Below are 140,567 nucleotides of genomic sequence, written 5' to 3' on the forward strand. Positions count from 1 at the left end.
GCCCTAGGCTCAGTGGTTTAGACCATAGTGCCACCTACATCCCAAATCATGTTAGTCTAGGAAGTACAAATAAAGCTGGTTGACTTAAGCATGTGCAGTGCATGAGATGCTCAAACATCTGTCCCCTGGATCAAGCAGAAAGCCCGGGGGAGTTTGAGGTAGGGCTGATGGGAGTTGGCATCCAAATCATTCAGAGGCTACCATTCAAAGGTGGATCTGGAAGCATGGGCTCAAATCCCCAGTGAGCCATGGAAACTCAAGGTGTGCTTGCTTGGCCCTGCCCTTCTCTCTAAGCCTACCTAAACCAGGTGGTTATGGAGTTGCCATGGGGATCAGTCTGGTTACCCCACTCTTGAGCGCATTTGAAGATCAGGATGATGGAAAGACAATTTTGAAAACACAGAATCTCTCTACCTGTGATATTCCCAGTAATGTTGACACACTTGGTCTCTTCTCCGCTGCAGGCAACAGGCTTTTCATTGCACTTGGTGGAAAACAGCCCAACACAGCCAGAACACTGGAGACCATTGGGTTTGGTGTCTGGTGGTGGCAGCACTATGGAGAGAAATGGAAGGTCAGCCATCAGGTGTCTGTTACCAATGCCTGGTCTCAGCTCTGAAACAATAGGGGGCTGAGGAAGAAGCAACTCTTGTCACTATCCTCAGCTCTTTTGATGAAAAATAAAGCCAGAAGGAATTAAATACTAAATTTTCATGTTCTGAATTTGTATGCTGAAAGATTCAGGACATATGAAGTGAAGCACTTTTTCATGCAGCACCATTAAAAAGGTAAAGGAGGTAAAGGACCCCTGGACGGTTAAGTCCAGTCAAAGGTGACTATGGGGTTGCGGCGCTCATCTCGCTTTCAGGCCTAGGAGAGCCGGCATTTGTCCACAGACAGCTTTCCGGGCCATGTGGCCAGCATGACTAAACTGCTTCTGGCACAACGGAACACCGTGATGGAAACCAAAGCGCACAGAAATGCCATTTACCTTCCCACCACAGCAGTACCTATTCATCTGCTTGCACTGGCGTGTTCTCGAACTGCTAGGTTTGAGCAACGGGAGCTCACCCTGTCACGGGGATTCAAACTGCCGACCTTCTGATCGGCAATCCAAGAGGCTCAGTGGTTTAGACCACAGCGCCACCCGCTGCCACAGGAGACAGTGGTGGCCATCAACCTGGATGGTTTTAAAAGAAGATTGGACAAATTCATAGACCACAAGGCTCTCGTGGCCACTAGCTATGATGACTATGTTCTATCTCCATCCTCAGAGCTTCTGAATATCATTTGCTGGAAACCACAGGAGGGGAGAGTGCTCTTGTGTTCAGGTCCTGCTTGCGAGCTTCTAACAGGCACCTACCTGGTGATTGTAAGGATGCTGGACTAGATGGGCCATTGTCTTGATCCAGTGGACTCTTTTTATGTTCTTAAGATTGTATGGACTAAAGCTCCCTCCCCACTGAGAAGTGACAACGAACAAGCACAGTTACAGCCAGGGTGGAGAACCTGGGGTCCTTCTGCTGTTGCTGGACTACAACTCCTAAGATCTCTGACCATTGACCATGCCCACAGAGGCTGATGGGAATTGAAGTCCAACTTCAACTGCAGAGGCACAGTTTCTCCATGCCTGGGGTTAGGGGGCAGAGCATTCAGACCAGAGGGTACTGGCAAATCTGTCTCAGTGTGATGCCCCAGTCTATTAAATTTAACTCCACTGGGCAGTTTTAATTTAATTCCACTAGGCAAGTTGAGTTCCTGTTTTGCCAGTAAGTTCCCGGTTCAGTGAAAGGAGGCTTACCGTGGCTGCTGAGTTCTTAAAGATGGGTCCAAAGGTGTAAGGCTTATCAGCAGAAGTGGCTGCAGTGGGTGTTGATGTGGAGCCATCATCCCCATACTGTTGTTGCTGATGCTTACTAGTACTGTGCAGGGGTGGTGGGTCAGGGCTGTGGTGAGGTTGGGTCTGTGCAGGTATACCATGAGAATATGCCCATGCTCCCCAATCAGGGCACCTGCACCATCCCAACTTTGTTGCCACCATCTTGGTAAGTGGCAGCAATGCTGGTGTCAGTAGGGTGCTACATTGGCTGCTCCTACATAATATAATGGGCTGAGCCCATTATTCTTCCTGGGAATCTAAGGTCCCATCTGCACCATACATTTAAAGCAGTATCACAACACTTGAAACAGCTGTGGCTTCCCCCAAAGAGTTCTGGGAACTGTAGTTTCTAAGGGTGCTGAGAGTTGCTACGCAACTTCTGTACTCCCCTCACAGAGCTACAGTTCTCAAAGTTCCCTAAGAAGAGGAACAGACTGCTAAACCACTCTGGGAATTGTAGCTATGTTGGAGAACGAGGGGTCACAATTGGAGGGCAGCCATGCAAGTTTCTAGATATTATAGACAAGACAGTACATACCAGGAAGTGAGACTGTTCCACATTGATCCTCCTTGTAGCAGACCCTATTTGATCTCACCCGCACTCCACTCCCAAGATTTATCTCTTCAGCACCAATTTTGCAGAAGCTGGATGAGCCACAGTCCTTAGCGATATATGTGATTGTCACGGGAGCTACACAGGTGATTAAGAAGGGAAAGGTTCAGTCAAGAACAGGGCAGCCCCCTCCTGAAAATGTTGGAGAAATTTCTACACAGAGACATAGTTTTTGTGAGGGGTTTGCTTCATCCACATCCACCCAATGAATATAGTCAACATATGAAATTTTCAGCACAGCACCTATGTGATACCTCAGCCCAAGACTCTCAAGAATACCTACTTTGTAAATACTCCATCAGACTGATAATGCAGGTATCTTGACCAGCACCACAAGTCTTCATTTCGCCAGTACAGTTGCTGCCTGTACCATAGCACACCTCACACTGAAGACAAGTACCTGGAAAAACAAACACTTAGCTGTTTTTACCATTCATAGAATTGTGCCCAGACTACAACTCCCATCATTCTTGATCAATTACTAAGCTGACTAGGGTTGATGAAAGCTGGGGTCCAGGAATATTGGGAGAGCACTTCATTGGCGCTGTTGGTTGAGAACTTGTAGGTTTGCTATCCATATCTCTGGTCCCATTCCATACTCCATCCCACCTGGGAATAACATTCAAAAATACAGAATGGTGGCTAGTTTCTTGCACAGATTTCTCAGAATGAAAAATTCTGTTTGATGCCATCAGCAAACCTACTGACTCTGGAAAAAGAAGCATTGGTTTTTGTTGTTATCTCAGGAGCTACCAACTCTTGCAGAAACTGGTAAGATGTCTCCTCACCTGTAGCTAGGAAAGCAGTGAGGAGGAAGCAGCCAAGAAGAGACCACATGGTGATTTTTCTGTTACAAAGAGGTGCAAAACACTCGGTTCAACAGAGTTGCCTAGAAGGTAGATCAGAAATAAACAAACCATGCAACCAATTATTTATATATAAACTCTATGTACCATCTTTAAAATAATAATAATAATAATAATAATAATAATAATAATAATAATAATAATAATAATAATTGAAGCATAATGAATTGAAGCTGAAAACGACAGCACGGGAGCATTACATTGTGCCATAGAAAGAGAAGGAGAAGTGGCAGCATACCATTATAAATCAATACACTCACATTTCCTGAGCTGGTATGGATGGTGAATGCTGTCCAAAGCATAAGAAATAAAATCCCACCAGGTTTTGTGTGCCATCTTTTCATCGTGTGCAAAGTGCTGCACAGCAGTAACACCTCAGTAGTGATACCCAGATTCATTTATTTATTTTTTAAAAAAACCAACTTATTAAATCCATGGGAGCATGGAGCAATGGTGGCCCCCTCCTGGTGGTTGGAGCTGCATTTGCTGTGATGTGACAGAGCAGCCACAATTCGGGAGAAGCTCCAAATTTGCAGCCCATGGAGCTGCTGCCATCAACCCAGAGATCCCTCTGCACTCACACTGACTTGCCTCCTCCCCATGAATTTATTTGTTTCTTTAACTGTTTATAGACTGCACTTTCATAGAGCAAGGCGGTATGCAGCCTAAAAACATAATGCTGCAATGAAAAAAGAAAGAAAGAAAGAACATCAAACACATCCATAAAAGCTGCTTGCAAAATATCTCACGTTCAGAAGGCCTGTCTAAAGAGTATGGTTTTCAGCAGACGTTTGAAAGTAGACAGAGATGCTGGCAGGGAACTCTACAGTGAAGGGACTTTCCACACTAAAGGTTTGGTCCCTGGTAAAGGCCAGCTGGCACGTGGGACCACCCAAAGTGGGCCAACAGTAGACCTTAAAGATCAAGGTCGAATTTAAGGAATCACATAGTCCTTAAGGTACTTTGGGACCAAACTGGGCCAAAGTTTTCTAGGGCTTTGTGATTTAACACAATAACCTTGAACCTGGCCTGGTAGCAAACTGGTATCCCATGCAACCTACCCTACCTCCGAAGGGTTGTTGTGAGGTTAAAATGCGGGGGGTGGGGGTGAACCATGAGTTCCTTGCAGAAAAGGATAGGATATAAAAGAAAGGGAGAGACAAAGCTCAGTGGCAGAGCGCATGAAAAACATGAAGAAAGCCTCAAAATCAGTCCTCAACATTTCCAGGGAGGTCTGGGAAGGCCTCTGCAATACTGAGAGAGATGGGCCAATGGTCTGGCTCAGTATAAGGCAGGTCCCATTTTTCCTTGGAAGGATGAGCTTACCTGGGGCTCCAGGCAGCTGCAGCAGAGGCGATCGTTGCCAAAGGTCAACTGCGTAGGCTGAGTGAATGTGCACCATTCCTTGGGCTATTTATAGTAGAACTGCAATGTCATTTTTTTCCTCCTCAGTTTCTCCTCCCAGCTATCCATCACCCAGATGGGACACTCTCTTCCATCTCAACAAAGAAGGAAATAAGAAATAAATTCCTGGGTGGGAACCCGCTGTTCTTTTCAGGGAGAGCACGAGGCCATGCGTCAGGAGACAGAAAAACTCCTTGGCGTGCTCTCGTCTTGCTTCACTCGGACAGCTGTGACTTGACTAAAAGGCTTACCTTTGTGCAAAACCCACCTGAAAAATTGTCTGTGCGGTTTGGGCTTCCCTGAAATACCACCTGCAAAGCAGCATCCCAACTCGTCTTTCATTCTAGGTCAATTCTGGGTGACACATATGGACTTTGTGGGGGGTCTGTAGAGCAGCTGTCACCAACCTAGTGCCCTCCAGATGTTTTGGACCACAACCCCCATTACCTCTCTGCTAGCATGACTTTTTCTGTCATGGCACTGAGGCTGTAAAACGCCTTGATAACATCAGAAGAACCCTGACGGATCAGACCAATGGCCCACGCAGTCCAACATTCTGTATCCCACAGTGGCCAATCAGATGCTTGGGGGAAATGCACAAGCAAAGCATGAGCACAGTAGCCCTCTCCTGTTATTGTTCCCCAGCAAATGGCATTCAGAGAGGCACGCTCTCACTGATTCTGAAAGCATATAGCCAGGACTAGCCTTCACTCATTGCCTTGTCCTCCATGTTTTTGTATAATCACTTTCTAAATCCATCCAACTTGGCAGCCACCTCATTTTGTGGAATCCCATAGTTTTAATCATAGAATCGTAGAGTTGGAAGAGACCACAAGGGCCATCCAGTCCAACCCCCTGCCAAGCAGGAAACACCATCAAAGCATTCTTGACATATGGCTGTCAAGCCTTTGCTTAAAGACCTCCAAGGAAGGAGACTCCACCACACTCCTTGGTAGCAAATTCCACTGCCGAACAGCTCTTACTGTCAGGAAGATCTTCCTAATGTTTAGGTGGAATCTTCTTTCTTGAAGTTTGAATCCATTGCTCCGTGTCCGCTTCTCTGGAGCAGCAGAAAACAATCTTTCTCCCCCCCCCTCCATATGACATCCTTTCATATATTTGAACATGGCTATAATATCACCCCTTAACCTTCTTTTCTCCAGGCTAAACATACCCAGCTCCCTAAGCCGTTCCTCATAAGGCATCGTTTCCAGGCCTTTGACCATTTTGGTTGCCCTCTTCTGGACACGTTCCAGCTTGTCAGTATCCTTCTTGAACTGTGGTGCCCAGAACTGGACACAGTACTCCAGGTGAGGTCTGACCAGAGCAGAATACAGTGGTACTATTACTTCCCTAGATCTAGATGCTATACTCCTATTGATGCAGCCCAGAACTGCATTGGCTTTTTTAGCTGCTGCATCACACTGCTGACTCATGTCAAGTTTGTGGTCTACCAAGACTCCTAGATCCTTTTCACATGTACTGCTCTCAAGCCAGGTGTCACCCATCCTGTATTTGTGTCTTTCATTTTTTTTTTTTTGCCCAAATGTAGTACCTTACATTTCTCCTTGTTAATGCTGCATTGTGACAAAAAAAAACCTATTTCCTTTCCTCTGTTTTGAATATTGCAACATTCAGCTTAACTGGACTATCCCCTGTCCTAGTACTATGAGAGAGGGCGAGAGAGAGAGAGAGAGAGAGAGAGAGAGAGAGAGAGAGAGAGAGAGAGAGAGAGAGAGAGAGAGAACCTCTTATTGTCTTACTCTGCACAATGCCCAATGCCTGCATTGTATCAAGAATCACTATCCATATCCTCCAACATTACTCTGATGAAAATCAGGACACGCTGCACCAAAATATGAGGGTCTTTTGGTTTAAGTGAGTGCACCACACCAAAATAATAATTTATTATTTATACCCCACCCATCTGGCTGGGTTTCCCCAGCCATGCATGTGTCTTTGGGTGCAGCCCTCAGCACATGGGAGCCAGCTGATTCATGGCACCAAAATATGTGCTTGTCCTCCTCCCTAAGCTGGAGGGGTGGTGCTGGAGGGGGCAGGAATAGGAGATCAAATCAGGATCAAATTTTGGGAAGTCCCAGGAAAATTGAGATACTCTGAGGGTTATGTCTATCACACACCCATCTTATTTCATAGCTGCCAAGTACCCCGTTTTCCCCAGGAAACCCCCGTTTTTACTTACCTTTTCCCGGTGGTTCCCCGTATCACTTCGTCTACCGTTTTTCTCTGTTATTTTCTCCTGCCAGTGGCCATTTTTTTTCTTTCTGATTTGCCCTTCTATGGGCACCAAAAATGGCCACTGCCGGCTTCAAAACTCTCATCTACGCATGTCCGGAAGTGCATAGACACGACTTCCGGCGTCGGCAGCGGCCATTTTTGGTGCCCATAGATGGGCAGAGTGACACCAGAAGTTGCATCGACGCACTTCCTGACATGCGTAGAAGCGACTTTCGAAGCCGGCGGCAGCCATTTTTGGTGCCCATAGAAGGGCAAAACGACACCGGAGGTTACGTCGATGCAACTTCCGGTGTCACACAGCTGCCGGTCCCGGATTCTGCAGTCCGGGACTTGGAAGGTAAGATCTTATTTACCTTTTTTCGCCTCTCTCACTCAATGAAAAATCATCAAATGTCATCCTAGGGGAGTTGCTCCAGCCTTTGAATAATTTTGGTTGCCCTTTTCTGCATTTCCCCCCAGCTCTAGCATACTATTTCTGAGACGTGGCCACAACATTCCAACTGAGGCAATGGCATAGATTTGAATGAAAGCATTGCACTGTTGGCAGTTTGGGCCCTTTTCCTGACGATCCGTAGGGTGGCATTCTTCCCTTTCACTGCTGCCAATTACTGGATCGAAGTCTTCATCAACCTGTCCACCATGACCCAAAAGATCTCTTTCCTGGTCAATTGCCACCAGCTCACACCTGCTCACCATACATTTAAAGCACATCCAATGAATATTTAAAACACATGACTTCCACCAAGGAATCCTGGGAACTGTAGGTTGCCCCTTACAGAGCTACAGCTCCCACTATCCCTCACAAACTACAGCTCCCAGGATTCTCTGAGAAGTTATGTGCTTTAAATGTGTTTTGGATGTGCATAAGCAGGGGCTCCAATGTGAATAAAATATTGGGAGGCCAGGTAAGCCCAATTGCCATTCAAATGGTGGCACATGCACACCATTTGAATGGCAATGCCGATCAACTTTGCCCCCACCCCTTGTCCCCTCAAATATTTATGGTGGGTGAAGGGATCTTGGCCCCTAGGAGTTGGCTCATATGTGCATAGGGATGTGCCCATGGTCTGCAAAAATAGGATCACCCTGAGAAGGGCCCATGAAAATGGCTTTAATCATCCTTTCAGCCCTTCATAATAATAATAACAATTCATTATTTATACCCCACCCATCTGGCTGGGTCTCCCCAGTCACATTGTGCCATTAATCTCCCTAAAATGGCTAAAAATATTCACATTGGTATCATAGACCCATAATTAAATTGTACAGCAACAGAGCACTGCAAAGTCAAATACTGAGTTGTGCAACCCGAAACTTGCATAATGCATATTTGCATAAGACGAAGTCATCAACCAGGGGAATTTACCAGCAATGAATCGTTAAGCAGCCATTTACCTATTTATTTGTTGTTAAGGCTCTGTTCTTTAATTTATGGTTGGCATCCACTGCAGTGCTGTGCAACGCAGTGACCCCCAGCTGTATACAGTATCCCAAGTATGATTTGTATAAAGGCATTACGCTATTGGCAGTTCATATTGACAATATTCACATCTGAGGTTTTTAAAAAACAAAAACAAAACCTCTCAAGTGGATACTGTTATAAGAATTTTAAGGTCTCAAGTGTAGAATAATTATTCGTAAATGCACACATGTCTAAATATATGAAGCATGTGTCTGAAATAGTATGGGAGAGCTATCCTGAAGCCATTTTGACTCTCCCAATGTCCTCACATATTCCTCTGCAGTAAAGGAGGCAAATGGGAAAAGCCTTCCCAATGTCTTTTTGCTTGCAAATCCTGTCTTGAGGGCATGTTTGTGTAGGAATAGAGTGAGCCTGTGACCTGGATTCATGAACTAAAGTATTACCGGTAAGCATCACAAAAGAATGGCCAGGCTGGCCTGGTAATGCAATGAGTGACCATTACCATATATCCTGGCAAACAGGATTTCTGCTGTAGATCGCCTCCTTCTGTGATGTATGTATGATGTTTTAGGGGGTGGTCTTGGGCTACAGGGTGGGCAAAGTCAAAAGTCTATATAAGGGCTTGTGTACCATTGCTCAGGGTTCTCCTCCCTCCTGCATGTGGTGAGTGGGGACCCTGTTGCAACAGTTCCATGAACAAAGATCTGGCTTATTAGCCGCTTTGCTTTTCAATATATTCTGGTTGGCCTCTGTTATTTTCTCCTACCAATAGGGATCCCACTTCAGGACTCTGTATGGACTCTGGAATACCCCATAACGAAAGGAAGCAGTTTTTCTTAAAACAATACCATTCAGGCCCAGCAATTTGTTGGTATGCCCAGTAACTACATCTCCTACCACGGTTATTTCCTGAGAAAGTTATCTGCAAATTGCAGGCACAGCAATTGCCCTGCAATTCCCAGAGTTCCTTGGGAAGTGGGATTGACAGACAAAGCCCTCTGAAAACTGTAGCTCGGCACTACCCTTTGTTAAGCACTCTTCACAAAGCAAAATTCCCAGGATTCTTTGGAGGCAGTCAAGGCTGTTTAAAGTGATATCTGAATCAGGCAAGGGAAGGCTTGTGTTGTACCGAAGGCGAACTGCTCTGGAAGTTCGGCTTAAGCCATCTTGGCAAGGTAACCCTTCAATTAATTGGAAGTTGCTATAGCTCTGAGCTCATAGAGGTTCCTATATGCCTGCTTTGATACACTAATGGGCTTAGTTTTGATGGTACCCTTGTCTGTGGGAACCGGGATGTTGGGCTCAGAGCCCAGAAGAGAACTAAGTAATGTTTTGGGTATCTTGGTGTGCACTGGGTGTGGACTGAAACAGACACGGGGACAAATACAAAAAAGGATGCCTTCACCCCGGTGCAGCTCCCCTTTGCTACTCACAGCCCAACAAGACGACAACATAAACCCACCGACAGCATGCAAACTGATGTGGCTAACTTGACCCAACAACCCCCACCCTCTCACAAACAAAACCCACTGCAATCAACTGAAGGTCATCCAACCAGGCCCTGCCCCCTCCCAACCTCTCTCTCACTGCCAATGAAAATTATTAAATGGATAGAAAAAGAACCTACCCAATATGACACGGACACAAAAACCTCGCACTTACATTGTGTAAAAGAATAAAAACTGACTACCCCTCCCTTCTCTCCCCCCCTTCTCTCTCCCCACCTATCTTGTTCCCCAACCTTATACCGCATGCAACATCAAAGTCTCACATCAAATATAAATGATCTGTAAAAAAAAAAAGACTTTATGATCTGAAACTAGAGACGATGTATGTACTTCTGTAACCCAAGAAAATCTTTAATAAAAAGAGAAGAGAAGAGAAGAGAAGGTTGCAAAGCACAGTTGGCGAAGGATGTGACCTGGGGGGAGTCCCGGGGCTGATATAGAGAGAGGAGACATTTGGTCCTTGCAGGTGTGGCTCCCCACCCCTAGTGTAGGCTGAAGGTTCTGTCTTCTCTGAAAAGCCTATAGCCTGCATAGGTTCCAAGAGCCCCAAGCAAGGTTCACGACAGCACAGCCTCTGTCCCAGGGGGCAAAATCATGGAAGTTGCATCACAGACAAGAGCCCGGCAAGGGTTGCGAAAAATAGTCCCAATGATCCTGGAAGGACCCTGTGGCCTCTGGAGCTGTTAGCTGGCTTGCAATTGCTGAAGGCGACAACACTGATCCCAGAGAAAGAGCCGGAATGCTCGTTCAGTTCCTGACAGGTTGCGGAGTTCGTACAGCCCTTCATGATGGTCGTAACAACTAAGGCTTCTAAAGAGAGGATTGCAGAAGATCAACAGTCAACAATCAATACCAGGGAAATGTATGGTGAACTGTGATAACCACCTGCCCATCTTCTATGGTATCGACTGAGAGAAGATGGGAGGAGGTAGGGATCTAGGAGATCCATCTTTTCCTGATCTTGTGTGGGGCAGAGAGGGATGGGGCTATCACACTCAGTTTCCACAGCGCTTTATTGTGGGCTGTGCACTGATCATGCATGCAAATCTGTTGCCATGTCTGCATGATGTCATCAAAGTGTCATCCAAAAACTCTCCCCCTACACATTAATTCAAGGATTAGATCAATGGACCCTTCTGGCACTTGTTGTGGTCTTGTAAAACAAGTGTACAAATTTGGAAAAGAGGTGAGGCAGGGAATTTCTGAAAGAATAGATGTACCGGTAGTTTTAGCTTTAGACATCAAATTGTGTTGTTTAACAATTTTTGATGCATCAAATACAGACTGAATATGTAAACCTCTTATAATTTTTCTATTGGTAGCTGCTTGTTTGGCCATATCACAGGGCTGGAAGGAGCCCTTCAGTTTTAGTTTTAGTTTTAATGGTTTTTAAAAGTAATGTTTATAAATTGACTCATAAATGAAGAGTATCTTTGGGTGCAGCTAAATCTATGGATTTTGCCACCATTTCACGGCCATTTGTTACTTATATGACATGATGGCACGTCCTGATGAAATATGGGTTTGTTTGGTATTCATAATAAAACAAAATTGTTTTACATTTTTTGGTAACAGGTTGTTTTCATTGCAACATCTTATGGTGTAGTCTCTTGAGAATGTACTTTATTTTATGTGGTAACAGCTCTGAAACCAGCTTTCATTAAAACAAAAAGTATCTAGACCTCATAGAAAGAAAGTTATGGAGCAAAAGTGCAGGTGCTCCTCTAAATAATTTCTGTGAAAAGAGAATGGGGTGTCTATCTTGTGTATACACTCAGGTCCTGCTATCTGCTCACTCACTATGTGAAAATTCACTTATTGGAATGTAAATAATTTTTAATACCAATCTTGCTATACACTCTGCAGATTCAGATATCCAAACATCAAGAGCTTGCCCACTCCTTGCTTGTTTGTGCTTTGTTGGTCAGAAGCAGCCATTTTGGACAGCAGACATGCAGGGAGCGAGGAAGATTGGACAAATGAGAGAGCAAGAGAGATCAGACAAATGTCTCTCTCTTGCTGGTTGGCTGCAGCCATTTCGGGGGGGGGGGCAGGAACCATGGAGAGAGAGGCATGGGGAGATATCGGACAAATCCCCAATTAGAACTGTTCCCATGGGAATGAATGGAAATCGTGGGATCATTATGAGAACACTCATCAAACAAACAAACAATTTCCAGGGTATGTACTGTGTTCAGTAAGTGAGACCTGCATGTAGTCCCTGGTACTGAGGAATGCTTGCTGTTTTTATGAGACAGCAGTGTGTGTGTGATATCACCATAACAAGGACCAGCAGGACGTAGCTGACTTCCCATGGTAAATATAAGATTGTTGGGGGTAGTTGTCGCTCTAATTTTGTCTTATGCCATGCCTACTCCATGTATCCACCAGTCCAAAAGGGCTGGTGACCTCTGAGGTATGGGTTATCTTTCAGAATGTAGTTGTACTGACTGAAGTAGTGAAATAATAAAGGTCAATCTGAGTTGCTGTGTGAGAGTGTAGATTTGCTTCTGCATATGCTTATGCGTTCAGCTACCTGCAGTTGTAGTCCCAGACAAGTCAAGGCAATAGTTTTCATCCCCAGAACATTTGACCTCTTCCTCCTCCTCACACTCAAGACTGTGCAGAGCATAGCAGGCCGGGCAAACTTTGCCATTTGGCTTTGGCTTTGCAGGCATCACTGCATACATTTGGGATGAAAGAAAAACACAGTTTGAGCCCCTGTTTGAGCAGCCAGTTTCTAAGTCCCTCATGTGGGGCGGAGGCGTTCACCAATTATGAGTTCAATTCAGAATATCTGAGGCGGAAAGAGGCCATCTCCAAAACGTTCTTCAAGTATTAAATTAATGGGGCCTACTGGCACATTAATTTAACTGAATTATAACTGAATTATGGTGCTGGAGGAGACTCTTGAGAGTCCCATGGACTGCAAGAAGATCAAACCTATCCATTCTTAAGGAAATCAGCCCTGAGTGCTCACTGGAAGGACAGATCGTGAAGCTGAGGCGCCAGTACTTTGGCCACCTCATGAGAAGAGAAGAATCCTTGGAAAAGACCCTGATGTTGGGAAAGATTGAGGGCACTAGGAGAAGGGGACGAAAGAGGACAAGATGGTTGGACAGTGTTCTCGAAGCTACGAACATGAGTTTGACCAAACTTCGGGAGGCAGTGCAAGACAGGAGTGTCTGGTGTGCTATGGTCCATGGAGTCACGAAGAGTCGGAGATGACTAAACGACTAAACAACAACACTGGCACACGTTGCGGTCTTGTAAAATAAGCGTACAAATTTTGGCAAGAGGTGAGGAATTTAATAATAGGTGTACCAGTTGTTTTTTGCTTTAAATTCCAAATTGTGTCGTTTATCAATTCAAATACAGCAGGGGTGGTCAGCCTGGTACCCACGAGGGCTAAAGTGTCTGCCAGCATCTTCTTTGGTGCCCAAAAAGGACTCTGTAAATATCTCCTCAGAAACCCACAGGCAGGAAAGACTGTTTGGATTTTCTGCTTGGTTCCTTTTTGCACTGGCTCAGCCTCCCCTACATTGAACATGCTTCCTTAAACATATCCACATTTCATTGGATCCAAGGATCAGACAGCCTCCCTCCCTTCCATCCTTTTCCCTGTCAATGGGGCAGTGGGGGCATGTCTCTCCCATTTTGTGGTCTGTTACTTTCTCTGCTCCCTTTGTGGATGCCATTTTGTGTCATACCATGCCTCCTCCAAGGAAGCCATTTTGTGCCATTCCACATCTCCATGGCAGTCATTTATGGCTGTCACCCATGACCTTTTTTCCAAGTTCCAAGTATGCTCACTGCCCCCCCCCCAAAAGATTGACAATTCGTATAATAGATATTGAGGGAGCTCGTTCTTCTCTAATAAGAGATACAATTCCCAGAGGGCAAAGAAGAAAGTTTTTTTAAAAAAAATTATTGTATAGAATTGGAAGGGCTCCTTGTGCATTAGGGATTCCCCTGCTGTTTTTCAATTGATTGCAAATAAATAAATGAAGCATCTCACTAATTAAACTGGAGTGTAGTGAGAGTCAAGGAGCAGAGGAAAGTGACAGATTTAGGATTCATTTGTTTGCTGTTTTTAAAGAAAACTAATTAAAGGGGATGCAGGTGGCACTGTGGGTTAAACCACTGAGCCTAGGGCTTGCCGATCAGAGGGTCGGCAGTTCGAATCCCTGCGACAGGGTGAGCTCCCGTTGCTTGGTCCCTGCTCTTGCCAACCTAGCAGTTCGAAAGCATGTCAAAGTGCAAGTAGATAAATAGGTACCACTCAGGCGGGAAGGTAAAAGGCGTTTCCGTGTGCTGCTCTGGTTCACCAGAAGCGGCTATGTCATGCTGGCCACATGACCTGGAAGCTGTACGCCGGCTCCCTTGGCCAATAACACGAGATGAACGTTGCAACTCCAGAGTCGGTCACGACTGGACCTAATGGTCAGGGGTCCCTTTACCTTAATTAAAGGTAGTAAGATAAAGAGAGGAAAGGAAAGAGGAGAACAGCAGCAACATACAGGTAGGTGTCATCGTCCTGCACTCATCCCCTACACAGCAGAAAACTTGGGTCTCTACTCTTCCTGTCTGGCCCATATTGATGACGTTGACGCCATGGTTGCAGGCACTGGATGGCACACAACTCTTCACAATGGCCTTCAACTTTATTCCTGTAAGCATCAAAAGGGAAACAGGATGTCTGAAAAAGGACAACGATGGTATTGACCCTACTTCTCAGCATCTTTGGTAAGTGTCATGTCACTTTGCGTGAATCGGATCATTGGTCCGTCGAGCCCAGTTCTCGCTATTGTGGCCTTCTGCAACCTGGGGTGTTCCAGATGTTTCTGAACTGCTGCTGCCATCCTCCCTGGTCATTGGCCATGCTGCCTGGGACTTCAGGAAATCTGAAGGGCACCAGCTTGGGAAAGGCTCTCTGTCCCAGTTGATAGAAGAAGATATCAAGGATCTCGGTATGAAGTCCCATGTGATATCATGGAGCATTCCTTATTGGGCATTGTGGTGTCCCACCAGGTCATTAAGAGGAAAGCCATTACTTTTTTAAAAAAATGGTTTTTCAAATTAAAGTTTTTCAATCACATATCCAACATACAAACAAAAAACAAAACAAGATTCCAAAGAATCTCCTGGACTTGCCTCCTTCCCTTTGTGGGTCCTATTGTTAATCATTTCATCCTGCATCTTTTATAATAATCCAAATCGTTTGCATCTCCATTGTGTCCAAAATTCACCATTAAACTACAAGTGTTATTCCAATCTCACTAATGGTTTTAACTGTTTCCAATGTTTTTTTAGATAAATTATCATTCCGCCCCACATTCCTCATTAAAATTTTAGTCTTCCCGATTTCTGATTCTTCCGATCATTTTTGCCATTTCGGCATAATCCACCAATTTAATCTAAGAGGAAAGCCATTATTGCTCCTTGCAGGGAAGGTCAACTTACATTTGTAATAAGATGGGAGGGAGACACTGCCATAACTCCAACTAGGATGGCAGATGTTAGTGGCATGGAACTGAGGCTCCAGATAATTTAAATCTACCCATTCTATTATTTTCATCCAGCCTCTTCAGCTACAGCTGAGAAGTACTGTGGAGGAGATCTGTTGCCCACTAACTTCAGTGGATTTTAATCCAGCGTTACTCCTACTGAGAGTAGACTTATTGAAATGAATGGAAATGACTAATTTAGGTCCATTAATTTTAGCAGGACACACAATCTAATGGGTCCACTTCAAATGAACATCACTGGAGAAATTCCACTTTAAACTTTTGGAGCAACCTTACTTGATACAATATCGTTTCATAGCTCTTTTTTTAAAGTCAGAAACCAAAACTAACTACAAAACTAGATTTGTCCCTCTACTTATACCACAGTGAATGTCTCTGTCCCCGTGCTGTCTAGGCTACAATTACTGCTAATGTCTCTCAAGTTGGGGAAATGGCATTCTTTCCATGTTTCACACTTAGCAGGTGCCTTTGTATTCTGAGGTGTAGGGAGCTATAAGGAAATCCTGTGCTAATGGAAGCATCATGGACACATAACCCCACTCATAATTAAACCAAAACAATTGCCCCAATTTGCTTAGACTCCTACTCTGTGGAGTTAGTGTGAAGAATGAAGCCAGTCCAACCTATGCAAGAGGAAACTGGGAAAAGATTCTGGGTTCATTCCCCTTTGGGGGACAGTTAGTGCCATAGAATCATATAACTGTAGAGTTGGAAGGGATCCCCAAGGGCCATCTAGTCCAACCCCTTGCATTGCACGAATCTCAGCCAAAGTGCCCCTGAGAGATGGCCATCCAACCTCTGTTTTAAAACTTCCAGTGGATGAGAGACCAGCACCTTCTGGGATAGCCCATTCCACTGTCAAACAGCTGTTACCATGAGAAAGTTGTTCCTAATGTTTAGGCAGAGTCTCCTTTCTAGCTATTATTATTATTATTATTATTATTATTATTATTATTATTATTATACTGCCCTATAACCAGAGGTCTCAGGGCAGTTCACAGAAAAGATTAAAAGAAACCCACAATATAGTGGTACCTTGGTTCTCGAACATAATCCGTTCCGGAAGTCCGTTTGACTTCTGAAATGTTCGAACACCAAGGCTTCCAATTGGCTGCAGAAGGTTTCTACACTCAAGTAGAAGCCGTGTTGGTCCATGGGGTCACAAAGAGTCCAACATGTCTAAATGACTAAACAACAACACGGATCAACCAAAGGCCTGGTTAAAAAGGAACGCTTTTGCCTGGATCCTAAAGGTGTGTGATGAAGGCGCCAGCGAACTTCCCTGGGGAGAGCATTCCACAGTTGGGGAGCCACTACAGAAAAGGCCCGTTCTTGTGTTGACACCCTCCTGACCTCTCAAGGAGGAGGCACACGAAGGAGGACCTCAAAAGATGATCTCAGGGACTGGGTAGGTTTGTATGGAAAGAGGCGGTCCTTGAGCTTTTGCCATGCACTTACCCACTGTAGTCTCTGACAGCATAATGGCACATCTGTCGAAACCAGGGGGGCATTTGTTCGTAGGCCCACTGCAAGAGTGCCCAAGGCCCTCACAAATCTCACACTCCAGAGAGGCCCCTAAAAGCAGGGTAAAGAAAAAGTATCACCTGGATGTGTTAAATATGGCATGTGGATTGGTATACACTGTACAGGTCAACTATTTGTGTGTGAAGAAAGAGATTGTGCACTCAATGAATATAATGTGCAAGCTATCCCTATGGCTATACACTGGCACAGATACTAATCATTCAGATCTCCAATATCTCAGACTGCAAAAACAGCAGATATGTCAGCACATTTCAAGTGTGTGCTTCCTCCCAAATAATTCTCAGAACTGTAGTTTCCCCATCACAGAACTGCATTTCCCAGCACCCTCTAAATGTATGACGTATACACAGCCTATTTCTATTTCTATGGACCTTTCTTAAGAGATGTAGCAATTAATTCATTCTTGGAAGGCTTGGAAACCCGTTAGCCTCAATGGTTTCTTAGCATTATCTACTCACCTGTAGTGATGAAAACTGAAAGGAGGAAGATAGGCAGTGGGGTCTCCATGATTCCAGCGGTCTCCTGGCCTGGGACTGAAAATTTCTAGAAGAGTAGCCACAGGGGTCTCCTGTAACAAAAATGAGGCTTGTTATTGTTGTTCAGTTGTTTAGTCGTGTCCGACTCTTCGTGCCCCCATGGACCAGAGAACGCCAGGCAGATGACACCTTTAAAAAAAGTTTATTAGGGCAGAAGCTTTTGTGGGCTACAGACTATTATAAGCACAGAGTGCTCTTCTGAATCTAGCAAAGCCACTGGCTCTGTGTGATTCAGCCAAGGGTGTTCTACAAAGTTGAGCAAACAGTTTAAAGGGCAAGGACCCTTTTAAAAAAGAATCCTATTCTCTGTCCTGCTGCCAAAGTTGAAAGTCAACTGAGAAATCTATACCAATGTTTCTCTATTTTCGTGCAATGCAATCCACATTTTGAGCATTGCCAGACACCCGAGGTCACATCCAAGTGAATGTGAGACATATGCAACAACAACCAAGGGTGCCAATTTGAATAAAATTGGGGGGGCAGGTAAGCCCCACCCCAGATAATTGATCACATGACATGGCGCACGCGCATGCACACGCACACACCCCATTTCATTAACTTGGGATGTGTGGGCCCCTCAAATATTTTATTGGGAGGCGAAGACCTCCCAGCCCCTAGGAGTTGGCTCCTATGACAACTACTACTGCAGCCAGCTTTTGGACAAACCCAGTTTTGTGAATTTTTGCTATACTTCAGTCCAGGCTTTTAAAGAACCATTCCCTGCCCTTCATGGGAACATCTGAGACTCAACACCTTGCTGCTGGATGTGAATAGCTCCCAAGAGTTCCCAAAAGTCCTTGCTTTTGAACCATGTTGCAGTGATGGTGGGCCACGTCACACCAGCCAATGCTCATTAAAATGGTTATTATTAAAAAGGGAGAGAAGTGATCACCGATACGATTTTAACTACAATTTGTCACTCTGCTCCGCAACGGTTGATTTCCACATTATATTTGATCTTCCATGTGCCGTAAAAGCCCAGAAAACCAGTGGAATGTAGTTTTCTATGTTGATTCCAAGGGGGGGGGGAATCAATTCGCTTAATTCAGAATGGCAGAAAGTGAGGAGGAATTAAAGAACCTTTTAATGAGGGTGAAAGAGGAGAGCGCAAACTATGGTCTGAAGCTCAACATCAAAAACACCAAGATCATGGCCACTGGTCCCATCACCTCCTGGCAAATAGAAGGGGAAGAAATGGAGGCAGTGAGAGATTTTACTTTCTTGGGCTCTTTGATCACTGCAGATGGTGACAGCAGTCACGAAATTAAAAGACGCCTGCTTCTCGGGAGAAAAGCAATGACAAACCTAGACAGCATCTTAAAAAGCAGAGACATCACCTTTCCTACAAAGGTCCGTATAGATAAAGCTATGGTTTTCTCAGTAGTGATGTATGGAAGTGAGAGCTGGACCATAAAGAAGGTTGATCGCCAAAGAATGGATGCTTTTGAATTATGGTGCTGGAGGAGACTCTTGAGAGTCCCATGGACTGCAAGAAGATCAAACCTATCCATTCTGAAGGAGATCAGCCCTGAGTGCTCACTGGAAGGACAGATCCTGAAGCTGAGGCTCCAATACTTTGGCCACCTCATGAGAAGAGAAGACTCCCTGGAAAAGACCCTGGTGTTGGGAAAGATGGAGGGCACAAGGAGAAGGGGACGACAGAGGATGAGATGGTTGGACAGTGTTCTCGAAGCTACGAACATGAGTTTGACCAAACTGTGGGAGGCAGTGGAAGACAGGAGTGCCTGGCGTGCTCTGGTCCATGGGGTCATGAAGAGTCGGACATGACTAAACGACTAAACAACAAATGTTTTTTAAAAAATTGGAGGTGCTATACCAGCACAGCGTTCCTTTTTGATGTTTTCATGGGGAAATAGAAACATGCATGTGTGGAAAGAGTGAAAGGAGCAATGTCGTCCAATGATGTTTGTTGTTGCACCGTAGCATGCCCATTGGTGGGAATGAAATTCCAGATGAAATGCCACAGTTCCATAATGTGCTACAGCACTGAGAAGAGCATTATTGAACGACACAGGAAATCAGGAAAACTGATGCAATATTCTTCACATGTGAACGCACTGAATGTTATCTTGCAGAAGAACTGTGGTTTTTTGGGGGTGGGTGGGTGGGCAGGGGATACCCAAGTAATCAGAAAACCAGAAATGCAGTTCCATCTGCCCTGGCCCTCATTGAATAGATTCTTCCATGTCCTTTGCACTTTGGCCCAGTTTTGTATACAGGGAAAAGAAATATTAACTGACGAGTAGCAGTGTAGGCCAAAAATGCAGGGCTAGGGAAACATTTCCACATTTAAACTGCACTGCTTAAATTGCACAATTATCATAGAATCACAAAGTTCTAAATCGCAGAGTTGGAAGGGGCCCAAGAATGATCTAGTCCAAACCTCTGCAATGCAGGAATCTCACAAAGAATCCTAGGAACCTTAATTTGTTTAAGGGTGCTGGGGGTTGTAGCTCTGGGGTGGCTAAGCTATAGTTCCCAGGATTTGTGTGTGTGTTTGTGTGTGTGCACTTTAACTATATGGTGTATACTTAGCCACTGGTTAAAAAAAGGGTAAAGGACCCCTGGACGGTTTAGTCCAGGGCAGGCAAAGGCAACTATGGGGTTGTAACGCTCATCTCACTTTCAGGCCAAGGGAGCTGGTGTTTGTCCACAGACAGCTTTTCGGGTCATGTGGTCAGCATGACTAAACTGCTTCTGGCACAATGGGACACCATGACACAAACCAAAAATGTTGCATTTTTTCCTTCTTGATATTCCTGTCCAAAGACTCCAAGCTCCAAAGTTCTAAATCATGAGGGATGTTTCCACAAAAGCAGACGGCGGACCAATCTGTTTCTCATTTTCTCAATCTTTAATTCTGTTCTCCACATTGCCATAGCAGTTTGCATTTACAGCAGCAGCAGCAACAACAAAACACATGCAAATTTATTTGCATACTTATACAAGCTTTTCTTAATATAGCTATTTTTGTATGCAGTTTTGACCAATATACACATTTTTGTATGCGGTTTCTCCTAATATACACCTTTTTTAAAAGAAGCAATTTTCCCTAATACAAGGCACTTTTCCCACTAATATATCATTGCTGTGCACATAAATTTGGGTGAAGAACTGCATTGCAAAATTCAGGGGGGGCAAGGGGCAGGGGAGCAGCTGCCCCTCCCCCGATCAAGTAAAATAATAGAAATACTGAACGAAATGACCATGTCGATTCTGCCTCCATAACAAACGTCCTGACCCCCCCAACAAAAATCCTGGCTACGCGCATAGTTCAGTACAGTTCAGTACAGTCGTACCTTGGATCTCAAATGCCTTGGCTCCCGAACAAATCAGCTCCTGAATGAGTGAAACCCAGAAGTGAGTGTTTCGGCTTTTGAACGATTTTCAGAAGCCGAACATCCGTCCCGGCTTCTGATGGGCTGCAGGACGCTCCTGCAGCCAAGCAGAAGCCACACATTGGTTTTTGAACATTTCTGGGAGTCGAACGGACTCCCAGAACACATTCCCTTCAAGAACCAAGGTACGGTTGTACCTGATATTTAGGAACTGCTCAGTTACAGCTTGAAAACAAGAACCTCCCTTTTCATTACCTGTGATTGTGGGAGGCCAGAAGTGGTCAGCCAAAGAATTGGTGGGAAAGCTTTCTCAGGCCAAGGGTCATATTCCATTCTGGGTAGCCTTCTGAGGGCCACATATCAGTGGCGGCAAGAATGGGCAGTGCAATGGATGTGAATTTCACCATAGTACATTCAGTTAATTTCTCTGCACATACTAATTCACCCTTCCCTATCCTCCATCTGGCCCTAAATTCATTCCATTTCATTCAAAGTCTGTGACATATGGTTTTAGTTTGCATTGTGATGCCAAATTTGATACACTGTACCTTTAAATTTCCATTAACTGCACGTTATTCGATACACCTGTGAACAGCCTTAAAATTTCAATACATCTGTATTACCAGCATCAGTTGGCTACACTGGTTAGTGAGCACTGGTCTACAAGTATCACATTTACCTGAATGGATAATTTATTAGAAATTATTTGGTGTGTATTCCACATTTGTTCATTTTTTATTATCTAATATTCAGGTCGGTCCCTGTTATTTTTGTTTCCATACATTGCATGTAATGTATTTAATTATATTATTAGCTGACAAAGATTCATCTTCAAAACAGTTGACTTAATCCAGAAACACGGTTCTGCTTGTTTCCTGTTCATTATTGAATTCTACACGTTGGCGCACCCACCAGTACAATACTGTTAGACATTACCTATTGAAAGGCATTCTGCCTGCGTCGTGATGTTCCCTGACAGCAATTCGTTACGTTGACTATTTCTTGTTTATGGACTTATACATACATTATAGAATGTTGCTTATTATTTGTACATTTTGGATTATATTCTAACTACTACTACTAATACATTTACCTTGCTTATTAGCCACGTGTTGCGGCTCTGTTTGAGCTAAGTTCTCTCCTGACAGACAAAAACACTCAAGAAGGTCAGGGAGCAAAGTTGGGAAGGGCCACATAGAGAGGTCTAGAAGGCCCATATTTGGTGCCCTATCCCTGGTGTTTGCTGAGGTCAGTGAGAGCTCTGGAAAGCTTATAGTCTGCATATGCAAGCAAGCAAGCGGCAGCAAGCAATTTTTCAAGCCAGAAAAAATCATGAGAGGTGCATCACAAACTGGAGCCCGGCAAGGGCTGCAAGGAAGAGTCCAAATGATCCTGGAACGATCCTGTGTCCTCCAGAGCCGGCAGCTGGCTTGCAACCACTTGAGGCAGTAATAGTCATCCCAGATATAGAGCCGGAATGTTCTTTCAGTCCCTCACAGGTTGCGGAGTTCGTACAGCCCTTCATGATAGTCTTGACAGATAATGCTCCTAAAGAGAGGATTGCAGAAGATCGCCAGTCAACAATATGAGATGCACTGTGCTAGCCACCTACCCCTCTCCTATGATGATGGGGGGGAACAGGGACGGACACAAATTGAACTGAGAGAAGTTCAATCTCTCCTGATTTTCTGCATGGCAGAGAGGACCAAAGCTATCACACCCAACTTCCACATGACATTTTCTTGTGGACTCAGTGTGGTTCACGCTTGCAAAGCTTGTCGCCATGTCCGCTTGATGACAACCTTGTCAAAATGTCACTTGGCATCTCCCCATACCAAAATCCAGTTCATAGTAGTTAGGAAATGGCTGGCTCATCTTAAAAGCATGACTGTTGACATTTTTTAAAAAAGGCTTCTGGTTGTTAGAAAACCTGTTGAATCTGTACTGGACTAAAAAAACAAAAACAGGTAAAGGTAAAGGACCCCTGACAGTTAAGTCCAGTCACAGATTACTCTGGGGTTGCGGCGCTCATCTTGCTTTACAGGCTGAGGGAGCTGGCATTTGTCCGCAGTTTTTCCGGGTCATGTGACCAACATGACTAAGCCACTTCTGGCGCAACGGAACACTGAAACCAGAGCAGCGCACGGAAACGCTGTTTATCTTCCCGCTGGAGCGGTACCTATTTATCTACTTGCACTTTTTGGCATGCTAGGTTGGCAGGAGCGGGTACCGAGCAATGGGAGCTCACCCCATCGTGGGGATTCGAACCGCCAACCTTCTGATCGGCAAGCCCAAGAGGCTTGGTGGTTTAGACCACAGCGCCACCGGTGATACTAAATACCCGACTTTTAGCTGAAGCTAGGGCAGATCTACACTTATAACATTAAAAATGAATCATTAAAATGTGACACCAGAGGGCGCTGCAGGGCTGCAAGCCACTGACAATGGAAAACTGCTATTAAGCATTATAGAATGTTTTAGTCAATGACATTTAGAAGACCAACGTAGATCCAGCCTCAGTCAGGTTTCTGAATCATGGGGCACAACTAGCAACTCTCCTCCTGAGGATCTCAGTGGTCGAGCTGGGATAGAAGAGGCTTTTGAGGTGTCCTAGACCAAATATGAGATCCTTTGAGCTGTAGCATATGGGCAGGCAGTGGAAATGTTTCATCAGAGGTATCACTTGCTGCCAGCCGTCTGCCCCCATCAGCAGCCTACCTGCTGCATTCTGCTCCCTCTGGAGCTTATAAATCACACTCCAGGGCAGCCCAACACAGAGTGCATTGCAGTACTCTAGTCTCGAGGCCACCAGTGCATGGAATGCGATCCCAGTCCAGATACATCAGGGCTTGCCAGCCTGGCACTCATGAGTGCCATGGCACCTGTGAAGGTTTCCAGTAGTGCCCCTGTATAGGTTTTCCAGACTCTGAGTTTTCATTCTTTTCTTTCTTTCTTTTTTTAAAAAGCTATTCCAAAAATGTTGGCGATGCCTGAGATACTGGATGCTATACTGTTTGGGCCCCTTCATGGATCAATGCCTTGTCGTGGCGAAGGGGCTTGAATAACTCAGAGAAGCTATGAGCTATGCCATGCAGGGCCACCCAAGATGGACAGGTCATAGTGGAGAGTTTTGACTAAACGTGATCCACCTGGAGAAGGAACTGGCAAGCCACTCCAGTATCCCTGCCAAGAAAACTCCATGGACAAAGACAACAGGCATATAAAAGCTATGACGCTGGAAGATGAGCAGCTCAGGTCAGAAGGTGTCCAACATGCTACTGAGGAAGAGCGGAGGACAAGTACAAGTAGATTCAGAGCTGATGAAGCGGCTGGGCCAAAGCCGAAAGGTCGCTCAGTTGCGGATATGCCTGGAAGCGAAAGGAAAGTCCGATGTTGTAAAGAAAAATATTGCATAGGAACCTGGAATGTAAGAACCATGGATAATGGTCAGCTGGATGTGGTCAAAAATGAGATGGCAAGAATAAATATTGACATCCTGGGCATCAGTGAACTAAAATGGAAGGGAATGGGCGAATTCAGTTCAGATGACTATCATATCTACTACTGTGGGCAAGTATCCCGTAGAAGAAATTGAGTGGCCCTCATAGTCAACAAAAGAGTGGCGAAAGCTGTAATGGGATGCAATCTCAAAAATGACAGAATGATCTCGATACGAATCCAAGGCAGACCTTTTAACATCACAGTAATCCAAGTTTATGCACCAACTACCGGTGCTGAAGAAACTGAAATTGACCAATTCTATGAAGACTTACAACACCTTCTAGAAATGACACCAAAGAAGGATGTTCTTCTCATTACAGGGGATTGGAATGCTAAAGTAGGGAATCAAGAGATAAAAGGAACAACTGGCAAGTTTGGCCTTGGAGTTCAAAATGAAGCAGGGCAAAGGCTAATAGAGTTCTGTCAAGAGAACAAGCTGGTCATCACAAACACTCTTCCAACAACACAAGAGACGACTCTACAAATGGATATCACCAAATGGGCAGCATCGAAATCAGATTGATTATATTCTCTGCAGCCAAAGATGGAGAAGCTCTATACAGTCAGCAAAAACAAGACCTGGAGCTGACTGTAACTCAGATCATCAGCTTCTTATAGCAAAATTCCAGCTTAAACTGAAGAAAGTAGGAAAAACCACTGGGCCAATAAGATACAATCTAAATCAAATCCCTTATGAATACACAGTGGAAGTGAGGAACAGGTTTAAGGATTTAGATTTGGTGGACAGAATGCCTGAAGAACTATGGATGGAGGCTCGTAACATTATACAGGAGGCATCAACGAAAACCATCCCAAGGAAAAGGAAATGCAAGAAAGCAAAATGGCTGTCCAACGAGGCCTTACAAATAGCGGAGGAGAGGAGGCAAGCAAAATGCAAGGGAGATAGGGAAAGATACAGGAAGCTGAATGCAGATTTCCAAAAAAAACAGCAAGGAGAGACAAGAGGGTCTTCTTAAATGAGCAATGCAAAGAAATAGAGGAAAACAATAGAATGGGGAAAACCAGAGATCTGTTCAAGAAAATTGGAAATATGAAAGGAACATTTCGTACAAAGATTACCATAATGAAGGACAAAAGTGGTAAGAACCTAACAGAAGCAGAATACATCAAGAAGAGGTGGCAAGAATACACAGAGGAATTATACCAGAACGATATGGAGGTCTCGTACACCCCAGGTAGTGTGGTTGATGACCTTGAGCCAGACATCTTGGAGAGTGAAGTCCAATGGGCCTTAGAAAGCACTGCTAATAACAAGGCCAGTGGAAGTGATGATATTCCAGCTGAACTATTTAAAATTTTAAAAGATGATGCTGTTAAGGTGCTACACCCAATATGCCAGTAAGTTTGGAAAACTCAGCAATGGCCAGAGGATTGGAGAAGATCAGTCTACATCCCAATTCCAAAGAAGGGCAGTGCCAAAGAACGCTCCAACTACCGCACAATTGCGCTCATTTCACACGCTAGCAAGGTTATGCTTAAAATTCTACAAGGCAGGCTTAGGCAGTATGTGGACCGAGAACTCCCAGAAGTGCAAGCTGGATTTTGAAGGGGCAGAGGAACCAGAGACCAAATTGCAAACATGCGCTGGATTATGGAGAAAGCTAGAGAGTTCCAGAAAAACGTCTACTTCTGCTTCATTGACTATGCAAAAGCCTTTGACTGTGTCAACCACAGCAAACTATGGCAAGTTCTTAAAGAAATGGGAGTGCCTGATCACCTCATCTGTCTCCTGAGAAATCTCTATGTGGGACAAGAAGCTACAGTTAGAACTGGATATGGAACAACTGATTGGTTCAAAATTGGGAAAGGAGTACAACAAGGTTGTATATTGTCTCCCTGCTTATTTAACTTATATGCAGAATTCATCATGCGAAAGGCTGGACTAGATGAATCCCAAACCGGAATTAAGATTGCCAGAAGAAATATCAACAACCTCAGATATGCAGATGACACAACCTTGATGGCAGAAAGCGAGGATGAATTAAAGAACCTTTTAATGAGGGTGAAAGAGGAGAGCGCAAAATATGGTCTGAAGCTCAACATCAAAAAAACCAAGATCATGGCCACTGGTCCCATCACCTCCTGGCAAATAGTAGGGGAAGAAATGGAGGCAGTGAGAGATTTTTCTTTCTTGGGCTCCTTGATCACTGCAGATGGTGACAGCAGTCACGAAATTAAAGACGCCTGCTTCTTGGGAGAAAAGCAATGACAAACCTAGACAGCATCTTCAAAAGCAGAGACATCACCTTGTCTACAAAGGTCCGTATAGTTAAAGCTATGGTTTTCCCAGTAGTGATGTATGGAAGTGAGAGCTGGACCATAAAGAAGGCTGATCGCCAAAGAATTGATGCTTTTGAATTATGGTGCTGGAGGAGACTCTGGAGAGTCCCATGGACTGCAAGAAGATCAAACCTATCCATTCTTAAGGAAATCAGCCCTGAGTGCTCACTGGAAGGACTGATCGTGAAGCTGAGGCTCCAATACTTTGGCCACCTCATGAGAAGAGAAGAATCCTTGGAAAAGACCCTGATGTTGGGAAATATTGAGGGCACTAGGAGAAGGGGACGACAGAGGATGAGATGGTTGGACAGTGTTCTCGAAGCTACGAACATGAGTTTGACCAAACTGTGGGAGGCAGTGGAAGACAGGCGTGCCTGGCGTGCTCTGGTCCATGGGGTCACGAAGAGTCGGACACGACTAAACGACTAAACAACAACAACAATACTGTTTGGTATGGGAAAACAAAAATGGTCAGTATGAGTTTCTGGGGTAGATTTGCTTCTGTATATACATTTGTGTTTAGTTACCTGTTTCTGCAGTTCCAGAAACATCAAGGCAATAGTTCTCTTCTCCATTACATTGAGCCTCTTCCTGCCCACATTCACTGTTGATAGCATAGCAGGCTGGGCAAACCTTCCCGTTTGGTTTGCTTCTTGTGTGTGTCACTGTATACATTTGGGATGACAGAAAAACAGAACCAAGATAATCAGGAAGGAAGGCAATGACACATACCAGCCCTTGTTTGACCAGTCATTTTATAATTCTGTTTTAGGGGGTCAGAATGTTTGAGGGGGGAACAAGGTTGTTTCCAAACCATTCCTCACTTTGCTCATGACTGGCAAGCTGAATTTAAATAGAGCAGAGGCTGTCAACCTGAGGCTCTCATGTTCCAATGTGCCTGCCAGTATCTCATTTGGGGCCCACAAAAAATGTCTTTAAATGTCTTCTCCGGAACCCGAAGAAGACAGTTTGTGTTTTTTGCATGGTTCCTGTTTGTACTGGCTCAGCCCCTACATTAAACATGCCTCCTTAAACTTGGTGACATGTCATAGGATCCAAGGATCAGACAACCACTTTGCCTTCACTTCTGTGTGATGAGTTTCTCTCTATGAACAAACCTAATGATAGGTGTTGTTGCCCCCCCCCCCCATGGATGGTGGGTGGCACACATTTGCACTATTCTGTGGTCTGTCCCTTTATCTGCTCTTTTCAATATGGCCACCATTTTGTGCAGTGGCCACCATTTTGTGTAATGGCAGCCATTTTATGGCATTCCACTCACCATGGAGCAGCTGAGTAATTTCGTTGTTTCCACAGAGGGGCAATGACAATAAAGATTATTTTATCTTAAGAGCTTATATTATCTTATCATCTTATTTATGGCTGTCATCCATGACACTTCCTAATATTTACAGATATGCCCACTGGCCCCCAAAAGTTGACAACCATTAAAATTGGACTTGAGGGGGCTCTTGCTTCTTGAGTAAGGGATACAATTCTCAAGGGCGCAGAAGAACAATCCCAAAATTCACCCTACAGAAATGGGAGGGCTCCTTGTGCATGGGGGTTCTTCTGCCATCATTATATTGAACAGAAATAAATAAATGAAATGCCCCAATATTGAGCTCATTGGATTAAACAGGAGCATTGTGAGAGTGAAAGAACAGAGGAATTAGGTTTTGATTGTTGTTTAAGAAAAGAAAGGTAGTAAGATAGGGCGAGGAAAGGCAAGAGGAGCACGGCAGCAACATACAGGTGGGGGTCATTGTCTTGCACTTGGTTCCAACGCAGCAAAACACTTGGCTCAGTATTGCTCCTGTCTTGCCAAAATTGATGGTGGTGGTGCCATCATTGCAGGATTTGAATGGCACACATTCTTTCACAATGGAGGACTGTGAATGCGTTCCTGAAAGCATTAAAAGGAGAACAGGATGTATGAAAAGGAATCACAGTGCTGCTGACCCTACTTCTCAGTATCTTGAGCAACAGTCATTTCACTTTGTGCAGAATCAGATCCTTGGTCGATCAAACCTATTGCAGTCTTCCACCACTTGGTGACCTCCAGATATTTCTGATCTTCAACTCTCATCAACCCTGATGATTGCAGCTGATGGAGGCCACCAGGTTGGGAAAGTCCAGCTGGTGGCAGAAGATACTGAGGGTCCAGGACAGAGGTCCTTCCCAGATGACCAGTATGCTATCCTTTTAGCTGGAGCCTTTTTATGAGGCGTTAGGGTGCTGCAATAGGTTAAGAGGAAAGTCACCCTGGCTCCTTGAAAGGATGGTCAAACTACATTCTAATCTGGGAAAGGATAGAGGGAGGCATAAGGATAACTACAGATGGGATGCCAGAAATTGGTGGCATGGAACTGGGGCTCCAGAAAATTGACATTTATAGCCTCTATTATTATCATCCAGGCTCTTCTAAGTGAGTGGGGAGGTTGGATATCACTACCATAGGTTCATGAATTTTAGTTGGATGCAACTGGTGGTTTTGTTTTGAACGACTACCATTGGATCCAGCCTACTGTATGTCTTCAGAGCACTCTAACTTGATATAATATGATATGACTTGATTTTACTACTGTTTCATGGGTGTTTCATGGGTGAGACCAGCACTAAGGCCAGGGCATACATTTGATGCTCTATGATACCCTTGCACTTTGTTCAGGGTGCTGAGAGTTGTTATGGGACCCTATTCCCCTCACAGAGCTACGATGGCCAGAGTGGTCTAACAACCAATCCCTCTTCACAGGCACCTCTGGGAATTGTAGCTCAGAGGAAGGAGAATAGGGAGGGTGTCTCCTAACAACTCTCAATACCCTTAGCAAAGAATTCTTTGGGCGGGGGAGCCATAACTGTTTAAAGTGCTATCAGAGTGTTTTAAATATATGTTGTGAATGTGGCCTAATTACAAAATCAACTACAAACTAGATTTGTTTCTCTACTTATACTTGTGGCTCCCCGTTTGTGTGTCCTGTGTTGTAAACCACCCTGTGGTCTCCTGATGAAGGGTGTTAGATAAACTTAATAAATAACAGTATGAAAGTCCTAGTCCTCATATTGTCTAGGCCACCAACGTTGTTAACCTCTCTCAAATTGAAGGAGCAGCTTTTAGTTCCCTGCTTTAGGATTGGGGAAGCCTTTGTAGTCTAAGATGCAAAGGCCTTAAAGGTAACCCTGTGCTAACAGAGCAGGATGGGCACACAAACTCCTGGTAATCAAGCCAAAGCTATTGCCCCAGTTGCCTTGGTCTACTACTCTGCAGAGCTGCTACTGCGAATGATGAAACCGGTCCTGGCTATGGAAGAGGAAGCTGGGAAAGTATTTGGAATCCTTCCCTGTCCACAGGACCCTGGTGGTGCCATTCACTTACCCATTCTGACCTCCGACAGAGAAACAGCACACATGTCTAAACCAGGAGAGCACGTTACCATAGATCCATTGCAGGTTTCCCCAACGCCTAGACAAGTCTCGCACTCCAGAGAAGCCCCTAAAACCAGGTAAAATAAGAAAATTCAATCTGATTGTGTTTACTTTGTCGTGTATCTGTGTTTATCACTTTTAAATGTTTGCACACCACCCTTCATCAAGTTTCAAAATGATGCTAGGGCTCATAGTATCAAGAGGACTATTGCTCTGGTCCAGCAGCAGGCTCTTTTTATGTTTTGTTCTAAACCAGTTACCTTCTGCTATATGAAATTAGTTCTGATGGTCTAGAATTGAGCAAACATACCAATCAGAAGAACCATCCTGAGAACCTCATTCACATGCAAACCAGAATCGTTCAAGGGGGTCACCTTAAGTCTTTTGTTGTTTTCAGCATCAGTTTATCAGCCACCTCGGACACAATCATTTGAAGGCAATGTACCCCCCCCCCCAAAAAAAATAATCTAAGTGCATTGACCCTAAGGCAGGGGTCCCCAAACTTACTCAGCTTTCGGCTGGATGCCCGCCGTGCTGATTGTGTGGTGGGCTGGAGGGTGGGGGAGCAGGGGCGCAGGAGCACACGGCTGTGCGTGCCCATGCGCATGCGCAAACGCTATTTCTGGCACACTCCCGACCTGGAAAGTGCCGGAAATAGCTTGTGTGCATATGTAGAAACCTCCTCCAACCCAGAAGTACACCGGAAATGACACTTGTGTGTGCGCACAAGCTATTTCCGTCGCTTTTTCGGGTCAGGAGCCGGCAGCCACGCTGCACCGTGCCAGTAAGAGCGGGCGGCGGGGGTCCCCAGGGGCTGCATAAAAGAGCCTCAGGGGCCGTATGTGGCCCCCAGGCCATAGTCTGGGGACCCCTGCCCTAAGGCGTAGCCATTGTTAGGCTTCTATTCCTCTCACTGTGCACATCACAAGTCTGTGTTATGCATTCCAGCAAAGATTGTTGGAATCACGGGAGCGGATGTTTGCTGTATTCTGTTTCCATTCGTTTTCTTTCTTCTTTGGACTTCTCTCAGGGAGAGGAGAACTGTTTTCTTTTGTTCTGCCTTATGCTTAATAAAATAGTTTTAGTACACAACCTCAGCCTGGCTCCGTCTGTGTTTTACCTCTGCTGGACTCTGAATATGTGCTCAGTGTCTCCAAGCCATGAGTTGTAATAAATCGCCGGGACGGGCTGTCGGAACTCCCTGGGACAGACAGGCTGGATTCATTCCTGCATTATGCCTGTGGGTCGTTCCTGCCCCCAGCTGACCCCACAGCCATGTGGTGGAAGATCATGAAATACTTGCAAGAGGAAGAGGCCTAAGAACTGATAAGTTACTGAAAATGGGGTTGGGAGTAGCCAGAAAATTCTCATAACTTGCACTTGTACCTACTTGGCATTAACTATCAAACTATTTGAGACACTGAGGGGGTCTTTTCCTCAATGACTCTCAGTACTCTGGTGTGCAAACTCAGATAGTATTCACATGGCAGTTTATTCCATTCCCTCAACATTTCCCTGTTTTCCTTCCACTGTGGAATCCAAGCCTTCATATGAACCCACAAAAAAAACAAAAACTCTTGGACCCTAAAGCTAACCCACAATGGCCAACCAGATACTTGTGGGGAGCCTGTCTGGTGTTACACAACCTCAACCAGCAAGTAGCTGAGGGGTGGCGCAACAAATATGAAAACAGTGCAAGTGTTTATACATATGCAAGCAAAGAGAAGCAAAGGGCAGGGCCGTCTTCAGCATACCTGGCGCCCTGGTGCGATGGATCCCTCCCCCGCCCCCCGCCCCCGCCCCATTTCCCAGTGCGGCGGGCAATTGACACACCCAGCGTCCCCAGTTCCCCCTTGGCAGTGGCGGCGGCAGTGGCAGCCTCAGCAGCCCAGAGCAGCTTAGTAGCACAGTTGGCTCTGGCTGACTTCAGGAGCTGCTTCCTGCCGTGGCACCTGCCATTTTGCCTCACCAGAAGTCCCCATATGATGAACACAACATTCATTCCCTACTAATAAATCTACAACACTTAAAATATAAATCCAGAGACATTAAGTGAAATCCTGGGACATTCCGGGGACGGATTTTGTCCAGGGACAGATTTATAAATCCGGGGGCTGTCCCCGGGAAACTGGGGTATCTGGTAACACTCAATGAATGTACACTCAATGAATGTAATGTGCAGGCAAGCCTGAAGTCACCCCTTCATGTCACACAGTGCCAATACCTATCCCCATTGCAATACACTGGCACAGCTAACTCATTCAGAATCAAAATATCTCTGGCTGCCTACGCACCAGATATTTAAAAAGCACACTTTGTGTACTGAATCCCCAATGCCAAATCCTCAGAACTGTAGTTTACTTCTCACGGAGTTACAGTTCCCAGTTCTGGCGGTGCCCTGGGGGGACGCTTTGTGTTCTCAATGTGTGCCTTCTATGAAGCCTAGTTTAATTCTTGGAAGGCTTGGAAACCCATTAGCCACAAAAGTTTCTCAGCACAGTCTACTCACCTGTAACAATGAAGATTGAAAGGAAGCAGATAGACAATGGGGTCTCCATGATTCTAGAAGTCTCCTAGGCCTGGGATCAGCAATTTCGAGAGGAGTAGCTGAGTCGGTCTCCTGTATCAAAATGAGGCGGCTTCTGACAACTAGAAAGTTTATTAGGGCACTATGCTGTTCTGAATCTAGCAAAACATCTGCCTGTGCCTACTTCCTCCTCCCACTTTTTAACCGCTGGTGAGTTAGCTGAATAGTATCTGTGCACTCCTGCTTTCTCTTTCTGTTCTCTGCCCTGCCTGTAAATTCTCTGAATTGATTCAGAAACCTTCTCTGAAAATGTTTCTCTGTTTTAGTACAATGCTATCCCCATTTTGAGCATTGCCAGACACCTGAGGGTCACACCCAAGTGAATCTGAGAAATATGCAACAACAACTACTGCAGCCAACTTTTGTATGCAGTGACACACACACAAGAAGCCAACTTTTGAACAAACCCAGTTCTTTGTGAGTTTTTGCTATACTTCAGTCCAGATTTTTAAAGATCTGCCCTCCGACCCCTCTCTATTTATGAGAACATCTGGGAGCCAACATCTTACTGCTGAATATGGATAGCTCACAAGAGCTCCCAGAAGTCCTTGCTTTTCAACCATGCTGCAGTGACTGTGGGCCACGTCACAACAGCCGACATTTCTTTGGCTAGAAGAATTTATTTGGTTTTTTGAGGGGGGTACGTGCCAGTACAGCATACCTGTTGTGTATTAAAGTAATAGCATAGCCAACTATGTATTGTAATATAGAGTTTATTGTATTGTACTACAGAGTTTATTTGAATATACAAGTTCCAGTGGCAACGTCTTATCATTTGCTGGTTCAGGGTGCAGGATTTAGATCCTCTGCCGGATTGGTTTCTGCGGGAGGGAATCCATGCCATTGGTTCCCACCAAAATGTATCTTTTCCCTGCTAGTCCTCTGTTATTATATAAGCCCCAGTTTCCCCCATTCCTGTGTTCTGGCTCTGGATTTTCTGTTTTTGATACTATCACCGTGTTTCAAGTAATTTTTTTCGGTTGTGACTGTCTACACATCTATATGATACAATTAGGGTAACCCCGGTTAATGAGAGCTTTTCCTAGCTGATGAGCTGCATTTCTGTAGTCTCTCTTGTCCGTAGCATTAGGGCGTGTTGAATTTTTCATCTTTAAAAATCCTGATTTGAGGGGTGTTAAAAAGTTGTGGTATGATGAGGTAATTTGAAATATATTTTGGTTCCTTGTAAATATTGAGGTCTTGCTTGGTAAATCTCTATGTGAAAAGTTCCTACTTTTTAACATTTTTTTTTATTTTTCCTGTCATTTATAAACATACAGTGGAACCTCGGTTTATGAACACCTCGGTTTATGAATTTTCGGTTTATGAACGCCGCGGACCCATCTGGAACGGATTAATTCACTTTCCATTACTTTTAATGGGAAAGTTCGCTTCAGTTTATGAACGCTTCAGTTTATGAACAGACTTCCGGAACCAATTACACCCATGTTTCAGTTTATGAACGCTTCAGTTTAAGTACTTTGCGGACCCGTCTGGAACGGAATAATCCACTTTCCATTACTTTCAATGGAAAAGTTCGCTTCAGTTTATGAACGGTTACTCCGCAGACCGTCTGGAACGGATTAATCCACTTTCCATTACTTTCAATGGGAAAGTTCGCTTCAGTTTATGAACGCTTCAGTTTATGAACAGACTTCCGGAACCAATTGTGTTCATAAACCGAGGTACCACTGTATAGGTTATTCCCCAATTTTGATGAAAACAGATGTTGATAAGTGCCTAAAATTGATTACAAGATACAGTGGTACCTTGCAAGATGAAATTAATTTGTTCTGCAAGTTGCTTCATATAGCAAAAAGCTCATCTTGCAAAGCGTAGTTTAAAATTTTCCCGGTTTACCCGGTCTACCCATTTAGTTAATGCATTCCTATTTGTCTTGCAAAGTGCGGTCATAGGAAACTTTGTCTTGCGAGTCGCCTCGCGCAACGCAAAACGCTTTCATCTTGTGAGTTTTTCATTGCATGAGGGATTCGTCTTGTGGGGTACCACTGTATTGTAGTTCTCTTATATATGTATTGTAGTTATCTGTACTATTAATATTAATATTATACAACAGTATGTGATATCTTTTTTGCTTTCTACCACCAGTCCACCCACTGAGGTCGTTGGGGTTTCAAAGCCGAAATGCTCTGACAAGTAGATTTATCGTCTATCTGAGATAGACAGAATGGCGTGGCATGAGGACATCTAACCAGCCCTAACAATTGTCTTCTGTGTTGCATTGGAGACTGGGGGCTGGGGTCTTGCTTGAATATGTTACAGAGCATCTCTGGTACCAGAACAATTGTGTGGTCATCAAAGGAGCTGGGATCCTCACCCACCAACATCATTTTATTATACTATATATATATATATATATATATATATATACACACACACACTATATTCAGCAGAGAATTGTGTCCTTTTGTTGCTCACTCCCACCCTTTGCAAACAGAATTTTATTCCCATGAAGGAGAAAAGCATGTTTTTTTTGAAGAATAGCTATGATGATAAACACAATAAGGAAGTCTATGCAGAGGACTGGATAAACTACTTGGAGGTGTTAAAAATACACTGTAAAGTAGAGCTACCAAAGTTCAGTCAAGTGACGGTCTTTCCTTATTGGATAAATTGGGGGTGTAAAAACAGCATTCTGATAGTGTAGGATTAAGGCTGTTGGGCAGGCACCCAATCTTAAGATAAGGATTGCCACATTTTAAGAAAGACAAGATTTTAGTTCCTTCAATAGTAGCATGGATAATAAGCATTATGGTAACCCTTCTATCACAGTGATGGAAGGATGGAAATACTATATATTCTCCTGCTTCAGAACCATTAAATGAACAGAAGTCTTGACCTGCATGGAATATGGTTTCTCTAAGTCTGACACCATCTTTGTGAGGATCAAGAGCAGGCCTTTAGATTCTACAGGAATCAAATTTTAACAGTGTACACTTCTTTTGAAGAATGGAATGTCTAGGTGCACTTTTGTTACAACAAGAATACAAAGCTGAAAATGAATGAACTGCAGCTAAAATACTACGTACATTTTCCACATGATCTAGTCCTTCCACTGCCCACCCCCCTAATATTCTTAAGAGGGTCTCTTCACCAGGCTTCAGAGAGTAGATGGAAGTGGGGAAGCAGAAAAGGGTCCTCCTTTCCTTCCACTCTGCAGTTTTTATCTGAAATCTGCTCTCAGAGCTCAGAAACCTCTCACGCTAATGAAATTCCCAATTGCAAAATGTGCCTAGAACAATGGGAGTATCAAACACTATTTATTGTTTGTAAGCCGCTTTGGGATTCATTTGACCAGAAAGTAGGCTAGATTTTTTTTAAAAAAAAAATCAAATCAAATCAAATCATTATTCCAGTCCACAAGCAGAGCCGATGCATGCTCTTAACATTTTCAATGTAATCATTTGATTGAAAAAATTGCCAATAACAGTCATTTATCATGCAAAAGCAACTCTGCTCCTGATTCCACTTTGCACTTCAACAATCAGCATTGTGACAAGCAAGCATGCAAAGAATTACACACATCATATCAGGGCTCATTATCTCATTACACAGGCCTAGGAAGTTTTATTTTTGAATAGGGTGGAGGTTAGATATAGACAGACAGACAATTAGATATGTGAAATGTGCAATCCTATGGTCCCTAAGAGAGCATGCCAGTGACTAGTTAGTTGGTCCTTCCTTCCTTCCTTCCTTCCTTCCACCCCACCCAGCCATCAACCTAGGTCCAGGGCACCTGAGGGATCGCCTGAATCCTTATATCCCCAGCTCGAACAATGAGATCATCTGCACAGGCACACCAACTCTAGGGGCCCGAGGTGTCTTTGGCCCCCTCCATATTTGTTGAAAGTGGACCGAGCCCCCTCCATGTTGAGGGGGCTCACCGCATATCGTGCACATGCGACACCGCACACATCATGTGACAAATGTTGCAGCTTCAGCAGCCGGCTGCTCCGGAGTGCTCAGCCTCCTCCCAACAGCGCAACAATGCAAGCACAGCGCATGCATGATGTCACACATGCGCACCACATGCCGGGGCCCCTCAGTCTTGGGGGGGGGACACGGCAACCTGGCGCCTCTACACCTGGGTGAGTGTTGTTGCTCGTTCCCCAAGTTTGTGAGGTGCACTTGATCACATCATCAGCCCAGCCTTGGGGAACACTGCAACAGAGTTCAGCAGGTGCCTTTAGTTCCAACTTTTAAACGCCTGCTGAAAACCTTTCTATTCCCCCAGGCCTACGCAGACAATTAAGAATACAGATTTCCACAGTGGTTAATTTTTAACTTTTTCATATGTTTTTACTGTATGGTTTTACGTACTTTGCGGATTTTAAAAAATGAAATAGCAGTCCATAATTTTTTTTTAAATAAATATTTGTATCGTTGTCCAACAGTATCAGGAGGGTTTCAGGTTCCCCATCACTGAACTACAGTAGCAAAGGAATTAGTATTCCAAAAATGTTTCCTCGTCAACGGCACCATTATAAACGCTACACGTGTGTCCATTCTCCTTCCAAAATAAAAATAATAAAAATAAAATAATTGCATTTTAATATTTTGTTGGAAGCTGCCCAGAGTAGCTGGGGAAACCCAAACAGATGGGTGGGGTATAAATAATAAATTATATTAGATATAGATATAGATATAGGAAGTGCTCTTTCTTTTGAAAATATTTCCTGGAAGATTTGATTCTCTTAGCAATACGTTCTTCAAAAAAAAAAAGGTGACGCTCCAGATAAGGCCTGAGCGGAAAGGAGAAATCGCTCAGGTTTATGATGCCAGGGATCACGGAAGGCCCGTCACAAGCAGGAGCCCAGCGTGGCTGGAGAGCAAAAGTCCAAACAATTCTGGAAGGATGCTAGCTGCTCCGGAGGCTAGTACACAATGGCTCGTCTCAAGTAACCTCATCCTGGCAGCAGAGGCAAACTTCTCCATCTGATCACAGTAAGTCTTGTTTGCGCACCCCTTCATGACAGTCACAGTGCTCCCTCCTGCAGAGAGAATTGCAGGAGATGGCAGTCAAACATCGGGAGAATGGAAGGGCTACAATTCCCATTGTGATTTAACAAGCAAATCCCTCTTCATGTGTAAAGTTGAAAATACACAGAAGAAGCAGGGAAGGGGAGATGTTTCTTATCGGATACCCCTGAGCACATCAGAATGACTTACCTGTGCTTGGGATCTGAAACAACTGAGCGCAGTAGCGCTCATATCCGTAACATTCCACAGACTCTTCCACACACACGCCATGCACAGAATAGCAAGACGGGCATCTAAATCCGTTAACTGTGGTTTTTCTAGGGCGGACTGCAAGAAAGAGGGGACAGGTAGACCAGAGATAAAATAAGAACAGAGTGGATGTCCAGCCCACTGGTACTGAAATGCAGGCATGTTTTAGGGCAGGCATCCCCAAACTTCGGCCCTCCAGATGTTTTGGACTACAATTCACATCTTCCCTGACCACTGGTCCTATTAGCTAGGGATCATGGGAGTTGTAGGCCAAAACATCTGGAGGGCCGCAGTTTGGGGATGCCTGCTTTAGGGTGTATCTTCAAGGAACAAGAAGTTAAGCCAGCAGAAGCAGGAAATGAGGAGGAACAGCAAACAGCCTCTCCTGCATGGTGGAGTTTGAGAGGTCCCCTAGTAGGAACCGGAGAGCATATTGGTGCCCTTGAGCACCACTTTGGCAACCCCTGATACAAGCCCAGTGGGGTTAAAATGGAAAAGGTGTGTGTGGAAGAAAGAAGACATTGGATAGTCGTCATCCCCCCCCCCCGGACTTAAATATGGTAAGCAGGGAGAGATAAGGAGGCATCAAAGAGACCTACAGGGGTTAATGCTCTTGCAGTCATCTGCTGTGCAGCACGAAATCTTGCCCAATATTGTCCGTCCCTTGCCCATATTGAAAACTGCAAGTTCTTTGTCACAGTTGTTAGATTGGGTGCAGTTCTTCACAGTGGTCTGCTTATTTTGTCCTGTAGGGATAGGAAAGGAGAGGCGATGTTTGATACAGCAGAGAAGTATCCGCTGCAAGAAAATTCCTGGCCACGGAGCTCAACATCTTCTTGTCCTAATGTTATAATGAACCTGGTTGTGGCTGCGGTCAGGTCCATAGAGCCCACTTTTATCCATTAATCTGGCACCCGCCAGATGGTTTGGACTACAACTCCCATCAACCCTAGGCAGCACCGGTGGATTTCCCCACCTCTTCCCCCTGCACAGTTATTATTTTGTATTCATTCATTCGCTATATTTGTACCCTGCCTTTCCACTAAATGGTGTTCAAGGTGGTTAACAATGACAATACAAATAGAATAAAATAGCAATAATACAGAGAAGTCACCATCAATACAATCAAAAAAGATACCAGTTTAAACCAATTTTGATGGGTGATTGGGGGAGTTACCATACATGCCCTGGCAGATTTTGAACACTCAAATTTCGACGGTCCCAAAATTTGGAACCCCACCACCTCTCGTCTTCTGATCTACGTCACTGTGGCAGCAACCCCTGTGGCACCCTTTTGGCTTAGCACCCAGTGCAGGCAAAGAAGTCACGCTCTCCTAAATCTCCCTCTGCCTGCCCCTTTTCAAAATATTCTCTGGGAGTCCCTGCAGAACACATTTAGGGGTGGACAGCAGGGGACTGTTCAAGCATAACAGCTCTCAGTTCTTTAGTAAACTACAGTTCCCAGGATTGCTTCGGAGACGTCTGTTTAAAGCGGCAGGATACTGTTGTGAATGTAAGGCACGGGTGAGGAGTAGCTATCCTGCCTGATCCAATCGGCCCGTGCGCAAGGAAGAGAAAAGTCGAAACGATTCCAAACTTTCCCCACAAATTCAGGCCCTTGGCCTTTACCAAATGACCTCTCCAACTGAAGGACACCACATTCTTCGTAATCAATGGGGCACGTTTGCCTCTGCCCTTGGCAATTCCTTCCAGTTGTTTCACAACTCCAACACTCCAGGGAAAACCCTTAAAGGAAAAGGAAAATACGTGTCAGCCAGGTTCTTTTAATTGTCAGGACTAAAAAAAAGCCACTGATTATATATATATATATATATATATATATATATATATATATATATATATATATTAGTTATTTTATTTCATCAAATTTATAAACCACTTGATTGTTAAAAAAACAACCCCTCAAAGCAGATTAATCTATATAAATAAAAATGTAAAATGCCAGGTTGTGTGTGCTCAGCTTGCTCCAAAACCACTTGACCGAATGAGTTGAAATTTTGACACAACGTTGCAGCCCAATACGTGAGTGTTTGTATAAACTTGGATTGTACAGATGTCACACCTTTCACAGGTAAAAACATGCTTTTTTGGAAAATGTTTGGAAAAACCAGAAAAACAGGAACAGTAGAGGTTGCAAAACATCGCCCTCTAGTGATGACACTACTGGTACTGCAGCTAGAAAAGCTTCCCTCTCCAAAGCAGTTGAGTTCAGGCTTGCAGACTGGGCTGAGTGGAGGTGAGGGCTTGCTTGGTTGGGGGGAGGACAGGCTTGGGATCGAGATAGGTCATGGGTCGGGATGGGGTGGGGTGGGGTGAGTCACAGGGATGAGCCACAGCAACGTGTGGCTGGGTACTGCTAGTAAAGAATAAAACAATAAAAAGAGTTTAAAACAGCTTTTTAAAACCTTCCAAAAATATTTAAAATCCACGACAGGTTTTTTAAAAAAAGAAAACAAAACAAAACATTAAAACACAAATCAACTTTCTGTGGTTCTGGGTAGGCTTGTTAAATCTGGGTTCTGGGTAGGCTTGTTAAATCGTTTTAGCAGGTGTCAAAAAGAGTACGGTGAAGGAGCCCACCTGATGTGAATTAGAAGCGAGGTTTGAAGTGTGGGTGGTCCCGCACTGAAAGGTCAGCTTCTTTAAAATATCCTGCCCTTCTTCCCAAAGGAGCCCAGAGTTTCAAACAACAAATGATGAATTAGTTTTTAAAACAAAAACAAAAATTTAGAAACAATTTCAATGCAGATGGGAAAGATCTCCGCTGAAAAGAGTTGGTGGAAGGGTAAGGTTTTCAGCAGGTGCCAAAAAGACAACAGAAGTGGCACCTGTTTAATATTCAAGGGGAAGGCATTCCAAGGGGCAGATACCGCCACACTAAAGGCCCAATTCATATGCTGTGTGGAGCGGATGTCCTGATAAGGTGGCATCTCCAGGAAACCTCACTTGCAGAGCACAGTAACTGGCTGGGCATACAAGGGATGTGGCGATTAGGTTAGGAGTATGAGAAAAGCCTATCCTATGTAAGTGCTTTGCAAAACAATATACAGTACAAACCTTCAGGCCCACTAGCAGAATGTGTCAGTTGTTTTAAACAGAGCACTCAGAGGCAAAGTAAAGCTAGGAATCGGAATCAATCAATACAATAAGCAATATATTTGGGAGAAGGCTGGAGGCGAGTGTTGTTATTCCACTAATGCATTTGAAATATTTATAGGCTGGAACCCTCCCAAGGCAACTTTGAGTAAAACATAATAACCTAATAACAAAGCAAAAAATAAATAAATGCTTAAGTATAAAAGTAACCCTTAGCAGAAATAGTCTATATTCCAATCCTTGTCAAATAATAAAACAATAAATGATATATATGGCTTGAGCACTTAAAACAACACTGAAACCAGGGCTCTGCAGCAGCACCTATGTTTTAAGATTCATATTGTTTTCTCTGTTTACAGGGCATGAGAATGGAGCGTGTCCTTATTTCAGTCATCTGTCCCCCGTCCCGTCCCCCCGCTTTTCCCCTCTGAATGCTGGTCCATACAGCTTTCCCCCGGGAAAATCCACTGTTCACCACTGAATCAGAATAATCATTGGTTTTTTCACAGGTAGATGTAACAGTAAACAGCGGGTTTTCCCAGGGACAGCGGAGGGACAAACGAAAAACCATTTGGACCTGGGTCTAGAAAGCATGGGGTAGCAGAAAAACTCTCTGACCCATGCTTTCTAGAATGAGCCCTGAACAGAACGCTGGGGACCCATGGATCAGGGTCATTCCTTAAGTGCTTCAAGGACTCAGGGGGACACAAAGGTCCCAAATCAAAATTAGCATCAAGGTACCAAGTGCCTCTGGGCAAATTATGGCAGCAAGCAGGTGGGGTCACACTGGGAATTTTGGCATGCCCAGCTGAACTATAGAATCATAGATATGCAAACCTTTTTTTAAAAAAAAAGTTTTGAAAGTGGAGGAATGGGCAGGAGACCCATTGCTCAGTGCATACAAGCCAAAGTTTGTCCTGCATGGCACCTGGCACCTCCCTGAGCCCCACCACCAACCATGAATCATGAAACACTTACCTGCAGGTATGAAAATAGAAAGGAGGCAGGTGAGGAGAGCGCTGCTCATGGCACCAGGCATCTGTTTCGAGACGAGAATCGGAGCCAGGTTTGAAAATGTGTTGCTTGCAGCAAAAGATCTTTGCATCTGAAAGAGCTGGACTGGTTTATTGCAGACCAACGCTTCCCAGAAAGGGGGAGGAGGCATCTAACTCTCCCGTGATCAAGTATATTTATGTGGTTGCCACCTAGTGTCCAAAGGGTTAGAGCGTTTCTTGAGAAAAGGTTGGAACTGAGCATGTTCCTGGCCTGTGTTCCCAGGAGTGGTTCCAAGATGGATGTCGGACTAACTCTTCCTATATATTTGAGTCCTAAAAAATTGGGTCATTCTTAATGGCGTGAAATACCATCTGAGTTACCCCTTCATAAGAGTTTTCTTTAAGGTTCATGCAGTTAATGGTGCTCTAAGTTCCAAATCCATTTCCAGTCGACAAGAGAAATATTGTTATGTCTGTCTTTCTGCCATTGCTCTTGATAAGCACCTGGAATTGAATTTAATTCCGACAGCATTCTGCATAGCTTTCCCTATACACCCTTTAATCTTGAGGACGAAACAAGCATCTCAAAAGTTATGCATTCTCTCAAAGGGTCATGTTCCCTTATTAACACATTAGCCATATGTTGTATCTAGAAATACTGAAACCCTGGTCATTGATCTCAACCCAAATAGAGAGTTTTCACATATGGATTAGAGCCCTGAAGACAGCACCTTTGGTGGGGGGGGGTGAGAGAGATTATGTCCCCAAAATGAACAAAAGCAGTGTCCAAAATGGGATGTCCCAGTTTTTCCAGGACAGTTGATGGGTTTGCTGTTGCAAGTCATTCTTCTCAGACCTGCCTTTGGCTTACAGAATTCCCCCGGGAACTGAGGGTTACGATCTTTGCAGGGTTATTTTAAAATAAAATTGAGAGCCTCTTAACGTTGGCACAGGCCAACATAGCTGCCAAGTTTTCCCTTTTCTTGCGAGGAAGCCTATTCAGCATAAGGGAAAATCCCTTTTAAAAAGGGATAACTTGGCAGCTATGCAGGCCAACCTCCCATATGTCTGTAACGCCGGGGAAGACACCGTGAAACAGATACCATCTTGGATATTGTCCAGCCCGTAAGTGCACAACAGTGAGAGCTGATGAGAAATGTCAGGTCGCAAAATGCTCGGCTGCACTTAAAACGTTTTAAAGCAATATGTTTAGCATCATCCAGATGGAAAGGATCTACTGATGCTGATCCAAATATTCTCCAGCAATAATTTTGGGTCTGGATGTGGGGGAAGGCCTGGTGGTAACACCTGACAAGATTGATAGGCCTTGATGTCTGACATGGTTGAACATTTCAAGGCCCACCCATCTTGGAAGGCCCACCGAGACTGATGCCAGCCTTCCTTTTTATTCTCCCCTTCCCCCCCCTCTCTTTTAAAAATCCAGCATGTGATAGAAAAGCACAAAGTGATGTAGAATTTTGGAAAAGAAGCCTGAAAACTCATTTCATTATTTATTTCATTTTATTAAATTTCAAAAAAATTCACATATACGTACACTCCAAAACATAACAAAGTTTTTCTTTGTTCACCCCACCACCACCACCAACTTCCCAGATGGCGCCTCTGGGGCTGGCCAGGGGGTGCTGGTTGCCAGGAGCTGAAGTGGGGCCTCAGAGTAAGCAAGCAAGCAAGTGGGTGAGGGAGCCCACCCAGCCAGTCCGCCAGCCCTTGCTGCTGAGAATGGACAATAAAACAATGAACAGGATGGTGATACAATGACTACTGCAATCAACACAAGATGAGAATGCACAGACAAGTTCCTGGTCCCTGTGGGGCAGTGTGAGGAGGCACCTCTCTTTGGGATGGGGGGGGTGCAGCTCAAAGACCAGGGATGGCAGCAGCCTGCAGGACTCCCAAGGGGAGGGGAGAGGAGGCTGAGGGAAGAGTTCACAAGGGAGGGTGTTCGAAAAGGGGCGAGAGGCTGCCAGCTCTGTAGGCAAGGGGTAATATAATTTGGCTCCTGAGCCCCACAGGGGTGCCACAGAAAGAAGGCAATTGGTCAAGGGAGTCGTGGACTCAAAAAGGTTGAAAACGTCTAGTTTAGGATTTCAGTTAAGAAACAGATATAAGTTCCTGGAAGCTTTAAAGAGGGTTCCAGAATTTTTCTTTAGTGTGTAGGAGTGGCACTCTAGGCTTGATTGGTGTCAGCTGGAGGTGCAAATAAAGGGAGGAAGTTGCAGGCTGCAATTTCCACATGAGGAAAGCACACACATACGCTGTCAGCATGCACGCTGACAACAAGGTTGGAAGTAAGACAATGTGTGCTGCTGATACTGTGAGTTTTGCTGGGTCAGGATTGTTAATTACAGGACTGAGATTATACCGTGCTGGAGAGAGAAAGAAGGAATGTAAATAGCTTGTATATAATAGTAACAGGAATGCTTGTGCAACCATTCAAGCAATAAAGAAGCTCTTGACTGTGATTTTGAGTATGACTCCTGTTCTTGTCCTCTGCCTCTGGAGAAAACTCTGCTACAAACAGGAAGAAGTTGTTTTATTGAGGTCCCACCACACAAGCAGAAAAGCGCAGAAACCCGCCAACCTACCCTATATTTCTATTTAGGAGAGGGGCTGGCAGAAGAATCATTGAGGTGGGAGGGAGGGGCAGAGTTAAGCCTTTGACTGCTGGAATATGTTTTGAAGCTGTGGGAAGATGGAGGAGGGGATTCCTCAAAGTGCTGTCATGCAGCTGATGTTCTCTTCAGGAGATGATGCAATGGACTCCCCAGCCTGGGCTGATGGTTTGATTCTACTTTGTGGTTGAGGACAATGATGTGTCATAGGTTTGCCCTGGGTGATATCAGTTGGTCCCTTCCAGGCCTGTGATTCAGTATCTGCAAGGGTAGAATCTTCAAGTGGAAACTTGCATAGTCAGGCTAATCTCATTGCAAGATAATGGCCTTAGCTGATCAGCAAACTCCCATTGCTAGCACCTTAAAGAGTGAGCCATGTTCCCAGAGAGAGAACTAAATGATGGTGCTTTCTAGCAGGGTGAGAGTGGGCCTTCCCCCCTGCCCTCACATGGATGGATGCCAAATCATACTAGAAAGGCTGGCAGGGTCTGTCTGTGAATGAGTTGCTGTGCCTGTAAATGAATGATCAATTCTCTGTCTTCTGATAAAGCTAAAACCTATATCACAAAACCAAATAAAATAATTTAAAAAGTTCACCAGCAAAACAAATGCAGGGATCATTTCTACGTATTTCATTAACTGCAGCCATCCAAAAACATGCTGATTTCGGGACTTGCCCAACATGAAATTTATCTTCATGATTCTGCTAGAATCTTCAATTACCGCCAACAGTTTTTCAAGTGGATTTTCAGGATAGAATGTGCACAAAGCTACATGACTGGCGTATAAACTAATGTTGAATTCTTCTTGTGCGACTTTCACAACTGCAAATAGCAGCCCATTCCTTAACAGCAGTTGCAGGGAACCTTTGGCCCTCCGGATGTTTCTAAACATCAACTATCCCTGCTGATTGGCTATGTTTGCTGGTGGCGATGGCGAGTTTGAATTCAGCAACATCTGCAGAGCTGAATGCTCCCCACATTTGACAGGGACTCAATCAAGAGAACAATAAAGGAGAGACATCCTTGTCAGCTGCCTCTCTCACAAACTAAGGAAACCAGAATTTACGCCCATTCACTGCAATAAACACCTTTGGATTTTTATATATGTTCAGAAATCCTTTGGATGAGTTCACCTGAGGGCAAACCTATGGAAAATACATGTGAATAAAAACTGGCAACAGCACAGCAATAGCTTGATTTATTTGTCTCGTTTTATTTTATACCCCAGCTTCCAAGCATATTATTTCTTTCACTTACATATATACATATATATTTTTTAAAAGATCTCTGCATGTGCATTTGATGGAATCCACAGGTTCAATACATATGTGGTGGTAGTGGGATTATGGATGAATGCCTCATATAGCACAGTGAAGATACATGGTAAAAAGCCACACAGTGTTAGATTTGTTCCTTAATCAACTAAGATACTTCTTGATATTAATAAAGACAACAACTCGAGGAGCAGTTTTACCACAATATCAGCAAAAGGTGGAAGGTGGGGAGCAGAGGCAGAAATTGTTGGCATTGCCGGCACAGCAGTTCAATTATAGTTTATCACTGAGGAGAGAACTGTGCTTGTAGTAGTTCTCTAAGGCACTTTCCTGTGACGTATATGCTAGTTCTGCCTCCCTTGCGTATGTTTGACATAGAAAAAATGTATACTAGGAGAAGTGGACACTAAAATGGTGGTGATTTTTTGTGACCTCTATTCCATTTTTTTAAAAAGGAAATATACTGCAGAAATGTGGAGAACTGAACTATTATGAACTATTATGCGGTGGGGGAATGGGAGACATTGAGAGAAATAGGCAGATTCACCAATTCCTGCAGAAAGGCCCTAGCTCAGTGAAAAGGTGCATGCTGACTCTGGCCCAGTGCTGAATCAGGATGGAAATACCACTGGGCAGGAGGGCATCGCTGGTGACTGCTGGCCACTATCCAGACCCAGTTGTGTATTGTACAGACACACCAAGCCTCCTTTGCCTGCCACCCAATAGTGGCATCTGCCGGTAAAGACACCAACCAAGAACTCCCTTGGTCAACATCATCCTTTGCTCCTGTTGGAGGGCAGTAGTTGTAAAAATGAGCTTCTAGACCAGGCATCCCCAAACTTCGGCCCTCCAGATGTTTTGGACTACAATTCCCATCTTCCCCGACCACTGGTCCTGTTAGCTAGGGATCATGGGAGTTGTAGGCCAAAACATCTGGAGGGCCACAGTTTGGGGGTGCCTGTTCTAGACTATGGGCAGGGATGGGGAAGCCTTGTAAGTCCAAGGGCCACATTCCCTTCTGTGCAGCCTACTGGGGGCCACATGCCTTTGGTAGGCGGAGTCAGAGGCAACTGTGGGGGGAGCTAGCAAATGTAAAGTTCTCCCTTGCATAGAAGACTAGTTTGTGCACACACACACACACACACACACACACACACACACACACACTCAGCCATCCATCTCTCTCTTCCTTTTTTTTAAAAAAGGCATTTTATTAAATTTTCCAATTAAACACATACAAAACAATAAACAAAACAAACAAACATTAAAAAACAAATACAACACATACAATAATCTTTTTATCCATCTCTGTCTACCAACCAGGCAAGCTAGAAGCATCATCGGAGCACAAAGACACATTCCAGGCAGCCAAAAGAGCTCAAAGTGGGTGAAAGGGGCAGGGAGGTGTCCCAGGAAGACTCTCAAGCACCAGGCAGACAAGACCAGAGAGTGGCCTTTGGCCCTTGCTCTTCAGCATCTGCAGGTGGCCCTAATAATAGCCGCAAGCAAGCAGCAAAGAGGAATAGCTCAAAGCGGATTCTCCAATCTCAGCATCAACTGGGGAATCAAGCAAGGAACTTCACCAGCAGCAGCCCGCTAAGGGCTGGGAAGAGGAGTCCGAGCGATCCTGGGGTGGTACTGCCCACCCCATCTGTGCATTTAGCTGACTTGACTTCATAAATCATATTCCCAAATGTTTTGGCATCTGTTTCCATTGCTTGACAGGCCAGTTCATTTGCACAGCCCTTGATGACGCTATTTATGATTTGTCCTGCTGCAGAGAGAATTGAAGACTACAGTCATTTATCAGAAGAAATGCTTCATCTAGTGATTTCACTTTTCTATTTCATGGGGTAGACAGTGGCTGGGCGAGCTGGGCAAGAAACAAATTCCAAGAGTGGAACAGGGGGACATTTATCAGCCTTCATTTGTCCTCTTCCTTGCATGAAGGAGGATATGTGCTTTTTCTCCCTCCCTCCCTCCACCACCACCCCCTCTCTTTCTGTGTAAACAGCTGTATGAGAGGGGGAGATGAGAGGAGAAGAGGGAAAGGAGAAGGAAGAGAAACATGGCTGGATCACACCTATGATTTTAAGCAGGTGTCTAAATGCCAATACTGTAGTGCCTGCCAGTTGTTTGGTGGGAGTGCATTCCAAAGGGCAGGGGCCACCACAATGAAGGCCCCGGTCTTAGTGGACAGAAGTGAAGCCTCCAGAGCATTGGGCACTATCACAAATTTATTTTCCAAAGACTGAAGTGACTGGACAGGAGTATACAACGTAAGCCATTCATGGAGACAAGACTTTACTTCTCAACATTTCTAGTAGCATTTTGTGCAGCTCTTTCAAGACAGGTGCTTCTTACCGGTACTGTTGATACGGAACCCCCTTCAATAAGTCTTGCTGCGGGATTCTGCCTTACCTGAAGCTTTCAGACCAACCTTAAGGGAGCCCTATGTAGTACGCATCACCCTAACCCAATCTGGGGATCACTAGGGCCAAGAAGGGCTATAGATATCATAGAATCGTAGAACTGTAGGGTTGGAAGGGACCATGAGAGTCCTCTAGTCCAAACCCCTGCCACACAAGCCAAAGCTGTCAGAAGATACTCTGAGCCACCGAAGTCAATTGAGTCTGCAGTGATCCAGGAGCATCGCCAAGGAACGTACCTGCTCCTTCAGAGAGAATGCAATCTCATACAGGTTTCCCAGACCAGCGAAACACTCACCCACAAAACCCACATTTTCCCAGGACTTAAGCTCAGTTTATTGGCCCCCATCCAGCCCATCACTGTGCCAGGCACCAGCCCATTTCATGCCCAGTTGCACCTGATTCAGATACTGTTTAGAAACAGAGTTGGGGGGCATGCATCAATAACAGCATGCTCCACATCTCCTAATGACGTCTCCAAATGGCTGCAGAATTCCACAGCATAACTGCATGAATGCTACCCTCTGATGCTGGAAATAGGAATGTAAAGCAGTACCCCCAATACCCATCCCACAGTGTAATCCAGGAGGATACTAAGGTATCAAAACCACAAAGAGGATGAGGAGTAGAAGTCCATTGCCTCTCTCGATCATGGTCACCCCTTCAAGGCAACCCAGACTAATTCAGCTCCAAAATCAGACTGGAATTGGTCTAGATGATTGGTGCCTTCAAAAAATGTTTACAGTTGCCATCCCACGGCCCTCTCAATTACCTTCCTCAGAAAACACCATAGGTGTGGATCAGGCCAATCTGCAAAAAAGTTGCAGAAATCAAGTTCCTCCAACACCCCCTCATATGAATAGGTGGCTTATAGTTACCTATGTTTTGAGATCCAGTTATCTCAAAGCATTTGGTCTCGACTCCAGCACATTGGATGGGCGGAAACTTACACTCGGCTCCGTCAGGTGAGCAAGTGGAGCACTGCCTTCCATTCAATGTGGTGTTTCTCCTTGGAGCTGGAAGAAAGGTGAGAAAATCAGACTGCCAAGGGGATTAGGAAGAAGATCACAAAAAGTAAGTGCCTCCCATTCTGCTAAGTGCCTCATATGTCTAGGACATACATTTGACAAGCCAGTACCATGTTTCTTGCCATCTTTGGCTCCCACATAGGGGCACCGTCTCACCTGAAATGACAGCCCCTTCCAAATTTTGGTCTCCTCCCCATCTTTGGGAGTGGTTCCTCCTGCCCCCCCCCTTAAACTGTCAGGCATTTGAATTGGCCCTACCACTGAACATCTGCACTCTCCCATTTCCTCACACACTTCCAATTCTAGGCCAGATTTCCATGAAGCCAGGGATAGAGAACCTATAGACTTTCCACTATTGTTGGACTCCAAATCCCATCAGCCTCAGCTAGCAGGGCCAGTGGCCAGGGATGTTGGGAGTTGCAGTTTGCCATCATCATCGAGAGCAGGGTTTCCCAAACTTGGGTCTCCAGTTGTTTTTTGATTACAATTCCCATCATCCCTGACCACTGGTCCTGCTAGCTAGGGATGATGGGAGTTGTAGTTCAAAAACAGCTGGAGACCCAAGTTTGGGAAACCCTGATCTAGAGAGCCACGGGTTTTCCTTCTTTGCACAGAGCATCTTCTTAGCCCAATATTTACAGCCTTGTATTGAGAATCTGTTCCTGATGTTTTAGCACCCTCCACATGACCTGTTCATTGACCTGTTCACATTCCTCCTGATGTGCTTGTACAAAACTTACATGGGGGTTTGATTCTATCCCAACTTAGTTGAGCATTTGTTTCTGATGTGTCTAGGGCATTGTTTTGGTGATGCAGTCTGGAAGAAACTGGGCAACAGTAAAACATCAAATGAATGCCAAGGCTTCCCAAGGGGTGTGGGAAGAAACTGCATTTCTTTTTCAAGGCAAAAGAATGGCCACTTCTAAGCTGTCACTATTCTGCAGGTAGGTGCCTTCTCATTTACCTGCAACCTTTAGTCTAAATCAGGATGAATCTCAGTGGCCAGGTTGTCAGCAAGCGACTGATGAAAAGAGTGAGGAAAGGATAAAGAGACAAGCAGGAACATACCAGGGAGTCGTGTTGTTTTGCAGGCAGCTCCCATACAACAATGAGTATCAATTACTGTTGTTCCAAGTAGGCCATAGTTGATGACATTGGGCCCTTTGCCGCAGAATTTTGATGAGCCGCAACCCTTCTCAAAAACATTTTGTTCTGGAGGGATCAAAAGAAGACAAATCTCATGAAACACAAGCGATAGCTTTAGCCTCAAGGTGGGCAGCCACCAACCATACACCCCAGCATCTTTAGCAATCATAGCATCTGATCTCAAGGCAGGCCATGGGCCCATCGTGCACCAGTTTCTCAATTTCATGTTTCATTGAATCCCTAGCCCACCTCTCCCCTGAAAGGAATCCAGGTTGGGAAGCAAGAAAACAGCAAAGGAATACAATCTGCAAATAAAACAAATGGAAACCATTCAAGAACAGCCACATGCCCTGAGCTGATAATGTCAACGGGGCATCTTTCAGGCATTAAATAAATGTCTAGGTATAATTGTTGTAATTGTTGTTGTTGTTGTTGTTGTTGTCAACAGGGCATCTTTCAGGCATTAAATAAATGTCTAGGTATAGTTTTGTTGTTGTTGTTGTTGTTGTTGTTGTTGTTTTATTTATATCCCGCCCTCCCTGGCCAACATCCTCCTGGGTGTTAATAATGTGGGAAACAGATGCCACCTCACCTGGGAGGGCAATCCACCACCACTAAGAGGGGCTGGTTGTGGGTTAGTGCCAACTGGGCAGCAGCTCCCAACAGCAAAGCCAGCAGCAGGGTCATTGCAGTTGATGATGATGGTGGTGGTGGTGGTGATAATAATTTATGTATACCCAGCCACTCTGGGCAGCTCCCAACAAAATACTAAAATACAGTAATCCATCAAACATTAAAAGCTTCCCTAAACAGGAGGCAAGTAGACAGTAGGAAGCCACTCCTTTAAGTACTTGGATCCCAAGCCATTTAGAGCTGGGTACTAGATACCGTGTTTCCCCGAAAATAAGACTGTCTTATATTTATTTTTCCTCAAGAAGACACACTATGGCTTATTTTCAGGGGATGTCTTATTTTTTAATTACGCATATCCAGCCTCACCTCTTCCTTGGCGCCCTCCAGAACTGCGCCTATCACTATGTCTTATTTTCGGGTATGGCTTATATTGCACAAACGCTTAGAGATTCTGCTACGGCTTGATTTCATGGGTATGTCTTATTTTCGGGGGGAAAGGGTATGTAATCTAGATACATAGCTGGCATCATTCTCATCATTTTAGCACTTTTCTCAATCCAAGTCAAGGAAATGGCCTTTGTTTCCTTGCTTAATGCTCAACAAAAGCTCCTCTGCAGACAGAAGGTAGGGTAACTGGTTACATTTGGAATCTCCAGGGAATTAAACCACAGCAGGGAACCAGGCTCTCCACCAAGAGGCAAGTTGAGGCTACTGACTCATGCAACAGGGTCCCCCGGGGAAGCAGATGCAGGTGTCCATCTTTCTTCAACCACTTGTTCCTGAGGTAGATATTCCCTCTTCTCTTCTTTTTAATTATTTTTATTAAGTTTTGTTTTGCATAAATCCATAAACATTATTCCATCTATAGTTCAAACTGTACCCAAGTAACATAGTAAAAGGAGAGAGAGAGAGAGAGAGAGAGAGAGAGAGAGAGAGAGAGAGAGAGAGAGAGAGAGAAATACATAGCCACTATTTACAGGCGAAACTCAGAAAATTAGAATATCGTCGGAAAGTGCATTTATTTCAAATAAAATTTTTTAAAAAAATCCTTCAAGTAGCACCTTAGAGACCAACTAAGTTTGTCATAGGTATGAGCTTTCGTGTGCATGTACACTTCTTCAGATACCAGCAGAGAGAGAGCACTACCCTTCTCTGCTTCTTGCAAGGGCAGGGCAATTGAAGTTCCCCCAAGTACTCTAACTTCCCTTCCCCTTCCCCAGCATCCGACTTGTGGAATTTGGCTCCTGCCCAGGTTAGCCAGCCACTGATTGCCCACTACACAAATGGAAGAGAGGAGAAGGAAATCACTGGGCACTGCCACTCTCCTGACATTGGCTTTTGTGCATGCACACGAAAGCTCATACCTATGACAAACTTAGTTGGTCTCTAAGGTGCTACTGGAAGGATTTTTTTAAATTTTGTTTTGACTACGTCAGACCAACACAGCTACCTACCTGTAACTAGTGCATTTATTTCAGTAATGCAACTTATTATTTTTTCTTTTTCTTTTAATTTTTACAAATGCTTTCTTTTGGAAATTCCACAGTAATAAAACAAATAGTTACAATAATACAAAAATAAACAAAAATAAACATTGCTATTACATTTCATTCATTCCATTCCATTTATAATTGACCCGCCTAACGACAAATAATTACAATTACAACAAATAAAGGCTTGACCTATCTTGCTTTGCATGTCATGCATCTATCTCATATATTGGTTTCACCTTTTAAGTTGCATTACTGAAATAAATGCACTTTTCGACAATATTCTAATTTTCCGAGTTTCACCTGTATCTTCCCCACCACCCATTCCCCATACTTCTTGTATTTAATTATCAAACCTTAACAATTCTAATCTTTTGAACTGACTTCCGTCCACCACCTCAATTTGAGCCACCACCACCACCACCCGCCTTTCTTTAACTGCCTTCTTCAGATGTTTTCCATTTCTTGGTATTAGCTTATTGGTTATTATTATTATTATTATTTGTCTTTTGCAAAAGACTTGTTCCATTCCTAACTGTTTCTGTCATTTTAGCAAACTCAGTGTATTCAAATAGCTTTAGTTGCCATTCCTCCTTTGCCAGACCTCTCCTCCTCTTTCCTGGTGGGGATGAGGGAGTGCCATTTGGGGTTTTTCCCCCAGATGCCCAAATGTCTTGGCCCTGCCCTGCTCCCCACCCAGGTAAGTGGATGTAAGACATTTGTTCAAATCTGCTGGTGGGTGTACGTCATCTCCACTTACCTACTGACCCAGCAATGCTGGTACTCACCACCCGAAGAACACATGAGTCTTGCTCCTGGGTGCATTGTATCATAGGTCCTGAGCATTGGCTTGTCTGCACAGCACATTGCTCACATTCCAGAGCCATTCCTGAAAGTACAGAAAATAAGAAAGGTCAATGTTGTTAATTCTCTTTTCTCTCCTTCTCCCACTTTTTCCTTTACCCAGAGTTAACAACTCAAGATGCAACTTTAATTTCACCAAAGCAAGGTGCACTCAAACCCCAGGCAGGTTCCCTCTGGGCAAAGTCATTACAGACCCTCCAAGTGTCCCAAATTATAAGAGATGGTCCTGGATTTATAGAAGCCGTTCCGGTTTCTTATTTGATGTGCCTCTTTTCCTTAAAGGTAAAGGGACCCCTGACCATTAGGTCCAGTCATGACCGACTCTGGGGTTGCGGCGCTCATCTCGCATTATTGGCCAAGGGAGCCGGCGTACAGCTTCCGGGTCATGTGGCCAGCATGACAAAGCCACTTCTGGCAAACCAGAGCAGCACATGGAAACGCCGTTTACCTTCCTGCTGTAGAGGTACCTATTTATCTACTTGCACTTTGAAGTGCTTTTGAACTGCTAGGTGGGCAAGAGCAGGGACCGAATAACGGGAGCTCACCGCGTCACAGAGATTCGAACCGCCGACCTTCTGATCGGCAAGCCCTAGGCTCAGTGGTTTAACCCACAGCGCCACCAGTGTCCCCTCTTTTCCTTAGGGCATCCCTATTTTCATCAGATAAATGTTGGAGGGTATGGAGTTATGCAACCACCAAGCAAAGGAGATAAATAACCATGCAACCATAGAACCTTTAGAAGACATCGGAAGACATCGGAAGTTTTGGGGGGTTTTTTCTTTTAAAAAGTTTGTTTTATTTATTTATATTTTAAATCGTGTTTATTTTATTTTGAAACACAAGCACACATAACACTAACAGGAAAAAAGAGGGAGAAAAACATCACAACAGCCTCCTAACGTCTGTCCCCTAGCCAGGAGAAGCAGCCTATTGCCCGCCCAATTGCCACACCAACACCCAATCAACACCATCCTTGCCCCAGACACCAATAACACGCTGCAGACCATTTCCGGCACTCGGCATCGACCAATCTCACGTCCCCCCTAGGCACTACCCATGTATAAGATGACCCCCTATTTAAAAACATACTTTTTCAGTAAAACAAACAAACAAACCTTAGTCTTATACACGAAAAATATGGTACTTTTCTGCCACCCCCACTCTCTTCTCATCCCCATTATCCTCTTCAGCTAGCGGGGTTCCCAGGGTAGGAAAGCTATTAAGCTGAGAGGCAGCGAAGTGATTCAGTTAGCAAACAGAAACCCATCAATTTCCATTAGTTTGGGAGGTCTGGAGACACTGATTGCCTGCACAGGCACTTCTTGCATATTACTTGCATGCAGAGCCCTGATATAATGTAATTACAGCAGCTTCCTCTCCTGCTATCCAGCTCCTGTGCTGCAGTCAAAGTTGGAAATTATTTCCTTGGTGGTGAGAGACATTCGGGGTGCCTTAGGGTGTGGTTGGTTGTCTTTGGTTGACTGTAGTGAGAATTGTTTCTTCTCCTTCTCCCGGCCTTGTTGACAGTGGTGCCTGTCCTGTGGGACGCCTTCCCATCAGATGTCAAGGAAATAAACAACTATCTTACTTATAAAAGACATCTGAAGGCAGCCCTGTTTAAGGAAGATTTCAATGTTTAATGCTGTATTGTGATTTTAATACAGTATTTGGTTGGGAGCCGCCCAGAGAGGCTGGGGAAACACAGCCAGATGGGTGGGGTATAATTAATAAATTGTTGTTGTTGTTGTTGTTGTTGTTGTTGTTGTTGTTGTTGTTGTTGTTGTTGTTGTTACTCCTTGCTGGTTGCAGCTAAGAGTAGGAATTTGGGAATAGTCAGCCAGGAAAATTCAGTCAAGGTCCAGGACTTCAAGGCCTGGCAATGATTTTATTTATTCCATTTTTCTGCAAACTACATAGAGGCTTTATTGCAACCTATTGGAAAACCAATTGCGTGTTTTTTTAATAAAACAAACACCATATATTATGCCAATTCCTTATGCACCTGTCTCACTAAATTGGGGGGGGGGCTACCTCACAAGCTGTGAATTGCATCCAGCCCCTCAAATGTTTTTTTGTGGGTGTGGTCCCCCAATCCCCCAAATGTCGTTTTTAAAAAAAGAAAAATCATTTTCTTATTTTTTTAAAAAATGACAGCTGCTATGCCTCTCTTTCTATGAGCTCATGATTCCAAAGCAGTTTTTTTTGGGGGGGGGGTGTTGAGAGTCTCAAAAAAAATCAATTCTTAATTTTTATATCGGACAGCTTCCATAAGTCTCACGTGCTGCCAAAAGATTCTGTGGCCCTCCAAGCATCCCCCCCCAAAAAAATTATGCAAACCAAATATGATTTTGATAGGTACCCCGGCTGAGATGCCAAATGTTTTGTGCCCTTGCAATGCCCCCTCAAATTTGTCTATATATATATATATATATATCTCACAGGTTCATTGTGATTTGAAGAGGTTTTTTCCTGACCCCACCCGAACCTCACGTTGTCATTTTAAAAATAAATTAAATAGGCCACACCCATTCCTTAACTTTGGACACACCCACTTTGATACGTTTGCTTACTCTCGGGGCCGGCCCACCCATGAGGCAAGCTGGGGTGCGCTATCTTGGGTGGCAGGATCCACTGGGGCAGCAATTCCGGCCATGAAATGCATTGCCCACTCCTGCAGTGACAACACAGTTCTGGTACAGTCCTTAGAAGTCAGATCTGCTTGCTGCCTCCTCAGCAGTGAGGTGGGGGCTGCCCTCTGGTGTCTCCTGGTCACTGTTAGGCAATATCTGCTAGGCAATATCTGGTTTTCAACATTACAATATACCGTATTGGCCTGAATATAAGCCTAATTCTCTTCCCCCCCCCACAAATTCCAACCTTGAAATGTTAAAGTGCAGCTTATATTGGCGACCTTACGGTATAGAGCCAGGAGCATGGGGCAAACAGTGGCGCCCGGACTTCACATAGTCCCCCATTCTCTCCCTCAAGGCCAGGAAGGGAGAAAGCGAGGAAGCAATGCAGCACGGCTCCCCTCACCCCACCCCAGTATGCAGCCAGGAGCAGCTTATATTCGGTATTTTTTCTTCTTCTTCTTCTTCTTTCCCCTCCAATTCTAAAGGTGGGTGTTATATTCGGGCAAATATGGTATCACCAGCTAAACATCGTGATATACCGATATACTGTATCACAATGGCTAAAATATCGATAGAGTTAAATTCACATTGGAAAGTTGAGAAACTTATGAGAACCAAAATTGACAGATTTTTCATTCCGTGTTTGAAATCCAACTCCGTTCCCCCACTGCCACCACCTGCACTGAATGCCGGGCAAGACTGTAGTGTCAACAGCCCTTGGAAAAACTACATTACCACAGGACATGTTTGAGAGACATTAAACTCTCACCTCTTCAGTCTCTGTGACTGCCAGACGGGTGAGAATTATCCTTGCGAGGAGAAGGAAGAAAGCACAGACTCCCAACCCATTGAATGCCCGGATTTTACAACACATGGAAGGTATGTGCTCTCCTAATGCCTCCCTCTTTTTAAATTATTTTTTATGCCTTATCAGGAAATTGTATCTCACCGAATCAGCAAAGTTGTGGCAGGTTGTAAATTTGCCAAAACAGTTAGGATGCTTGGCTTCGCTTGTCTGTTTAGTTCCAGGCTTGGCTCTTTTCTCCTCCAGCCAAGCCTTTCTTCTAGAAAATGAGCGTGCATATTATATCACCGAACGGATGCACTTCCACAAGACTTGTGGAACGCCCTTCCATCCATTGTCAAGGAAATAAACAACAATCTGACTTTTAGAAGACATCTGAAGGCAGCTCTGTTTAGGGAAGTTTTTTATGTTTGATGCTTCATTGTATTTTTAATATTTTGTTGGAAGCTGCCCAGAGCAGCTGGGGAAACCCAGCCAGATGGGCAGGGTATTATTATTATTATTATTATTATTATTATTATTATTATTATTATTATTTCTTTAGTACCCATTGTTTCCCCATTTCAATATATTGTTGCAGGTGCTAACGAGCGGACTCATGCAAAAGTTCTGCAGCCTCTTTGTTCCAGCCCAGGGAGTGATGATGAGAGCATTTTTTTTCTGGGATTGCAAAGCCTCCCCCACCCCCACCCCCCAAAAAAGTTTCCATACTCACCCAGGGCTATGAAGGCAGCAAGGAGGCTGATGAAAAGAGGAGTCTGCATCATTCTAGATTCCAACTGAGAGCTGTTCACAAGCCTTGAACACACACACAAACACACACACACACACACACACAGACACACACAGACACAAGCAATCCAACCCACACTTCTGCCTCCCTGATGAAGCTATGTATCTGCGTATGTGTAGCTGGGAGGTGGGGAAGTGTTTCGTAGAAGAGATCAGTCAAGCTTCCCGGAAAACAAAGTGGAGACGTCAAAGCACCTCCCCAATGGGATACAGACCAAGTGGGTGGTAGATCAAATTTGCAAACAGGAGGTCTCGTGTACAGAACCATGCATCCCACCCGGTTTGATTTGATAGTCATCAACTAGAGAAAACAACATTAAAAGCATGAAGGGCTGAACACAGCCAAGAAAACTCTGTGAAATATGCAACAGCAACAGCTACTATTCTAGGCACATCCAACTCTGCATCCTTTGAAAAACCCCTTTTCCTTTTCCTCTGTAATTTGAGAGGGTGTGTGGAAAAGTCTCCTGCTTTGCTCCTGGCTGGTGGTGATAGTGAGGCAGTCACAGAAGCAGATGTGGCAGGCAGCCCATGTTTGAAGAACTTTACCGGGACGGATCAAACACAGCACGCCATTTTGGTTCAGTCTAACCCCAGACTGCTTTCCCTTCAAACGAAGGATGGCTGCAAGTAGGCAGCACAGCACATCTGAACTATTATTGATTCCACCAACAGCTAAATCTGGCCCTCCCTCTTTTGTGCAGGCAGAAGGGGATTTTCCCTTAGATGGGCATTCACAGTCAGATCAGAAGCCTGGTGGGGAGATGTGAGCTAAATTTAAACAGCCTGTCCCCTGAACCAAATCTTGTTGCTCAGCCACATAAAGCCCAGTGTTTGACAGATGAAAACACACCCGTCCTCACAGCTGGAGCCCTCCGAAGCAGAATAATTTGTGGCAGCCGCAACTCACACTCTTGCAATTGCTCTTGCGTGTTGTCTACATAGCCATTCCTCCATCCACCCGCTCCGCAATCCCCTGGGGTGGGGCTCGGGAGGCTTGTGCCAGGCTTGTGGATTCTCCTTCCTTGGAGGCATCTAAGCAGAAGTTGGATGGTCATCTGTCATTGGTGCTTTAGTTGAGATTCCTGCATTGCAGGGGGTTCAGCTCTAGGACCCTTGGAGTCCCTTCCCAACTCTTCAATTTTATATGGCCCCAATCCACACCATCAGGCTCCAGAGGAGACCAGTTCTCACAGCAGGCAGCAGGAGAGCCAACTTGTGTCCGACTCCCAGGTTATGGGTGTCCAGTGCGTGTGAAGTCATGACATCATGTTGTAGCATGACATCATGTGCACTCCCCGGCCTTGAAATCTGACTTTCGGTGGCACTGGAAACCAGGTTCTGAGACATTAAACGTTAAAAACTTCCCTAAACTGCCTTCCAATGTTTTTTAAAAGTAAGATAGTTGTTCATTTCCTTGACAAATGATGGGAGGGTGGTCCACAGGACAGGTGCCACTACGAAGAAAACCACTGCCTGGTTCCTTGTAACTTCGCTTCTCACAGTGAGAGAACCACCAGAAGGCCCTCGGCGCTGGACCTCAGTGTCCAGGCTGAACAGTGGGGGTGGAGATGCTTCTTCAGGTATACTGGGCAGAGGCCGTTTAGGGCTTTAAAGGTCAGCACCAACACTTTGAATTGTGCTCAGAAACATACTGGGAGCCAATGTTGGTCTATCAGGACCGGTGTGATAGGGTCTCAACAGCCATTCCCAGTCACCAGTCTAGCTGCCACATTCTGGATTCTGGTCTACTGCCAGTGCTGATCGGCGAGGAATCCTTGAGCTCCGAGGTTCCTGGCTCTGTGAGGGAGGGGGGAAGCTGTGAGAGCAATGCCCCCCCCTGAAGAACCCCAGATTGAGCTTTCTGGGGGCATGAGAGCTCGGCTGCACCCATAGGTGACTCCTCTGCTCACCGGCAAGCTCTTTTTAAGAGCCCCGAGAGAGAGCGGAGTCAGAGTCGTGGGCACCATTTTCGAGTATACCGCTACTCTCACAGAGAAAAGCTCCATGCCGGCAGTGGAGGAGCGGTGGGTTTTTCCAAAAAAAAAAAAAAGATGGGTTTTTCCAAAAAAAAAAAAGATCTGAAGACATTGGACACCATGAATAACAGAAAGAAATTTAAGGGAAAAAATTAATTGAAAAGAATTGGCCATGGGAGGAGATTTAAACAGGAAGTCGGTCTCCCCCATTGAGAGAATGGTGGGACAGTTAACTAGCCTGCAGCTGGAGAGTTTGACAGGACTTTAAAATTTCCAAGGGTTGGACTTAAAACCTTCCCCCTGAGGCAGGGTTAAGGGGAGAAGGATTGACTACATTAAAATCCCTGCAAAATTATTTAAGTTGGACTGGGGAAAACCTCCCAGGAACTGGAGTCAGGTTCCTAGAGGGATCAGCCAGCTGCCATTATGACATCACAAGAGGAAGGAATTTGTTTGCCTCTTTGAGGCTGAGAACTGTTAACTTTGAAGAGAGAGCTAATATAAGGCTGTGTACAAGAATATTGATAATGCTCTTTTCAGAAATGGACACAATATTTTAAAAATATGAACAAGAATTAAAAATGAGAGTTGATAACCAGATTGAACGTAAACTTTGTTTCTGAGGTTTGGAAATATGAACAGCGCCACTTCCTGTATTGTAATCTGTGCAGCTTCCATGGAATTTGAGATAAACAGGATGTCAGTAGACACAACATCATCTGGCTCTTTAGACTTTGTGGATTATCAAAAACTCCTGGAACTGATTTTGGACGTGAGAGATGAATTGTAGCACAACAATATACAGATTCGCAAAATAAGACAGAACTGTGTGGAAAGTGAAGGTGGATTGGTCTCAGTAGAGAATGAAGCAAAGCAACAGGAACATGCACCAGTCAGGGACATTGTAAATGACTTTACAGAAGAGGAAGAAGATCAATTAGTCCTGGACAATACAAATGAACTTAAAAAAGAGGAGGAAGAAGTATGGAATATTGCTCCCCCAGTGGGAGAGGGGGAACAAGACTTATGTTGGATTCAAGGTGTCCTCAAAGAAGAACCAGCATGGAATATTGTCCTCCCAGTTAGAGAGGGAGGGCAGGATCTATGCTGGGGCTTGAGTTTAACTGGGGGTGGGGAATTGAGATAGGGCTGAAAAGTGGAAACATAGCTGGATAATACTGTGTTACAGTTAGAAAATTGGGGGGGCAGCAGGGGACAAAGAAGGGAGAGTGGTGGACAGGTGGCAAAAGAGTGGGAATAGGGTGAGGAGCAACAATGGTTTTTTTCTGATTGATTAAAATGGTCTGAAACTGGAACATTTTATGGAGCTGGTTGATACATCTGGGAGATCCGGAGTCCAGGGGCAGGGGGGTAGAATTAGATAAAAGCGGTTAAAGGTTATTATGATAGAAGAAATAATATCTGAATCTACGGAAAATTTGGGGGGTATAAATTTTGAGGCTAAAGGAAGAATTAGAGATGGAAGGGAAAATAAATTTAGATTTGCATTAATTAATGAATTATAGGTTGAGGATAGTCGATGTTTTTTTTTCTTTGTGTAGATTAGAATTGGTTGTGAAATAATGGAAAAATTGTGTTAGAATGATTTAAGATGATAAAGGAAAATTGCTTCATTTAGATTTAATAAATGGACCCAGTGTGGGGGGAATCGAGGAAGTCCACAATGACAAGTTAATGTAAGAATTGATATGTTTTTTCTTTTTCCTTTTCTTTTTTCGATTATGTTTTATTTTTGCTTTTTTGTTTTTGTGTTGAAAATCAATAAATATTATTTGGGGGGGTTATGGATTAACTGCAGTTTCTGGGTCACCTTCAAAGGTAGCCCCATGTAGAGTGCATTGCAGTAGTCCAAGCGGGAGAGAACTAGAGCAGGCATCGGCAACCTCCAGCCCATGGGCCGGATATGGCCCATGGAGGCCATTTATCCGGCCCACGGGCTGCCCGTGTACCGAGCCACCTGCTTGGCAAGTCCCCCACATTGCCAGAAGCGATTTCTGGCACTGCAGACATTTTGGAAATGGGCAGCCAGCACTGGAAATCGCTTCTGTGAAGCCATGGACATGTGCAGAAGTGATTTCTGGTGCTGCGTTGCCCATTTCCAAAATGTCCACAGCGCCAGAAATCGCTTCTGCGCATGTCCGCGGCTGCAAGCGATTTCTGGTGCTGGCTGCCCATTTCCAAAATGTCCACACCACCACTGGAAATGGCTTCTGCGCCTGTGCGGACGATAGTCCGTGGGAATCCTCCTGCCCACGGGAAGAAAAGGTTGCCAACGCCTGAACTAGAGCATGCACTCCTCTGGTGAGACGCAGTCTGCGGGCAGGTAAGGTCTCAGCCTGTATACCAGAGTGAGCTGGTAGACAGCTGCCCTGGACACATAATTGACCTGCACCTCCATGGACAGGTGTGAGTCCAAAATGACTTCCAGGTTGCGCACCTGGTCCTTCAGGGGCACAGTTACCCCATTCAGAACCAGGGCGTCCCCCTCCCCCGCCCACCTCCTGTCCCCCCAAAACAGTACTTCTGTCTTGTCATGATTCGGCCTCAATCTGTTAGCCGCCATCCATCCCCCAACCACCTCCAGACACTCACACAGGACATTCCCCGCTATTCACCACCCACTCTGTCCATGCCATGGATAACATAGCTGCCAAGTTTTCCCTTTTCTCGTGAGGAAGCCTATTCAGCATAAGGGAAAATCCCTTAAAAAAGGGGATAACTTGGCAGCTATGATGGATAAGAGAAGGAGAGAAAGGAGCAGGGTGGGGCAGTATATTAGTCTGCTTGATGGGAGACAAGCTCAGCTGCAGTGCCTCAGGGGGGACAAAGGGTGTGGTAACCTGGGGAGCATGAAAAGCTTGAGATAGAGAACATGAGGGATGTGGCCTTGCAACACCATTCAACAACAAGGAGAACCAGCACACATTTCTCTCCCCTCCTCCATGGAGAAACAGGGAGCATGTTTGGATACCTAGGACCCTAAATAAGGATCCTCCACCCAGTGTCAGGACACTTGGCCCTCATTCCCTGTCAGAAATACTATCTCCAGATCTCCAGGCTCTCATTCCCTGCCAGAAAAACCATCTCCAGGCTCTCCCCCTAAGCCCCAGGGCAGACAGCAGTGGCATAGCTCGGGTTGCCAGCAGCCAGGACCATGTGGAAGGGGAGTGGGAGGAAAGGAAATGGACAGACTACACATGGACATTCAGCTGCTGAATGGCCTCCACTTCACCCAGCATCTGCAGAGATGAGAGAAAAATAGTTGTTCTGTTGTCTGAAGAGGTCAATTCCAGGTTCGCATGGAGAAGTCGTTTTCAACAGAGCCCAGCAACGGAAGCACACACAGCTGTATTGAGGCTGCACTGTTTGGTGAAATTTTGCATCCCTAACCATTTTGCTCCTGTGGCAACCATCCCTGTGCCCTCCCCCACATACTATGCCACAGCCAGGGCCAGGGAAAAGGAATGGTTCCAAGGATTTCTAAGCACAGTTAAGGTCAAATAAGTACAAGCCGAATGCAATCCTACTTTTCCTATCTGGACATACTGTCCAGATGCCTTACATTGCCTTACAGCAAGCTTCCTCGACCTCAGCCCTCCAGATGTTTTTGGCCTACAACTCCCATGATCCTTAGCTAGCAGCACCAGTGGTCAGGGATGATGGGAATTGTAGTCTCAAAACATCTGGCGGGCTGAGGTTGAGGAAGCCTGCCTTACAGCATGTCTGATTTGCCCAATATTGGGGCAGTAGAACCAAACTCACGAGAATAAGAGATTATATTTTATACTTTGTGCATACCAGTTATCAAAGTCACCAAGCTACCTCAGAACTTCATCTCTTCAAATGACACAGATCACCCATGCAAATGTTCTGCAGCCTCTTTAATCCAGCCCTGGCAAATGGGACTAATTTGGAGAAGGAAACATCTGTTGAAGTGGCCGGAAACATGTACCTTCCTCATTTTAGTATGCCATTAGCAAAAAATATAGAAACTGTTATAAGGGGGGGGGCGGCTCCTTTTCCCTTACGGGGTACCCAAGAGCCCGTATAGAGTCCTTATGTAGGTTCTCTATTGGTAGGAGAAAAGAACAGAGGCCAACCAGAGAACATTGAGAAGCAAAACAGCTAGTAAGCAGGATCTTTATTAAACTGTTGCAAGAGGAAGAACCCAGAACAACGGTGTGCAAGCCCTTATATAGACTTTTGAAATTGCCACCCTGTAGCTCAAGACCACCACCATCACCACCCCAATACGTTATACATACATCACAGAAGGGGCGGTTTACAGCAGAATACTGTCTGGCAGGAAACCTGTTAATGGGTTTACCTGGACAGCCTGGTCATTCTTTTGTCATGAGTCCATGTCACAGGGTCACCCTGTTCATACCCAAATGTGCCCTTAAGGCAGGATTTGTGAGCACAGAGACAATGGGGATGCTTTTTCCATTTCCATCCAAACTGAAGAGGAGGAAGAGGAGGAGGAGTTTGGATTTTATATCCCACTTTATCACTACCATAAGGAGTCTCAAAGCGGCCAACAAGCTCCTTTCCCTTCCTTCCCCACAGCAAACACTCTGTGAGGTGAGTGAGGCTGAGAGACTTCAGAGAAGTGTGACTAGCCCAAGGTCACCCAGCAGCTGCATGTGGAGGAGCGGAGACGCGAACCCGGTTCCCCAGATTATGAGTCTACTGCTCTTAACCACTACACCAAACTGCAGAGGACTATATGAGGTCACTGAAAGAGTCAAAATGGCTTTAGGATTGTTTTCCTGTACTGTTTCAGACTTGTGGTTTATATATTTATGTATGTCTTCCATAACGTAGGTGGCGCTGCAGAGCACAGGGCTTGCCGATCAGAAGGTCGGCAGTTTGAATCCCCACAACAGGGTGAGCTCCCGTTATTCGGTCCCAGCTCCTGCCAACCTAGCAGTTCGAAAGCATGCCAAAGTGCAAGTAGATAAATAGGTACCGCTACAGCGGGAAAGTAAGCAGCATTTCCGGGTGCTGCTCTGGTTCGCCAGAAGCGGCTTTGTCATGCTGGCCACATGACCTGGAAGCTGTATGCCGGCTTCCTCAGCCAATAACGTGAGATGAGTGCCTCAACCCCAGAGTCGGTCACGACTGGACCTAATGCTCAGGGTTCCCTTTACCTTTATGTTTTCCACAGGAGGCAGTGGAAGGCAGGAGGGACTGGTGTGCTCTGGTCCCTGGGGTCACGAATAGTCGGAAACGACTAAACGACTAAACAACAATACAATAATGTGTTTGCCTGGTACATTTATGAACATTTGTTTTATATCTTAGATCTTAAAATTCTCATAACAGAAACTAACAGAAAGTGCATCCAAGTAGCAATGCAGATAGGAAAATGCTGGTTTCTGATAGAAGCTAATCTTCTTGCCACCCACAACTTTGGATCCTTGGCCGAATGTCAAACTGCTGATTCATCCTGTTCCCCTGCTCCCATTTTGCTCTGCAGTTTGAAAACGAATTTGAAAGTCTCCCACGTTGCTGCTGACTGGAATTAACAGTGAGAAGTCATGGAAGTAGATGCTGCAACCAGTATACTGAAAGAGTTTTGCATGGGGAAGTCGCTGCGCTACATGCCCATTTATTTTCTTATAAAATCTTGTGTTCCTGACCTATGCTCCAGATGATCCATGGCACTAAGCGGGAAGGAAGCTATGCATTATTTGCCCTAGCAACAACTGCCTCTGCCCCTCCCTTTCTCAGATATCTTTAAAAGGAGATGGAGTATTATTTTATCCAGAGTTCTGGAGGGGAGAAGTTGCGTTTGGGTGGTATCAGTGTGAGCCAGGAAGGAATGCAGGGCCTCAGAAGGGAAATCAAGGAGAGACGCCATCTAAATTTAAACAGCCTGTTCCCAGAAGTAATTCTCGTTGTGAAGTTACATAAAGTCCAGTGGCCGACGGATGAAAAACAGGCATGCTGCTGTAACACACCCATCTTCGAAACATGATGAACTCCTCCTGTGCTTTGTCTTCATTTACTGTAATACAGCTGCTTCTTCACTTTCATCCAACCCCCACACACACCCGGCAACGGGGGGAACAAGATTAAGTATGTTGTTTGTTATCGTTCAAAATCTCTTTGGCCCAGAGAAAGGGAAGTGGTGTGTGGGTGTGTGAAATCAACGTCAGATAAAATGTTTCCACAAACCAAAGCAGACCTCAGAAACTGAGAAATATGAAGGAGTGGCAAACTGTGTACATTACATGGCGCCTTAGGGTAGGGGTGTGTGAACATGTCTTAATCCGTTCTGCCATTCATTTTCATCCTGTATTCCCCCCCCCCATTCTTCTGCAATTAGTCTGTTTTGCACAAGACTTTCTTCCATTCACTGACACAGAAATATACTTTCTTCTTCACCTTTTTTTGTTTTGCAAATATTGCAGGTACACGATAGACCTTCATATCTCAGTCATCAACAGGTACTGTTACAAATCTATCGCCTTCTTTGCATATTCCCTTTCAAACACAATTAATTTCCAGAGTGGCAGCCCTGTTGTGTAATAATAATAGTAATAATAATAATACAGTCGTATCTTGGTTTTCAAACATCTCCTTTGACAAATGTTTCTGTTTTCGAACGCCATAAACCCAGAAGTAAGTGCTCCCATTTTCGAAAGCGCCTCAGAAGTTGAACAGCTTCCACTGAGTGTATATGTTATTTTTCTGAATTTTCTCTATTAAATTTGCAGCCTTAGTTTGCACCACAGTTTCTGAACATTTTGGAACTCAAACGGTCTTCCAGAAAAGATTACATTCAAAAACCGGGGTACCACTGTAATAATAATATTTATACCCCACCCATTTGACTGGGTTGCCCCAGCCACTATGAGCAGCTTCCAACATATATAAAACCATAATAAAACATTAAAGATTACAAAACTTCCCTATACAGGGCTGCCTTCAGATCTCCTCAGCTCGGGGGTTGCATAACTCCATACTCTCCAACATTTATCCGATGAAAATAGTCCTAAGGAAAAGTGGGACATTGGAAAACAGGATAGCTTCTGTAATTCCGAGACTGTCCCTGGAAAACAGGGGCACTTGGAGGGTCTGCATGTTTGTGTGCATGTTGTGTACAGCCCTATTATGTTATGTACACTATGGCAGACTTGTCACTGCAGAGGAGAGAGATCAAGTGAAGCACTTTATCAGCCAGGATGGGAGATTGGGCGGAATACAGAAGAAGGACACTGGAAGCAGCAGTGTGCAGAGGAAAAGGGCCTCCAGCCAGGATTGTTGGAGGTGAAGACAAGCAGCATTCTTCACAGAAGGGGCTGCATAGCATTCCCTGACTGTAGATAGTGTGTAAATATAAACACCAGCAAAAACAGTCATCCCCTTGCTATGCTCGCAGACGCTGGGCAAAGCACAACCTCTGGCTGCAAGCCTTTCATTCACAGCATCTGCAAAGCAAAAAGAGAGACAGGGTCATGTCACGTTGATCCTTAATTTGCTTTTGTTTTTCTTTAATCTCTGCACACAGTGTTCTGCTCTGAGCTCCATTAAGCGCCTGTCAGTGTCACTGCCTTGGTGTAAGCCGAAACCTTCAAGTAGAATTAAATCTGACCCACTCTGCTGTAAAGCCAATGCATTTTCTTTGGGCTGCTTCTGGTTCTCTTGAACTCCCCAGACTCCTAGGCCACATCTGAGCTATACATTTAAAGCAGTATTGAGTTGCTTTAAACATCCACAGATTCCCCCAAAGAATCCTGGGAACTGTCATTTGTTAAGGGTGCTGAAAGGAGACACAATTCCCAGAATAGTGTAATAAATCCATCCCTCTTTTCAGGGAACGCTGGGAACTGTGTCTGGGAGGTAGAGGGAATAAGGAGTTTGCTAAAAACTCTCAGCACCCATTACAAAGTACAGTTCCCAGGATTCTTTGGAAGAAGCCAGGACTGTTTATAGTGGCAAAAGATAGACATAATATATTACAAGGACAGGAAGAAACATTACCGACAGAATAACTGTCACACACAGGAAGGAGAGAGTTTGAATGCTTCGCCAGTAGCTTTATAAATCATTTAATGTGTCCAAACAAATGGAAGTCGTTAAAATTGCAGAGATTGTTATTTTGAAAATCATCCAACCATCAATTCTAGCACATGGGGGGGGGCACCCAAATTGTATGATTTGGCATCTGAATGATTGGTATTACAAATTGTATTATAATTTAGCATTGTTATAATGAGGCTATTATTGGGTTATTGTAATTGAAAACTAATAAAAATTATTATCAAAAAAAGAGGGCTGTTTATAGTGGTATGATACTGCTTTAGCCCTGCTCCTGAACAGAGTTTTTGGGAAAAGGAGTAAGTTACAGCAGCGTGATTTACCCCCATTTAAATTGCAATAGCTTCTTAGAGTTTATGTTGCTCTCTCTGTAGCACAAACCCACTGATGGCACCTCTCTTGATTCATCTTCATGTGGGAAAAAACTCATCAACATCGCAGCTGGGTCGCTCCGGCCAGTTTGGTGTAGTTCTTAAAGTGTGGGACTCATAGCTGCCAAGTTATCCCTTTTTTAAAGGGATTTTCCCTTATGCTGAATAGGCTTCCTCGCGAGAAAAGGGAAAACTTGGCAGCTATGCAGTGGGACTAGGAGCTGGGAGATCGTGGTACATCTCAGCCATGAAGCTCATTGGGTGACCTTCGGCTAGTCATCTGCCTCTCAGTCTAACCTGCCTCATAGGGTTGTTGTGAGGAGGAAATGGGGAGGAGGGAAGCTCTGAATGGAACTCCTTGAAAAAAGGTGGGGGTATAAATGCAATAAAAGATAAGCATTTAAAGCAGTATCACGCCACCTTAAAGAGTTGTGGCTTCCCCAAAGCACAGAACTACGATTTGCAAAATTCCCACAAAAGAGTAGTCGACTATTAAACCACTATGAGAACTGTAGCCCTATGAGGAAAATAGGGGTTGTCCTTGCAACGCTTGGCAACCTTAACAAACTACAGCTCCCAGGATTCTTTGGGGGAAGCTGTGACTATTTAGAGCGGCATGATACTGCTTTAAACATATACTGCAGATGGAGCTGTGTACTAGATTCTTAATTCCAGGGTTGTGGGTTCAAGCCCCACATTGGGCAAAAGATTCCTGCCTTCCCGGGGTGTGTGTGTGTGTGTGTGTGTGTGGATTCGATGATCCTGTTGATGTCTTCCAACTTTACAATTCTATGATTCATGTAAGTTGAATTCAGCTCTCTTCCTCAGCTTTGTTCCCTGCTGACTTATCATCTAATGATTCCAGAATGCCTGTAATGTGAACGCAATGGTCCTCTGCTCCAGTACAATCCATGGACCCTTCAGCTTCACACGAATGCGAATCTTTCGCATAGCAAGCTGGGCAGGTGAAGCCGTTCCTTGTAGTATTAACTGGGGGTACTGAGAGGAAGGAAAGGGAATACAATCACAGGAGTCATAGAATCATAGAGTTGGAAGAGACCACAAGGGCCATCCAGTCCAACCCCTTGCCAAGCAGGAGTCAGAATGCAACAGAACGAACCCAAGAAAGGATGGATCAATTAGCCATCCAAAGCCCACATTATTCAACGCCTTTCCTCCCGGGCTTCAGCAGGTAGAAACACATCTGATCCCAGGCCCAATGCTCATGGTCCAGATGCAAGCTCTGTGCCCAGTGCAGGACTTCAAGGCACCTGCAAATGCCACTATGCCTAGGCAAAGAAAGAAAGAGTTTGAAAAGGGAAGAGTACGCTGTTAGATCTGTGCAGGGCTGGGCAGAAGGTGAATCAGAATTAACTATGAGGTCTCCAGATGCCCATTCACACATTACACCGAACTGACTCTGTACATGCATAAGTGTATGTGTTGATTTTTAATGTTTGACATTTTATTAAGTTTTTATATGTGCTGGAAGCTGCCCAGGGTGGCTGGGGAAACCGAGCCAGATGGGTGGAGAATAATAATAATAATAATAATAATAATAATAATAATAATAATAATAATAATAATTTATTGCTTATACCCCGCCCATCTGGCTAGGTTTTCCCAGCCACTCTGGGTGGCTCCCAACAAAATATAAAAAACATGATAAAATGTCAAACATTAAAAACTTCTCTAAACAGGGCTGCCTTCAGATGTCTTCTAAAAGTCAAGTAGTTGTTTGTTTTCTTGACATCTGATGGGGGAAAGAGGGGGTAAATAGCATTAGAAACATTATTTCCATAAATGCCTAGAAATCTGTTGAATCCTAGTGGTTTTACTATCAAAATAAAAACCAGAAGGTATTAATGCTAAGAAGCAGTGACACCTACTGGACAAATGTCAGAAGAGAGATTTGTATGGTTGAGTGCAGTAACAGTCTAGAGCAGGCATCCCCAAACTGCGGCCCTCCAGATGTTTTGGCCTACAACTCCCATGATCCCTAGCTAACAGGACCAGTGGTCGGGGAAGATGGGAATTGTAGTCCAAAACATATGGAGGGCCGAAGTTTGGGGATGCCTGGTCTAGAGTCTTCTTGGCAGTATGAGCTATGGTTAATTAATTCAGGTTTACTTGTTTTAGGGTCCAAAAGATTTGAATGTAAATTAAGGAGTCAATGTATGATAATTTATGTTGGGGTATGGTAATTTATTTTGCAAATTTCTATGCTGCTTTTCAGCAACAGAAAGTTCCCAAAGGGGTTCACATGGCTAAAGGTGGCTTACAAACCTGTTATAATAATGTTGTTTAAAATCTGAGGACAGGTGGGTTTTCCTGTGAAGATCTTACACCCTTGAACAAAAGAAGAGACTCTTCCACCTTATGCATGACAGCTTACACAGTTTTGAGCTGCCTTGGAGAAAACTCCTCCCTGGAAGTACCTGTCCTCTCCTCCTAAAGACCAAAATTAGGAATGGATCAGAAAGTGTCCAGGCCAGGAGGACAGGGCTATAATAAATATATCTCCTGTCCACTCTCACCAACCCTACTAGTTTGAAGCACAGGGTTATGAGTTTTGGAGGCAGTTAGAACAACAACATAAATAACCAGTTATGCATAGATACTAAACCCCAGATGCTGGTCTTTTTTATGCAAATGAAGAAAGCATCCCTATCTGTCTGAATTCTTTAATCATAAATATGATGATGACTGCTGCAAAAACAGTGTGAAAAACGGTGTGAAAAACGGGGGGAGGGGGGATCCGTAAGCCCTACCTATAAGGGAGCAGTTGCAGAAATGTTTTGAAAAGGCAGACCAACTGATTTAGCTGATAGAAGAAAGGCGACTTTTCAGCTCAGTGAGTTGGTAGAAAGACAGCTTCATCAATTGCTGGAATGAAAATTATGGAAATGTAAGTCTTGAAAGACATTTTCTTTCTTTCTTTCTTTCTTTCTTTCTTTCTTTCTTTCTTTCTTTCTTTCTTTCTTGTAAATTTCAGTTCATATACAGCTTGACATACTGTTTATTGACTAGCAATAAAAACAGATAGGCTATATAAGAGAAATCGATCAAAAGCTGTGAGCCTCATCTCCTTTGCCTACCCAGGGTGGTCTCCCCTAAAATGCTGGCGCAAGTGTCTTCCCCCAGAAAGCAAGGTTGCATCTTCCCACGGCAGGTCTCCCCGCCTGCAATGCAGACTTCGCAAGACATCAGACCTGCTGGAGGAATTAAAAAGAATCAAGTGCAGTTGGAGCTAACAACCCACAACCACATTCACAGTCACATGTTCCTTTTCAACTGCTGAACACACCCACTCCCTGCCGTCCTGCCTGAAGCGCCTCAAGTTGCTACCTTATCTGAGAGGAAACCTGTTTCTCTTATGGGAGCCTTGATGTCTCGCAGGGCTTTGATGAACCATTAAGTCAAATAAGCATGTGCTTTGTGCAACAAGGGAAGGGGGCACCACAGAAATTTTCCATTTCCGAATGTTTAGCATTAACAGTCACAAATTTCTCAGCTAAGAGTTCATTTTCTCAGTTGAATTATATTAAAAACCCCAACAGAACAGCTATGCAACAAGGCAGGCTGGGATGCCTTATCTCGACTAAGTACAGAAGCGGACATATCAACGTAAGATTAGTTTTGAGGATCTGATCAAAGGCTTTGCAATTAGAAAATGCAAGAGATTCCCCCCCCCAATATAAATAAAATGGAAGTATACAAAAATAAACATTATTTTCCACCTTACTGAAGGTTTTGTTTCATTTCAAATAATAATATTTTTTGCTTATTGATTATTATTGATTATATTTTGAATTAGGTATATTTGGGGGCACCAAAATCTTTTAGGGCCTCTCAAGGTCTTAATCTGGCCCTGCTGTCTTGAGACTTAAGCGTTTAACTGCAAAATATGGTTTCATCTGGACTCTTTCACCTCCGATCCTCATTCTCTTTTGGTTGCACATTTTATTAGGTGCTTAACATATGTTTACCCATTGCTCTTACCATGTCCATGATCCTTGCCTTTGCGTGCCTTTCAGAAGCTTGTAATTCATCATATCCTCTTTGTGTACTTACTGTGATGGCCTTGCTGTTCATTATCTCCTTTATGTGTCCTTGTTTCTTCTAGATGCTGTACACCTGTTAGAATGAGAATAAGCACCTGATTTAAAAAGAGGAATTTAAAGCCTTTTTCTTTTCCTGGCAGGGAGACAAAATCCCTGAGGAAAACTTCAGAGGTGGCTACTGAAGTAGAGATGTGGGGAAGGATTCGCTTCAATTGACATTTAACAGTGGACCTACATTTTCCAAAGCAATTTGGGAACCGAAGCCATCCTTTGAAATTTGCACTCCTGCACAGTTTTCTAGGCACGTGATGTGTACAGAAATGCATATACTGGGATAAAGTGCACATAAGAACACACCCATCAGTGAAAAAAATATACAAAAAGGCTTCGTAAAGGGGGGGGGAAATGACTTTGCAAAAATGTGTCTGTTAGGGGAAAGTGCATATAAACATACATATAATGGGAGGGGTTCTCAGCAAAATGCTGGTGAATTTCCATGGGGATTCAGGAAAAGAATTTGCAAACTGTTGCAGGAATGTGGAGAACCGAGCTTAAAATAGGAAAAATGAGAAGCTGAAATTGACAGGTCCGCCCATCCCTATGCTAAAGTCAAAGGAGCAGGCCCTTTTTAAAAACTGGTGACAAATGGAAATATTCAAAGCTCCCTCAACCCAAAATCATGCCCCAAATGGCCGCAATGCTCTCACAGGGAGAAATGGGATGCCTTGGTTTTCCGGGACAATTGCAAGAAATGCCACCTGGGCATTTGGTAGCAGAGCAGGTGAAAATTTTGAGAAGGGCATCATTCAAGCTGCAGGCATGAAAATTACCGAATTCCCCTCTTTCTCTGCCATTGTTAAAAGCACCAGAGCCTTCCACCCCTTCCCCTATGTCTGACGCCTAATTTTCACTAAGGCGGTCACAATCTCAAAATTTTGTGACGCAGATAAACCAATGGTCTGAATCGCTACAAACCAGCTTTTTTCCAATAAAATGTTTGAGGGGTCCACACCCACACACACCAAAAAAGTTGATGGGCATTGCCATTAAAATGGTGTGTGCATGCCGTATTTTGTGATGTGGGACAGGGCTTATGCAGGTCTCTCCCAATATTTTATTCAAGTTGGCACCCCTGTACAGAAACACTTTCTCGCTCTTTTCTCCACCTCCCCCACCTCACTTCCAAAACTCTTACCTTCCCACGCCACCTCCCAAATCTGCTTCTGCTTCAAATCTTTCTCAGCTGCAAAACAGATTTTGCATAGCAGATCACCAGAGCAGAGAAGATGGAAAAGCCAAAGCGGGTGTGCATAGTGCTCATCTGTGCTCAGGCTGGGACTGAGGGCTTCCTACAGCAGAAAAGAACAAATTCGCCACTGCGACAATTTATAGGTAGGGTGCAGGTTACATTTCAGGCCAGGGGGGACTGTGTGTATACCTTAAGGTGATCCTCACTGGCCATCTCTGGTCTTAGCCAGAACCAGCCATAAAATGAAGTGCAAACAATGAATCATGCAGGCTCCCTGGATGCCAAGGTGATTCTGTGAGAGCAGAAACAGTATAATAATGTTATTGTGGACCTTTATTACTGTCAGGAACTGTCGTGGGGGAGGAACGATCCCCCAGGCATCACGCGGGAATGAAAACAGCCGTTCTCCCTGACGTGTTGATGACCCGTGCCTTGGAGACATGGGGCACATATCCATAAATCTTGCAGAGTAAAAACGCAGATGGACTGAGGCAGAGGTGTGTGCTGCTAAGCTACTTTTATTGCTAGGAATAAGGCAGAACAAAGGAAAGCATGTCTCCTCTCACTAAGAGAAGTCCGAAGAAGAAAGAAAACAACAACAAACAGAAACAGGATACAGCATAACATCCGCTCCTGTGATTCCAACAATCTTTGCTGGAATGTGTAAACACAGTCTTGTGACTGCAGAGTGCATAGCAAGAGGAATAGAAACCCAACAATTAGCATATGCAAGGCAAAAAAGCAAGAACGTTACTAGGCAAACAGAGAGTGAGTGTTGTTTTTTCAATAGTTCTTTCCTGGTACTTTAGCAATTTCACCTCGGTGGCTATTTATTACAATGACCGCTCCCCACATCAATTGGGGGGCGACTTTTGCACAGTCGTGCGCAGCCTCCTGGATCCCAGAGCGGCCCCTGGTAGTTCGGACTGGCATCCTCCCCAGGCTGGATACCTGGGGTCTCCGCCTACCTCAGCAAATCGGCCAACCCCACCTGGGGAGGCATTGCCAGGGGATTGGCCAGGTAAGGGGAGGGATCATCCAGCACACACAATAGAAGGTAATCTTTCCTGGGAAACAGCAGTCAGCTCCAGAGCTTCTCCCACCCTCCACACCCTCATATAAGTATTATTTTGCAGGTTAACCGCTCTTTTCCACAGGTACACAGGCACTGCTACGTCAGGGCCACTGTTGAAGGGCCGGAAAGGAATTTTCCTGCATTGGCAGGTTTCGCCTTTCCCCGTAGCAATACGTCACAACTTTGGCAGTTTCAGGCCTTGGGTGGAATCCTAGTCTATCTTCCTAAATTGGGGGGGGGGGTGGAGTGGTGTCCATGCCCCCTTGGCGGCAGTGATATCAGGGTTCCCCGTTAAAGGGGTCTTGAGGGGAGGCATTGGCCATACGCTGAGGGGTTGTCATTGCTCTCCCCTCCAGCGGCGGCAAACAGGGGGGCGGCTCTCTGCTTGAACATATGTTCTCCAGAGCCAGCCAACCCCCCCCCCATTCTGGATAACCCTGAAGTCTCCCAGCTCCCTTATTCCGCTCAGGGGTTGCCTGCGGTATGGGGGACTCTGCCTGTCCACGCAAAAAAAGTTGTTCACTTGACTCTGTTGTACAGAAGAGCAGAGTCATTCAAATTCAAAAACAGGTTCACAGCATCATAGAGTTTGGAAATTACCTTTAAAGACAGCTCGATTCACCCTCCATGCCCACCGTCCACTGGCCCAAGCATATCTGCCCCAGGCCCTGACAAACCACACTCCGTGGCTATATGGCTGCTCTCAGTCTCTGGGAGGAAAGGAGAGCAGAGCGGTTGTGGCCTGGAGAGTGTTCCAGGGATCCCAAGTGGGAGGTGTGACCTAGGGAAATGGGATGTGGCATGGAAAGAGTTTCAAGGGCCAGATACAGAGATCTGGAGGGCCACATTCTGTATCCATGCCTGAAGTTCCCTACCCTTTGTATAATGGGTGTCTGACTAGTGTAGCTGAGGACAGCTCAATTCAGAAAAATGTACAAGAAACCATTCAGCAACTTTATTTTTATTTTGTATCGGTGGAAAATCCAGAATATTCTCCATCATTCCATCTGCATTGAAAGAAGCTGCCTGCCCCACACGTTGCCTGGCTATGACTCATTCGATGTAATAATTTAGCCAGGCTAAAGAGCCAAAAGGAAGGCTTGTGTGTGTGTGTTTCAGTTCCATGAAAGCTATCTGAAGTTCGAGTAGTCAATTTCATTAGCCTGGTTGCAATGTGCCTTCGTCAGAGTTTCAAGGAACAACCCCGGTATTCCAAAAATGCCCAGCTTATCAGTGCAGGTATGTTGTGTCCCGCAGCCTCGTCGGACAAAGGTCTCATTCTTGCTACCTGAGGGGATTGGAAAAAACAATCAAACCAAGACATGCCTGTGATCTGTGAGTCATTCCTTTGGTCCTCTCCACTCCCTCCAGGCCACCATCTTGACTGATGATTTATCGGGGGAAGCGCTGTAGCTCAGAGGTAGAGCACCTGCGTTGTATGCAGATAGTTCCAGGTTCAATTTGCAATGCCATCTTCAGATAGGTCAGGGAAATAATATGGCCATGATCCCTGAGAAGCTGCTTCTAGTCAGGGTAGATTGGTGTTCTTCAACCTTAGAATCCTAGCTGTTGTTGGGTTACAACTCCCATCAGCCAGTTTATCCAATGATCAGGGATAAGGACATAGAAAGCTGCCTTATACCAAGTCATAGAATTGTAGAATTGGAAGGGACCCTGAGGATCATCTAGTCCAAACCCCTGCAATGCAGGAATATGCAGCTGTCCCATAGAGGGATCGAACCGGCAACCTTGGTGTTATCAGCACCATGCTCTAACCAAATGAGCTATCCAGATAGCTGGTCAATCCCAGTATTGTTTACGCCAACTAGCAGCCATTCTTTGGAGTTTCCGGAAGGGAGTCTCTCGCAGTCCTACCTGGAGATCGGGGATTGAACCTGAAACTTTCTGCATGCAAGGCAGATGCTCTACTATTGAGCTCTAGTGAAGTAATACAGTGACTATCCCTGGCATCTCCAGTGTGGAGATGGGGAACAAGTCCTGTCTGAAAACCTGGAGATCTGCTGCCAATCAAGTGTAGACGGTATTGGACCAATAATATACGGCAGCTTCCTATGTTCAGCCTGATTTCATGCAGCCCCGGCTCAGCCTTCAAAACCACACCCAGGATGGTCAGGGTCAGCCCACCCATGAGGCAGGCTGAGGCAACTGCCTCTGGTGGTAGAACCCTAAGAGCTCTTTCTGGAACCAGCCCAGTATACCTGAAGGACCATCTCCATCCTCATCGTTCAGCCCAGACACTGAGGTCCAGCGCCGAGGTCCTTCTGGCAGTTCCTGCCCTGCAAGAAGTGAGGTTGCAGGGAACCAGGCAGAGGGCCTTCTCGGGAGTGCCGCCCGCCCTGTGGAATGCCCTCCCATCAGGAAATAAACAACTATCTGACTTTTAGAAGACATCTGAAGGCAGCCATGTTTAGGGAAGCTTTTAATGTTTGATGTTTTATTGTGTTTTTAATATTCTGTTGGGAGCCGCCCAGAGCGGCTGGGGAAACCCAGCCAGATGGGCGAGGTATAAATAAACAAATTAGTATTAGTATCATCATCATCATCATCATCGCTTCTCAGCTGCTGCTGTGCAACCCATGTAGGGGGGCTCCATTGGGGTGGGGCATTGGGATGCGGAGGGGGAAACACCTTTGTGAGATGCATCACTCCTGAGGACAGTATTTTTAAAAAATCTAAAGTTGGCAACTCTACCAGCTGCAGCGTAACCAGAGAGGTAGATGCAGTAGACTTCCCGACCATGGCAGAAAACCTTGTCACCGATTGTGCAGGTAGAACCCCTCAAATTGCGTGGAGGGCACCATCTTTGGTTGGGTTCACTTAGAACAGGCACTGGGAAGAAATCAAAGAGGTTGGCAGCTACATGTTCATCCAAATTCCTATTCTACTAACACTTCTGGAATGCTTGCCCACTCCCTTTTTTGATAAAGGGAGCTACTCGTACCACATTGCTTCATCAGGTATAGCAACAATAGCTAGCAGTGCAGATTCGGGGATGGGTGAGCAAGAGGCTGCTCACCCTGGAATGAATCAGAGCCTCCGGAGCAGGGGTCAGCAAACTATGGATGGCCCGAGGGGGTCATTAAACCGGCCCACGGCCCTTGCCATCCGCTCAGTCAGTCCCCACGCGGAGCTAAACAGGCATGGCACACCGGTTTAGCTCCGCAAGGGGACTGACTTCTGGGATGCAGCCATGGCTCTGAAAGCCAGCGGGAAAAGAATGGCAGGCATGTGCGCGTGCGCACACTGCCGTGCGCGCTCCCACAAGCACTCCCACACACAGATGATCCGGCCTGCAGGCAGAAAAGTTTGCCGACCCCTGCTCTGGAGCATTCCAGGTGAACATCAAGGAAAGCCAAGTGAGAGTGAAGGCAGGGGGAAATGGGAAGGGAGTCTTCCTGCCTTCAGTGTGGACTGACCAGGTTGAAACCATCAGAGCAAGACCTTCTGGTCAAGAGGAAATTTTGAAGACATTGCAATCAGCAGCAGCAGCAGCAGCTGTATGCTGCAAAAGTGGTGCTGAAACTCCACGGAATCAGAGAGCTGAAAGGGGATTTTCAAGGTATGTAGTCCAATATCAGGAAATCCAGTCTCCCCAACAGATGACTGTCTACAAATATAGCAGTGAACATGGGGAGGGCATGTTGGCATAGTTCAAGGTCTAGTGCAGGCATCTCCAAACTTCGGCCTTCCAGATGTTAAGGACTACAATTCCCATTTTCCCTGACCATTGGTCCTGTCAGCTAGGGATCATGGGAGTTGTAGGCCAAAACATCTGGAGGGCCGCAGTTTGGGGATGCCTGGTCTAGTGCATAGGTGGTTAGCCCGTCGTTCTCCAGAGGTTGCCCCTACTACAACTCCCATCAGCGGCAGTCAACACAGCCAATGGTCAGGTAATGACAGGGGTTGTAGTGCTGTCACACTGGGGTTCCAATGGATTGTGCCTAATGCTCGTCCTACTCAGAGCAGACCCATTGAGATGAATGGGCATGGCCAATTCCAAAGGATCTCCTGAGCAGAAGTTGTCTGGATACGACCTAAGGTTGCAGAAGCCTTTGGCAGGGGTGGGCAGCAAGATTCACACGTGACTCACTGCCAGTTTTTGGTGTTTGCATGAAGAGGCTGGGGATTGAACCTGTGGCCTTCTGCATGCACAGCAGATGCTGAATGCCCAAACGACACCCATTCCTCAATGAAGACATGTTGTTGGGGCCAAGACTCCAGGATTCTGCCACGCATGGTGTGGTTGGTGGGGGAGCAAGTGAGCTAGCAAGGCAATGAAATGAAATGAAATGCATACACCTCAAAGCTCCCTTGTTGCAGCGATCCTGGCAGCAGCACTCCGAGTTGCTCCGAATGCGTTCCTCTGGCAAAGTGGTGATGGTGAAGGGCCCCGGAGGGCAATACCCAAGCTTGGTGCATCCTTTGTAAGTGGCCACTTTCCTCATTTTGCCTGGTTGCATGAGAAGAAGGAGAGAACCAGCTATCTCAGGGGTCCAAACTGCAGGAACTCTTGGTTAATTTGTGCCTTTGGGGACCCTGCAAACCCTAGAGCTGGTAATGACTGGGTTATTTCATGATTACCTCACAACATGCACTGTGAGGCAAGCTAAACCGAGAAAAAGAAAAGAGGAACAGCTAAAGGCAGAGTCCCCTGGGGCGAAAAATATGGTAACCTTCCATCCAAGCCCACGAAACATGAGCCACTTACCCACTCTGGTCTCTACTGTGAGGGTGAGGCAGGCACTCTGAGGCTCTTTGCAGGTCTGCAGAGGCCCAGAGCACGACCGGGTGGCGCTTTCACAACGTTCACATTGAAGGCAGATTCCTTGGGGGGGGAGAGAAAGGAGATCAATGTCTCACATAGGGACCCCTTAATGGTTTTCCCAGATCATCAGGGGGTCACCAACAGACATAGACCACACAAGCCCTTCAGATATAGGTCACCTTCAACGAGAGGACTGCCCCCTGAAAGCATTTCAAATAGAGGACTTCCCCACTGCAATGTAGAACATATGGCATTCTTGTTTCAGCCCCTATCTGGACAAGGTGGTGGGTGTCCCATTGTCTCTTAAAATGTTGGGGTGTCACAAAGGATTCTGCCCGTTGTCCAGATAGGGGCTGGAACAAGATGGTCATATGTTCTACATTGCAGTGGGGAGTCCTCTATTTGAAATGCTTTCAGGGGCAGTCCCATTGTCTCTTAAAATGTTGGGGTGCCAAAAAGGATGTCTGCCTGTTTGCAAAGGAAATGACTGGTATCTTGAAGAAGGGAGGCCTGTAGAACTAGAAGTTGGTGAAGTTACTAAGTGGGCAGGTGGCCAGGGCAAAAGAGAGAGATCATAAATTAAAAAGGTAAAAAAAATATAAAAAATCCTTCCAGTAGCACCTTAGAGACCAACTAAGTTTGTCATAGGTATGAGCTATCGTGTGCATGCACACTTCTTCAGATACCTCATTTCGCAACTGAAGAAGTGTGCATGCACACGAAAGCTCATACCTATGACAAACTTAGTTGGTCTCTAAGGTGCTACTGGAAGGATTTTTTTTATTTTGTTTTGAGTACGTCAGACCAACACAGCTACCTACCTGTAACTAAAAAGGTAAAGGTACCCCTGACCGTTAGGTCCAGTTGTAGATGACTCTGGGGTTGCAGTGCTCATCTCGCTCTATAGGCCGAGGGAGCCGGCGTTTTCCACAGATGCTTCCGGTTCATGTGGCCAGCTTCTGGCAAACCAGAGCAGTGCATTAAAATGCTGTTTACCTTCCCACCGGAGTGGTACCTATTTATCTACTTGCACTTTGATGTGCTTTCGAACTGCTATGGTAGGTGGACAGGAGCTGGGACCGAGCAACGGGAGCTCACCCCGTTGCAGGGATTCGAACAGCCAACCTTCTGATCGGCAAGCCCAAGAGATTTAGACCACAGCGCCACCCACGTCCCATATCAGATCATAAATTTGAGGCACATATATAGTATTTTGTGGTGATCGATTGGGCAGAATGCTGCCTGCATCATTTCTCTTATATTTCTACATGTAATTGGGTCAGAGACTTGATCTTTTTCCACTTTCCTTTTCATGACAGCTGAACACTTAGGGTTGGATCTGGAAAATCCCTGATGTGGGCAAGCCTCCCTGTGGTTAGGACCTTGGAAAAGAGTCAATAAAAGCTTTTACAAGAGAAGGTCATCCATGGCTTTCAAAACGGCCAACTCACCTGTAGCTAGCAAGGTTGTCAGCAGCCAGACACAGATCCCCAAGGAAATCTTCATTGTGCTGAGAAACTCAAAGGACCAAGACGGAAGGGTGTGTGTGTGTGTGTGTGTGTGTGTTGAAGACACCTCTCAATCCAGAATGATTTACAGCTCTGTGGGTTGTGTGTGATCATAATAATAGTTCCTGGATAGAATGAGTTCCTGAAACATCAATCACTTGTGTGCCTGTCCTGAATTAGCAACCATGACGACATCTCCTTTTGAGAAACTTAAAGAGGCAGGTCTTAAGGTGGAGGAGGGAGGCTGTCGCATATGCCTTGTGTGCAGAAAACCCCAGGTTTATTCCCGGGCTTCTCCGAGGAGGGTTGGGAAAGGCCCACATCTAAAACCAAAGAGAGCCATGCCCACCCCTTGTAGACAATACTGAAGATTGCTGGAGGAATTTGATGCCTGTGGGTTCCAAAATGAACAGACCTGATCCACACCTGTTGGAATAATGCGCAGATGGGAATGTAACTGTCGTTCGGCTATCGCACTTCTCCTGATTTTGTGATATTGTGCTTGGCTCAAAAGAAAAAAAGGAAAGTGCCATATTTTAGGGTCAAATGTTTAGAAATGCATACATCGATACAAAGTGTGTGTGTGATTAATGTAGAAATGGAACTGAACAGACTTATGAATGAGCACACCTGAAACTGACACAGAGCAGGAAAAGATTAACCCATCCATCTCTAAATGAGCTGGATGGACCAATGGTCTGACTCTGTATAAAGCAGATGAGTGGAGTGTGTGTGTGTGTGTCTGTCTGTCTGTCTGTCTGTCTGTCTGTCTGTCTGTCTGTCGATTTCATTTTCTCATATTTCCAATCTGCATTTTGACATCAGTTTTTTTTGGGGGGGGGTTTAAAGGTCTTCATGAAAATTCACCAGTATGTTCATGGGCACCTCTCCATATACACAGACTTCGCAAAGCAATTTCCCCCTAATGCAATGCATTTCTGTATGTTATTTTCACTAATATAATACATTTACATGCACACTCTATATGCATCTTTTCTACACGCAAATTGGCTGGAGAACCGCATTGCGAAATTCAAAGAGGTGCAAATTGTGAAGGAAAGCTGTGATTCAGTTCACGTTGCGGTTTCAGAAAGTGCAAAGTCAGTAGGTTCACCTTTAAATGTGGACCGGATCCAATTTCTCCTCCCACTCACACCCCTCAATCCCTAACTCATGTTGGAACTCATTCAGCTCATTAAGGTAGCATGTGAGGAACTGCTAGTTCCTGGGTTCATCCGGCTCCAGGGGCATCAATTACTATCAGCTGAAGCATTTCCCTTGTTGCAAGCTTAGCAGCCATGACGACATCTCCTGAGAAGTTAATGTTTGCCAAACTGAAGCCAAAGGTAAGAGATGCAAGTCAGAAGGTCTTTCCAACACACACACACACCTGGGATTGTTGGAGATAGCAGGTGGAATTTATTTCTTCTTGCAACTTCAGTAGCTGTGAGGATGGGAGGAAATGTCCATAGATGCAGCTTCAACTGCCATAGTCCTACCAACCTGGACGTTGGATGCATCAGACGCATAGCTGCCAAGTTTTCGCTTTTCTCGCGAGGAAGCCTATTCAGCATAAGGGAAAATCCCTGTAAAAAAGGGATAACTTGGCAGCTATGATCAGACGTCGGGAATATTGCATTATTATTTTTCTGGTTAGCTCTTCTCTCCAGTTTCCTACAGTTCCTTTCACACCTTGCTACCTGTCATGCTCTGGAACGGTGGCTTTTTCACCGATCTACCAGCACATCACACCAAATTTCCTTCATGCTGGTGGGTCAGGGGTCAGCAAACTTTTTCAGCAGGGGGCCAGTCCACTGTCCCTCAGACCTTGTGAGGGGCCGGACTATATTTTGAAAAAAATATATATGAACAAATTCCTATGCCCCACAAATAACCCAGAGATGCATTTTAAATAAAAGGACACATTCTACTCATGTAAAAACATGCTGATTCCTGGACCGTCCGCGGGCCAGATTGAGAAGGCGATTGGGCTGCATCCGGCCCTCGGGCCTTAGTTTGGAGACCCTGGTTTAGCAGGACAAAACAACAAATACTGATGCTCCTATACCTTTCCACGCACACGTGCTTCTATTTCCCCAGGAAAACAGCTCTTTGCCACCCTGAATTTCATCGCTTGACTCCTGTGAATTTCTGAGTCATGGTAATGAGTACAAAAAAAATATTCCATTAGTTTCCTGGAAGTGGGTTTCACACCACGTGAAAGGTCAAATATAATGTGGATATTAGCAAGGAAGCGTCAGGGACATGAAGCAAACTGCTGTGTGAATGCAATCACTGTCACCCACTCTGCACTTGGATCCAGTCTGGGATGCAGAGGAGAGAGCGCTCCCTGGAAGGGGCTGATGTCTATCAAGGGCAAGACAGCCAGATCCTATATGGGAACTGGAACAACTTGTGCTTACGCTTGCTTTTCCCTCCCTCCCTCCCTCCCTCCCTCCCTCCTCCCTCCCATTCCCTTTTTCCTCACATGTTGTGTCTTTTTAGATTGTCATCGTGAGGGCAGGGAGTATTTTAATGCTGGATTTTGGCAAGCTGCCCTGAGAGCCTTTTTGGCTAAAGGACGGGGTGCCAATGCCATAAAGAACCAATGGTGACAGAGAACATTCCCACCCGCCATGATCAACCTATGGAACTATGGCCACTAGATAATGTGAGGGATAGAGCAATAAATGAGCTTGAGAATTTGAAAGAAAAAGAAGTTGGTGCATTATTCTAATTTCACAACTTCTTCTAACTTGACTTATCTTCCACCGCAAGTGGAAGCCGTGTCTATGTATACGTTCTCAAGACATTTCAGAAAAATGTATGGGAGAAGAAAATCCTGCCACCAGTTAAAACCTAAGGAAACAAAGGCCTTTTTGTTGCTATGGGTTAGGTAAAAGTAAAGGTAAAGTTTACCTTCCCAACGCAGCGGTACCTATTTACTGACTTGCACTGGCCATGCTTTTAAACTGCTAGGTTGGCAGGAGCTGCGATGGAGCAACAGGAGCTCACCCCGTCTCGGGGATTTGAACCACCAACCTTCTGATCAGCAAGCCCAAGAGGCTCAGTGGTTTAGAACACAGTGCCACCCGCGTGGATAAATATGTGTGCACAATGGAACCTATTAGCCCATGAAGCTCAATGCCACTGAATGATGCAATCATTTTCTTTCCGAAAGAGCCATACAAATACATAAAATGTGGGTGGTCCAGATGCACATTGTCCAGATCATGGATTCTGCTTACAGCATCTCTAACGGATAAGGCTGCTTTGGATGGTATCTGTAATGGCACCCAAACACACCATCAATCGAGCAGACAAATAACCTGGTTCAGATGTAATAATCCACGAGCCAGAAACTATGGTTTGTTGGAGCAAAGCATAGCCATGATTCTGAGTGCTCCTTTCTCCCATCCTCCTTTTGCATAACCATCTTAAGAAAAGACATCCTGGTTTGTTAAACCACAATTTCCTCATGATGACTCAACTGGGAATCTGATTGAACAGCTCCCTACAAAGCAGGATGAAAATGGGGCACTTAATGAAAATGAGACATCCAGGAGCATGGAGGAAAACTTAAAGAAGCAAATCTCCTTCACTCTTAACATGATTTTATTCAGTTTTATTTCTGACAAACAAAATATTGGAATAGCAAATTATTCCACCTTACAAATCAATGAAAATTTCCTGGTAAGAATGGTATGTGGCTGCTTGAGAAATGCCTCGGCAGATCTTTAGTTTGGCAGAGTCTCTTCATGAGATGTGCTTTCCTGAGGGACTTGCTACTTGCCAATTTTGGTGAGTATTTTGGGAGCGGCAGTGCACTGGGGATTTTTCAGAATTTCCATGTACATTCCAGGGATCCCAAAGTAACGTGGCTCATTCAGACAAGCACGTTTGGTTGCACAACCACGCTTTGCGTAAGTGTAGATCTGACCATCTGCAGGAAAGGAGGGGGGTGGAATTATACTGTTAACCATTCTGAAACCTCTGGGTATAGGACAGTATAAAATAAAATAAAATAAAATAAAATAGCTCGGTAAGGAATTCTCCCAGCATCTCCTATGAGTCTTTAAAAACATTATTTATGCTTTTCAGGTTTATACATTTCACTAATTTAACAATCATTTTAACATTTCAAAACTTGACTTCCTTCCCCCTCTTTCTGAGGTTCCTTAAATTTATTTTTAATACCTTCTGCATATCCAAATTAACTTTATTTGCTCATTTATTTATATTCTTATAAAACTCTCCTATGAGTCTTAGCCATCATACATTTGCAGCAAAAGTTGGTCCTTTTAAAAAATGATGCAACTTTCTGTTGCTCTATTTTTTAAGACCAGAAGCATGTCTTGGCCTGTCTAGTCCAGCATCGTGTTCACACAATGATTGTCCTGGCTCCCACCTTTTGATGAAAGACTTGGATTCTTGGTTTGAGAGATCCCAAAACTTGTATAAAAGAAGTCCGTTCAGCACAGGCTCCTAGATTCTCAGTTCAAAGGTACAATGGCAGAGACTAGGACCCATGCCTAGGCAAAGCATAGCTGTTGACCCAACACTGGACATGTCCCTTCCATTCCATTCTTTAAGGAACGGGGCAAGTCCATCAGTCTTGTCCCAAGTGAGAATCTTGGACCTGCCAAGAGGCACTCCTACTGGGGGGCAGGGGACTGCCGAGTTTGTTCACAGCTATGCTGGTGGCAGTGTGTCCTGAGTGATGGGACTTGCATCCCACCATCTCCCTTCAACTCTGACCACACTGGCTCTCTGGTTGGCCAGATAGCGCCTCTGTTGCTAAGGGAACCTCATCCCTAGGAGTGGGGCTGGAGCATCCTCGCTAGGTTCCCCTTTCCCCTCCATGATGCCTGGTGGATGAGTGGAAAAGTCTGGTGGCTTTGGGGTGAGACCGTCCTTGGGGTCACTGCTCAGAGTAACTCCACCTCTGACCTCAACACCTGAGCTGGGTGGTTGTAGAGTGGGGCCCTCTTCTGAAACACTGCTTGCTTGCCCTCCATTCTCCCAACCCAAGGTCCTCCTCTTCTTTCCCTTCTGACATCTCTTGCCAGTCATGCTCCTCCCTAGCCAATGTCAGAAGGCTCATAAACATCACCAACCAGATGCTTGTGGAATGCCAGCAAGCAGGGCCTGAGCGCAACAGCACTCTCTCCACTCTTGATTTCCAAAAACTGCTTCTGATGGTAGAGAGAGCAGCCATCAAATCACCTGATGCCTCACCTCACCTGATGCATCACTGCCAAAGTGACCCACAAAAGGTTTGCCACTTCAGGATCTGGCCCTCTGGCCAGATCCAGTTCTCAACCCCTGCCACAGAAATGCATCAAGTATTAAGGTATTCATGCAACCATGGCTGCCAGAATGTTATTTGCCCAGAGGTGGAAAGAGGATACTGTCCCAACAAAGGAAGAATGGCAAGTAAAGTTAATGGACTATGCAGAAATGGCAAAACTTACGGGAAGATTAAGGAATCAAGAAGAAATAATTTTCAACAAAGAATGGGGGAGATATGTGGATTATTATTTTAAAAAATGTAAACAATTAAATACATTAGCAGGGCTAACTTAAAATCTAGCAGTTAAAATGTGACCTTGAAGGAAATACAAAGAGCAGTAAACAAAAGGAGTTAAGGAGGAGGTGCAGTTTTGTAAATGTTTGTATAGGGAACCAAGGAAGGGGAGGAGGGTAGTCTAAATAACTATGCATGTGATCATATTTTTTTTATTATTATTGTTAATTTTAAAAATGGGGGAGGGGGTAAAAAGGAATAATTAAAGTTTCTGTTTTCTTAAGCGCCAGAAGGTTACCATCACAACTTCCAAACGCTGAAATTTAGAGTCAGATCTTGTTTGTATCCTCCAAAGAGCTCAAGACACAGACCCTCCACTTTATTCTCACAACAACCCTATGATGTAAGGTAAAAAAGGTAAAGAACCCCTGACAGTTAAGTGCAGTCGCAAATGACTCTGGGGTTGCGGTGATCATCTTGCTTTACTGGCCGAGGGTGCCGACATTTGTCCGCAGACAGTTTTTCCGGGTCATGTGGCCAGTATGACTGAGCTGCTTCTGCAAAACCAGAGCAGCACACAGAAACGCCGTTTACCTTCCCGCTGGAGCGGTACCTATTTATCTACTTGCACTTTGACATGCTTTTGAACTGCTAGGTGGGCAGCAGCTGGGACAGAACAACGGGAGCTCACCCCATCATGGGGATTCAAACCGCCGACCTTCCGATCAGCAAGCCCTAGGCTCTGTGGTTTAGACCACAGCGCCACCTGCGTCCCCATGATGTAAGGTAGATTGAGAGAATTGTGACCTGCTCAAGGCTTTCTGGTCAAACAAGGACCTGAACACACGTCCCCAGAGTCTACATCCAGCACTCTAACCATGACATCATACTGATGCTCACCTTGTCCCCCAAAGTTTGCTTCACACCATCCACGCACCTTGAATGAGCCCTAGCTTCTTCCCATTTCTTCTACACAAGATGACATTGCACTACAAACTCTTAGGCCTTACCCTGCTCCACAGAAAAATCATAGTAGACACAGTTGTCTTCCCAGCCATTGCAGCTTATTATCTCGGTGGGTAGGCAGCTTGGGTCCTGTGAGAAGCACCCAGGACATTTCAGTCCGTTTGGTCTGGTCTGCAGCCGGCGCACTGGGAGCAAGCAGAGAGAATGTGTAGAGAACAGTTTTTCCTATCGCCCAACAAACCAGTTTCAGGAATCCCAATGGAAAGGAATCACACACTAGGTTGGTGCATCAGAAGTGGTCAAATTCCAAATCCCCTGTAGCTTTGGGTAAGGGGTCATAGCTCATTGGCAGGGCACCTCCACCTCCACATAGGGCTGGGAAAGAACCTTGCCTGAAGCCCACTATTGGCCAAGCTTGGAGTCCAACAGCATCCAGAGGGCCACCAGTCCCCCCTCCCTGGTGCAGATGATACTAAATGGACCACTTATCTGACTCAGGATAAGAAGAACAGGCTGTGTTCTACACACACTCCCATATCACTCTGTACCTTCCTTCCAGGCAAACAGAAAACACAATCAGAGTTGCAGGACAGCATCTTCCTTGGAGGTTTTTAAGCAGAGGTTGGATGGCCATCTGTCATGGATGCTTTAGCTGAGATTCATACATTACACAGGTTGGACGAGATGACCCTCATTATCCCAACTCTACAATTCTACGATTCTTCCAACAGAATATTAAACACATGATAAAACATCAAACATTAAAAACTCCTCTAAACAGGGCTGCTTTCAGGTGTCTCCTAAAAGTCAGGTAGCTGTTTATTTCCTTGATATCTGATGGGAGGACGTTCCACAGGGTGGGCACTACCGAGAAGGCCCTCTGCCTGGTCCCCTATAACCTCACTTCTCGCAGTGAGGGAACTGCCAAAAGGCCTTCGGAGCTGGACCTTAGTGTCCGGGCCGAACGATGGGGGTGGAGATGCACCTTCAGACATTCTCCATGCCAACATATCCCCAAGTATCATCATTGTCCATTACTAAGAGCCATCTTAGGCACACAGGAAGCTCTCTTACGCTGAGTCAAACCAATGGTCCATCCAGCTCAGGACTGGCTACACCAAGCAGCTCTCCCTAGTTTCAGAGAGGGGTCTTGCCTGGCCCTATCTAGAGATGCTGGAGATTGAACCTGAGACCTCCTGCAGGCCAAGCAGATGCTCTTTCACTGAGCTGTCTCTACACATCAGTGCAAAGGACTAGGGGAATCAAAAAGCTGGGAACAGATGCTTACTTGTCACTTCTCCACTGTTGCAGAGATCCTTGCGGCAGCACTTTGCAGCTCTCCGTTCGCGCTGGTTAGGAAAAGTGAAGCTCGTGGGGGATGAAGGGCAGTACATGAGCTTGGTGCAGCCTTTGTAGGTGGCCAAGGACACATCATGCCCTGGAGTTTTCACAGAGGAAAGCCATCAACATGCATTGGTTTTGTAATTTATCATTGCACTATATATTCTGCTTTAAAAAATACAAACTCCAAAGCAGGTAACGAAAGAATAGAAATGATAAAGACATTATGGGTAGGAGAATCTGAGAATTTTGTATTCTCTTAGTGTCTCATTTGTTCAGCCTAAGTTCAGTTCTCCACATTTACACATTTGAGAGAGATATTCAACATTTTTTTGTGAATTTCTCTGAATACACCCATCTTTGTATGCAATTGTGACTAATGTAGACACATGCTCACAAAACTGTTCCCCCCCAAATATAATGCATTTTATATGACACTTTCACAAATGCATGCATTTAAAGCACCATTGCCACACTGTATGCATTTCTGTACACTAGAGAAATGCCTTTCTTGGCTAGAGAACTGCACTGCAAAATTCAGAGTTTGAAGGATGGCTACGTTCCAATTCATGTATTGGTTCAGAAAGGAGGAATTTGTCTGTAAAAAGTAAAATGAAACAAATTTCTATCCCCCATCCCTACATCACTGCTTAGCCCTCATCCTACCAAAAGTTCAGACACGTACTCACATACCACAGCATTTCACTGCTTGGGGAAAACACGGCTCCCTAGGAATCAAATCCCAGGAAATGATCTGAAAGCATACAAAGCCACTTCCTTGCTGAAGCTAAGCAAGTCTGGGGCTGGTCAGCTCCAAGCTGGGGGACTGCATCGAAAGCACACATGTACCCCACCTTGGTCACTATAACAGAAGAAAAAACCCAATATCAATGCAAAAGAAATGAATGAATGAATGCATTCACCCACCAGTTGTGGTCTCTATGGTAAGGATGAGGCAGGCAGTTTGGGATTGTTCACACAGAACTGGCACCCCAGTACAGGAGTCCGTGTTGCTGCTGCAGTGCTCACAATGCAAGCAAAGACCTGGAAGGAATCACAGAATCATATCAATCAATCAATCACATCTTTATTACGGTCCTGGACCAGCATAAGCAGGGTAGGGAACAATCATTTAAAATCTGCAAAACATTTTGGAAAGCTAAAATTATTAAAACAGCTAAAATTATTAAATAAGAATCTAAAAGAAGGGTTAGGGGCATTAAACGGATGTGGAAGAGCATAAGAGGTTAGCATAAAAAAGGTTATGGGTAAACAGAATCATAGAATTAAAGAGTTGGAAGGGACCACGGGGATAATCTAGTCCTACCTCCCGCAATGCAGGAATCTTTTGCCCAACAAAGAGGCACTGGAATGAGTCATGGGCGTGGTGGGGAAGCAATTCAGGCATATTTATTGCTAGGGGAAGACAAACGAGCCCAGACTTCAAATGATTCTCTGCTGCAGACCTCAGATTCTTCTTCTTTATTTCTTCTGTTGCTTCGAGCATCACCCATTCTTTGTGAAAAAGCAGCATGGCAAAAGGTGGGGTGGGTGACTCATTAATGCAGTGGACAAGCAAAAGGGAAATGTGGCTGTCAGTCACACATTTCCATCACTTTTACAGTTGATTTCAATTATTTTAAAACGTTTAAATTGTTCTTACCTGCTTCATTTTTAATATCACTACAGTCAAGCACTGCATTCATTTTGGTAAACAAATATTGGAGGAGATAGGTGGAACTGGCAAATCTGGTGTTAATTTTCGAAATAGCAAGTGGCTAATCCATTGGCAACCTGGCATGCATGTTATTGTCCCATCACGCATCAACTGAATGCATCTTAAAATTAAAATGCTTGTTTTGTTTTGGATGCATTTGCTGTCCTGGGCTCCTTCTGGAGGAAGGGAGGGGTATAAATTACAACAACACCAACAACCCACTGGAAGGGCCCTGAGTGGGAGGCAGGGAAGGGAAGATCTCCCGAGAAGCTGGGAGAAGAAAGGAAAGCTCCCAGGTGAGAGCTGGGAGGGTCTACCACTTTCTGTGTGAGCCAAGAGTGAAGAGATACCTTTCAGAGAGGACTCTTTTTTGTTGTGTTGTGTTATGTTGTGTTATTGTTCTCTCTCTCTCTCTCTCTCTCTCTCTCTCTCTCTCTCTCTCTCTAATTTAGATTAGTTTTTTTTTCTTACTCTCACTTGATTCTCATCCTGAAATGAGTGGGCATGACTAGCTCAGCTCCCTTCATTTCAACGGGTCCACTTTAAGTAGAATTTAATTGGATGCAACACATAGCCATCGCGATTCTATGTGCCCTTACCTGCGACAAACAGGATGGAGAAGAAGAAGGAGATGAGAGATGTCTGCATGGTCTCGGGACCCCGCAAAGGAGGCAGAGGAAGTGTGGAGCTGAGATGGCAGCTGCATGAGGGGTAACTAGCTTAGCCTGGCTGATGGGGATTTATAGCTCCAGGGTTGGACAGGGTCGGAAGGTGGGGTATGCAAGGAGAATGGGCTGCGTGGAACAGTTCCTGCTCCATCAGACTCCATAGGAGATAAATCACCAGGTGAAACCAGCACCTGTTCTGGGCTTGGTGGCCATAACGACATGCAAAGGCAAATGAATGGTCACTTCTCAGGCTTCTGGGACTGGGGCCAAGGGGCTGGTTTCCAAATGGTGTTTGTTCCAGTCATTTACTGCATCCATGGCATGAAAGGGTTGGACACTCTGATGCTATCTACATGCCAAGTAGGTGATCTACCACTGAGCTAGCTTTATTAATTCTCCCAGAACTTTGAAGACCCTTTAAAGATTTCTTCCATCATTTTAATTACATTTAAATCTGTGGCTTCATTGCTTTATGGCTGAATCATGTGCTTTCATGCTTTGCTGATTCTCTGAGCTGCCCAGGGAGCGCTGTTAGCAAGCAACTTATTAACGTGTTCATGGCAAAGGACATAACTAAACAAATGTCCTTTTTCTGGCCAACACTGACTTTATACCAAGACTGTGACTTATCTCCCTGCTGTCTCTTTTATTATTATTATTTTTTCTTTCTTTTAAAAAGAAACTTTATTTCATTCCTTTAAAAAATTTACATGATCAAAGAAAAAAGAAAGAAAACAAACAAACAAAGGAAAACAAAAATAAACATTAACAAACCTTATCAGCGTAAAATCTTCAAATCAAAATTTACAGAATAAAGCATACAAATGCGAAACAAAAGAAAAATGGTAAAAATTATAAATTGACTTCCTACTATTGATAATGCCGCTTCCCTTTAGGATAGATTCTTCTTATCTTGCATTGTCTATGTTTAATTTACATCAATTCAATATACATTATTTCTCTATACTACTCTATGCATACCTTTTCTATGTTTCCCTGCATATCTTTCAATTTAAACAAATCACCAATTCAGTACTAAAATTTTCTTTAATCAGATAATCCTCAACATATTTCCATTCGATTCTACATTTCTCCTTCGGGATATTCCTGATTGCTGCCGTCATTTTGGCTAAATTCACAAATTCCACCAATTTTTCCTGCCATTCTAAGACTGTTGGGATTTTTTCTCCCTTCCAATTTTGAGCAATGAGGACTCTGGCTGCGGCACACGCGTACAGAAGTATGTTTTTTCTGTCACCTGGGATGTTTTCGGTTACCATGCTTAACAAAAATAATTCTGGTTTCTTTTTGAACGTTAATTTTAACATCTTTTAAAACTTCTCATAAATTATATTCCAAAATTCATGAATTTTTCACATTGCCACCAACAATGGTAATAGCGACCAATTTTTCCCCGGCATTTCCAACATTTATTCGAATTATTCTTATATATTTTAGCAATTTTATCTGGTGTCAGGTGCCACCTATAGACCAATTTTAGCATATTCTCTTTTATCCCTGCACACACTGTAAATTTTATTCCCTCCCTCCATAATTTATCCCATTGATTACTATATAGGGGTCTCCCAATATCTTGGGCCCATTTTATCATGGTAGCTTTCACGGCTTCATCTTTTAATTCCCATTCTAAGAGAAAATTATATAATTTTGCCAATGATTTATTCGGATATTCGATCAAAACTTCTTGTATTTTAGATTTATACCAAGACTGTGACATCTCCCTGCTGTCTCTTGCTCACACAAGACTGGATGATTAAAAGGGGATACATACCATTTTGCAAAGTGCAAACATTTTTGAAAGCCAGGAAGAGTATCAATAAGCATGAACAAACTTAGGACAGGAGTACGGAACCCTTTCGGGTCTTGTGGTCCCCTGTAAGCATTCCCTCCTGGTGGGTAATGACTGTTTAGGGAAGTTTTTAATATTTAATCCTGTATTGTTTTAATATTCCATTGGGAGCCACCCAGAGTGGCTGGGGAGACTCAGCCAGATGGGTGGGGTACAAATAAATTGTTGTTGTTGTTGTTGTTGTTGTTGTTGTTGTTGTTGTTGTTGTTCAACCCTACTTTCTGCAGGGACTGGCTGCACTATATACTGTACTTTTCCTTCTATTAGACGTCCCCATGCAGTAGACCCCCCATTTTGGGGGACTCAATTTTAAGAAAATGAGCAGAGATGGGTCAAAGTTGTTGAGCCTCTCCTCCACATGCAGCTGCGGGCAGGAAACACTCCGTAGATCATTTCCCCGCGCATAGGTAGGGAGTGTTTCCCTTGCGCAGCAGCAGCAAGGGAAGTTGCGAGCCAGCCAGCCAGTGCCCCAAATCGCTCCCCGCACGCAGCAGCATTTTCCCCCATGCCACTATCCGTGTATTGGACGACTCCAGTTTTTTGACATGATTTTTGTTTCAAAGAATCTCGTCCAATACAAGGAAAAATACGGTAGCTCCCCATGGGGTACTTAGTCACACAGCCAATCCAACCACATCTGCACCTGTCACACACCTGACATAACATATAACATCAGGTGTGGAGCAGATGGGTGTGGTTTGAAGAACATGGCATTGCGAGCGAAACTGCTCCTCATGGCAGTTCAGATCTGGGCCGAAGATTCCCCACCCCTGACTTACAGAACAGCAATGTGGAAATGATGGGCATTTCTGGCTTGCACAGAAGTGCCTGTTGCAGTGAGTTCCAAAACACAGGCTACAGATAACAATGAAAAAGCAGCATGCAGTGATTTAGAGCCATCCCAGGAGCCTCAAAGAAACAGAAACTTCTTCACTCTTGACATGATTTTATTCACTGGCAAAGAAAAATATCCAAAGTATAAAATTGCATAGGATTAGTGGAAATGGAAATTGCCTGCTAAGAATGATGCCTGGATTCATTTCTTTTTAACCTCGCCTTATCTTCCAGGAAGCTGGAGAGATGTTTAACACATATTTATTTATGTTCTGAGGGCCTTCCTTGCAACTTGCTAGTGCATGTATTTGACAGCTGGAGTGCACATGGCGGTCTTCCAAATTTCTACGTACAATCCAGGTATCCCGAGAGTACGTGGCCCGATCACACAGGTGTGTTTGGTCCCACAGCCACGTTTGGCATAAGTGTATATCTCATTACCTGCAGGAATTGAGAAGAAGGTTGATTTGGTTTAAGTTGAGCAATTGACATGGAAATGGGTGCTAAAATTCCACTTGGTTCTGATAGATTTCCAGAAGTGAAATGTTGTGAAAGATTGCATAAAACGTGAAAGTTATCAAGTAATCAAACGTCAGGAAAATGGAATAAAGTGCTGTCTGAATTCAGCCTTACCCTGCTGTACGGACACATCATAGTAAACACATTTGCGCTCCCAGCCGTGGCAGAGTAATGTCTCCGTGGGGCGGCACCTTGGATCCCGCGAGAAGCATCCAGGACACTGTAAGCCATTTGGCCTGGCCCCTAGCCGTGGCACTGAGAGCAAGCACAGAAACAGGGAAGAAACACCTCATCTCAGATCCATTTTCAGATTTTAGATCAGGCATCCCCAAACTGCGGCCCTCCAGGTGTTTTGGCCTATAACTCCCATGATCCCTAGCTAACAGGACCAGTGGTCAGGGATGGTGGGAATTGTAGTCCAGAACATCTGGAGGGCCGAGGTTTGGGGATGCCTGTTTTAGATAGTTACCCATCCGCCAGTCATTCCCCTTTGGGCTTCTGTCACAATCTGCAAACATTTCACCAAAGCAGCAACTATCCAACTGTGTGGCCCCTTCATGGGGAATTCTGTAAGTCCTTGGGCACCCAGGGCCCCAGGGAGTTGGCACCTATGATGCCACCCCAATCACCCAGCGGTGCAAGATTCCAGTGGTTCCAGGCTCCCACCCAGGGTTCATGTTTCCTTTGGAATAATGGGCAGCAGAGACAGTGGTGCCTTTATGGTATTTAGTTGTTGTTGTTTGGGGGGGGGGTTGCACATATATACAACCTGAGCCTACGATGGAGGGATTCATAGGACTAACACGCCAAGAGGGTCTTGCTTCTCCCATTGCCACAGTCTTGGCATCAAGGAGAAACCAGGCATGGCTCTGTCTCTCTGGCTTCCCAGCCTGCAGCTTTGCTTCCAGCTTCTAGCTCTCACACAACTCTCCCTCTGCTCTTTGTCTTTCTAACTACCAGCAAGTCAAGAAAGGGAGACCTAACCAGTTGTTGTCTGGCACAAAGCCACTTCCTTTGTTACTTTGCATGGCCCATACAAAAGAGGTTTAAATATGCTCTCAAGGCAAATCACCAACCCTAACCCTGCTTGCAGCATCAACATGTTCAGCCAAAGATCAGAACAGGCTCTATGTTGTGGTATTTTAAGGTTGTGGGTCATAAAAACCTTTTGACCCATGGAGTTTACTGCCGGCAGGATAATCAGCTCGATTTACAACCTTGTCCAATGTTTATGGCTGCCCAGCATTCTTCCAAATGCGCTCAGCCACACTTCAATTCTCTTCAAACATAGCGGAGTTCCAGCACAGCAAGGACGATGGCAGTTATCTGTGTCTCAGGCATGGTGTCTCAAATAACAACTGACACCAATGCTTCTATTCTAATAGGTCTTTATTTAGAAGCATAAAGTAACAGAAAAACCAACTGAAGCTAGCTGCATGTCTGCAGCTCTTATCTCTCTTACAGAAACGAAAACAAACTCTCTCAGACTCATACTCCTACATACTCAGACAGACTGAGACAGAACCAGCACTGAGAACGAAGGTGAAAATGCCCGGATAATATGGGCAGTTACCCAGAGAATAAGAACGCCCACAGGAGTGTTTAACTCTATCCTGTCTAGAATCCCAACACTCTATGTACATATTAGAATGTACTATGTAGCATATTAGAAAGGTCTGCATTCGATCTCTCATGAGGACAAGAGACACCTCTATTTGTATGCACCCAGCTTAACACCTAAAAGTCTGGGGAGGAGGTAGAGTTGCAATCCTGTTCCCACTGTACACAATCAGCCCTGCCCCCCAGGTTTTGAAGGTGAAAACATGATGGTTGTTAGGATTGCCATATGTCCAGAATTTCCCGGACATAGCTGGCAAGCAGCTGTCGGAAACTGTCCAGGCAGAAATCGGCTAAAAGTTGGCTGTATGCTAACCCAGTGATTTCCCCTTAAAAACAGCTCATTCTGAGCTTAACAACTTGGCAAAAAAAAAAACTCACCAACTTTTCTGTCCAGGTTTTCACTTTTTGAAATATGGCAACCCTAATGGCTGTACTCTAGGGACACATCCAAACCATAGATTTAAAGCACATGGCTTCCCCCAAAGAATCCTGGGAACCATCCTTAACCTATCATAGAGCTACCATCCCTGGCACCTTTAGAAAACTACAGTTCCCAATATTCTTTGAGGTGGGGAGACATGTGCTTTAAATGTGACCTAGTTCATACTAGATTTTTTCAGAGGTTATTCCTGCCATTGCAAGGAAGCGTGTTACAAATCATGGGTGCTGGCTGAGATTGATTCACAATTCTCCATGGCAATGTTTCCCAGGAGCAACTGGTGTCCCCTGGAGCAATGCTGGGGTGCAGTTTGGTGACGTGAATCACCCCATTGAAGAGGAAGAGCTTGGAAAAGTCATGCCAAGGTGCTTACGTGTCACTGATCCAGCATTGCAGAGATCTTTGTGGCAACACTTGGCAGCTCTCCGTTTGCGCTGGTTTGGGAAAGTGAAGCCCATGGGCGTTGGAGGGCAGAACTTTTTCTTGGTGCAGCCTTTGAACGTGGAGAACCATCGGTCATTTCCTGGGGTTTTCATGGAGGAAAGGCAAAAAGGAAATCAAGAGCAATGTCAATCTGAGTACATTCATTTTTGTTTACTTGCTTGTTTATTTTTGACATGCATATCCTGGTTAAAGGCACTACCCAATTTTGCCTGCGGCAACCCCCACCCCCTGGCAAAGGGCCAAAAAATCACCCACCAACGATGTTCTCTGAGGTGAAGGTAAGGCAGGCATCTTCAGACGGTGGGCAGGTATAGGGCGTCCCAGTGCACGAGTCACTGGTGGTGCTGCTGCAGTGTTCACAGTTCAAGCAAATTCCTGGAAGGGAAAGGAAACAGCAGAATGAAACAAAAGGCTGAGTTACAGTCAGGTGGTAGCAAGTGAGGTTTATTCAGGTCTGGCCCAAGACATTTTGCATACCTCCCCCCCCCCAACATACCCCCCCCCATGAAAATAGGGATGTCCTAAAGAATGTGAGACATTCCGGGATCAAATCGGAAAATTTGGGTGGCTTCTGTAAATCCAGGTCTGTCCCTGGAAAACAGGGGCAGTTGCAGGATCTGGTTTTGGCACCCTGGGTAAACCGCAAAGGAGAATTCCCTGGATGCCAAGATCCATCCAACTACCGTTTGGTGAGAGAACCCCAGTAGAGATATAAAATCACAAAATATATAGCAAAGTAAAGCATGGAAATATAGGTTGTTAGATCTTTAAGACATCTCCTACAAAGTGCCTTCCAAAGTTCACCTCTTCCCCTAGCATACAAAAAGACCATATGTTTGGTAAGTTAAAATGGTTTACTTACAAACCCTCCAAAGATCATATTCATGTGTTTTTCCATACAGCTTTGAGAAAACGTTGCACAGGCAGTAAAAACTGGCTTAGTTATCGTGGTGAAAGTTCTGAAATTATTGGAATGCAAACACAACAATGGCTTGTAAGAGCCATGTGGCCTGAGCTGTAGCAACCAGCTCAAAACGTCTTCACTCATTGAGCTTCTCTGGTAGATTGACATATACAAAGCCTTTGATTGCCTTCCTCCCAAGGTGAGAGGTAGTGGCCTAACTAAGCCTTGCAGACCAGTTTATGACATTAACCCTTCATGCATTAATTAGACATAACCATGTTGCTTATATGAGGCTGGTTACCCCACAATTTGTACTACAACACCCATCTGATTTGCAGGATGCCAGGCTGGCAAAGGCAGGCGTAAACAATATCAGATTAGATAAACAAATAACATGGTGTAAGGCAGCAAAAGTAGCCAACGTTGTGGCCTCCAGGTACTGTCGAACTACAACTCCCATCATCCTTCATCCTCCCATCATGGGAGCTGGAGTCCACAGTGCCTGGAATGCATTACACTGGCTACCCCTGGCTTAAGCGGTTAAGTCCTGTTGACATACCTGTAAGAGGCAGGAGAACAAAGAAGTAGAAGATCAGAGACGTCTGCATGGCCTTGGGAACACATGCAAAAGAGAAAGGAAAACTCGAGCTCAGGTGGCAGCTACAGCAGGGATCTCTACTCTATTTTTTTTTGAAATATTTTTATTCCTTTTATAAAATTAATAACAAAGACAAAAACAATAATCAATAACAATAACAACCAGCATCAAGTCTCTCTCCCTGCCACCTCCCATATCTCCGTTTAATTTCACCCGTAACAATGTCCATTCCCATTTCAAAGTCCTCTTCCCCTCTCAGCTGCAATTCAGATTCTTTCTTCTGTGTAGAAGTGCAGGCCTTCCATACATCTTCATCATTTATGCCCTCCTCTCCAGCATTTCCCCATCAATTCCCCTCTTTTCTTCAGTCTCGACTTTTTTTTCAGTCTCCTCCTGGAAACCTTCAACGCATTTCTTGAATTTTTGCACTTCATCCATACATACTTTCGTTTCCTGTCTATTCTCCTTGATTAAATTCATCACAGTCTGGTAGAAGATCTCTGTTATGTCTCCCATCTCTCCAGTTGAAGGTCGTTGCAGGCAAAAACAGGAAATGGGGGGGGGAGCTTCACTCCAACTCAAGACTCTCACAATGGCTAAATGCAAAGCAGAAATTGAAAGTATCCTTCCATTGTGTCATCACAATGCTTTCCCGCAGCGCTGAACAGGAGTGTTACTTTCAAGTCCAAATCACTACTTTCACAGGGATTTAAAATGAAAATTAAATTCTTCCCCCTTTCCCTGCTTTCAGGGGGAAGCTCAAAGTCCAAACTTCTATGCCCCCAAAATGCTCGATTTGGGGTTCTTCTGGGGGTCCGCTGTGCTGGAGCGGCTCCCCCCGCCTTTTACACGCCGAGGTCCGCTCCGCTGAATGGACCTCCGCCTGCTCATGGCGTCACACTCAACAGGAAGCCCTACATCAGGGATCTCTATTCTAGTCTAGCTGTTAAGGGATTTGGCTTGTGGTCCAACTGGGCTGCAAGGATAACTGAGGGAGAGTGACCAGCAACAAATATGTGCTTGCTGGCCGTGGACATGTGGAACATTCCTTGCGCTTGGTCTGGAAACTGTAGTGAGCATACAACATGACAGCACAACTTCTGATAGGAACTAGACCCTATCATCATATTACACATCTACCCAAAAGTCCTCTATGGTTGTCAATGTGTTATGAGGCCAACTTGAAGGTGTTACTCTTAAGGTGTGTTAGTTTTCCTGAATATAATGCTACCAGTAGTGCTTCTTTCCTGTTTCCTAAAGCTCATTTCATACTGCAATACAGTCATACCTCGGTTTAAGTACGCTTTGGTTTGAGTACTTTCAATATAAGTACTCCGTGGACTTGTCTGGAACGGATTAATCCACTTTCCATTACTTTCAATGGGAAAGTTCGCTTCAGGTTAAGTACGCTTCAGGTTAAGTACAGACTTCCAGAACCAATTGTGTACTTAAACCAAGGTACCACTGTACCTGTTGTGTTATGGAACTGTGGCTTGTTGACCCATATTCTGGACCAGGGGTGCCAACTTGAATAAAATATTGTGTGGGCCCCGCCTCACATAATCAATCACATGATGCAGTGCACACACACCATTTGAATGGGAATGCCCTTCAACTTGGGGGGTGGCAGACTATCAAACGTTTTATTGTGGGGACCGAAGCCCCCATGGCCCCCTAGGAGTTGGCTCCTATGTCCTGGACATCATGCTAATTTTCTTTCGCACCAATGGGCATGACACAGCAGCAAACATCATTGGACATTGTTGTTCCTTTCCCTCCGTTTCCACACATGCATGCTTCTACTCCCCCATGAGTCCCCCATGGAAATAGCAGGAAAGGACTGTATCCCGATCAAACCACCCCAAATTTCATCACTTTACTCCCATGAATTTCCAGGTTAACTAAGCTGCAAAGTGATTTTCCCCCCACCGGAATCAAATAACATAGAAATGAGTTCCAAATATGTACTATATTCCATTAGTTGTCTGCAAGTGGCTTTTATGTCATGTGACTTCTCAAATATAATGGGGAAATCAACAGTTAGGGAAACGTTCGGGAAATGGAATAAACAGCTGTGTGACCACAGCCTTCATATGCATATAAAGCCCTTAAAAGCTTGGGGCCAAGTTACTTGCAGGATCACATTACCCCATAGGTGCCCACTCAAACTCTTCGACTCGTAGAAGCTTCAATGGCATGCTCAGTAGGCAGAAGACCAAGAATCATTGCTGCGGCTTCTTAGAGTTTTCAGGTGCATAAACACAGCAACTGTGGAGGCTTAGAACACCTATGGTCTGACATGATTATGAGATCAGCAGTCTGCTCTTCCAGCTTCTACCTATCAGTCCACAGCAGAGGTGGCCATCCAAGTCTTGCTGAAATCCAGTTACTGTCAGCCCCAGCCAGCTTGAAACAGTAAGGAATTCTGGGAGATGTAGCCCAGCAAAATCAAGAGGGGGCAGCATAGGGTCTTCATCCCTGTCTATAGTTACTGAGCTGGTGTTTCTCCCTCCCCTCCCTCCCCACCTGACTTTATTGCAGGGTTGGGAAACTTGATCAGGAGAATGGGCTAACTTTGATGGTGGAGTGTATGTGAAAAATCATCTGATGTCCCCATGATGTCAGGTGATCCATTTTTGCCCACATGGTATGAATTCAAACATGGAAGGCAAAGGCGCAGGAATTTGCAAAAGCTGATCAGTGCTTTGCAGGTTTCTGAATCATAGAATCATAGAGATGGAAGAGACCACAAGGGCCATCCAGTCCATCCTCCTGCCAAGCAGGAGTTTATGAATCGCTCAGTTATCACCTTGCAGGCCTTGAAATGTTGGCAGGTTTTTAAAGTGAGAAAGTTAGAGTCCTGCTTATTTTCTCTCCCCCAGCTGCTCTGTCTCTTTTTACTCCAGACTTGGAACCCTTAGCTCCTTCCCCCCCCCCCCCACACACACTACTCCTGCTGCTGCTGCTGCTGCTACTACTACTACTACTACTACTACTACTACTACTACTACCAGTGCCTTGTCCAGGTTCAACCTCAATCCTTGACAGCCATCCATCCTCCAACCCCCTCCATGCACTCACACAGGACATTCACTGCTCTCGCTGGTGCCTCCTATGAAGGAACCCGATACTTCTCAATCTGCTACTGTTCACCAGCTGGGCTCCACACTCTGGTTTATGGCCTTGAGCTCTGCTCATGCCTCTTGCTTGACAAAATGGAGATGCGGCTAGGAGCCTAGGCATGGATGGAATGGTAGTCGGGGTTGCTTGTGATTTTGTGATTTTGTTTCTTCGTTTGTTTTAATTGAGGTTCATCTCTTTTATATATAGAATAATCTTGGACACAGCTAAGGAGCATTGCTTTGCCCCAGACTGGCCAAATCACTTTTTGAATCAATATGAAGGTACATTAGGAAGAAACACAACGATCTCATCTGTAGCCCCACCCAGCCATGCAAGAACCCTCTAACTGGGATCTCCCCATAGTGCTAAAGGCTTCCTTAAACTCTTATTGACTGCCATTTGGAAGACTGCCATTTCAGTTTTTGGACTGAATATTCTTTATTAGGCCTGCAATCTTTCATTTAGAAAACAGTCGGGAACCCTGAAAAGAAATCTGGAGGAGGATGGAGAGGCATCGTGGTCATCAAGTTGGGATGAGGAAGGAATTCAATTTTGTCTGCATACCGTATTAATACAAACTAACTCATTTGCACCTCCCAGATCAATACGCAAACTAAAACTCAGCCTTCAAATTTTACATTTCTCAGAATATTGCAATGTAGTTCATGAACCAGATAGTGTATACAAAAATGCATTTATATGGGGAAAGTGCCAAAAGTGCATATTTTGGTGATAATAACATATATACAAATGCATTATATTAGGGAGAAATGCTAGCAAAGCTCTATATTGGTCAAACTGCAAGTACAAATTGTGTTTATTAGGAGAAATTCAAGCTAAAATGTGGATGGATTTTCAATAGTGTTTTTTAAAATAAATGCAGATTGCTGTAATAATGTGGAGAATTGAATTTAAGATTTTTTTAAAATGAGAAACTTATAGCAGTGTACTTGACAGATTTGTCCATTCCAGTGCCCAAAAGCTCATGACATGGATCCTCCTACAAGTTGGCTGGCATGGAAAGAGAGCTCAGGAGAGAAACTTCATAAAGAGAATGCTGGAGATACTGGGTAGCAGGAGGGGGAAGGAACTCATCCCCAGAATGTGGTTGGTGCTAGAGGATTTAGCAGGCTCACAGACTGCGGTGATCACTGGGTAGTTGGTTCCATTAATGGTCACCTTTTTGTTCTTGAATTCACACACGTTGCTTGTTCCACAACCCTTCATGATGAACGTCTTGGCACCTGCAGGTAGACATGGTTCATAGTCATTGACAGCCTTATCCTCCATGAATCTGTCCAATACTTTTTGAAAGCCATCCAAAATGGTGGCCATCATCATTACGTCTTATATGACCAAATCCCATCATTTAACTATGCACTAGGCCAGGCATAGGCAACCTTGGCTCTCCAGATGTTTTGGAACTACAACTCCCATGATCCCTGACCATTGGCCCTGTTAGCTAGGGATCATGGGAGTTGTAGTTCCAAAACATCTGGAGAGCCAAGGTTGCCTATGCCTGCACTAGGCGAAGAATGTTTGTTTGTTTGTTTGTTTGTTTGTTTTATAAATTTTGAAAAATAAAACACAACTAGTCAAACATTCTCCAATAGACATCCCCTTGGTAATCGACTCCCCCTCCACCCTTCCTTGGTTTCCTCAAATTATCTTTTGCTGCTGCATATTGTAATCATTCTATACCTTCTTTCCTCCACCTTATTCTCAGAATAAATTTTACTGCTGAGCTTACTCCAAACCTGAAAGCATCTTAACATGTTTACAATATATTTTATAGTAATTTACAAACATTCTCCAATCCTCCTTGAAGGCTGTCTCGCTCTCTAAATTTATGAGTTAAAATTGCTAATTCAGCATATTCCATCAATTTCAACTGGCACTCCTCTTTCGTAAGTACTGCATCCTCCCACCATTTGGGGGCATATAGTACTCTCTCTAGGGATGCAGGTGGCACAGTTGGTTAAACCACAGAGCCTAGGGCTTGCCGATCAGAAGGTTGGTGGTTCGAATCCCCACAACAGGGTGAGCTCCCGTTGCTCGGTCCCTGCTCCGGTACACCTAGCAGTTTGAAAGCACGTAGATAAATAGGTACCGCTACAGCGGGAAGGTAAACGGCATTTCCGTGCGCTCCTCTGGTTTCGCCAGAAGCAGCTTAGTCATGCTGGCCACATGACCCAGAAGCTGTACGCCAGCTCCCTTGGCCAATAAAGCGAGATGAGCGCCGCAACCCCAGAGTTGTCTGCGACTCGACCTAATGGTCAGGGGCCCCTTTATCTTTAGTACTCTCATTGCAGTAGTCACATAAAGAAACAAATTCCTTTGATTCTTTGGTACATCTGGTCCAATTATCGCTAGAAGAAAAGCTTCTGGACTTTTTGGGAGAGTCATCTTAAATATATTTTTTCATATCATTATGTATCATCTCCCAATGTGCCTTCTTTTCCTTTGTTGTTGTTGTTTAGTCGTTTAGTCGTGTCCGACTCTTCATGACCCCATGGACCATAGCACACCAGGCACTCCTGTCTTCCACTGCCTCCCACATTTTGGTCAAACTCATGTTCGTAGCTTCAAGAACACTGTCCAACCATCTTGTCCTCTGCCGTCCCCTTCTCTTTGTGCCCTCCATCTTTCCCAACATCAGGGTCTTTTCCAGGGAGTCTTCTCTTCTCATGAGGTGGCCAAAGTATTGGAGCCTCAGCTTCACGATCTGTCCTTTCAGTGAGCACTCAGGGCTGATTTCAGAATGGATAGGTTTGATCTTTTCCTTTACATGTACCTAATTCTGACTGATATATGACTTACTTATTTGGCCAGTCTGAACGTTCCAACATTTAGCTCAGGCATCCCCAAACTTTGGCCCTCCAGATGTTTTGGACTACAATTCCCATCATCCCTGACCACTGGTCCTGTTAGCTAGGGATCATGGGAGTTGTAGGCCAAAACATCTGGAGGGCCGCAGTTTGAGGATCCCTGATTTCGCTTGATCATCTCATCTCAAGGTTCCACTCATTTGAAAAGGACTTATGTGAAGGAGCCCCGATTCAATCCCTCACCCAAGACATTATAGTGCACCAAAGGACAATGCACACAAGCCATTAGCACCTTATCATGGATACAATTCCCCCCCCCATGCTCTGGCAGAGCTCTTGTTCATTTCAATGATGCTTGAACCAGAGAACATCCTGGGAGATTGTTACTTGAGGTTCAAGGCAGCAGGTCTCTTGCTCTGCCACCTGAGGTGTCCATCTCATCTTGGCTCATGGTTGGTCCATCTCTGGAAGCTCCAGAGGCAGCATTCCCTGCCCCCATACTCCCTCTACCCCACACAATACCTCTTCCTCCCTTGCTAAGTACCTTTTTCAGGGCCCATGGTCCCTGTTATGTTAAAGCAAGTATTTTCCGCATCTCTGCATGTTACTTTTTCGCCGTTGCAGGTTTTCTCTGTCTCAGTGAAACATCCAATTGGGCATTCGAGCCTATTCTTTGTCGAAGAGGTTGGAGGAACTAGGAAGCAAAGAAGAAAGAAGTAAGTGATGTAGGGATTTCTAAATAGGAATCTAAGAAGAGGCCTAATGGTTCATTGACAAGCCTAAATCACACATGCACCGGTAGCAGCCAGTGTGTTGGGGTGAAGCAACACTCCTAATGCTGGCATTTCTTCCATTTACCTGTATGGACCTCCGCCAAGCATCCATGCAACTGCCCTGCCTGATCCATCACATCACAATGGCTGCTACTGGTGTGTGCTAGAAGTGAGGTGGGAAACAGCAGTCTTCTCTTGCACATGATGGAGCAGGAAAAGGATGCAGGAGGTTGGAGTTGTGTGAATGCAGCAGCGGGAGCCCTAGACTGGCTCTCCAGTAGACCCACATCTTTCTGAACCCACCCTAGTCCCTTCCAGGCAGGCTGCAGCAACGATAGTGTTAGGAGGTCAGCTTCTCCCCACACAATCCTGTCCCACACTCTGTATTCCTTCTTCTCACTCCAGGTGTGGGAAAACTACCAGATATTGGAAAACTACAAACTCACAACTTCCTTGCCCACTGGCCATGCTTGTTGGGGCTGAGGGAAGGTGCAGTTAAGCAACATCTGGAGTGCCAGTGGTTCCCCACACCAGTTGAATAACACCTGCTTGTTAGGGACGCCATTCCCAAATTGAAGGGGTGGTGGTTGGCAACATGCAGGCACCCACTGAGCCCGTTCCCCCACAAGCACTTTGTTTTGATGTTGTTTTCTTTTAACATTTTCTTTGTCAGAAAGAATGAGGTCCAGAGACAACTTCCGTGCCTGCCTGGATGAGAACAGGCAGGAGGAGGAACTAGTGCAGACTAAAACATCATACACTCCATGCTATTCCTACCAATTAAAAATGAAAATTGTGTAGGGACTCAGCTACATTAGTAAATAGTGTTTTACATTTGTTATAATGCTGTGACACCAGATGGCACCATAGAGCAGAAAACCTTTCTACACGATTTTAAATAGAGTTTTTTTCTTTTATAACAATTTCTAATTTATTTTTTGCAACGTGTTCTTGAAACAATAACACTGCATTCATGGCGGATTTATCCTGCTTTCATTTCTTCAGTGATGCTTCCTCGATTCTACTGCATCATTATCACTGGTTGGAGGGGCTGGCTATAGAGCAACAAAAGTGGGGAAAACATAAACCAATACATTTGTAGAATGAAAAGTTAAGGGGGTTCCACAGGAAGTAATGGGATGCACACTGATTGGAAATGAAGCCATGTGACTAACCCGAAACCTTTGCACACGCAAACATGATTGAAATGATTGAGACTGCCCCAATAGCATCATGAGCAGAAATCAACCTGGGTGCACCAGGAATATGACATCTGGAGGAACCCAGATTTGCATTCCTGTTGTCAGAGAGGGGGCAGATGATGACTTACCTCCCCATTTTAAGTTTTCATTGCAGTCAGCTGTGGTACAGCAAGCCGAGGTGTGGCGCAGATATGCCCCATCTCCTATGGTGATGGTGAAAGCATTGGCACAAGAATCATTTTTCCCACATGTATAGAAGAATGTTGCATCAAACTTGGTGTCTGTTTACCGGAAGAGAGAAAAGACAAATAGTAGGTCAAGAGAACCCATTCCCCAGAATCCTTCATTCTCTGCCTAACTCTGTTTTTTTTTTTTTGTAATTATTTTTATTAAAGATTTTCTTAGGTTACAAAGATAGTGCAATGTCTCATTTTTTTTTTCATGCATCATTTTTACACATCAATTTTAACTTGTTGAGACATTATGAGGAAGGGGGGAAAGAGGTAGGTGGGATGGGGGGTTGGGTGTGGTGGATTGCCGATGTTTCTGTTTTTCTTGATATGTGTAGGGGTTCGGCGTCAGCGTCGTTTGTACAGGTTCTCTGTTGTTTGTTCGTGCTTCTTTGTTGGTGAGAGAGGTCAGGATTCGTCTTAGAATGTGGTTATTCATTCATGGTTGGCTGTGATGATCCTTAATTTCTTGCGTGAGTGGGGGGGGGAGGGTGTTTTGATCAAGTTAGCCATATTGATTTGTATGCTGCCGGTAAGCTTTTGTCATTTTCCTGTTGGGTTGTATAAGTGATGAAGGGGAACCATACTGGGGTGAAGGTGTCTTCTTCTGTTTGTCCCCGTGTCAGTTTCAGCTTACTGGTTAGTTTTTCTAGCAGGGCCGTTTCCCATACAACTTGGTACCATTGGTCCAAGCCCACTCCCGATAAGTCCTTCCAGTGCCTGGCTATGATGCTTCTAGTTGCTGACAACAGATGGATTATAAGTTCTTTATGATTTGCGTGAGCGTTGTTATCTTGAAAGATATTTAGTAAAACCAATTCTGGGGTAATTTCTAGCACTTGCTTAGTTATGTTACAAATTTCTTGCATAGATGTCTTCCAGAATGATTGAATTTTAGGGCACTCCCACCACATGTGGAGGTACGTGCCTGTGGAAGTGCATCCTCTCCAACATTTTGATGAGATTCCTGATCGTATTAGTGATAATTTTCGTGGAGTCAGGTACCATCTGTGAGTTAGTTTCAATGAGAGTTCTTTTCTTTTCATTGATATAGATTTGAAAGGGGGTTTCGACCACATTTTAGTCCATTGGGTAGGGTTGATTTCATATCCTATGTCATCCTCCCATTGTCGTTTTATCTTGTCCAGGGGATCTATGGGATTCTGAATTAGTATCTTGTAAATTGCAGATACCATCCCTTTTCCGTGTCCTTTTGGCAATTGGAGGAGGTTTTCGAAAGCTGTCAGGGGTCTAGTTGCTGCTGGTTTTACAGTTGGGTTGTTCAGAAAGGCATGTAGTTGATGTTGTGCTAACCAGGACATTGGGATGTCTTCTAGTTTGTCCTGTATTTCTTGTGGTGACAAAGGTTTGTTGTCTTTATAAAAGTCTATTAAGCGATGTAAACCTTTGGTTTGCCAAGTCTTCATCTGGAGGTTTTGTGCTGCATGATGGAACAAGGGATGGTAAGCCAGGGGAATTAATGGGGATGGGGTTGGAGATAGTTTACTAGTTTCTGCTTTCCATGCTTTGAACATGGTTTGTGTGTATCTGTTGAGTGTTGTGGGAATCTTCCTTAATTTGTTTGGGAGAAATGGATATGCTGTGGTGCAGATATTTTCAATTGAGTCCCTCTCCAGATGTACCCATTGTTTTGTCTCGTCTTGTAGTATATATGGGATTATATGGCGTATTTGGTTGGCGTTGTAGTATGTTTCTATGTTGGGGATTCCCCATCCTCCTACTGAGGTGGGGAGGTGAAGGTATTTGGTGCCAATCCTTGGTTTTTTATGTGAGAAAATAAAAGAATGTAATTTTCCCTGCCATTTGCGAAGTTGGGTTGGGGGGATCCAGATTGGGAGGGTTTGGAATAAGTATGTCAGTTTTGGGAGGGTGACCATTTTGACGATGGCTATTCTGTCTGAAAGAGTGAAACTCATACTGTCCCATTTCTTTAGGTCTTTGTTTATTTGTCGCCACATGGGCTTGTAATTATGGAGGTATAATTTATTGAGGTTCTTGGTTATTTGTACCCCTAGATATCTGAATTTGGTATGACAAAGTTTTATTTTGGTGATATTAGTAAGTTCTTTTTGGATATGGGGAGGGGTGTTGAAGCACATGGCTTCTGATTTTCCAAAGTTTACCTGTAGGCCCGACACCATTGCAAATGTGTTGAGTTCTCTGATTAGGGAGGTTGCTGTATTTAATGGGTCTGATGTTGTGACCATCAGGTCATCTGCAAAGAGCCCTAATTTATAATTTTTGCCTTTTATTTCCACTCCCTTGATGTCTGTGGCTGCTCGGATTCGGATTGCTAGGGGCTCCAAAGCTAGGATGAATAGGAATGGAGACAGCGGGCATCCTTGTTTTGTGCCTCTTTGAATTGCTATGGTGTTTGAGTCCATATTATTAATTCTGCATTTTGCTGAGGCTTGGGAATATATTTGTTTGAGGATTTGTAGGAAGTTGGGGCCAAATTTCATGTTAGTTAGTACTGCTAATAAGTATTTCCACTCCAAGCAATCAAAAGCTTTGAGGATATCTAGGGACATAATTGTCAGTGGAAGTTTAGTTGCCTTACTGTGGTTGATTAAGTTTAGTAGTTTCCTGATGGGGTCTGTAATATTGCGACCAGGGACGAAGCCAGTCTGGTCTGGGACTATTAAATTGCCTAGAAAGATTTTTAAACGATTGGCCAATATTGATGTGAATATCTTGTAATCCTGATTTATTAATGAAATTGGGCGGTAAGATTCTACTTTGAGGTTGTCCTTTAATGGTTTTGGGATGGAGACTATTTTAGATTGATTCCATGTTTTGGGAATGAGCCCCCCTTTCATGATATCATTGAATAGGCGTATCATGTAGGGCATCAGGGGTTCTTTGAATTTTTTATAGAATTCTGCCGTGAAGCCGTCTGGGCCCGGGGCTTTATGTGGTTTCAAGTTTTTAAGGACCGTATCTATTTCCTCAGGGGTGATAGGGCTGTCCATAAATTCCTGTTCCTCCTTGGTTAAGGTGGGCATGGTCAGTTCTGCCAGGAATTTTCTAATTCCCTCCTCAGTTGGGTTGTGAGAAGTGTACAGATTGGAGTAGAATTCTGCAAATTCAGAGGTTATTTCTTTCGGGGAAAATGTCACGTTGCCGTCTTTTTTGGCGATGCAGTGTATTCTTGTTTTAAGTGCTTTTTTCCTGCATCTATTTGCTAATAGTCTGGAGTTTTTCCCTCCATACTCATAGAAGCGCTGTTTAGAATATAAAATATTGATCATTGTTTTGTTGATTTCTAAGGAGTCTAATTCTCTTCTCTTTTGTTCTAGAAGTTTAAGTAGTTTTTTGGAACCTGTTTGTTTGTAACGTGATGAGAGGGCAATGATGTCTTGTTCTATTTTGTTAATTTTTGAAGAGGTTTGTTTTTTAAGGAGTGCTTTCTCTTTTATGCAAACTCCTCTGGTCACCGCTTTCATAGCGTCCCATAAGAGGGGGGTATTTATATTGTCTACATCATTCTCCTTAAAATAGTTTTGGAGAGTTTTTGTGATACTTGCTCTAATTTGGGTGTTTGTGGTTAGAATGGGACTGAAAGACCATGATGGAGTAGTTTGCGTTTCTTCACCTATTTTAACAGTGACTTCTACTGGGGCATGATCTGTGATTTTGATGCTGCCTATGTTTGTTGATTCTACCAAGGGGATCAGACCCTGTGTGAGCAGGATGCTGTCCAGTCTGGACGTTGTACCATGACGTCCGGACTGGAATGTGTGGGTGATGTCTCCCGGGTTGTGTTCGCCCCAAATGTCATAAAGACCCCTGTTTTTTAACATTTTTAGTAACTTGTAAGAAGCCTTAGTTGTTTGGGAGGGAGGGTTGAGGAGGGTTGCCTGTGAGTTTACAGGATGTGTGTTTTCCAGAGTTATGCCCTTAATATTTAAGTTAAGGTCGCCTCCTAGAATTGCTTCCCCCTCAGAGAAAGAAAGGAACTTGTTTAGTGTTTTTTGAAAGAAATCAAGTTGTCTCGAGTTAGGGCCATATAATGAGCCGATTGTCAGTTTAATTTTGCCATCTAGTATTCCTTTAATGAAAATGAATCTACCTTTTTTGTCCTTTAGGACTGTTGTGGCGTTGAAATTTAAGTCCCTACTAATTATTACAGCTACTCCGCGGGCCTTTCCTGAGCCTTGTGCTACCCATTGTTGACTAAAACGAGGGTCATTCAGGAGTTTGTTCCCTTTGGGTGGGTTGTGTATTTCTTGTAGGAAGGTGATGTGTGGTTTCATGGTATTTATGTATGAGGTGATACGTTTTCTCTTGATTGGGTTTCCCAGCCCCCTCACATTTAGTGTGATTGCTTTTAAGCTAGCCATCTTGTTTATTTATTCTGTAGGATGGTTCCTTGCCAACCCGTTTGGGTTGTCCTATATCCCTCACTTCGTGTCGTGTATTGAACCATTGGAGTTGCGCTGACTTATGATGTGGCAGGTGGGGGTTCAATGGGATCAGAATTAGAATCGGGTTAAAGAGTGGGAGGTAAGTTATAGAGGGTTTCCTATATGTAGTTATATAGGTGTTCGTTTGGGGTATTTTGGACCTTTTGGCAAATAGCCGGTTGGTCCTTGGTCTCGGCTGATGTGAAGGGCTGTACTCAAGGACAGGCCTTCCCCTTCGTCGTTTGTGACAGGGGGTGATCAGCAAGACGGTGTAGAGTGGTTTTGTAATGTTAGTGTCTGGTATAAGGTTCGTGAGCAATGTTGCCAATGTTAATAGCAACATCACTGATGTGTTAGAGTGTGTGTATGTGTTGGTGCGCTCTGGTGCCACCATGTTGTTGAATAGGTATCATGTTTTAGCCTGATAGTGAGTTGTGTTATGTTATGGATGTTGGGAGTTGTTTTCCTCTTGTTTGGTATGAAAGGGATACTGGAGATATGGGTTGTGGTTGATGGGGAATGTGATTGAGGTTATCTGGACTGGTGTCAGGGTGGGGTTGGGATGGGGTAGGTTCTATGGAGGTGTGGGATTGGGGGGGATATTGATGATGATAGTTATGTTCAAGGCCTATGGGGAGGGGGTAGGGGGGGTAGGGGGATCACCAGTCCTGCAGTTCGAGATGTTTTCCGGTTGCCTCATTTAGCTGTGGTTGTTGTTGTTGTAGGGTTGTTCCTCAGTGATGTTTTGGTTCGGTTGATCGTGGTTAGGCGTCCTGTGGAGAATGTTCGGTAGAATGATTTTGTGCGCGATGGTAGATGGTTGAATCGACGAGTCTTGATGTATTGCTTCTGTTGTCTCTTTCCTCTCTTTACTTCCATCCACTCATTTACTGTTATTCCACTTTCTTGATCTCGGCTGTCACTTGGTAAGTCTTTCTGTTGCTGGTTCGATGGAGGATCGAGTCCAAGGTTCCTCAATAGTTGTTGGGCTTCCGTTTCGTTGGTAGCCATGTATTGCGTTGTGTCGGTTGTCACGATGAGACGAAAGGGAAAGCCCCAACGGTATCGAATCCCTTTTTGCTGAAGAAGCTGAGTGTATGGACGTAGGTTTTTTCTCCGATTTAGGGTGTCCTGGGATAGATCTTGTAGGACCAATATGGAATTGTTTTTGTATTGGAGGTTGGTTGAGTTTTTGAGGCTGTTCCATATCTCCTCCTTTTTTCTGTAGCGTGAAAAGCACACTATGATGTCTCTTGGGTGGGCACCAGGTTTTGGCAAAGGTTTTAGAGCTCTGTGTGCCCTTTCCAGATCGGATACCTCGAGTGTTAGATTTGGGATTGTATCTTTCAACCAGCTCACAATCAGGTCTGCTGGGCTTTTCTCCTCTGCTTTTTCTGGGAAGTTGCGGAAGCGGATATTACAGCGTCTGTTTCGGTCTTCGATGTCTGCTTGTTTAATTCTCAATTCTTCGTTTTCTCTTTCCAGTTCGCACAATTTCTCAGTCATGCGTGTGGTTTCATCCCGATATTGCTCTATTATTCCTTCTTGCAGTTGATTTTTCTTTTCTAGAGCTTCCACTCTGGAGATAAGATTGCTGATTAGTAACTGTATAGGGGCCGTTGCATTTTCCACTGCAGCTTCCAGTTTACTAGTCATTCTCTCTTCCATTTCTCTTAGGTGTTGTAATATTTCATCATTTTGAGGAGGTGTTGTGATCTCAGTGTTTTTTACCATCTTTTTAGTTGGTGACACCTTCATCTCCTTGACGTTTTTGGTTTGAGGTTTGTTTGGCATTCTCTCAGAGTGGGACGTGTTGCGGTTAGGGGTTATGGCGATGAGGATTTCTGGGTGTTGGGTTATTGGACTAGTCAGGCGTTGTTGACTGGTGGCTTCTGCAGAGCGTTCGGTTTAGGCAATCATTTGTATCATCTCTTGGCGATGTTATGTGAATTTCTCTGAGGTTGTCGTACTCGCCTCAACAGTGTTGTCAAAGCGGTGGTCAGGTACTCAGAGAGGCGGGTAGACCCAAGGACAAATAGACAAACAAACAGGTGAGAGTAGACAAACAAACAGGTGGGGAAAGAGAGAAAGAGAAAAAAGGGGGGGTTATAGATGGGCAAACAAGCAACTCAACAAACAAAGAGGGTATAAAACAAAAGAAGGGGTGAGGAGTGATAAGTGGGGTGGAAGGGGAAGATAAGGAATGGACAAATAAAGGGGAATTGAGTGTCTGGGAAGGGGTTCAAGGAGAAGGTTTATGTAGTGGAATGAAGGAAATAAGATAAAAATAAAATAGAAGTGTTTATTTTAAAGGGGGGTGATGAGTGGGAGGAAAGGCTCCCCTATTGGAGACAGGTTAATAAACAGACTAGATAGGGGGGGTTCAATTTAAAAGGGGGAAAGAAGGAACCGAAAAGGAAAGAGAAGACAAAATGAGGGTGGAAACAAGTGAGACGGAGGGTAAAAATAAAGAGAGGATATATTGGGGAGGTGGGTTTGAGTGTATGGAAAGGGTTTATGTATTGAGGTGGAAGGAATAATATAAGGCTAAGGTCTGCCTAACTCTGTTGTCTCCGCTCTGCCTTGCCCTTCCACCTTGGTTCCAAGTTCTCCCAAGGGAATGTGGCCTCCCAGAGTATAAGAGCCTGTAGATCAGACCAGAACTCAGCATAATCATAGCAACATAGGAGCATCTGCTTTTGGTGACCAAGGTCCCAGGTTCAGTCTCAAGGTAGAGCTGGGAAAAAGGCTTCCTGTTTGGAACTTTAGAGAGCTTCCGTCAGTCAGTGCAGACAATACTGAACTGCATAGACCAGTGGTCTGCCTCAGTGTAAGACAGCTTCTTATATTCCTGTCAAGGCAACCAGTCATTACGTGTTGCTAGGTGTGTTGTATTGTATATTTAAGTACAGTGGTACCTCTGGTTAAGAACTTAATTCGTTCCAGAGGTCCGTTCTTAAGCTGAAACCATTCTTATCCTGAGGCGCACTTTCGCTAATGGGGCCTCCTGCTGTGCACGCGCCTCTGGCGCGTGATTTCCGTTTGCATCCTGAGGCAAAGTTTGCAACCAGGAGCAGGTACTTCCGGGTTAGCGGAGTTCGTAACCCCAAGCATTCGTAACCAGAAGCGTTCGTAACCAGAGGTACCACTGTAGAGGGATTTGTGCCATAGGCATGCATGTGTAGTACAAAGGCCTGTGCCACCATGACCACCCAGCAGGTGGAACCAAAAACCACCTTAGGGATAACTGCCCAGAGGTCGGAAACACAGGAGGGGGTGCTACAGGCTCCCTAAATAGCACCCCTACCAGAGGCAAGACCACTGGCATAGCGTGGGGGGACCAGGGAGGGAGTGGCCCCATGTGCAAAATTATGAAGGCAGCTTCCAGCTTCTGTGGGGATCCCCACCTTGCCTAGGCAAAGACAACAAAGAAGCCCAGTCCCTCAGGGACTAGGTGTGGGTGGAGGGAGGCCAGTACAGTATGGCACAGCACTCTTCTTCACAAGCATCTGGGGGATTCGCCCACCAAGAGTTGAGTTGTGTGGGCAGGCAGGTGGTGTGGCATGGCCCCACTTGGCTCCAGTGAGGGGGGGTGTGCTATGAAGGCATCTGCGGCTTGTCTGACCCGGGTGCCAGCAACCCACGCCACGCCACTAGGCAAGACATCAACCCTGTTGATTGTCATGCTGATTCCTGATTATTCTAAAAGCCTCCAGGGGGAACCACATGATGCCAAATAGTTGCCAGGCTTCCCTGACCCTCTCCTTCTCCCAACACTGCCTTACCAGTCAGTGTGCTCTCGTCCTTGATGGTCACACAGGCGTCATCAGAAGCATCGGGACATGCTTTTGGATCTTGGGTAGCATCATAGCCTTGCCTACACGTCAAGGCTGCGGGAAGACGAGAGATGGACATCATACAACTATGGGACTGAAGCACCCTCAGGCATTGAACAAAACGAGGAAAGCCCATGTCCCATTCAGTGCGTAATGTGGCTGTGGGCATCATATTCCCAAGAGTACGCACCACAATGTGAAATGTATCCAGGCTGCTTACACACCATGCATTTAAAGTGTAGTTAAAGCATTTGACCCCCGCCCCAAAACCTAGGAACTGTAGTTCACCCCTCACAGAACAACAGTACCCAGCACCCTAGAAAAACTACAGTCCCCGTGATTCTTTGGCGGAAGCAAGGTGCTTTACATGTGTGGTGGTGTTATAATTTACAAGTTTTAATAGAAACTTTTTTAAAAAAGTAAGGTATTTATCCAGCCAAAATGTCATCTTTTCACCATCCAATGATCTACTACATGCCTTCAGAAACATGGGTGCTCACAAGAATTATTCACGGGTATGAGGAGGAAAGAAAAACACTGAAAGCAGGGGAACACAACAGATTCTCTCACACACACACACACCCCAAGAGAGAGAGAGAGAGAGAGAGAGAGAGAGAGAGAGAGAGAGAGAGAGAGAGAGAGAGAGAGAGAGAGAGACTGTACATTTTGCCTAATATTTTTGGTTCTTGAAATGCTAAATGAGGGTTGCCACACATCTGGAATTTCCTTAAAAGCCAGAAAAGGCTCAACAACTTTTATATCCAGATTTTCACTTTTTGAAATATGGCAACCCTACGCTAGACACATAGTCTTTTTCCTCTTCTTTTTCAAGCAATGCTGGGAATCTGGGGCTGATGGTTTATTCATGGGAGGGACAACCATGCCCCTCGCTGTTCCGTGGGTGCCCTGGTCCAGGAAGGTCACACACAGGACAGGAAGACATCACCCTTCTCCTAGATATTTGTCTTGGGCACTTGGCCTTCAGAGGGATGGTGCCTCTGAAATCAGGAAGTTACATTTAGCACCTAAATTTTAGCTCACATGACTCAGAGCCACTGAGGAGTCTCTCCTCCAGGGACTTATTTAATTCTACTTTCATTTCCTCATTTCATTTCATACCACCACCAAACCTTGTGGAAGTAAATTTTAGAAGGTGCTTATGAGTTGTTGTGCAAGAAGAAGCTCTTCTTTCATCAGCCCTAAACTAATTGCTAATTGTCTTAATTGGGGGCTGTGGCTCTGCAGCTCCAACCCCACCAGTGCACCAGCACGAAACTGGCTCTGCCATTAGGCAAACTGAGGGAACTGCCTCAGGTGGCAGAAGTCCCCAAGGCGGCAGCTTCACATGTGCCCTACCTGCCCTGCCTCCTCCACCCCTGGTGCAGAAGAGATGCTGGCGATTTAGGTGATAGAGATAGATAGATAGATAGATAGATAGATAGATAGATAGATAGATAGATAGAGTTTTCTAAAAAAATGTTTAGGGGTACTCTCATTTTGACTCAAGAAAATCACCATTTGATAGTTCAAATCAGGAAAAATAAATACAGTAAATGGACAAAACTACAAAGATTCACAAAGTGTTTAGGGTTACAGGTAGGTAGCCGTGTTGGTCTCCTGTTGTTGAAACAAAATAAAAAAATTCCTTCCAGTAGCATGCACATGAAAGCTCATACCAACTTAGTTGGTCTCTAAGGTGCTACTTTAAGGGGACGGGGGTGGCATTGTGGGTTAAACCACAGAGCCTAGGGCTTGCCAATCAGAAGGTTGGCAGTTCGAATCCCCACGATGGGGTGAGCTCCCTTTGCTCAGTCCCTGCTCCTGCCAACCTAGCAGTTCGAAAGCACATCAAAGTGCAAGTAGATAAATAGGTACTGCTACAGCGGGAAGCTGTACGTCGGCTCCCTCGGCCAATAACACGAGATGAGCGCCGCAACCCCAGAGTCAGTCACGACTGGACCTAATGGTCAGGGGTCCCTTTACCTTTACCTAAGGTGCTACTGGAAGGAATTAAAAAAAATGTTTAAGGGTATGCGTACCCCTGCATCCCTCCCAGAAAAAAAGCAGTGGGTAGATAGATAGATGATAGATAGATAGATGATAGATAGATAGATAGATATAGATAGATAGATAGATCCTTGCAAAATATGCCTCCCAATGCTAGTCCTTCCAGAGATCCTTTACCATTACCCTTTTTACCTACTAAGAGTAGACCTTTTGAAGTTAGTGGATAGATCCATTGCAACACACACACTAGCACTAGCACTAGCACTAGCACTAGCACTAGCACTAGCACTAGCACTTAGCTAAATACTGTATATTTCAACCAACCTATAGAACCTACAGCAGGCTTAACAGATTGCTACCAGTCTATGATTCTATGATTCCCCATCACCAAATGCATCCACTCAAAAGCTAGCGTAGAAGTCCAAATGAGGGGAAAATGACCAGCTCTTGCATGCACCTCAGCTCGTCCTTTTGCTACAAGATCGGTCTGTGGCAAGAACATTTTGAGCAAAGTTTTTAACCTTCCTAGATTAGCTTCAAACAATGGCCCAGCTGATATGTCATTCCAAAGTACTGGTCTTCCATTCTGTCCCTAACAGCAGAGTAGGAAAATGGATGTGATCAATGATAAATAACTTACGTGGATCCACAGAGGCAACTAAGAGTGGCGAAAGAAGGCAGAGAACAAGGAGAGGCACCATGGTGTCATAAGGTAGGGCTAAGATCATTTCTGAGCTTGAGTGCTTCTTGCGCCCAGATTTATGTGTACAGGGCATTTTATAGATGGGGCTCCTATGTCAACATTGAATGACTTGCTCCAAAGAACTGCAGTAAAATGATTGCAGTGCTGTGTAAATACCTGTAAAGCAACTGGGTGGATATGTCCCTCTTATTGTGTTGGGCAGTGTCTACCTGGGGTTCAAGGACTTCCTGGAACAATCGGTAGATTCAGACAACAAATCTGATGGCAAACGTACTGTATATTCCTGCGTATAAGACTACTTTTTAACCCAGGAAAACCTCCTCAAAAGACGGGGGTCGTCTTATACATCAGGTTGTATTTCTTATACGGTGATTATATCCCAAACTCTATATTTTAACTGGAAAAGTTAGGGGGTGTCTTATACGCCCAGTCGTCTATGGGCATTCCTACCTGTTTGACACACATCTTACATATTATGACAATCCATTTATGCCCCCGCTCCTCTATGGATTCTCAAGCAGGCAGACACGACCACTCTTTTATTCTAACAACAACCCTACAAGGTAAGTTAAGCTGAGAGGTAGTATGTAGCCCGAAGTACATCACCCAGAGAGTTTCATGGTTGAGTGGCGATCTGAACCCAGGTCCTCCTAATCCCACCATATTGTTAGTTCTTGCTTGCTGTGCAAAATCAAAGTATTAGCCACCACTGCCACAAAGGTAGCATTTTTAGGTCATTGTCAGGCTTGAAGAATCCTCTCCCTCCCCTGGTGGCTTCAAGAAGCAGGGAGGAAACGCGAAAGGTTTTTCTTATGATTTTATTCAGTCCTTACGGTGAGAGACAAAGAATCCAGACATCACTCAGTGATGGAATTGCTCACTCTGGCTCCTCCCCCTTACTTTTCTCCCAACAGCATCTGACCCTATGGTGGCCCCTGTGGTCAAATGTTTATTCGTCGATTGCTCTTGCACACTTAAGGAACATCAAGTTCTAGAGGACAGCCACTCATCTATGCTGTCTAAAGATGTGTCAGCTGGCTGCTCTGCCTCCCCCCCCCTCCTTCTCCTAACACCTCATAACTCAGCTGCTTGCCTGTCTCTGATCTGTTATCTCCCTCAGAGTTCTGCTGTAATCCAATACTGTCTCTCTCTTCTCTGGAAGCTACAAGAGAAGAGGTGTGTATATGATCTCCACCATTCCTCTTCCTCTTCAGTCCAGTCCCTGTAGGTCATAAACATCCAAGACCTGGCAATGGTGGTTTTTGGTGTGTTTCCCTGGAAAAGTATTCTATAGTCAGGAAACCACCACTAAAAAAGCCTGTTTTCATGCTGCCATCCTGCACACCTCCCTCAGAGGTGGCCTAGAGAGAAGGGGCTTGGATGATCATAGAGTCATAGAATCTTAAGAGTTGGGAGGGAACCAAGGGTCATCGAGTCCAATCCCCTGCATTGCAGGAATCTCAGCTAAAGCATCCATGACAGGTGACCATCCAACCTCTGCTTAAAAACCTCCAAGGAAGCTGAGTCCACCACCTCTTGTGGGAAAAGTGGTGATGACTGCAGGTTCTTCATAGGTTCTTTATAGGTTTACATGGTGAGAGCTGCTACCGGCATCATCGGCTACAGAACCTTCTAAGTCTCTATAGGTCAAAGATAGCAAAAATTAAGGGTCCCCAGAGTGAAGCAGACAACCCTCTGCAGATGGTATCACAGAACAGGAAGGGACCATGAGGGCCATCTCGCCCAAGCCCTTGCAATACAGGAATCCTTTTGCCCAATGTGGAATTCGAACCCACAACCCTGAGACTAAGAGTCTCACACTCTACCAACTAGCAGTACCAGAGATGGGTGTGGCTTGGGAAGAGTTCAAGGCCCAGAGAGGGAGACTTTGAGGGCCACATTCTTTCCCAACGCCTGAAGCTCCACAGCCCTACTGCAAAAGGTGGGCCCCTATCTATTTTGGGCTTTGCTTTGGGAGTGTCTTGGACTGGCACGATTGAGAGAGGGCTGAAGCCAATGGCTTCTGCTTGAGAGAGTCTCGAATTTATGGGTCACTCAACTCATGGGTGATCTTTCTCAAAGGTCCTTCTCTGACCCTGATGCAGACTCCTTCTCCAGTTGCAGAGACCTGAGCTGCAGTGTATCCCTAGATCTTGCTGCTGAGCTGGCATGAATTAAGACCTTTCTTCTAGGTCCAGAGTTCGACTCACAAAACAGAAGTGTTGGGTTTACTGCCTGGCAGTAAAACTGTCGTTATTGCCCATATGGCCGCTCCCTGGCTTTGTTGCAAATGCAAACAGTGTTGGAGTCCTTGGCATGGTCAGCATCTGAGGTTGGCATCACCAGGCACCTACTGAAGCCCACACCCTAGCTCCGGTCCCATGACTAGCTCTATGCATGATGGTCAGATTATTGTTGTTCTGGGTGGGGTTGCACTCCCTCTGAAGGAGCAGCTAAGGCGCTTGAGGATATGGAGAGGGAAGACATCCCATTCAACTTGTATCCCAGTCTCTGCCAAGCGGCAACAAGATTCTAGATGGTTACAACTGCTCATCCAGGGTTTGTATTTCCACTGGAAAATAAAGACACAATGTAGCCTGCAGTGTATCTGAAGAAGTGTGCATGCACATGAAAGCTTATACCCAGAACAAACTTTAAGGTGCTACTGGACAATTTTTAATTTTTTTAATTTATTTCCACTGTGTCACACCAACACGGTTACCTACCTGAATCTGTAATCTGCAGTGTCTTAGAACTATGGTTTATTCAGACATATGTAAACCTAAAGCCTTCAGTGGAGGGGGTACCTCATGTTGCTCCTCTCATAGCTATAGCAAGCTTGGCTCCAAAGCAGCAGCCAGTCATAGCCCTCTGTTTCACTGTGCAACCTCTCCCAGCCAGCATGCGTGGAATTCTGCCTACTTCCTCCTTCTTGCTCCCAGAATGCCTTGCCAAAAAACCTCTGTGTAGAGAGGGACACCCTCCTTTCCAGCAATGACATCATCCACCCCGCTGTTCCCCAGGGCCTTCTACCTGGTTGATGACTTCCTTTGAGTGGCTAACGGCTGTCCATCAGCACCATTGTTTCTTCAATGACCTGGCACCACCAGTCCGGCCTCATGAGGAAGTTCTCTGGTGCTATTTCCAGCCCTTGCTAAGTCCAGGAATCCATGAGTTTGCTCAAACTCTGACCCTTTACGGGATGTAGAGACTATGGGGAGTCTTCCTGCCTCCCCCTTCATAACAGTAGTTTCCCAAACAACGCACAAATGAAAAGTTCTTTTACATAGTATATGTGTGAGGTTTTTGTCTCAGCATCATTTGGGTAGGTTATTCTACTGTTCATTTGATATTTTCCCTTAGCAGTGTGAAAGGTTGGGGGGCAGGGCATGGTTCCCCCCTTACCTCCCTCTCTTCTCCCCCAGCCGTAAAGGTAAAGGGACCCCTGACCATTAGGTCCAGTTGCGGACGACTCTGGGGTTGCGGCGCTCATTTTGCATTATTGGCCGAGGGAGCCAGCATACAGCTTCCGGGTCATGTGGCCAGCATGACAAAGCCGCTTTTGGAGAACCAGAGCAGTGCACGAAAACACCGTTTACCTTCCTGCTGGAGCGGTACCTATTTATCTACTTGGACACAAGATTTTTAAAATATGAACAAGAATTAAAAATGAGAGTTGATAACCAGATCGGACGTAAACTTTGTTTCTGAGGTTTGGAAATACAAAAAGCGCCACTTCCTGCATTGTAATCTGTGCAGCTCCCATGGAATTTGAGATAAACAGGATGTCAGTAGACACAACATCATCTGGCTCTTTGTGGATTATCAAAAACTCCTGGAACTGATTTTGGACGTGAGAGATGAATTGCAGCAGAACAATATAGAGATTCGCAAAATAAGAGCGAAGCAAGATGAACAAGCACCATCCAGGGGCATTGTAAATGACTTTGCAGAAGAGGAGGAAGATTCATCAGTCCTGGAAAATATAACTGAACTTAAAAAAGAGGAGGAAGATGTATGGAATATTGTTCCCCCAGTGGGAGAGGGGGAACAATACTTATGTTCGATTCAAAGTCCTCAAAGAAGAACCAGCATGGAATAATGTCCTCCCAGTGAGAGAGGGAGGGCAGGATCCATGCTGGGGCATGAGCATAACCGGGGGGGGGGGATGAGATGGAGCTGAAAAGTGGAAACATAGCTGGATGGTACTGTGCTACAGTTAGAAAATTGAGGGGGCAGCAGGTGGATAGGTGGAGAAAGAGTGGGAATAGGGTGAGGAATAACAATGGGTTATTTTCTGATTGATTAAGATGGTCCGAAACTGGAACGTTTTATGGAGCTGGTTGTTACATCTGGGAGATCCGGAGTCCGGGGGGGGGGGGTAGAATTAGATAAATGTGGTTAAAGGTTATTATGATAGAAGAAATAATATTTGAATGTATGGAAAGTTTTTGGGGTATAAATTGTGAGGCTAAAGGAAGAATTAGAGATGGATGGGGAAATAAATTTAGAATTGGATTAATTAATGAATTATAGGTTGAGGATAGCTGATGTGTTTTTTCTTTGAGTAGATTAGAATTGGTTGGAAATTACTGTAATGGGAAAATTGTGTCAGAATAATTTAAGATGATAAAGGAAAATTGCTTAATTTAGATTTAACAAATGGACCCAGTGTGGGGGGAATCAAGGAAGTCCACAATGTCATGTTAATGTAATGAATTGATATGTTTTTTCCTTGTTTTTTCTTTTTTGATTATGTTTTCTTTGTTTTTGTGTTGAAATGTTTGAAAATCAATAAATATTATTTGGAGGGGGAAAATGAATTATGGTGCTGGAGGAGACTCTTGAGAGTCCCATGGACTGCAAGAAGATAAAACCTATCCATTCTGAAGGAAATCAGCCCTGAGTGCTCCCTGGAAGGACAGATCCTGAAGCTGACGCTCCAATACTTTGGCCACCTCATGAGAAGAGAAGACTCCCTGGAAAAGATCATGATGTTGGGAAAGATTGAGGGCACAAGGAGAAGGGGACGACAGAGGACGAGATGGTTGGACAGTGTTCTCGAAGCTACCAACATGAGTTTGACCAAACTGCAGGAGGCAATGGAAGACAGGAGTGCCTGGCATGCTATGGTCCATGGAGTCACAAAGAGTTGGACACGACTATAGAACAAAAACAACAAATTGTACACTGACTGGCACCAGCCCACCCAGCCATGCCACAAGCCTCTGACTGGCACCTTCCCTTCATTAAACCTATGTTGACAGCCATCCAGCAGAAACAAACAAAACCATTTTTGGACTGAATATTTTTTATTGGCCCTGCAATATTTCATTCAGAAAACAGCCTGGAACTTCAAAAACACACTTTGGAGGAGGTGGGGGAGGTATTGTGGTCCTCAAGTCAGGATGAGGAAGAAATTCAATTTTGGATGCATATTAATGAGAAACTAACTCGTTTGCACTTTCCAGACCAATATGCAAACTAAAACCCACCTAGCCTTCAAATTTCACATTTCTCAGAATTTTGCAGTGTAGTTCTTCAACCAAACAGCGTATACAAAAATGCATTTATGCGAAGGAAGTGTTTATATTAGGGATAATAATATAAATATTATTTATATTAATAAATATAATATAAAAGTTCCAACTGCATGCAAAAGTTGTGTTTATTTGGATAAATTCATGTTAAAATGTGAGCAGATTTTCAATAGTTTTTTAAAGAAATGTCGAGAACTGAATTTAAGGTTAAAAAAACTGAGAAACTTGATAGCACTGAAATTTGACAGATTTGTCCATTCCAGTGCCTAAATGCTCATGGCATGAATCCTTCGAGGTGGCTGGCATGGAAAGAACTCAGGAGAGAAACTTCATAAAGAGAATGCTGGAGATACTGGGTAGCAGGAGGAGGAAGGAACTCTTCAACAGGATATGGTTGGCACTAGGTATGGTTGTTGCTTTAGGAGTTGCGGCTGGTTTCTGAGTTGTGGCTGATGCAGAATTTCTGGCTGGTTAAGGATTTGCAGGTGGTACTGGATCAGCAGGTGGTACTGGAGCTTTTGTAGCGTCCTTACATGATATTGTATTGATTTCGTAGCGGATTCCTCCAATTGTCAATTTATAGTTTTCTGCACCGCACATATTGCTTGTTCCACAACCCTTCAGGACGAACTTCTTGGCACCTGCAGGTAAATATGGGAACCATCAGCAGGTGTCATTGGTGGCTGCTCTAGTAAAACGAATGGGACGCAGCCCCTTCATTGTCAATCTGCCCTCACCCAGCTCCCACCGACCTACCTTCTGACTCACAACCAGTCCAAGGGATGACCCTCACCACCAGGGGCATTGCCTCTTGTAGAACGGAGCAGGGAAGAAGATGGGTACAAAACTAGGACTAGCTCCTCTGCCTGCCATGGGCTCTGCCTATGGTCGATCCTATGCTAATTGATTGTAGAACCTTATATTTTCAGAATTTGTATTTCTATATAGTAGTTGCCTGCGGTCCCATGGTGCCCAGTGTGTTTTGCAAAGCACTTAGCCACCTTTATAGCAAACTGAAAGAAAAAAAACAGGGAAAGGCCGGGAGATCTGGGGCCTGCCAAAAAAAGAACCTGGGGCTCAGACCTCTGAGACCACTCCCTAACTGAGTGTCTGTTCATCAGCCATGGTGGAAAGAATTTTGAAATTGGGATCCACCCATTCTTAACCTGGGCCTGGGTTGGATTGCAGAGGAGAGGAAGAGGCAGATAATATGGGCAAAAGCGGTCCAACCTGGAGACACTGTTGGCAAATTCTCATTATTATTTTTTATTTCAAGGGTTTCTATCCGAGCCTGTGGTTCCCCCTAGACTATAACTCCTTCTGGGGTGCAGCCTGTCCCCCAGACCACATCCATAACCAGCCTACTTAAACACCCTCCTTTAGGGCTTGAACACTTGCTTGCTTGCTTGCTTGCTTGCTTGCTTGCTTGCTTGCTTGCTTGCTTGCTTGCTTGCCTGGACGGAGGAGAAAGATGGTTGCATGTTGTGCATGTCAAATGGGGGGGGATAATGTTTTGCTTCACCCACTTCTGATTCTGCTCCACCCATCACTGGCACCTGACCTCAGGGAAGCAAATTTATTTAATTATTAAATTTATATTGCACCCTTCCTCTCAAAAGAGCCTGGGACAGTCAACATATTCACAATTTATTTTTCTCTTTATTTTTATTTTTTAAAAATAATTTATCCTCCATCTAATAAAGATATCCCACCTTTACTCCCAGGAGCTTAAGGTGGCATATTTGGTTCTCACAACCATTAACACCTTATTTTATGTTCACAACATGGCAGCTCATGGAGTCCAACTGTGCTAGGAAGAAAAAGAAATCTCTTTCCTATCCAAGCATGCGTTTCCAATAATAAACCTGCTACTTATTTCCCACACTCTCTGTGTGACTGTATCAAGGTAAGCCTCCTCTCCTAACAATGATTCAGAAGCTGAAAACCTCCAAGCTGTGTGCTAACACTGCGCATCAGTAAATAGTATTCAGAGTCATATTTCTTCAACACTGGTTGTAAAAGAAAGCCCTTGTGGCTAATCGTTATGCTGAATCTGTCTAATACTTTTTGAAAGCCGTCCAGTGTGGCTTCACTACATCTTATAGGACCAATTCCCATCACTCAACTATCCAGTGATGAAGTATTTTCTTTTGCCCATCTGAAATGTCCCAACATTTAGCTTGATTGGATGGTCCCAAGTTCTACTCAAATGAGAAGGAATTACGTGAATGGGCCCAGACTCAATCCCACACTCGTGACACTTTAGTGCTCCAGAGGACGATGGACACATGCCATTAGCACCTTATCATGGGTGCAATCCCCCCCCATGCCCTGACACAGCACTTGTTCAATTCAATGATGCTTGCACCAGAGAACATCCTGGGAGATTGTTCCCCAAGAGTCAGGGCTCTTGTTCTGCCGCCTGAGATAGCCATCTCACCTTGCCTGATGGTTGGTCTACCTCTAGATCCTCCAGAGGCAGCATTCCCCTGCCACCTGCTCCTCCCACCCCACGGAATCTCTCCCCCTCCCTTGCTTAGTCCCTTCAGGGTTACCAGAGCTTCCTGTTCCATTGATGCAACTTCTTTGACCATCTGTGCATGAAACCAGTCCACCCGTGCAATCTTTCTCCGTCTGAGCATAACATCCTAATGGGCAAGTGAGTCCATTCTTAGTCCAAGAACCTTGAAGAGCTAGGAAGCAAAGACGAAAGAAGCACATTGTCATACAGTATATCAAAAGTTTTTACATAAGAATCTCGGAAGTGCCGTGATGGATCATTGACAGGCCTGCATCACACAGACACAGCAGCCACAGCCTTCCTGGTGCATTCACACAACCACCCACTGAGCCCTCCCCCCCAGCTGTTTCTTAGCATATTCTTTGACAGAATAAAAGAATGAGGTCTTGAGACACAGGTTTGACTATTTTTCCTGTCTTAGGATGAACGGTGTAGGGGGACTAAAACTTGCTCCACGCTATGCTGTTCCTGCCAAGTTTCAAAAGCAAATTGTGAATGGGTTCATTTGTACATCAGGTTCTTCAAACTATAACACTGCATTAGTGGTGGATTTATCCTGGTTTCATTTCTTCTGCAATGCTTCTCCAGTTCTACTGCATTCTGCTGTAGGATGAAAACAAACCAGGACATTTGTGGTATGAAAAAACTATGGGCTTGCAGCTGGATGTAATGGGATGTGCACTGATTGGAAATTAAGCAGTATGACCATGCACATGGAAACAGTATTGAGAATGGAATAGTGTGTGACTGCCCCAGTAGCATCATAGGCACAAATCATACTGAATGCACCATAAAAAGAACTTCTGGAGGGGCTCATGTCTGCAATTCTGATATCATAGAGGAGCAGGTTATGACTTACAGTTCCAGTGTAACTTTGCGTTGCACCCATCTTCAGTACAGCAAGCAGAGCTGGAGCGCAAATGTTTCCCATCTGCTATGGTGATGTTAAAAGCATTGGCACAAGAATTACTGTTTCCACATGAATAGAATGTTGTATCAAACTCGGTGCCTGTTTACCGGAAGAGGAAAAAGACAAACAACAGGTCAGGAGCCCTTTCTCAGATCCTTCAATCTCTACCTAACTCTGTTGTCTCCGCTCTGCCTTGGCCTTCCACCTTGGTTCCAAGTTCTCCCAAGGGAATATGGCTCAGTGGAGTAGAGCCTCCATCTTGCTGAAGCAAGCTTTGGAAGTTCCAGATCAATGGTGAAGAACCTTAGTTCTGTGGACGAAATACAACCTCTTTCTGTATCTGACCCTTCAGAACTTGCCCAAGCCACACCCCTTACCAACTTCGTTTTACATCCTCCTTGAGTGAGTTTGCTTGGCTGGTATATGCCATTGAAATCTGACAATGATTCTTGTTTTCCTTGGGCAGAACCTAGCCTATAAAGCTAAAATTTACATTTATTGCTTTGCCCACTTTTGCTTATAAACCTGCCCAGTTCTGGTGTGTGGCCCTCAAAGCAGAATGTGGCCCTCCGCCCAAAAGGGAATTCTGCTCAGGAACACTGCCAGAAATCTCAGGAGGTGGTTGGTGGTAGAGGAGAAAGTCCTGGCTGGTCCATTAGGTGAATGGGGTACTTCCTGTCCATGCCTCAGTCTACCCTCTGCTGGAATCCACCAGTCCAAGGGAGACCCATCAAATTTTCCTGCAGAAAAAACCCTATTCCAATCCATTATTATAATTATTGTTATTATTATTATTATTATTATTATTATTATTATTATTATTACTATTACACTGTTTACACCCAACCCATCTGACTGGGTTGCCCCAGCCACTCTGGGCAGCTTCCAACATACTGTATATAGAACCATAAATAAACATTTTTAAAAACTTTCATATACAGGGCTGCCTTCAGATGTCTTCTAAAGGTTGTATAGTTATCTCCTTGGTGCGGGGGTCAGATAACTCCATACCCTCTAACATTTATCCAGTGAAAATAGGGGCATCCTAAGGAAATCCAGGACATTCCAGGATCAAATCAGAAACCGGGGCAGCTTCTGTAAATCTGGGACTGTCCCTGGAAAATAGGGAAACTTGGAGGGTCTTCTATCAGCATCCAACCCCTTCTTAGTCTCAGGGTTGTCCTTTGCAGAACTCAGCTGGGAGCAGAAGGATGGGGACAAAAGTAGAATGATTTGGCTCTGCCTGTCATTGGCCTTCTTCCATACAAGTCCTAATGGGCACCAGACTGCATTGGATAGATTGTGGCACAGCATGGAAGATGCCACCAGGCAAGGCCAACACCTCCCTTACCAAACATTGTGCTCTCGTCCTTGATGACCATGCAGGCATCCAAACCGCTGACACAGTCCGTAACCTCAGAACCGTTGGTTCCTTGTACACACTTCAAGATAGCTGGAAGAAGAGAGAAGGGCATCATTTAACTATGTGACTGAAGAACACTCATGCATTGGACAAAATAGGAAAAGCCCATGTCCCATTAAGTGCGTAATGCTGACTCTGGATAAAGTTTAACCTAGAGTCAATCCTAGGAACTGTAATTTGCCCCTCGCAGAACAACAGTTCCCAGCACCCTGAACCAACTACAGTTCCCATTATTATTTGGGGAATGCCATGTGCTTTACATGAAGGTTGTTGTCATAATTTACAAATTTTAATGCACATATGTTTTCTAGCTAACCAAAATGCCATCTTGGGTGGAGAGGGGGAAGAAAGCACAGAATTACGTTGACTTTGAACAGTCTGTTTCCATTCCTTCTTCCTCTCATAGGAAGCAGTGATGGTCTCCAACTTTAAAAGAGAATTAGAGAAATTCAGGTAGAAGAAGATTCTCAATGGTGACTCAGTATGACAGCTATGCTTTCTGTCTACTTTTGGAGGCAGCAATACCTCTGGATGACAGTTTCTGGGAATCACAAGTGAGGAGAGTGCTGCTGCAGGTCTTAGTTGCGGGATTCCCATACACATCTAGCTGAGAATAGGATTGTGGACAAGATGGGCTCCTGCAGACTCTTCCTGTGTTTTTCCACCAAATACAGAGACCAACCCTTAATTGATTATTGATTGATTGATTGATTACTTAATTTCTATGCTGCTTAATATATTAAAATTATCTCTAAAGGTAAAGGAGCCAAGTCCTAGGAGCCAAAATCCCTTTGCTCCCCATAAAATATTTGATGATGAGCATTGCCATTCAAATGCTGTGTGTGCACTGTGTCATGTGATTGATCATGCAGGGCGAGGCTTACCTGCCCCTCCCCAATATTTTATTCAAGTTGGGCCCCCTTGCTATGAGGTGTATAAAAAGCCAAAGCAACAACAGACAACTTAAAGAAAACATTACAGAAATACACAGTTACATATAAAAATGTTACATTAATATAACATTACTAATATATATACAAATCAATAGCAATTCCTTTCATTCTCAGCCTCCGGGTTCTCACTCAGGGTCCAAACACACTCTCAGCTCACCCACAAAAGTCTCACAACAAGAACAGCGGCCATCAATCTAGTCTCTCACGATAGACTTGCTTTTCATGGGCAATCCCAAGGTTGGTGGTACTTCCTTCCCACAGCTGTGCGTGCCCCATTCAGTTGCCCTCTCCACACCCAGTTCAAGGTACAGCAGATATGTTAAGTGTCCCAAGGGGTCCAAAGGATGGGGTAAGTTCTCCCCTGCACTCACAGCTCTTTCTTCACCCTCTGTCCCATCCTTGTTCTCAAGCTGGCATAAGCTCAGCTCTTCTTTTTGCCAAGAGATCTTCCTGTGGTAAGAAAGTTCTCTGCAAAGTTTTTAAACCCTCCTAGATTAGCATCAAACAATGGCCCAGTTGATATGTCATTCCAAAGTACTGGTATTCCATTCTGTCCCTAACAGCATAGTAGGAAAATGGATGTGATCAATGATAAATAACTTACTTGAATCCGCAGAGGCAACTAAGAATGGCGAAAGAAGGCAGAGAACAAGGAGAGGCACCATGGTGTCATAAGGTAGGGCTAAGATCATTACTGAGCTTTAGTGCTTTTGTGCCCAGCTGTATGCATAGAGGGCATTTTATAGATGGGTCTGCTGTAACATCATTTAGGGAGTTCCTCCAATGAACCACAGTAAAAGGAGTGTTGTGTAGTGTAAATACCTTTTTTTAAAAAGGGTGGAGATGCCTCTCTTATTCTGCAAGGACTTCCTGGAATGAACAGTGGATTCTGACAACAAATTTGCCGAAACTGATGGCAAACTTGATGCATTTCTACCTTTAGGAATGTTTGACATGTACCTTACATATTATTACTTATTCCATTTATTCCCCCGCTCCTCTATGGATCCTCAAGCAGGCAGGCACAACTGTTCTTTTATTCTAACAACAACCCTGTGAGGTTGGTTCAGCTGAGGGAGTGTGTGCAGCCCAAAGTACATCACCCAAGGAGTTTCATGGATGAGTGGAGATCTGGACCCAGGTCTTCATCACCCTGCCATATTATCATTTCTTGCCTGCTATGTTCTGAGACATACTTACCTGGCAGGGGAGACACCTTGATCATGAAGGAGGTTTTCCCAGGGTGAGGCTCATCCATTTTGTTCACTGGAAGGACAGATCGTGAAGCTGAGGCTCCAATACTTTGGCCACCTCATGAGAAGAGAAGACTCCCTGGAAAAGACCCTGATGTTGGGAAAGATTGAGGGCACTAGGAGAAGGGGACGACAGAGGACGAGATGGTTGGACAGTGTTCTTGAAGCTACGAACATGAGTTTGACCAAACTGCGGGAGGCAGTGGAAGACAGGAGTGCCTGGCGTGCTCTGGTCCATGGGGTCACGAAGAGTCGGACACGACTAAATGACTAAACAACAACAACATGTTCCGAGATAAGTGCAACCAGCTCCAGAAAACAGGGAAATTTCAGAGAGGAGCTTCAAAATTCCAGGATGGCGAGCTTGTGGCCCTCTGGATGTTGAGATGGATGCAGCTCCCATCATCTCTAACTATTAGCCATGTTGGCTGGGACTGATGGGAACTGCAGTCCAGGAACACCTGGAGGGTGACAGGTTTGCCACCCCACACTTGGATCCATGCTTATTCTCCTCTGCCTCCTGATTGTGAGGAACATGGGGGGTCACCCCAAAAATATGGGGGACCCAGAGGAGTGGGGCACCTAGGATTTGGCTTCCCGTGTGTGTGTGTGTGTGTGTGTGTGTGTGTGTGTGTGTTGGTTTGTGTGCATAGTTGTTTTGGGGTGGGATTGCTTTTAATTGAAGCAAAAGACAGGCAGGACAATGAGTGCCATCAGCTGTGTCAGGGACTGGACAGAGGAGGAGTGGTGGAAACCACCACCCCAGCCTGAACTTTCCAGGGAAGAGGAAGACAGTATAGATTTACAACTGTGGTTTGTGGGAGGTCACAGCTCAAAGGCAAATGAAAAGCAAAGTTGGGAAATTATGGGAGAAGAGGCAGAGCCGGAGCAGCTGTCTGACATGTTATCACTAGAAAGAATTCCAGAGCCCCCTTCTCCCAGAACCCAGCCAGCATTAAAAGTAGAAAAGCAAAGGGCTCGGAAACAAATGACCCTAAGCGGACACCGTAAGGTGGGTGCTGCTGTTGACGATTGAGGAAGTTGAGCGAAGAGGCTGCATTTTTAAGCCTCTCTCTGTATATAAAAATGTCAACTGGCCATGTCCGTTAGTATCCACTTTTCACCAAAACCGCTTGACCAGTTGCGTTCAAATTTTGACACAATACCACATGCAAATATGAGAATAACCCCGTACCATTTTCAAACACAGATGTCACACCTGTGCCAGGTAAACCCCATGTTTCAAAACACAGCACTCAGATGAAAATGCATACTGGGAAAAGAACCAGTTTGCAAACCAGCACCCTCTAGTGGCGGCTACACTGGTACTGCACCTATAAAACCTTCCCTCTTAACAGCACCTTGGCTCCCGTTTACATACTAGGTTGAAGCCTTTACAAACTAGGCCGAATGGAGGATCGCCTGGGTGGGGGTTGGGGAGAGGAGAGGATGGAATAGGTCACAACACAGTGGGACCAGTCACAGGGATGAGCCGGGGGTGGGAGTAGGAGGGGGCATGATACATCATGGGTCAGCACAGGGTGGGGGGAATCACAGGGATAAGCCAGGGTGGGAGGGAGGAGGGGGCAGGATATGTCATGGATCGGCACAGGGGGGGAATCACACGGAGGAGCCACAGCAACACGTGGCCGGCCCAGCTAGTATTGAATAAAAGACATTGGTAAGAACTTTCCTTGTCTCATCTATTCCTGGCGGCCTACTGTGGGGGGATCGGATTCCCTGACGCCTGACAGGCTGTGACTTGAAGAACATGTTGTTGAGCTTGCTTTCCCCTCCTCCTTCCCGTTGCCTTTTCCACATGTGATGTGTCTTTTAGGGTGTGAAGCTGAAATGTAGGAACCATCTTAGTCATGATTTTTATAGTCCACTGTTTTGGCTAAAGGTCAATGTATAAATGCCAGAAGCAAACAAATAAATCTCCACCAGCCATTTTGTGGGTTACATGGTCAAGTACGTGACATATCTAGTCACTTCCTGTTTGGCAGCCAAACCAGGAAGTTTGTTGGATCTTTCATGGGCTGCTGTCTCTGGCTGTGTTTTCCCCTCAGCGTGACATGTGTTACCAATGCCTAGACGAAACTAAAGGCTTATTCACACTTCCCCTTGTCCCACTGCTTTCCCCACTCAATTGGAGCAAATGGCAATTTGGGCTTTTTTCCAGATGGCTGTTTGTTCTGATCGAGCACTAAAGAGCAGGTTTTCCATGCAAAAGGAGTGGGGTAAGAAGGGGACAACCACTCAGACCTCTGGGACCCAGGCTTTCTAGGCAGGGAACAAACATAAATGTGGATGAGCCTTAAAGTCATGTTCGAACAGTAAGCTTCCCCCAAAGATTTCTGGGAGTGGTAGTGCTGAGAGGTGCTGAGAGTTGTTAGGAGACCCCTTGTTAAGACGTGGAGAGTCCTCCCCTCCCTTTGGTAACTTCACAGATAAGAATGAATGAACAGTTTATAATTTGGAGTCCTTTCTATTCATTGATATGGTTGAAAGCAAAAATCCACGTTGCTCCACAAGGAAAGCAGAAAATCCAGGATGCCAACGGGAAGTTCCTCTTCCTCTCTTCCTCTCTGCATTCCTTGTTCTCTAATACAGACAGATCTTCTAGTTCTTGGGGAGGGAGGGTCCCCCACACTCCCTAATGATATCTCTGCTGGCTGTTCCCTCCCTTCTGTTTATCTATCCATTATCTCATAGCTAGGTAACTCCTGCATATGCTGCTCGGTATCTGTATCTCTCCCTGCTTCTGAAAGCGCTGGAGACGGGGGGGGGATCTTCCCCCTCCAACTCCTCTTCAGATAGGAGCTGCTCTGCCTGAGAATGCATTCCCCAACCCTCTGATTCAAACCATTCTCTGACACCCCTATTCCCCACCCAGAGCTATAATTCCCGAGTTCCCTGAGGAGAAGGGTGATGGGAAAAGGCAGTCTCCAAACAATTATTTGCACCCTTAACAAACGACAGCTTCCTGAATTCTTTGGGGGAAGCCATGGGTGTTTGACATCATAGTGGTTCAGGAATGTCTTGGACTGGCACTGTTGAGAAAGGGATGAAGACAGTGGCGTGTGTCTGAGCGAGTCTCTCCTTTGACAAACCAACCTTGATGCAGACCCCTTCTCCTGTCACAGAAAGCGGAGCTGCAGTATGTCCCTGGATCTTGCTGCTGCTGTTTAGCTGGCATGAATTCAGGCCATTCCTCTAGGTCCAGAGATTGACTTCTAAAACAGAAGTGCTGGGTTTACTGCCTGGCAATAAAACTGCCATTGTTGCCCGTATCACAGTCCCCTGGCTTTGTTGCAATTGCAAACACAGTTGCAGCCTTTGCCACAGTCAGCCTCTGACGTTGGCCTCACTGGGCACCTACTGAAGCCCACACCCCAGTTGCAGCCCCCTGACTAACTCTGTGCATGATAGGGAGATAATTGTTGTTCTGGATGGGGTTGCAGTCCCTCCGGTGCAGCAGCTAAGAAGCTTGAGGATAGGGACAGGGAAGACATCCCATTCAACTTGTACCTCAATCTCTGCTGAGCGGTAACAAGTTTCTAGGGGGTTCCAGGAACTCACCCAAGATTTGTGTTTTTCCATTGGAAAATCAAGACACAGCAGAGTCTGCAATATCTTAGAAATATGGTTTATTCACACATATTTGCACCTAAAACCTTCAGTGGAGGGAGTGCAGAACATGATATCCCAAGAGTATCTCTTTTTTTAATATATATTTATTAGTTTTATAAAACAAGACATACAGCACAAAAAACATACAAATTGAACACAATAAAACAAATGACAGACACTACAATAAGAAAAAGGGTAACAAATCAATCTTCTATCATGTATCTTTATCGACTTCCTCCATTTCCTCCTAGCTGCGTTTCATTATATTACTTCCTTAGTACTTTCCAAATCTGGATTCCAATCTTTTTAATAATTATCTAAACCTATTTATAGTCTTAATAGTTTATCAATACTGTAAATCTCTTATACTTATCTCAAAATACAATTCTATTCTAGTTAGATCTTAAAAATCAATACAATAGCAACATTTAACTAAATCTTAATATATGATAATGACTTAACTAACACTCTTCTACAACCTCCTTTTGTTTCCAAATCTTTTAATGAAAACTACTAATCTTACCATTCTTTTCTAAATAAACTTTAAATTTCTTCCAATCTTCTTACATCGATTCTTCCCCCTGGTCCCAGAGTTTCCCAGTCAGCTCAGACAGTTCCATGAATTCTATCAGCTTCAACTGCCAGTCGTCCACTGTAGGTATATCTTCAGTTTTCCAATTTCTTGCTAATACAATTCTAGCTGCTGTTGTGGCATACAGAAAAAACGTAATATCTTTCTTGGGTGATTCCTCTCTAATTATCCCAAGTAAAAAAACTTCTGGCTTCTTAACAAACGTGTTTTTCAACACTTTCTTCAATTCATTATAAATCTTATCCCAGAAGCTCTTTACTTGGGGGCATGTCCACCACATATGGTAAAAGGTTCCTTCCACATTCTTACATTTCCAACATTTATTATCCTGTTTATGATAAATCTTAGCTAGCTTTACCAGTGTAAGATACCACCTATACATCATCTTCATCATATTTTCTTTCAGTGCATTACATGCGGTAAACGTCATATTCTTCTTCCACAACCTTTCCCAATCTTCTATCATTATATTATGCCCTACATCTTTTGCCCAATCAATCATCACAGATTTTGTCTGTTCATCCTTGGTATGCCACTCCAACAGTAAATTATACATCTTTATCCCAAGGTATCTCTCGTTGCTCCTCTCACAGCTATAACAAGCTTGTCTCCAAAGCATTAACCAGTCATGTCCCCCAATCTGTCAGTGCAGCCTCTCCCAGCCAGCATACATGGAGTTCTGCTTACTTCTTCTCCTTCTTGCTTCCAGAACTCCTAGCCAAAACCCCTTTGTGTAAAAGGATGCCCTTCTTTCATGTATGACCTCCTGTTAGATTGGAAGAATAAGGACGAGGCAACAAAGGAGTGCATGATAAAGTGGGCAGTAGACTTGGTTACAATATTAATTTCGATCAGTGGCACAAATTATGGAATTACCAGATTAAATTTACAGCATGCACTGTGTTGAAATAAAACATCATGAAAATGATGTATTGTTGGCATCTAACGCCCGTCAAGTTAGCAAAAATTTACAGAACAAAGAATAAAAAGTGTTGGAAATGCAGTAGCAAGACTTTTAACACATGTGGTGGCTGTGCAAAAAGACGAAAGTATTTTGGGAATCAATTTATAACAAATTGAAAAGGTTACTAAGATATACCTTCCCAAAAAAACCCGGAAGCTATGCTACTGGGATTATTGGGAAGTGAGCTGAAAAAAGAGGACCAAAAACTGTTTATGTACGCCACCACGGCAGCTAGGATACTGTTTGCCCAAAGGTGGAAAACTCCAGAAATCTCAACTGTAGACGAATGGAGGGAAAAAAATGATGGAATACTCGGAATTGGCAAGGTTGATGGGGAGAATAAGAGATCAGAAAGAGCAAAGGTTTCAGGAAGAATGGGGGAAATTTGTTGATTATTTAAAAGAATATTGTAAAAATATTAAAACACCAGTAGGACTAATCTGAGAAAATACAACATGAAAAGCATATAGTCGTGGTCAATTATGTATTTTGTGAGTAGAATTATGTGAATGACAGGCAAGAAGTGGTAAAGCGAAAAGAAAAAAGATAATGGAAAACAATAAAACCAGGTGAGAAGAAAGAGGCAGTCAAGTTTGGAAGAACAGAATTAGATGCTAAAGTTATATAAGAAGAAGATGCTAAAGTTATATAAGAGTATAGTAAATAATAAAATACACAACATGTAATTTGTAATATATCTTTATTTTTGAAGAAATTTAGTTTATGATATATTTTGTATAATTTTAAGAATACCTTGATTGCAGATTGTAGATGTAACTTGGTTGAGGATGTATCCTTTGTTCATATTCTACTTGATTTGCATGATATCGGAAAATAATAAAAATGAATTATTTTTTTTTAAAAAAAGGATGCCCTTCTTTCTTACAGAGATACCACACACCCCTGTCCCCCTGGCAACCTTCCTCTGTGTATGGCAGAGCCTTCTGCTTGGTCAGTGACTTCCTTTGAGTGGCTAATGGCTGTCCATCAGCACCATTGTTTCTTCAGTGACCTGCCATTACCAGGCTGGCCTCCATTCAAGTTAGCAAAATTCAAAATCTCCATTCAAATTCTGATACTTCACAGGATGTAGAGACTATGGGGAATCTGCCCTCCTCCCCCTTCGTAACAGTAGTTTCCAAAACAACCTGCAAACCAAAATAAAGCAGGATCATTCAAAATTGGCATTTCTCTGAATATTGCAATGTGGTTGGAGCTATTGAAAAGATACATTTTCTATATACATTTTTAAAAATTGCTGCTATGGAATCATGATGTTATTATTCATAGCATCGTCTATTTCTCTCTGACAAGCTGGAACGTGTCCAGAGGAGGGCAACCAAAATGGTCAAAGGGAAAGTGCCTAACGTGCATATTTTGGTGATAATGACATATATACAAATGCATTATATTAGGGAAAATGCTAGCAAAACCCTATATTAGTCAAACTGCAAGTACAAATTGTGTTTTTTAGGAGAAATGCATGCATGTGTTTGTTTAGGTGATGATTTGTAAGGGTGTGGAAATCAGGCAGGTATGTATGTATGTATGTATGTATGTATGAGCTAGTTGTGAAGGTATGTAAGATTTTGTCAAGCGTGAGTATAGGTGCTGTAATTGTGAAAATAATTGTTTTTGTGTAATTTTTTGTTTTAAACAATGAAGATTTATATATTTTTTTTTAAAAAGGAGAAATGCATGCAAAAATGTGGATGGATTTTCAATCGTTGTTTTTTTTAATGCAGATTTATGTGAGGGAAGTGCATATATTCTTTTTTTGGATTTTAATAACAAACTTTATTGATTTTAAAATAAAAAATGAACATAATATAAAACAAAACAGCCGCTTAAAATATACACAAAATCAATAGATGAATCGGTAAATGACCATTCAAATTCAAACCAAACTTGTTCTATCTTCTCTGATGTCTTGAAAGCTTATCTTATACATCTTCAATTCTATATTTACATCTTCTCTATAAATCGATTTACCCTTCTCTTCCATCCTGACTTCGAAATTATTTACTTTCCTTCTGCTTCCATTAATTTTCCTCCTGGAAGTTCTACAAAAGATTTGTTTCAAACCCAAGTTCTTTTAAATATATTCCGAATTTTTTCCAATTATCATTAAAAATTTTATTTGAACCACCCCTTATCGAATTCATCAATTTAGCCAAATCAATGTAACCGATTACTTTCTCTTGCCATTCTCTAATTGTGGGTACTTCTTTGCTTTTCCATGACTTAGCAATTAAAGTTCTTGCCGCTGCTACTGAATATAAAAATATTTTCTCATCCTTTTTAACCACTTCTTCTACTTTTTCTAGTAGGAAAGACTCCGGAGTCTTTTTTATATTATATTTAAATATTTTCAATCGTTGCTTTTTTAATGCAGATTTATGTGAGGGAAGTGCATATATTCATGATAATAACATTTATAAAATTATTAAAATTATTAAAAAGCAATGCTGGTAAAACTGCATGTACAAATTGTGTTTACCAGGAGAAATTCACGCTAAAACATGGACAGATTTTCAATAGCTTTATTTTTTAAAAAAAAGCAAATTGCTGTAGAAATGTGAAGAACTGAATTTAATGTTCTTTTTTAAAAAACGAGAAACCTAAGAGCACTGAAATTTGACAGATTTGTCCATTCCTTTGCCTACCTGAATGACATTGAAAGAGAGTTTAGGAGAGAAACTTCATGAAGAGAATGCTGGAGATACTGGGTAGTAGAAGAAGGAAGGAATTCTTTCCCAAGATATGGTGAGTGCAAGCGCCTGATGTTGTTTTAGTACTTGCGGCTGATTTAGTTATGGCTGTTGTTTTGGGACTTGCGGCTGATGTAGGAGAACTTGCTGGTGCAGGAGTTGTGGGTTTTGCAGTGTCACACAATATTGCATCCATTGTGTAGGGGATTCCTGCAATTTTCAATTTAAAGTCCTTTACATTGCACATATTGCTTGTTCCGCAACCTTTCAGGATAAACGTCTTGGCACCTGCAGATAGACATGGTGATCAACAGGAGGAAGCAGTGGAGGTACAGTGGTACCTCAGGTTATAAACATCTCGGGTTACAAAGACTTCGGATTACAGACGCCACTAACCCGGAAGTAGTACCTCGGGTTAAGAACTTTACTTCAGGATGAGAACAGAAATCATGCGCTGGCGGCGTGGCAGGAGCAGCAGGCCCCATTAGCTAAAGTGGTACCTCGGGTTAAGAACAGTTTCAGGTTAAGAATGGACCTCCAGAAGAAATTAAGTTCGCAACCAGAGGTACTACTGTAGAACAAATGGGGCATGGCCCCTTCAACATCCATCTGCCCTCAACCACCCCTCACCTGCCAGCCATCAGCCCCACAACCAGTCCTGACCACCAGCTTCCTCCTCCTGACATACCTGCCAAGTTCTGGCCTGAGAAATAAGGGACTGGACCGGAAGTAGCGCTGCCGCCATTTTGGAACTGGGTGGAGCATGCTCAGAAGTGACTTTTGATGCTGCTCTGCCCTGTTCCAAAATGGCCACCGCACCAGAAGTCGCGCTGCAGCCATTTTGGAACTGGGCAAAGCAGCATCAAGTGTCGCTTCTGAGCATGCTCCGCCCAGTAAAACTCAGTTACACTTATTTCACATTTCTCAAAATTTTTCAGTATAGTTCTTCAACCAAACGGTGTATACAAAAATGCATTTATGTGGGGAAAGTGCCTAACGTGCATATTTTGGTGATAATGACATATATACAAATGCATTATATTAGGGGAAAATGCTAGCAAAACCCTATATTAGTCAAACTGCAAGTACAAATTGTGTTTTTTAGGAGAAATGCATGCAAAAATGTGGATGGATTTTCAATCGTGTTTTTTTAATGCAGATTTATGTGAGGGAAGTGCATATATTCATGATAATAACATTTATAAAATTATAAAAATTATAAAAAAGCAATGCTGGTAAAACTGCATGTACAAATTGTGTTTACCAGGAGAAATTCACGCTAAAACATGGACAGATTTTCAATAGCTTTCTTTTAAGCAAATTGCTGTAGAAATGTGGAGAACTGAATTTAATGTTCTTTAAAAAAAAAAACGAGAAACCTAAGAGCACTGAAATTTGACAGATTTGTCCATTCCTTTGCCTAGCTGAATGACATTGAAAGAGAGTTTAGGAGAGAAACTTCATGAAGAGAATGCTGGAGATACTGGGTAGTAGAAGAAGGAAGGAAATCTTTCCCAAGATATGGTGAGTGCAAGCGCCTGATGTTGTTTTGGGACTTGCGGCTGATTCAGTTATGGCTGTTGTTTTGGGACTTGCGGCTGATTTAGTTATGGCTGTTGTTTTGGGACTTGCGGCTGATTCAGTTATGGCTGTTGTTTTGGGACTTGTGGCTGATTTTTGAGTACTTGCTGGTGCAGGAGTTGTGGGTTTTGCAGTAGGGGTTTCACACAATATTGCATCCATTTTGTAGGGGATTCCTGCAATTTTCAATTCAAAGTCCTTTACACCGCACATATTGCTTGTTCCGCAACCCTTCAGGACGAACGTCTTGGCACCTGCAGGTAGACATGGTGATCAACAGCAGGAATCAGTGGAGGCTGCTCTAGTACAGTGGTACCTCAGGTTATAAACATCTCGGGTTACAAAGACTTCGGGTTACAGACGCCACTAACCCGGAAGTAGTACCTCGGGTTAAGAACTTTACGTCAGGATGAGAACAGAAATCATGCGCTGACGGCGTAGCAGCAGCAGGAGGCCCCATTAGCTAAAGTGGTACCCCAGGTTAAGAACAGTTTCAGTTTCCTGACCACCAGCTTCCTCCTCCTGAGTCCCAGTGTTTTCCCCTTGTAGAATGGAGCAGGGAGGAGGATGGGGACCAAACCAGAGTCAGTTTACTCTGCTTGTCAGGGGCTCCGCCCATGCCTATTGGCAATGGTCCTATACCAGAGGCGCTGGCTTGGGCCTAACAATGTGTGGGCCCAGCGTCGCACCACAGGGACGATGTCATGAGCCTAGGGCATCTCGCACGTGTCCCACGCCTATGACGTCACACATGCAATGTGCATCACACATGTGACACCAGGAGGTGGTTGAGTGCCATGCAGTGGTTCTTCCTCTCTTGTGCTTGGGAGGAGCCTGCCACTGATGCAGCACCAATCTCGGCACTCAGAGGATAAAGATGTCTTTATGTTGTGCATGCAAAATAGGTAATTTTTCTGCTCCACCCACTTCTGATTCTGCTCCATCCATCACTGGCATCTAACATCTAAGAAGGAAATTTATTTAG

At 44.5% G+C, this 140,567-nt stretch overlaps 9 protein-coding genes and 1 long non-coding RNA gene across 13 annotated transcripts in view; 1 reads left to right on the plus strand and 9 right to left on the minus strand.

Moving 5' to 3' along the window:
• Window positions 1-6,058, minus strand: part of LOC118087818 (phospholipase A2 inhibitor gamma subunit B-like) — a 7,813-nt gene extending 1,755 nt beyond the window's left edge. Inside the window, exons 1-5 of the mRNA XM_035120830.3 lie at window positions 4,685-6,058; window positions 3,281-3,381; window positions 2,776-2,892; window positions 2,418-2,570; window positions 415-555 (exon numbers count right to left, since the gene is read on the minus strand). Of these exons, the coding sequence (XP_034976721.3) occupies window positions 415-555; window positions 2,418-2,570; window positions 2,776-2,892; window positions 3,281-3,329 (460 nt within the window). The 5' untranslated portion in view covers window positions 3,330-3,381; window positions 4,685-6,058. The remainder of the gene's footprint in view (window positions 1-414; window positions 556-2,417; window positions 2,571-2,775; window positions 2,893-3,280; window positions 3,382-4,684) is intronic.
• Window positions 6,059-10,279: 4,221 nt separating this feature from the next.
• LOC118086226 (phospholipase A2 inhibitor NAI) lies at window positions 10,280-17,984 on the minus strand. Its single transcript, XM_035117613.3, has 5 exons — window positions 17,484-17,984; window positions 16,939-17,055; window positions 14,473-14,622; window positions 12,489-12,632; window positions 10,280-10,762 (listed from the first exon to the last, which is right to left on the minus strand). The coding sequence occupies exons 1-5, from the start codon at window positions 17,530-17,532 to the stop codon at window positions 10,545-10,547; spliced, it is 678 nt and encodes a 225-aa protein (XP_034973504.3). The 5' UTR covers window positions 17,533-17,984; the 3' UTR covers window positions 10,280-10,544.
• Window positions 17,985-20,417: 2,433 nt separating this feature from the next.
• Window positions 20,418-32,885, minus strand: LOC148685443 (phospholipase A2 inhibitor NAI-like). Its single transcript, XM_088671209.1, has 5 exons — window positions 32,658-32,885; window positions 30,099-30,215; window positions 28,476-28,628; window positions 27,250-27,387; window positions 20,418-22,468 (listed from the first exon to the last, which is right to left on the minus strand). The coding sequence occupies exons 1-5, from the start codon at window positions 32,704-32,706 to the stop codon at window positions 22,251-22,253; spliced, it is 675 nt and encodes a 224-aa protein (XP_088527335.1). The 5' UTR covers window positions 32,707-32,885; the 3' UTR covers window positions 20,418-22,250.
• Window positions 32,886-36,003: 3,118 nt separating this feature from the next.
• Window positions 36,004-42,282, minus strand: LOC118087815 (phospholipase A2 inhibitor gamma subunit B). The gene is made up of 5 exons (XM_035120827.3): window positions 42,081-42,282; window positions 39,615-39,731; window positions 38,585-38,731; window positions 37,926-38,063; window positions 36,004-37,747 (listed from the first exon to the last, which is right to left on the minus strand). The coding sequence occupies exons 1-5, from the start codon at window positions 42,265-42,267 to the stop codon at window positions 37,542-37,544; spliced, it is 795 nt and encodes a 264-aa protein (XP_034976718.3). The 5' UTR covers window positions 42,268-42,282; the 3' UTR covers window positions 36,004-37,541.
• Window positions 42,283-45,925: 3,643 nt separating this feature from the next.
• Window positions 45,926-57,942, minus strand: LOC118087817 (phospholipase A2 inhibitor and Ly6/PLAUR domain-containing protein). Of its 2 annotated transcripts, none has more exons than XM_035120829.3 (5): window positions 57,750-57,942; window positions 53,493-53,621; window positions 50,532-50,675; window positions 49,314-49,451; window positions 45,926-47,780 (listed from the first exon to the last, which is right to left on the minus strand). In XM_035120829.3, exons 1-5 carry the CDS (start codon window positions 57,799-57,801, stop codon window positions 47,572-47,574), a joined length of 672 nt encoding a protein of 223 aa, XP_034976720.3. In that variant the 5' UTR covers window positions 57,802-57,942; the 3' UTR covers window positions 45,926-47,571. The 2 variants fall into 2 exon arrangements, with proteins under 2 accessions (XP_034976720.3, XP_060131628.1); XM_060275645.2 differs by lacking the exon at window positions 57,750-57,942 and adding an exon at window positions 57,179-57,299.
• On the plus strand, window positions 54,415-57,889 carry LOC148685444 (uncharacterized). The gene is made up of 2 exons (XR_015950351.1): window positions 54,415-57,108; window positions 57,615-57,889. It is a non-coding gene; the product is annotated as an uncharacterized LOC148685444 (long non-coding RNA).
• Window positions 57,943-66,626: 8,684 nt separating the features above from the next.
• On the minus strand, window positions 66,627-81,082 carry LOC118086225 (phospholipase A2 inhibitor and Ly6/PLAUR domain-containing protein-like). Of its 3 annotated transcripts, XM_088671204.1 has the most exons (9): window positions 80,869-81,082; window positions 79,361-79,477; window positions 78,950-79,102; window positions 77,344-77,481; window positions 73,746-75,919; window positions 73,503-73,656; window positions 72,318-72,380; window positions 71,342-71,458; window positions 66,627-67,262 (listed from the first exon to the last, which is right to left on the minus strand). In XM_088671204.1, the coding sequence occupies exons 5-9, from the start codon at window positions 73,767-73,769 to the stop codon at window positions 66,991-66,993; spliced, it is 630 nt and encodes a 209-aa protein (XP_088527330.1). In that variant the 5' UTR covers window positions 73,770-75,919; window positions 77,344-77,481; window positions 78,950-79,102; window positions 79,361-79,477; window positions 80,869-81,082; the 3' UTR covers window positions 66,627-66,990. The 3 variants fall into 3 exon arrangements, with proteins under 3 accessions (XP_088527330.1, XP_088527332.1, XP_088527331.1); XM_088671206.1 differs by lacking the exon at window positions 71,342-71,458 and having other exon boundaries at window positions 80,869-81,081; XM_088671205.1 differs by lacking the exons at window positions 66,627-67,262; window positions 71,342-71,458; window positions 72,318-72,380; window positions 73,503-73,656 and having other exon boundaries at window positions 75,577-75,919; window positions 80,869-81,059.
• Window positions 81,083-84,358: 3,276 nt separating this feature from the next.
• LOC118086222 (phospholipase A2 inhibitor and Ly6/PLAUR domain-containing protein-like) lies at window positions 84,359-91,174 on the minus strand. Its single transcript, XM_035117608.3, has 5 exons — window positions 91,076-91,174; window positions 89,687-89,803; window positions 88,707-88,856; window positions 87,463-87,603; window positions 84,359-84,868 (listed from the first exon to the last, which is right to left on the minus strand). The coding sequence occupies exons 1-5, from the start codon at window positions 91,122-91,124 to the stop codon at window positions 84,711-84,713; spliced, it is 615 nt and encodes a 204-aa protein (XP_034973499.1). The 5' UTR covers window positions 91,125-91,174; the 3' UTR covers window positions 84,359-84,710.
• A 10,644-nt stretch (window positions 91,175-101,818) lies between these two features.
• LOC148685445 (phospholipase A2 inhibitor gamma subunit B-like) lies at window positions 101,819-115,861 on the minus strand. Its single transcript, XM_088671208.1, has 4 exons — window positions 114,741-115,861; window positions 106,427-106,579; window positions 104,868-105,017; window positions 101,819-102,739 (listed from the first exon to the last, which is right to left on the minus strand). The coding sequence occupies exons 1-4, from the start codon at window positions 114,961-114,963 to the stop codon at window positions 102,525-102,527; spliced, it is 741 nt and encodes a 246-aa protein (XP_088527334.1). The 5' UTR covers window positions 114,964-115,861; the 3' UTR covers window positions 101,819-102,524.
• Window positions 115,862-122,894: 7,033 nt separating this feature from the next.
• LOC148685446 (phospholipase A2 inhibitor and Ly6/PLAUR domain-containing protein-like) lies at window positions 122,895-130,378 on the minus strand. Its single transcript, XM_088671213.1, has 5 exons — window positions 130,049-130,378; window positions 127,824-127,925; window positions 126,422-126,571; window positions 125,597-125,734; window positions 122,895-123,682 (listed from the first exon to the last, which is right to left on the minus strand). The coding sequence occupies exons 1-5, from the start codon at window positions 130,104-130,106 to the stop codon at window positions 123,513-123,515; spliced, it is 618 nt and encodes a 205-aa protein (XP_088527339.1). The 5' UTR covers window positions 130,107-130,378; the 3' UTR covers window positions 122,895-123,512.
• Window positions 130,379-140,567: the final 10,189 nt, after the last annotated feature.

Source organism: Zootoca vivipara, chromosome 6, assembly GCF_965207765.1.
Source record: "Zootoca vivipara chromosome 6, rZooViv2.hap1.1, whole genome shotgun sequence".
Classification (NCBI taxonomy): domain Eukaryota; kingdom Metazoa; phylum Chordata; class Lepidosauria; order Squamata; family Lacertidae; genus Zootoca; species Zootoca vivipara.

What these genes read in the sequence shown, in the direction of transcription:
- LOC118086226 (XM_035117613.3), bottom strand. Translation starts at nt 17,532, where the DNA reads ATGGAGACCCCACTGCCTATCTTCCTCCTTTCAGTTTTCATCACTACA. An exon ending in GCTGTCAGAGACTACAGTGG is followed by an intron (nt 14,623 to 16,938) that starts GTAAGTGCATGG and finishes TGATGCTTACAG; the next exon opens with GAATAAAGTTGAAGGCCATT. An exon ending in GTCTGGGACTACAACTGCAG is followed by an intron (nt 10,763 to 12,488) that starts GTAGCTGAACGC and finishes TCCTCTCTTTAG; the next exon opens with AAGCCTTAGTTGTTACGACC.
- LOC148685443 (XM_088671209.1), bottom strand. Translation starts at nt 32,706, where the DNA reads ATGGAGACCCCATTGTCTATCTGCTTCCTTTCAATCTTCATTGTTACA. An exon ending in TTCAATCTTCATTGTTACAG is followed by an intron (nt 30,216 to 32,657) that starts GTGAGTAGACTG and finishes ACCTGGTTTTAG; the next exon opens with GGGCTTCTCTGGAGTGCGAG. An exon ending in CAAGACAATGACCCCCACCT is followed by an intron (nt 27,388 to 28,475) that starts GTATGTTGCTGC and finishes AAATGTATACAG; the next exon opens with TGACACACACAAGAAGCAAA.
- LOC118087815 (XM_035120827.3), bottom strand. Translation starts at nt 42,267, where the DNA reads ATGCCTCCTCCCCCTTTCTGGGAAGCGTTGGTCTGCAATAAACCAGTC. An exon ending in CTGCAAGAGCATTAACCCCT is followed by an intron (nt 38,064 to 38,584) that starts GTAGGTCTCTTT and finishes TCTTTCTTGCAG; the next exon opens with TCCGCCCTAGAAAAACCACA. An exon ending in GTTTCAGATCCCAAGCACAG is followed by an intron (nt 37,748 to 37,925) that starts GTAAGTCATTCT and finishes TTCTCTCTGCAG; the next exon opens with GAGGGAGCACTGTGACTGTC.
- LOC118087817 (XM_035120829.3), bottom strand. Translation starts at nt 57,801, where the DNA reads ATGATGCAGACTCCTCTTTTCATCAGCCTCCTTGCTGCCTTCATAGCC. An exon ending in TGCTGCCTTCATAGCCCTGG is followed by an intron (nt 53,622 to 57,749) that starts GTGAGTATGGAA and finishes CTGTACTTTCAG; the next exon opens with GAATGGCTCTGGAATGTGAG. An exon ending in CAAAACAACACGACTCCCTG is followed by an intron (nt 49,452 to 50,531) that starts GTATGTTCCTGC and finishes CCTTTCTTCCAG; the next exon opens with CTCCAAGGAGAAACACCACA.
- LOC118086225 (XM_088671204.1), bottom strand. Translation starts at nt 73,769, where the DNA reads ATGGCCAGTGAGGATCACCTTAAG. An exon ending in CCAGTGAGGATCACCTTAAG is followed by an intron (nt 73,657 to 73,745) that starts GTATACACACAG and finishes TTTCTGCTGTAG; the next exon opens with GAAGCCCTCAGTCCCAGCCT. An exon ending in TTGGGAGGTGGCGTGGGAAG is followed by an intron (nt 72,381 to 73,502) that starts GTAAGAGTTTTG and finishes TCATTCTAACAG; the next exon opens with GTGTACAGCATCTAGAAGAA.
- LOC118086222 (XM_035117608.3), bottom strand. Translation starts at nt 91,124, where the DNA reads ATGCAGACATCTCTCATCTCCTTCTTCTTCTCCATCCTGTTTGTCGCA. An exon ending in CTCCATCCTGTTTGTCGCAG is followed by an intron (nt 89,804 to 91,075) that starts GTAAGGGCACAT and finishes GATTCCTTCCAG; the next exon opens with GTCTTTGCTTGCATTGTGAG. An exon ending in TGATTTTTCTGTGGAGCAGG is followed by an intron (nt 84,869 to 87,462) that starts GTAAGGCCTAAG and finishes CCTTTCCTGCAG; the next exon opens with ATGGTCAGATCTACACTTAC.
- LOC148685445 (XM_088671208.1), bottom strand. Translation starts at nt 114,963, where the DNA reads ATGATGCCCACAGCCACATTACGCACTGAATGGGACATGGGCTTTCCT. An exon ending in GGACGAGAGCACACTGACTG is followed by an intron (nt 106,580 to 114,740) that starts GTAAGGCAGTGT and finishes TCCGGTAAACAG; the next exon opens with ACACCAAGTTTGATGCAACA. An exon ending in GACCATGGGCCCTGAAAAAG is followed by an intron (nt 102,740 to 104,867) that starts GTACTTAGCAAG and finishes GTCTACCTGCAG; the next exon opens with GTGCCAAGACGTTCATCATG.
- LOC148685446 (XM_088671213.1), bottom strand. Translation starts at nt 130,106, where the DNA reads ATGGATGAGCCTCACCCTGGGAAAACCTCCTTCATGATCAAGGTGTCT. An exon ending in GGACGAGAGCACAATGTTTG is followed by an intron (nt 126,572 to 127,823) that starts GTAAGGGAGGTG and finishes TCCGGTAAACAG; the next exon opens with GCACCGAGTTTGATACAACA. An exon ending in CGCAAAGTTACACTGGAACT is followed by an intron (nt 125,735 to 126,421) that starts GTAAGTCATAAC and finishes TTTGCTTCCTAG; the next exon opens with CTCTTCAAGGTTCTTGGACT.